We start from the raw sequence: 139221 nt of genomic DNA, 5'->3' as shown, positions 1-139221 counted from the left end.
CCGGTCAACACCTCTCTCCATTGGCCTCCTAATTCCAGGGAGTAAGCTATACTCTAAGGCCAAGGTCTGTAGTTCCAGGGTGTAAGCTATACTCGAAGACGTCTACAGTTCCGCTGTCAGGAACCATGTGCACAGAGGCTGTTACAGGTTAACAGGTGCCCATGGTTCCTGACAGCGGAACTGTAGATGTCTAATTCGAAACAGGCTCTGTGTTCCTGGTGACCCGCCCGCTTTTTTCTGCTCACAGACTAAGTCCCCACTCCAACCTACATGGCCTGAGTGCAGCCCCCGAGTCCGGCTGCCCCTGCTTGAACTCGGGGGTGCCCCCTGCCTTGATGGAGGCCTCCTTGTGCACCTGGTAACCTGAAACAAGCTCTGTGCACCTGGTGACCCGTCCGCTTTTATGCGCTCAGAGACTAAGTCCCCAACCCAACCTCCACAGCCTGAGTGCTGCCCCCAGCCCCTGAGTCCGGGCGCCCCTGCTTGGACTCTGAGTGCTCCCCGCCTTGTGCACCTGGTGACCTTTTGACTTCCACAGCAAGTTCCAACCTGACACACAGTCCCACCAGAGGACGGGCCCGGGCGGATCGGCGACCACCACCTAGTCCCCTATCTATCCAGAGCCCAATGTCAATGTCTTGTGCCTTCTACCCACCTACCTGGGCTCCCTCACACTGTGTCTGGCCCCTGGCCCTTCTCCATGCACCTCGTAACTCATAAGTAAAGAAGGAGGTGGAGGAAGACGCCTTCCATCCCCGACAAAAGCTTGGATCGAGTGCTGACTTTCAATAGATTGCAGCAAGTGAGCTGCTCTGCTACGTACGAAACCCTGACCCAGAATCAGGTTGTCTACAAATGATTTAGCACCAGGTTCCCCACAAACATGCGGTGCGCATCAGGAGAGGGGCAGCAACTCATCCGGCCGAACCCCAACCCTGTCACGAACGGCTCTACTCACCTGCCAAAAGAGGCTATCCCGACGGCCGAGGCCTCCCACTTATTCTACACCTCTCATGGCTCTTCACAGTGCCAGACTAGAGTCAAGCTCAACAGGGTCTTCTTTCCCCGATGATTCCGCCAAGCCCATTCCCTTCGCTGTGGTTTCGCTAGATAGTAGGTAGGGACAGTGGGAATCTCGTTCATCCATTCATGCGCGTCACTAAGTAGATGAGGCATTTGGCTAGCTCAAGAGACTTAATTATGTCCCACCGTTTACCCCCCGCTTCATTGAATTTCCTCACTTTGACATGAGGGGGTCACAGCCACCCCGAAGGTAGTTTAAGTTCGACCGCGAAGGGTAGCATGCTACAGTCAGATATCATCAAATTGACATCCATTCGAGTCACGCCCGGTGGTATCAGAGGCTTTTCTGTCTTACAAACTGGACATCAGTTGCCGCTACTAACCTTCAGCGGACTTTAACTGGGTTTTTACACCCAATCGACATCGATATTCCTCACTTTGACATGAGGGGGGTCACAGTCACCCCACGGGTGATTTGAGTGCGACCGCGACAGGTGGGTACGCTCCTTTGAATTTCATCAAGTTGACATTCAGTGATCCATGCCCAGTGGGAATCTAGGCTTATTACGTCAATGGTATGGTTCCGCAGCAAATCAATGGTCGTGGATGGTACTACCCACATCAGATGTAGGCCTCCCTCCCCAGACAAGCTGGAGATACCTCTCCCCACTTCGTAGGGCATGAGTCAGATCCATGCAATGCCCTATCACTGCGGGGCCAATGGGTTTAGTCTCCACCTCAAGTCTAGTTAGCGTATAGGAGACCTCCCTACCTACAATGTGTGGGGTTGGCGAGCACCGTAGATTGGGAGATCCGCAAGAAGGGCCCGGCGCACGTCCAGAGTTGCAGCCGCCAACCGCCGGACCCAATCCCCCACCTGTCTGCCTTCGGCCCGCCGACGGACACCACACTGACGAACCCCTGCACGAAGCCCTTTGCGAGACCACGGACGAGAGACCGCAAGATGGACCGCACAACGAACTTCCAATGGTGGCGAGAGGAGGGCAATGGAACGACTGCTCCCCCAGCATCTGCTCGAGCCCAGCCCCGCTTTGCACCCCAACCCGACCGACCCAGCCCTTAGAGCCAATCCTTACAAGTCTCTGCTAGGTAAAGCCCCGCCTTATCTCAGCTCACTGGTTACCATAGCAGCACCCACCCGTAGCACGCGCTCCAGCAGGTATATCTCACTGGTCACCCCCAAAGCCAATTCTTCCTTTGGCCGCCTCTCCTTCCAGTTCTCTGCTGCCAATGACTGGAACGAACTGCAAAAATCACTAAAGCTGGAGACTCTTACCTCCCTCACTAGCTTCAAGCACCAGCTGTCAGAGCAGCTCACAGATCACTGCACCTGTACATAGCGCATCTGTAAATAGCCCATCCGATCTACCTCATCCCCATACTGTATTTATTTATCTTGCTCTTTTGCACCCCAGTATCTCTACTTGCACATTCATCTGCTGCACATTCTACCATTCCAGTGTTTAATTGCTATATTGTAATTACTTCGCCACCATGGCCTATTTATGGCTCTTATGCTACCTCATTTGCACATGCTGCATATAGATTTTTCTACTGTATTATTGATTGCATGTTTGTTTATTCCATGTGTAACTCTGTGTTGTTGTATGTGTCGAACTGCTTTGCTTTATCTTGGCCAGGTCGCAGTTGCAAATGAGAACTTGTTCTCAACTTTGCCTACCTGGTGAAATAAAGGTGAAATAAAAAATAAATAAAAAAACATAATCCAAAGGACGGCAGCCTACAATCTCAATCCTACTATAGTGCGTAACCACAACATTATTTTGTGCAAAACATTTGTGGTCTAGGCTGCCACCCTTTGAATTATGACGGAACTTTTATTGCCAAAATAATGATAAATACGTTTTCTTCATGGAAAATTACATGAGCCAGGGGCGGGGTTCATGAAAATATACAATTCGCGGGCAGGTGTAAATCTGGTATATTTAAGCGAATATAGTTTCTTATCTGAAGATATCGGAAGAAGTTAGATGCGGGGAGATCGTACATTTCCCTCAACTGTGCGAATGTGGTCTGCAATAGTACTAATAGAATAAAAAAGTGTTGTCAGATAGTGAGGGGGGGGAGCATGTTTATGGCAAATAGGAGTACAGACAGAGGTCTCCAGGAGACCAAATGTTTTCCTTATTTGATAACAAATTTGTCATGATTTTTTTTGCATAAAGTTATTGCCAGTAATACCTGTAGGGGATTTAGTTGATGAAAAGAGAAGTGCTGGAAGAGAGGTGTTGTGTATATCTTGTTCAATAGCTAGCCATGAAGGGGTGGAGGGATCTACCATGCCAGGGTATGCATCCTGCCAATAAACCAGTGCTCTAGCATTTGCTGCCTAATAATAATGCTGAACATTTGGCAGGCTCAGGCCCCCTAATTGTTTGGGCTTGATGATATGTTTTTTTAGAGATACGGTGTACTTTGTATCCCCACACAAAAGGCAAGATAATAGAATCCAAGGATTTGAAAAAAGCTTTACTTAAAGATATAGGCAGATTCTGAAAAAGATAACGAAATGTAACCATTTTAATAGCGTTAACACGGCCTATCATAGATAGAGGCAACACTCTACAGATCTCAATGTTGCACTTCAACTTCTCCATCATGTCGAGGTAGTTCAATTTATAAATCAATTTAGAGTCCTTAGGGGTGATAAAGGAGATGCTGATCTTTGTGCCATTCAACACGTTGGTATTGATACATGAGGGAGAAGGTGACATGACAGGGGAAACGTCAACACATGTAGACACTCATGTTTCCACTGTACTCTTAGTATTTAATATGACATTATGTGGTAACAATCAATACTTTCTGGTACATTCTTCAAATAATTAACCTCAGTTGGTAACAAATGGTACCAAGTAGCTACTGTTTTAACCCCTTAATATTACATTTAGCCACCTGTGATTTTAAAAGGTATATGTTTAAGGAACTCTGGGTTTAAGTCACCTTTAGGAGGCATGAATTCACTTTTATCCCAGTTTATGGTGTACCCAGAGAGTTCTCCAAATTATTCAATGAGCTCCAACAGCGGTGGAAGTGACTCTTCGGGGCGTGAGACCAACAAGATGATGTCATCCGCATAGAGCGAGATGCGGTGATCAACCTTGACTATGTTTAGCGGAGCAATAGCAGGATGGCTTCTGATACTGATAGCTAGGGGTTCCATAGCAATGGTGAATAGCAATGGACTCAAGGGGCATCCCTGGCGGCAGGAACGTTGAAGTGAAAACGGAGGTGATTGATTGTAATTAGTGAGAACTGAAGCCGTCGGGCACGCATAGAGTATTTCAACCCAAGAGACAAAACTCACCCAGACCAATCTTATTTATTACTGTCAGAATGTAGTTCCGTTCCACTTGGTCAAATGCTTTTTGAGCGTCAAGTGCAAGTATTGCAACTTTAGAATCTTTGTCATGTCTGGAATACATGATATTCGGTCGCCTAATGTTGGAAAATGAAACAATGCCTGCGATAAAACCGGTTTGGTCATGATGAATTATAGTCGAAATGCATTTATTTAGTTTGTTCGCGAGTATTTTAGTAAACACCTTGAGATCGCATCCGAGGAGGGCAATAGGACGATATGAAGATGGATCTGTTTCATCTTTATCTTTCTTTAATATTAGGGAGATATTAGCTGAGTATAAAGATTCCGGGAGTCTGCAAGTTTCAATGGAGTGTTTAAACAGAGGAGGAGTAACCTTTTCTGAATAAACTTTGTAAAACTTGATACCAAAGCTATCAGGGCCAGCCGCTTTTCCATTAGGGAAGGAACGTACTGCAGAGACAACCTCTTCGAAAGTTATCTCTGCATTTAGCTCCCTTTGAGCAGCGCCGCATAATTTAGGTAGGGAAAGGGAATGTCGGAAATCAGACATTTTTGCGGTATCTGCAGTGGTCTTTGAGGTGTAGAGGTCTTGATAAAACTTTGTGAAACGTGTTAATTTCTTTTGGGTCCGTAGTAACAGCTCCTGTACTAGATTTCATTCTATGACTAGCTCTATTGATTGGCCTGTATACATCTCAGCTGGCGCGCCAGTAGTTTTTCCCGGTTTGTCACCCAACTCAAAGTGTTTCTGTTAAATCTTTAATAGCATTGTGTTTACTTGGTTAGAGAGAATAGTATTGTATTCATATTTGAGTTTTATGATGTCATTCAACTTGGCGCTTCTACATAGACTCTCTCAAGCTCTGGGAGCTGGGGCTCGATTTCTAATCTTCTCTGCACCGAGGTAAAGACAGTTTTAAGTTGGATATTCAACGGATATTCGCGCTTTCAAACTTCAATAGCTTTCAAACCACTTGAGCCACGGACTCCAAATAAGTGTCATGATGTTGGAAAAATTGCGCAAAACATTGCACTGGTCTTATTTTCACGATTTGGACATTCATTCACTTTCCAAAGCTAATAAAAATTTGGAAATGTGAGCAGCATGTTGTATTCCTAGTTCAATTAGTTAGTTAGTTAAAGTATAAACTTTTTTTACATTCGAATTTCAATAGCTCCTTGGTCATGTGACCTACTGACCTCAACCAAGGTTCAGAATGTCCACTGACTACCAGTTAGTTTGTCCATTTTCACTCGATTTTACATGAATTTGTATAAATGTTAAATTTCAGTAGCTCCTTGGTTATGTGACCTACTGACTTCAAAGAAGGTTCAGAATGTACACTCAGTGGGCAAGTCAGATCCGTAATGTCGGGATAAGGATTGGCTCTAAGGGCTAGGTTGGTCGGGCTGGGGTGCGAAGCGGGACTCGAGCCGCGGCTGGGGAGCAGTCGCTCCATCGCCCTCTCGCCACCGTTGGAAGTTCATTGTGCGGCCCATCTTGCGGTCTGTTGTGCGTGGTCTCGCAAGTGGCTGCGTGCGGGGGGTTCGTCAGGGTGGTGTCCGTCAGCGGGCTTGGATCCGCGGACAGGGGTTGGATCCGGCGGTTGGTGACGGCGACTCTGGACGCGCGCCGGGCCCTTCTCGCAGATCTTCGCAGCTACGGCGCTCGCCGGCCCTGTTCGTGCTGGGTCTCATCGGCGCCTAGCAGCTGACTTAGAACTGGTGCGGAACAGGTGAATCCGACTGTTTAATTAAAACAAAGCATCGCGAAGGCCAGAGGTGGGTGTTGATGCAATGTGATTTCTCCCCAGGGCTCTGAATGTCAAAGTGAAGAAATTCAATGAAGCGCGGGTAAACGGTGGGAGTAACAATGACTCTCTTAAGAAGTCCTTAGACTTCGTAAGGGAGATAACGAGGTAGCTGTCACGTTCCTGACCTTTGTTTAGTCTTGTTTAGTTGGTCAGGACGTGAGCTGGGTGGGCATTCTATGTTATGTGTTTCTATGTTGGGTTGTCAACTAGCCTGATATGGTTCTCAATCAGGGGCAGGTGTTTTACGTTTCCTCTGATTGAGAACCATATTAAGGTAGGCTGTTCTCACTGTTTGTTTGTGGGTGATTGTTCCTGTGTCAGTGTTTGTGCCACATGGGACTGTTTTCGTTCGTTTCGTTCATTTCATTCGTGTGTTCCTTCCTGTTCGTGCGTTCATGTTATATGTTCACAAGTTCAGGTCTGTTAACGTCGTTTATTGTTTTGTAGTTTATCAAGTGTTTTTTCGTGTTCGTCTTTCTTTAATAAAACAAGTATGTATTCAAACCACGCTGCATATTGGTCCGATCCTTGCTCATCTTCAGACGAGGATGAGTACGAGCGTTACAGTAGCCCTCTAGCAGGGCTCTTCCAAACCCTTCCTGTATGTCACCTGTTGTCGCTAACGATGCAAACCAAACGGGAGTTACCTCGGTACTAGTCCGTACGCAAAGAGAGTCTTGCAGATGGTGATGGGTGTTGATTGTTAACGGTAGGCGGCAGTCGGTCCTGGAATATGGGACTTTCGGTCAAGCATACAAATGTGAGGGGGGTTCCACCAGACTCAATGATTTGCTGCGGGGCTCTTGTAAACGAATCCTGACCTTGACAGGAAGCCAATCAGAGAATGATGTCTCAAAATCATCCCTGGCTTTGGCTGGGAGGGGGGAGTTAAGACCTGGGAGATGGCTGATGAAAGTGTACTACTGGCATAGTTTTTAAGCCACAGATTTCTAATCCCTTCATATTATTGTTTGATCTAATTTTAACAGCTAACATTTCGATGGCAATAATAAATAGATATGCCGATAGTGGACAACCTTGTTTTACTCCTCTAGATAGTTTAAAACTTTCTGAGATGTAGCCATTATTTACTATTTTACACCTAGGGTTACTATACATAACCTTAACCCATTTTATAAGAGATTCCCCAAAATGTAAATGTTCTAGGCATTTATATATAAACTCCAGTCGTACTTTATCAAAAGCCTTTTCAAAATCAGCTATGAAAACCAGGCCTGGTGTCCCCGATATTTCATAGTGTTCTATTGTTTCCAGTACTTGTCTTATATTATCTCCAATGTATCGTCCATGTAAAAAACCTGTCTGATTAGGATGAATAATATCTGACAATACTTTTTTTATTCTATGTGCCAAGCATTTTGCTACGATTTTTGCATCACAACACTGAAGTGTAAGAGGTCTCCAATTTTTTAAATGGACTGGATCTTTATATATACCACTTGGGTCCTGTTTCAGTAATAAGGATATCAGACCTTCTTGTTGCGTGTCTGATAATCTACCATTTATATAGGAGTGGTTAAAACAAGCTAATAATGGTCCTTTGAGTATATCCTTTGAGAGAATGATATAAGAAAGTAGTCAAGACGACTAGCTTGATTAAGCCTCCGCCATGTATATCTCACTTGGTCAGGGTATTTAAGTCTCCATATATCCACTAATTCCAATATATCCATGACATTCATGATTTCCTTAAGTGCCTGAGGGTGATAGTTTGTAGTGTGATTTCCTTTCCGGTCCATAGAGGTATTTAAGACCGTATTAAAATCTCCCACCATAATAATAGAGTCTAGTGTTGCTTGTAGAGTTGATAAATTCTTATATATATTTTCAAAGAAGCTCGGATCATCATTATTCGGACCGTATAGGTTAATAAGCCATATCTGTTTATTGTCCAATAACATATTTAAAATAATCCATCTACCTTGAGGATCTGTTTGGACAATTTGCACATTTGGATCAAAATGATTGTTAATTAAAACCATCACCCCTTTTGAATTTCTTTGCCCATGGGAGAAGTATATTTCACCCCCCCAGTTCTTTTTCCACAAAACTTCATCTAAAACTGTTGAATGGGTTTCCTGTAAACAATAGATATTATATTCCTTCTCTTTTAGCCAGGTAAATACTGATTGTCTTTTCTTATTATCTGCTAGGCCATTACAATTGTAACTGGCTATACTTATTTCACCACCTATCATAATGAGACACAACTTTCAATTATTTTTATCAAATTATATGTTTGTAAACGTACCATTAAAAAGTAACATGATGATTGAGTGTCTATATAGCTGCATAGACACTCAATCATCATGTTACTTTTTAATGGTACGTTTACAAACATATAATTTGATAAAAAATAATTGAAAGTTGTGTCTCATTATGATAGGTGGTGAAATAAGTATAGCTAATATTTGCATTTCTACTAAGTAAACCTCCAATTGGTCCCTACTATTCCACCCGCTAAAAGCCCTCCTCATCCCGAGTTGGGTTGTCATCCCAATGCCCGGCAGACCACCCTCAACCCCCTGTATCCCATAACCCATAACCGACTGGGATCCATCCTTTGAAAAGAGCACACAGTGCCATTTACCGAATTGAAGTAGATTAACTGCCAAATGCATTTCCATCGCCCTCACCTTGATTTGTATTATATATAGCTGTGGATCATCCTCTATTGTCCCTAACATCTTTTACTCCTTCGCAACAGTTCTGGGATACACACATACACCCACACACACTCAACCCTACCCCCACACAACCATAAGCTCACTTACTCAACAATTGCACCAAACCAGAGCCCAACCCAAGATAGGTCTTGATTTACAAATGCACTTGCAGTTGCAGCTGCATGAGAAGGCCCGCAAGACCGTGCAAAAAATAGGCAAAAAATGAGAGATTTTCTTTACCATTGTCACATCCTAGATGATGGAGGTCAAATGTACACCTTTTCCCTGAAACACCCACAATACGGTCACCCGTATTGACCATAGTCCCAAGCATCTCCATGCAGTCCGACTTTGTTTTTGTGCCACTAGGGTCACAATAATATACCCCCTCTCTGAATGTCCGAGTGTGACCCCCTCCCCTTGGGTTACTGCAGCTAGTGTTGCCAGCACTGCCACTGCCTGGGTGGGGGCACCCCACCGGAATCCCCACCGGCTAGGTACAAGGTCATCAAGGTTTGTATTGTTACATTAGCAGCTTTGAGAATTTCCTTGTGTAGTATGCCCTCCCTTTAGGGGGCTTTGGCTTTGCAGGACCAACCCTGCCAAGCAGGCTCAGAATCTTGAGGGGGCAGTGCTGCTCTTGGTCTCTGACCTCATTTTGGCTGCATACAGACCGCTTACAGCATGCACATAAAACAGTTAGGGACTTCTCCTTAGTATCTGGGTCATTCAGGTGGGTGTCTAGGGTATAGGGTCATGGACCGTACCATTAAAACAGGATCATAAATAAATAGATATCATTTATTTTAAAAATGTAGTTCCCCATGATAGGACAACAACAAATCAAATGTTTCATTTATTTTAAAACTGTTCCACCATGATAGGACAACAAATAAGACGTATAATTCATTATAAAAGTATCATCATCTGAACAACATTGAAAGCCCTCTCATACCCCGGCTCACAGCAATACATTGGCTCTGGGATATGCAACCATTTCATTACTCACTCACTCAACTTTCCAAACATAACAAATAAAAAAACACACACCACACCATCCACACATACTGTGCCTTCTATTTACTTAGTTTTTATCTTCACTATGTTGAATTAGTGCTTGTGTGTTCAATTAGTTATATGTGAAGATCTATAGAAAAGCTATATTTTTTATTGTATTGTTACAATCCATAACCGGGCTAGAATTGTGTTTATTTTCCTCATCTATGAGAACTTTGTAATTTTTAAAATAACCATATTTATTATCCAGATTGAAGGTTATCACCCACCAGATTATGTAGTGCTAATACTTTAGTCAAGCCACACTTAACTAGCATAGCTACCACAGCATTCTGCAGCGATACTCCATCCCATCTGGTTTGCGCTTAGTGGGACTATCATATGTTTTTCAACAGGACAATGACCCAAAACACACCTCCAGTCTGGGTAAGGACTATTTGACCAAGGAGAGTGATGGAGTGCTTCATCAGATGACCTGGCCTCCACAATCACCCAACCTCAACCCAATTGAGATGGTTTAGGATGAGTTGGACTCCAGAGTGAAGGAAAAGCAGCCAACAAGTGCTCAGTATATGACGAGACTGTTGGAAAAGCATTCCAAGGGAAGCTGGTTGAGAGAATGCCAAGAGTGTGCAAAGCTGTCATCAAGGCAAAGGGTGGCTACTTTGAAGAATATATTATTAAAATACTTTTTGGGTTACTAAATGATTCCATATGTGTTATTCTGCAATGTAGAAAATAGTAAACAAAGAAAACCCCTCTAATGAGTACTGTAGGTGGGTCCAAACTTTTGACTGGCACTGTATAAGCCACATCAAACGCCAAAATAACTATTTCACTAATGTAACCAGCTTTCTGATTGTTACCCCTCTTGATCCTTTTTGCCCTTGTTAGTCTGTGGTTTCTCAAATGTGGGGACATCATCTGGTTTTGCCTCATCTGCTGTAGCAGTGGGTGACAGCAGGGACAGCCTCTTTCTTGTCTGTGGTTGTGGGTACAGCATCAGTTTTGTCCTCCACCCTTTCTTCCTCCTTCTCAGTGATCTTTTCCTCCTTCTACCCCTCCTCTGGAGGCTTCAGGATTACAACATACACACACACACATACAGGTCAATCATTTTGCCAATATCCCTGGATTTCACAACGCTCCTTCCAGAAAAAGATAATGCGTCATGACTAATGTTTTTAATCACTTACTCAATAAGAAGACTTCTTTGCCATCACCAAAAAATCCATTCAAAACAACTTAACTAGTTTGGTGGTGAAAAACCCAACTCAACTATTTTCTTAACTTCAAACATAGCTTGTTGTGATAGTGTTTACAGTGCCTTTGTAACGGTTTTCGTCGTCTGAAGAAGAGTAGTCGGACCAAAGCGCAGCGTGGTAAGTGTTCATGTTTTTTTATTAGAACAGAACACTATAACAAAATAACAAGATAAATGAAACCGAAACAGTCCTGTAAGGTGCAAAACACTAAACAGAAAATAACTACCCACAAAACACAGGTGGGGAAAAAGCTGCGTAAGTATGATTCTCAATCAGAGACAACGATAGACAGCTGCCTCTGAGAACCACACCCGACCAAACACAAAGAAATACAAAACATAGAAAATGAACATAGAATGCCCACCCAAATCACACCCTGACCAAACCAAAATAGAGACATAAAAAGCTCTCTACGGTTAGGGCGTGACAGCCTTGCAAAAGTGATCTCCCGTGGCATTTTTCCTATGTTGTTGCATTACAACCTGTATTATAAATACATTTTTATTTGGATTTCATGTAATGGACATGCACAAAATAGTCCAAATTGGTGAAGTGGGAAAAAAATGACTTAAAAAAAAATATATATATATATATATTAAAACGGAAAAGTAGTGCGTGCATATGTATTCACCCCCTTTGCTATGAAGCCCCTAAATAAGATCTGGTGCAACCATTTACCAAAAGTCACACAATTAGTTAAATAAAGTCCACCTGTGTGCAATCTAAGTTTCACATGATCTCAATACATATACACCTGTTCTGAAAGGCCCCAGAGTCTGCAACACCACTAAGCAAGGGCCACCACCAAGCAAGCAGCACCATGAAGACCAATGAGCTCTCCAAACAGGTCAGGGACAAAGTTGTGGAGAAGTACAGATCAGGGTTAGGTTATAAATAATATCAGAAACTTTGAACATCCCACGGAGCACCATTAAATCCATTATAAAAAATTGAAAGAATATGGCACCACAACAAACCTGCCAAGAGAGAGGGCCGCCCACCAAAACTCACGGACCAGGCAAGGAGGGCATTAAATCAGAGACCAAAGACAACCCTGAAGGAGCTGCAAAGCGCCACAGCGGAGATTGGAGTATCTGTCCATAGGACCACTTTGCGCGTACACTCCACGGAGCTGTGCTTTACAGAAGTGGACAGAAAAAAATACATTGCTTCAAGAAAAAAATAAGCAAACACGTTTGGTGTTCATCAAAAGGCATGTGGGAGACTCTCCAAACATATGGAAGAAGGTACTCTGGTCAGTTGAGACTAAAATTTAGCTTTTTGGCCATCAAGGAAAATGCTATGTCTGGCACAAACCCAACACCTATCATCCCCACAGTGGATATGGTGGCGGCAGCATCATGCTGTGGGGATGTTTTTCCATCGGCAGGGACTGGGAAACTGGTTAGAATTGAAGGAATGATGGATGGTGCTAAATACAGGGACATTCTTGAGGGAAACCTGTTTCAGTCTTCGAGATTTGAGACTGGGACGGAGGTTCACATTCCAGCAGAACAATGACCCTAAGCATACTGCTAAAGCAACACTCGAGTGGTTTAAGGGGAAACATTTAAATGTCTTGGAATGGCCTAATCAAAGCCCAGACCTCAATCCAATTGAGAATCTGTGGTATGACTTAAAGATTGCTGTAAAACAGCGGAACCCATCCAACTTGAAGGAGCTGGAGCAATTTTCCTTGAAGAATGAGCAAAAATCCCAGTGGCTAGATGTGGTATGTCTCTATAAGCTTGGCACAAGATACTTGCAGCTGTGATTGCTGCAAAAGGTGGCTCTACAAAGTATTGACTTTGGGGGGTGAATAGATATGCACGCTCAAGTTTTCAATTTTGTCTTATTTCTTGTTTGTTTCACAATAAAAAATATTTTGCATCTTCAAAGTAGTAGGCATGTTGTGTAAATCAAATGATACAAACCCCCCAAAAATCTATTTTAATTCTAGGTTGTAAGGCAACAAAATAGGAAAAATGCCAAGGGGGTGAATACTTTCGCAAGGCACTGTACACATTCTGTATGACTCAAAAAGGATAAACATGACAATGAGGCTCTCTCCACTTCTTCTGAAGGTGTTTAACTAAACTGACACATTGTAGTGAGATAAGCCTTAGTCTCTTGTGACAGACTGTTTTACCAGTACTGGATTCTGAGATTATATAAGGCCTGACTCATGGCTGATAAGAAATTAGTCTACACAGTTTTGAGACAATTTACAGATGTAGGATCTTAAGGAATGCAGATGAGCTTCATGATTTCCATAAATTCACTGAAAACCGGGCCTTCCGGGTGGCGCAGTGGTCTAAGGCACTGCATCGCAGTGCTAGCTGTGCCACCAGAGATGCTGGGTTCGAGTCCAGGCTCTGTCACAGCCGGCCGCGACCGGGAGACCCATGGGGCGGCGCACAATTGGCCCAGCGTCGTCCGGGTTAGGGAGGGTTTGGCCGACAGGGATATCCTTGTCTCATCACGCACTAGCGACTCCTGTGGCGGGCCGGGCACAGTGCACGCTGACCAGGTCGCCAAGTGTACTGTGTTTCCTCTGACACATTGGTGCGGCTGGCTTCCGGGTTGGATGGGCATTGTGTCAAGAAGCAGTGCAGCTTGGTTGGGTTGTGTTTCGGAGGACGCATGGCTCTCGACCTTCACCTCTCCCGAGTCCGTATGGGAGTTTCAGCGATGAGACAAGACTGTAACTACTACCAATTGGGGAGAAAAAAAAAGGGGTGAAAAAAAATAATAAGTTCACTGAAAACCCACACTAACACATGGTTATATTAACTCTTTTCACTGCACTTTTCATGTAGCCTACTTCTGACCAAGCAACGTTATGGACTAAATGTTCAAAAACCTAAAATCCGTATTTATTCACATTAAAAGTATTTTGTCTTAGATATAAGGTTAAGTATTTTCTTGCACACATTGTTGTTTCCTCACCCTCTCTTTTCTGCATGTTCTTCCCAGTGACTGACTGCCTTCTTCTCTGATGAAGTGGTAGGTCTACTTTTAGAACCAATGATCACATTTCCTTCAGCATCAGTCAAATAGGAGGTCACTCCCAAGTCCCCTTTGACTTCTGTTAAAATCAACTGGTAAATAGAAAAGGTTTTAGGGTTAACGCACACACACACCACACACACTTTTCAAACACATTTTCCCTAGCTACTTTTAAAACTTGTCTCATGAATAAAAAGTTCAATTTCATCAAGTTTGTTTGCATTTGAGATTACTTACCAGACTGAAACATTCCTAATGTGATTTATACAAATGTAATTACACTAAAACATCTTTTGAAGCGAGTTTAGCTCATGTCTGAAAGCAGAGAGAAGCCTTTTCTACCACATAGAAATGCCTACAGCAAATGTTTTAAGAATACAACAGAGATAAGTGACTGGAACCTGGGCCCGTATTCATAAAGCATCTCAGAGTGCTGATCTATAGGATTAGTTTGTTTAGCCTTTCAGACTATAATGAATATGAACAGGTGGGACCTGATCCTAGATCAGCACTCCTACTCTGAGACTCTTTATGGATACGGGCCCTGGTATGTTTGTTTCAGACCGATGGTTAAATGGTTCATACTGGCTAACCCACATCCTGGTCCCTCCACATGTTAGAGGTATGTGACAGGCTGCTCTCATTATATTCTGGTGACTTAATGCATTATATGTTTCTACCATCCATCTTTTCTGGTGGCCCAGACAAACACCCACGCTAGACTTTTTCTATTCAGCACTCATAACATGGTCATGTGTGTAAGATGCGGATACGTTGTTCGTTTCCTTTATCATGGGGGCTTGGAGCACTGTTGCATCATATCATAGACCCTATATAGCAGTTTACAGTGTATTCGGAAAGTATTCAGACCCCTTGACTTTTTCCACATTTTGTTACCTTACAGCCTTATTCTAAAATCTATTAAATCGTTTTTTCCCCTCATCAATCTAGAATTTTTTGCAAATGTATTAAAAGTAAAAAACTAAAATATAAGATTTACATAAGTAATAAGCAGCTTTGGTAGTGATTACAGCCTTGAGTCTTCTTGGGTATGACGCTTGGCACACCTGTATTTGGGGAGTTTCTCCCATTCTTCTCTGCAGATTCTCTCAAGCTCTGTCAGGCTGGATGGGGAGCATCGCTACACAGCTATTTTCAGGTCTCTCCAGAGATTTTCGATCGAGTTAAAGTTCGGGCTCTGAATGGGCCACTCCTGGACATTCAGAGACTTGTCCCGAAGCCACACCTGAATTATCTTGGCTGTGTGCCTAGGGTCGTTGTCCTGTTGGAAGGTTTTTGCTCTGACATGCACTGTCAACTGTGGGACCTTATATAGACAGGTGTGTGACTTTCCAAATCATGTCCAATCAATTAAATTTACCACAGGTGGACTCCAATCAAGTTGTAAAAACATCAAGGATGATAAATGGAATTAGGATGCACCGGAGCTCAAATTCGAGTCTGAATACTTATGTAAATGTTACATTTCCTGTTTTTTTATTTTTAAATACAGGTCTAAATCGGTTTTCGCTTTGTCATTATGCAGTATTGTTTGTAGATTGATGAGCAATTTTTTTCATTTAATCCATTTTAGAACAAAGCTTTAACATAACAAAATATGGAAAAAGTCAAGGGGTCTGAATACTTTCCGAATGCACTGTATAATGTCTGCCTCCCAAATGACTCCCTATTTATTGCACTATTTTTGGGCCCATAGTTCTGGTAAAAGGAATATGAGGAATAGGGTGCCATTTGGGACACAGACAGTGTAAGGTCCTACTAGTGGTCAATCCTTGATGAGAAAACATGTAATGAACAATAACATGATGGGTGTCTGAGGGTCACTCAGGTGATTTGTGCTTACCTTTCAAACACTCAGTACAGAGAAATGTGATGAGAGGAGTAGTGCTCACTGGAAGTGTGTGTGGACAGAGACAAGGTACAGTTAGCTGATTGTATTGCGAGACAAAGTATATGGTATAAAGCAGCTGGGTTGTCAAGCTCAAGTCCTCAAGGGCCACACATCGGCAGTATCAACACACCCGATTGCCCAGGTGTAAATGAGACAAAATCAGCAGGAGTGCAGTCCTCAAGGAGTTGAGTTTGAATCCCTAGTGTAAGAAGAGAAGTGTGTGTGTATGTTCCCGATAGATGCCTTCTTGGCCTTCGGAGACTAGATGACCAACAGACAATATCAGACAAGGGACCAGGAGTGAATGGTGAAAAGGAGACTGAAGAAGAGTGAAGAGTGGAGGGAGAGAACGGAGAATGAAGAGTGGGGTGCCATAGAGAGGGAACAACGCAGTGAAAACAGAGGTGGTGAGGAAATGCATGCTCCATTTTATTAGCCCTTCTCGTGAGATGGGACAGAGGAAGTGATTTCATAATCACTACTGTCAGGGGAAGTGATGTCATAATCAGAAGGCGTGGTGTCATAATTCAAGGAAGTGGAGTCAATCAATACAGTGACAGAAGGAGTAATTTGAATTAACACAAACTGTCTACGTGCCTTTTAAGTACTTAAATTCATATTTTTTAGCTATAGCAACATCCCACTGGGCACAGACGTCAATTTAATGTCTGTTGCATGTTGGTTCAACTTATTTTCATTGAAGTGGCGTGGAAACATTGATTCAACCAGTGTGTGCCCAGTGGGATATTGTAATTAGGGCTGTCAAACGATGAAAAAAATGGAATCGAGTTTATTCTAGGATTTGCTGTGATTAATCACAAATTCTGAATTTGCTCAAATTGAGCTGTATTTTAAGATTTTGTCTTTGATTTTGTCCAAAAGTAACAGTAAGCAAAATCAAGTAGTTGAATTAAGCACACTTTCTTTAACCTAAATGTCAACTTGTTTTGACATCACATTGTTTTTAGCTGTATAGGTGATGTATTGGGGATGTTTTCAGTGTATTTTGAACGCTTTCAGACAATGCGATTAGTTGTGAAAAAGAAATGTGTGCACTTAAATTACAAAACGTTAACTCGAGTTAGCTGATTGACAGCCTTAATTATAATACATGGGGAAAATGCTATGAATGTATAACTAAACTCATAGTTGTGTCAAGATAAAGGACGATTGGACCGTTAGTATAGTATATGTTTTTTTTGTCATTCTGAAAGATAAAATGCTGAAACAACTCTTCTCTGATTTCTCTCTGAACCTTTGGACATTTCATGCTCAGAGTAAAACGATACACCTTTTCAAACTTGAGTTAAATACTTTGTATAGTACCATAAACACCATCTCAAACCAATGCTCGGGACTCAATCTGTTTTTTATACATTATATTTACGCAAAGATTGAGGTCTCCCTTATTTCTTGCCGGCCGGCCTTCTTTCTTTCTCCCTTATTTCTTGCTGTCGGGGCTGAAGACACTTATGGTGAAGTCTGCGCTCTCTGTGCCGTACTTGTTCTTCACCAGGATGCTGTACTTGCCCGAGTCTGTCGTGTTCACCGTGGTGATGGTGAAGCTGGCATACTTGCCCGACTCGAACTTCATGATGTAGTGGTCGTCCGACACAATCTCCCTCTCGTTCTTCAGCCAGACGACCTCAGGTATGGGGTCGCCTGAAATGTTACAGGTCAGGTTCAGGGCCTGGAGGGAGAGAGAGGGACGGGATCACACCTTATGGTCTATGGATCACATACATATACAGTAGGGTACGTCCGAAATGGCACCCTATTCCCTCTATAGTGCACTACTTTTGACAAGAGCTCTGATCAAATGTAGTGCACTATGTAGGGAATACTAGGGTACTGTAATGGGAAATTATTTGAGTTATCCTTTTCCTATATTTGATATGTAGTAAACATGATTGTATGTGCGGGGAGATGCACACACTGAAATATCCTACTCAAGTAGAAGTACTGTTACTTTAATGACATTTTACTCAAAAAGTACATCTTTTTTTTTTTTTTACTTAAAAAAAATAAAATAAGATTTGTCAAAAATATAGTGTGTTCCTTTGCCCATCTTAATCTTTTCTTTTTATTGCCCAGTCTGAGATGTCTTTTTTTTTTTTCAGTTGAGGACTTGTGAGACGTCTGTTTCTCAAACTAGACACTCTAATGTACTTGTCATCTTGCTCAGTTGTGCACCAGGGCCTCCCACTCCTCTTTTATTCTGGTTAGAGGCGCTTTGCGCTGTCCTGTGAAGGGAGTAGTACCCAGCGTTCTACGAGATCTTCAATTTCTCTCATGGAATAGCCTTCATTTCTCAGAACAATAGACTGACGAGTTTCAGAAGAAAGGGCTTTGTTTCTGGCCATTTTGAGCCTGTAATCGAACCCACAAATGCTGATGCACTAGACACTCAACTAGTCTGAAGAAGGCCAGTTTTATTGCTTCCTTCATCAGCACAACAGTTTTCAGCTGTGCTAACATAATTGCAAAAGGGTTTTCTAATGATCAATTAGCCTTTAAAAATTATAAACTTGGATTAGCTAACACAACGTGCCATTGGAACACAGGAGTGCCATTGGAACACAGGAGTGATGGTTGCTGATAATGGGCCTCTGTACTTCTATGTAGATATTCCATTAAAAATATGCCGTTTCCAGCTACAATAGTCATTTACAACATTAACAATATGTACACTGTATTTCTGATCAATTTGATGTTATTTTAAAATGGACAAAAAAAAATTGCTTTTCTTTCAAAAACAAGGACATTTCTAAGTGACCCCAAACTTTTGAACAGTAGTGTAGGTGTTCCTTTTGTCCAAGTGGGAAAGGACAGTGTGGAGTGCGATTGAGGTCATCTATGGATCGGTTGGGGCTGTATGCGAATTGGAGTGGGTCTAGGGTTTCCGGGATGATGGTGTTGATGTGAGCCATGACCGGCCTTTCAAAGCACTTCATGGCTACTGAGGTGAGTGCTACGGGGCATTAGTCATCTAGGCAGGTTACTTGGGCACTATGGTGGTCTGCTTGAAACATGTAGGTATTACAGACTGGGTCAGGGAGAGGCTGAAAATGTCAGTGAAGACACTTGCCAGCATGCTCCGAGTTTGCGGCCTGGTAATCCGTCTTACATCGGCTACGGCGAGCGTGATCACACAGTCGTCTGGAACAGCTGGTGTTCTCATGTATGGTTGAGTGTTGCTTGCCTCGAAGCGAGCATAGAACACATTCCGCTCATCTGGTAGGCTTGTGTCACTGGGCAACTCGCGGCTAGTTTTTCCCTTTGTAATGATAGTTTGCAAGCCCTGCCACATCTGACGAGCGTAAGAGTCGGTGTAGTAGGATTCAATCTTAGTCCTGTATATATGTTTGATGGTTCGTCGAAGGGTTCTCCTTGAAAGAGGCAGCTCTAGCCTTTAGCTCAGTGCGGATGTTGCCTGTAATCCATGGCTTTTGGTTGGGATATGTACGCCGTGGGGACAATGTCGTCGATGCACTTATTAATGTGGTAAACTCCTCAATGCCATCAAATGAGTCACGGAACATATTCCAGTCTGTGCTAGCGAAACAGTCCTGTAGCTTAGCATCCGCTTCATCGGACCACATCCGTATTGAGCGCATCACTGGTACTTCCTGTTTGAGTTTTTGCTTGTATGCAGGAATCATGAAGATAGAATTATGGTCAGATTTACCAAATGGAGGACGAGGGAGAGCTTTGTATGTGTGTCTGGAGTAAAGGAGTTTTTTCCCGCCTCTAGTTGCGCAGGTGACATGCCAGTAGAAATGAGTTGACAGATTTCAGTTTTTCTGCATTAAAATCACCGGCCACTAGGAGTGCCGCCTCTGGATTAGCATTTTGTTGTTTGCTTATTTACAGCTCGTTGAGTGCGGCCTTAATGCCAGCATTGGTTTGTGTTGGTAAATAGACAGCTACAAAAAATATGGATGAAAACTCTTAGTAAATAGTATGGTCTACAGCTTATCATGAGGCATTCTAACTCAGGCGAGCAGAACCTTGAGACTTCCTTAATATTAAATATTGCACACCAGCTGTTAACAAAGAGACCCACACCACTCCCCTTGAGCTTACCCGACGCTGCCGTTCTGCCCTGCCGATGCATAGAATAACCAGCTAGAATATTATCCATGTTTTTATTCAGCCAAATATCAGAGAAACATAGGATATTACAGTTCTTCAGGTCACATTGTTAGGATAGTCTCGAACGGAGATCGTCCAGTTTGTTCTCCAGTGATTGTACATTCGCCAATAGAACAGAGCGTAGAGGTGGATTATTTACTCGCCAGCGTAGTTTCATCAAGATAAATGCTATTCAATTACAGTAACGACAGTAGTTATAATTCGTTAATTTACGCCCGTTAGTCTATAATTATCTGTTGATACTAAGTATTGACCTGTTTAACTGCCAGTATCAACTGTCTGCCAGTGTTGAAAGTTATGTTTAAAGTTTGACACCAGACTAGATTCGAGGACACACTGATAATGTATCTGTGACACTGTGTGATTCTGTATCAGCTGATGTTATGATTTCCTACAAGCCTGACAGGCTGGTGTTTACAGAACATTCGGTGCTGTGTGATTAATATATAAGGGCCTTCTCAGAGAGGGCCCACTAGACATTTTCTCTGCTTCTGTTCTGGAGGTCCCTCCCTGTCGCAACTTGTATTAAACCAGATTGATTTTGATTGACTATCTGTGATTGTTCTACTCTTTTATTCACTTTGAAAATCCCTATTACAGGTACCATTTCAGATGCAGCCATAGTAGTGTCATACACTATCAAGCCCGCATGGCCAGTTTGGGACTGTGGACATGCATAGACAGATACAGATCCATCCAGACATGGTTACCTTGAACTCCTGTATGGTGACAACATCAGGCAGGCCTCCCGCCACACGAGCACGATCTGAAAAAAGGAGCACCAAATTAGGCCACTGAGCTCAGATCAGTTTGTATCAGTACCCACTAAAATACAGTAAGCAGTCCTCTCATCCCCATCTTATAATAACATTTTTAAAAGTTGAGGTATGTGTGTGTGTGTGACAGAGCGAGTGAGAACTTACTTCTCTCTGCAATTGCGGCCGCTCTGACAGTGGAAGAGACAGAACAAATTGAAGAACAAAGGTAAGAGAAACAAATGCAGAGAATGTGTTTGGAGCCAGGAAGCGTGTCTAAGTAAAGACTTCATCTGTCTACCTACTTCCCTTCCTCAAGTCCTGTCAGAGACTGTCTGCTATTTAAACAGTACATGCAAAGCGAGAGTGGCTGGGCAAACAGGGAGGAACACCAAAAATAGCAATGACATGAAAAGAAGGACAGTACTTACTGACACGTCCACAACGTCTAGATAGGCTTACACAATGTGTTTATTTTTTTTGATGTACAAAAATCCACACATTTTAGGTCACTTACTTGAGCCTCTGGAACTCAGCATATGCATCATCAAATGCTGCAATAAAAAAAAAGAGGTTAATAAGCCTATCAAAGCATTGGTGTAATGGGAAGCTGCCCAATTCAAAAGTAGATGTAGGCCGCATCCCAAATGGCACCCTTTTCCCAACATAGTGCACTACTTTTGACCACAGCCTTATATGGGCCCTTGTCAAAATTAGATCACTATTATAGGGAATATAGGGTGCGATTTGGGAAGCAGATGTAGTCTCACCCTGGCCGGCCAACTCCACAGTCCTCTTCAGACCGCCCTTCCCATCATGGAACTCAATGGCATATTTGCCCTTGTCTTTCTCTGTGGGCTCTGTGATCTGTAGCCACAGCTGCTCTCCTACCACACCACTCTTAATGCGGTCTGTGAAGGCTATCGCTGAATCCCTATGAGAGAGGAAAACAGATCACTGACTTACACACATATAGGCTGCATCAGACGACACACACCTGACAGTTACATTTACATGCAGACACACGCTCGTAACGGACTTCACGCTGTTTGCTTAGCGAGTACTGCTTCCTCCTGATTTCGGCTCACACCGAGGCTCAAACCCAGGACCGCTGCCTTGCTTTGACACGTGACCGGCCTCCCGAAGCGTCTTAGCGGTCAGCACCATCAAAAAGCTCGCTATTCTGCAGCGCTAGTGGGGACACTTCAGGCTGAGGAGTACGTTTCAAAACATCTCCATACACTACATTCAACCCCCAAACTTACAACACAGCGGCCCCAGTGTTGAGCTGAGCACAACTGCAGATCCGGGTCACGGCACCATCTGTAACTGACATCTGTAACGGGCTTCACACGGTTTGCTTAGCGAGTACCGTTTCCTCCTGATTCACCTCACACCGAGGCTCGAAACCCAGGACCTCTGCCTTGCTAGCACACGTGACCGACATCCCGAAGCGTCTTACCAAGTCGGCGCCACAGAAAAGCTAGCTATTTGGCAGTGCAAGTGGGGACACTTCAGGCTGAGTAGTAAGTCTTTGTGTGCTACATGCACACACACCAGAGGCTGGTGGGTTGAGCTATAGGAGGTCGGGCTCATTGTAATGGCTGGCATGGACTTAATGGAACAGAATCAAACATATGGGAACCACGTTGGACTCCGTTTCAATTAATCCATTCCAGACATTAAAATGAGGCCGTCGTCCTATAGGTCCTCCCACCACTGACACACATAAACACACAGCAGTAAGGAGAGTACACACTTGTGGTGCCAGGTGACCTGGAGCGCTTCGTTGTAGTAGCTGACAAAGGAGTACAATCTGATGCCCTCCTCTGTGCTCTGGATCTTCAGTGCGGTGGAGGAGTTGGCTAGCGGAGGTTACAAAGATATTACACAGTGCAATGTTACACAGCTCAACTTTACAGAGGGACACTTCAGGGATGTTTTGAACACAAGTAAAACTTAAGATGACGCTTCTACTACTACAGTGAAACATGTACTTACCGATGTGACTGAACATTTCATTCATCAAGTCTCTGAAACCTGGAGAACAGAAATGTGACAATAATATAACTTTGTAAAAATGAGACCTGTGGCGTTACTGTACAGACAATGAGGTATGGCTTTGAGGGTTTAGTCACCTTGTTCTGTCAGATTCAACGTAGATGTGTCCTTCCCTCTGTCATCCTTCATAACAATCTCATAGACACCGGCATCCTTCTTTGAGATCTATAAGAGAAGGCTAGGTTTGAGACACACATCTAAAGAAATGCACAGCCACCATTTTTTGTGAAGGAAGAAAATGAAAATCTCAAGTGAAAAGACAAGCTTTTCTCCCCTGCTATGGGTGCTGCAGGACACACATTTATAGAATGCAAAAGCAAAAAAAGCATTCTCATAACAAAAAAAAACAAGAAGATGGCAGAATGACCACTTTTGGCAGCGCTGGTCAATTATTTTCCATGAAAGGCCACATTAGAATATATTTTTGCCATCGCGGGCCAGAATCATATTACATGATTATACATAATGTGCATGACTGTTGACAGATATATCTACTGTAAATCATGTCCAGATATGCTACTTATTTTACTTTTTTAACATGCACAGAAATAAACCACATCCATGTTCTCCTTTTGGTAGGTATTTTCATTATTAAACATGCAATGAACGACACGGAGGGAAAAGTACACTGTGCATTCAGCACCACCGACAGAACTCTTGTTAACGGGTATTTACAAAAACACAAGAAAGGGAGAGCTCAACATTACATTTAAACTAGTCAATCAGTGTGAGGAGTGAAGTCTCTGATGGGCATTGACTAGAGCAGTGAAGCCAGGTATAGTTTCTGAAGTCGCTATGCACAGGATTGCTGAGATGTGAGAGTCAGTAAGAGATGATCTGTGCCTTGACTTGTTATATTTCATCACAGAAAATGTCTGCTCACATACATAGGTTGGTGCAAACATCTTCTGAGCATGACTCATAATCTTTGGAAAGTTTTGTTCATCGAGAGATGCATAGAACCTCAGTGATATTGTTTTGAATAGTTCTCCAATCACTGAATACGACTGAAGATCGATAAGGTCAAGTTGCAGGTCAGTGGGAGCGTTATCCACATTGAAGGTGAAAGGAGAGGAAACCAACAGCATGTCATTTTCCAACACTTCGAAATCCTCAAAACGACGAGAACTCACCGTTCAAAGCATGCAGTAGCGATGTATACTTCTCCCGCTGGTCAACTGATAGGGAACAGACTAGTAGTGTCGGAAGGTGGGTGAGATTGTTGGCTTCTATTTGGCGGGTCAGGAGGAGTAATTTTCCCTTGAAGGCTTTGACAAGGCTGTACATCTGAAGTGCAAAAAGGCCCTTCCCTTGTAGTTTGGAATTCAGTTTATTCATGAGGGCCACGATGTCCACGGTGAAGGCAAAATCAGCCATTCTTTATCTTGCAGTTGAGGGAAATCCACATATTTTCCTTTCATTTGCAAAACTCCTACACCCTTTTAAGGACCTTCCCCAAACTCAGCCATCTCACATTTCTGTGGTAGGGGAGATCTGCATGGCCCGACTGTCTCTTTCAACAGAGAGACAAACTGCCTGTGGTTTAAAGATTTTGCCACTTTAGTGACTGTATCCACAACATGGCTCATTTTCAGAACACATTTACAGAGCACCTCCTCATGAATAATGCAATGCAGGAAAATACTTTACTGATCTATCTGGGTTCAGCTCAGCTACCTGATCTTGTATCCTTTTCAAATGGCCAATGTTTTTTCCCCTGTCAAGTTTGGGTACCCATCAGTGGTCACACTGGATAACTTTTCAAAACTCAGTCCCAGCTTTGCCACACACTTATATGAACCTCCTCCAATAAATATTTCCCTGTGGTTGTGCTGTTCAGTGACTGCACTGAAGCAAGCTCCTCTGTAATTTCAAAGTCTGCGGTCTCCAGGGCCAAGGAGATTTTCTTTGACTTGTCTTTCAACTGTTGTTCCATATTCTCTGCGATGTCCTCAACGCGCTGTGTCACTGTTCATCTTGACAGGGAAACATTTTCAAACAGCTCTTTCTTGTGGGGGCTAAGTATTGCTGCAGAGTCAATTAAACATTCTTTAATAAATTTGCACTCAGCGAATGGCTTGATATGTTTAGCAATTTTGTGGGACAGTACATAGCCATCTCTCGCAATTCCGTCATTTGCTGAATGCAGTTTTGTGAAAAGTCCTTGGTGCTTTTGCGTGTGCGAGCGTTGCAAAATAAATGTACACATACACATTATTCAATCATTGCACCCACACTGCTCGCGCGCGCCAACGAGCATCTGTGTTGCCAAGCTCTAAAATAGAAGTCAGTTCTATTTGTGACGCTAAATGCAGTGAAAGTCCTGCCTCTCCCATCTCCTCATTGGCTTTTAGAAGCACACACACACGGTCAAAAGTTTCAGAACACATACTCATTCCAGGGTTTTCTTTATTTTTACTATTTTCTACATTGTATAATAATAGTGAAGACATCAAAACTATGAAATAACAAATGGAATCATATAGTAACAAAAAAGTGTTAAACAAATCAAAATATAACTAGCCACCCTTTGCCTTGATGACAGCTTTGCACTCTTGGCATTCTCACAACCAGCTTCATGAGGTAGTCACCTGGAATGCATTTCAATTAACAGATGTGTCTTGTTAAAAGTTAATTTGTGGAATTTCTTTCCTTCTTAATGCGCTTGAGACAATCAGTTGTGTTGTGACAACGTAGGGGTGGTATACAGAAGATAGCCCTATTTGGTAAAAGACCACATCCATATTACGGCAAGAACAGCTCAAATAATCAAAGACAAACGACAGTCCATCATTACTTTAAGACATGAAGGTCAGTCAATTCGGAAAATGAAGAACTCTGAAAATTTCTTCAAATGCAGTCGCAAAAACCATCAAGCGCAATGATGAAACTGGCTCTCATGAGGACCGCCACAGGAAAGCAAGACCCAGAGTTACCTCTGCTGCAGAGGATAAGTTCATTAGAGTTACTGTAACTGCAGCCCAAATAAATGCTTCAGAGTTCAAGTATCAGACACATCAACAGTTCAGAGGAGACTGTGTGAATCAGGCCTTCATGGTCGATTTGCTGTAAGGAAACCACTACTAAAGGACACCAATAAGAAGAAGAGACTTGCTTGGGCCAAAAAACACGAGCAGTGGACATTAGACCCACCGTGAAGCATGGAGGAGGTGGTGTGATGGTGTCATCAAGGCAAAGGGTGGCTACTTTGAAGAATGTCAAATATATTTAGATTTTGTTGGTTACTACATGATTCCATATGTGTTATTTCAGTTTTGATGTCTTCACTATTATTGTACAATGTAGAAAATAGTAAAAATAAAGAAAAACCCTGGAATGAGTAGGTGTGTCCAAACATTTGACTGGTACTGTATAAGGATGTTAACTTATTTACAGAAGTGTGGTGAGAATGTGCCCCAAAAGCTGTCAGAGTCGCTGATTTCTGAAGATGTTATGTTCAATAATTGTTATATTGTTGAATTCAATTTTCATAATAGACGGGTTGGTTGTATCGCAACAAAACCGACTGCGTTGGCTTAGATTGTTGACATGTAAACTCTATTTCTTCTCCAAACGTTTATCGAAAACATGAATACATTTGCACTTGTCTCAAATACATTGTTATGGTTGTTGGTTAACTAGCTACAGTCGTGAATCTTTTCCATATTATTAGCATAAACATGGCATGAGTCAAAACAAGATACAACGAGCTGAAACGAGACACATACGATTCCAAACATGGCAGCTTCTTGTCATTGTTGCTCGCTATCTGACCGTTCAGAATCATAACACCACATGGCTCATTGATGCGCAGGCACGCATCATTTCTGTGACTGTCAGCCAACCCCTCTACAGCAAGGACAGACGATTTGGTTAGCTAAACTAACAAGTCTGTTTGTTCGGGTTACAAAGGCAACTACTGTAGCTATCTCGTAAAATTGCTAGCTACTTCAGTGGATGTTGAACACATTTCTAGCAGCAAATGTGTTACATTATAGTGTGGTATAATCAACTCGGGGCTCTATACGTTCTCTGGAAAATAATGCTTCACCTTCCACGTCATGCATTATTCTCCATAGAACACATAGCTATCCCCTCATAGGGTTGGGTTCGATGCTGGGATTGGAAACGAGGGAAATGTTGAGAGTGACATATTAGGCTATTGTATAAAGACATTTAAGATTACTGTAAAATAACTTTTCACAGGGTCACAACCTCTTTAGACCACCTTATGCTCAAGTTATCACCAATGAATCTTGTAGCCAGAAGATAGTATCCATGAGGTGTGAGGAACATATACAGTATTTAGTGCAATGATGATGTAGTTTCATAGTTACATACAGTATTGCAAATGAACAACACATAATGTTTGTATAACACATCACTAAACATTCAATACATAGTATGTTACTACATGTGCCGTGTAATCATTGAAATATATATTTTCCAACCTTTATCTAGCCTATAATGTACACAAGAGCCATTCAAATAGTATACAGAAAGCTGCAAAGCAATACTCTCTAAGCTGTAAAGCCAGGTGTTGTGCAGTATGGTCTTACAGTCCCTGTAATTTGTCATGTATGAGGTGCATGAAACAACGTTAGAATTCCTCTCACCTGAGCAATCTCCAGGTTGAGCATTCCCTCTGTGAAGGTGAGATTCCCGTCTCCCTTGACCTCCCGCCCATCCTTGTACCACAATGCAACGGTCTCCTTCTTTATGTTTCCAACCTGCGGGAGGCGAGAGACACCTATAATGTTCAGGATGTTGTCCGGCTGCACACTGGTAAAACCAACTCATCTGGAAAGTTGAGAGCTGAGCTGATCTATTTTCATAAAACCCATACTTCACTTTGTGTGTTCTTCTCCTACCTTGCACTTCAGGAAAACACAGCATTCTGGGGTCACTTCGTAACTCAAGTACTCAACAAAATGAGGACCTGCAAAAGAAAAACAAAGCAGGAACTATTCAGTAGTCTCCAATATTGTGTCATAACATACTGCTATTCTATTTCCTTAATTTAAAAAAAATCCCATACCTTGCTTTCTGTGCCACTCTTTGCACATGAACTCAGACTCCTTCTGCAGCTGTTTGAACACTGGGAAAAGGAAACAAAACTGTATCTAAAATCATATTAATCTTTCTTGTAATATAGTTACTACGATGTGTTATGTACATTGACGTGGATATTATTTAAACAAATACATTTTTCATACATTTGTATGTAGTTCATTCATAGTAATCTTTCACTGCCCCCTAGTGGAATATGTTAAGATCTAACTTCTGATCCAGTGAGGCTTGTTTCTTTTCTTCTTTATAACAGAGGGGTGATAGCCTGGTCCCAGATCTGTCTGTGCTATTGCCTACTCCATTGCTGTACTTGTCAAGCCATGACAATGAGTGACAAGGAGTTGGCATGATAACACAAACTGGCACTCGGGCGAGAGTGAGAATGATGGAAGGTGATTGGGAGGAGGAGATCAGGACAGCCGGAGTTAATCCTACCTTCTCCGATCAGCACCAGGCTGGACTGGTTGGTGGCTTTGCCATCCTGCAGCTGGAAGGTGAAGGTTCCCTCGTCCTCTTGGAGCAGAGACTCCATGATCATCTCAATCACACCCGTGTCCTTGTTAAAGTTCATCTTGTATTTCTGAAAAGCAAAGGCCATAGACAGTCAACTATACTTTACCTGAACAACATCAATTACAGTAGTTTTCATTCTATTTATTTATTTATTTATTCATCCATCCAAGAAGTCTGAGGTCAGAAGACCTCTTTTACAAGCATGTCGGAGAGTATTTTTTATTTCAGTCCCAAAGCGTGCCTACCTACCTCTCCCTGGGAGAGGGTGTTGTCGTTAAACACATATTGTATTTTGCCATTAGCAGAGATCTTCTCAGCCTGCAGCCAGAAGCGAACTCTGCCCTTCTCCTGCAGCTCCACAGCCAGCTCGGTCTTCAAGGGAATAACTGGAGGGGGAAAAAGAAGGAAAGTGCAACAGTACGTGAGAGCAGGGACGGAGGAACATCGGTAAAAAGTTGAGAACATCGGTAATAATATGTTACTTACTGGGGAATTTGTGGTCATGGCTGATCTCCAGCAGTTTTTTCAACTCTGTCAAAAAAAGGACACAAAGATTAAAATCAGAGATTAGAATGTAGAAATTAAACCAGGAGCAATGGAGCTCTGCTAACCCTCTTAGCCTGTTAAGTTAGCTTCCAAAGTGATAACGTGGACAGTGTTACAGTACCGCGGACACACAGTGGGACTCACCCTCTGCTGAGAGGGTGTAGCTGGAGGATTCGCCATTGGTGTGGGTGACAGCACAAGAGTAAATGCCGATGTCATCCTCAGCAGGCATGTTAAAGATGGCCTTGGACCTGAGGGGATACAATTAACACAGGCTACTGTAGAAACGTGAGCAAACCTTATTCACTTTCACGCACACACACAGACGCACACACACTTCTCCCCACTGGTCACCACAGTAATGCGGGTTTCGTCAGTGATCTCTTTGTAGTTCTTGGACCACACGAATTTGGAGTCTGGAGTTAGGTTTGAGCAGGCAAAGTTCATGGAGATCACTCCATCATCATCAATGTCCACAACAATCTCTGTAGTGCCTGAGAGAGAACACAACAATAATCAAATATGGCTGGAGACTCAAAATACACAAATATGCAAAGGTGCAGGATTACTTAAAGGTATGACTTTACTGGTATAACAATGTAATTCTCTGTCCATCCCTCTCCCCCACCTGCTCTGTTGAGGGGTCTTTAACATGGTCCTACCTGGTTTGGTTTCAGCCAGGACTGGTTCTGTGGGCTCAGAGGCCTTTCCTACACCTGCCTTGTTCTGAGCACGCACACGGAACACATAGGTCTCCCCCTCCTTTAGAACCTTAATCTGTTCATGAAAGAGTCACATTATAGACACGTTGGTCACATACATCAAATATGTTACTACTGAGACAAACTTTTTCACATAGAAAAGCAGTAGTGTTGAAAATCCCTTTACACGGAGGACACCCTCTAACTGACAAACACCTCCACCAATCACATCCTATTTACAAGTAGACTATGTCACCCATATTGCATCACACAATCTTGATTCAAATTTTGAATTAGAATGTCTGCTCAATGGTACGATTGACTAAGTGGATAGAAATGGTGTAGTTGCCCCTAGACGCTGATCCTGGGTCAATTTTGCATTTTCAACACTAATGGCTAAGGTTAGTATTGGAGAAGGGGGAAGCTGATCCTAAATCTGTTACAGGGGAAACTTTACCCAGGAGCGATTGGAGTGGATAGGGTCCTGACCTTCATGTAGTTAGTGGAGATAGCCTTCTCATTGACTCCTCTCCAGGCCTCCTCCTCAGCATCAGCCTCCTTAATGTCAATGTAGAATCCGTTGACTGGGTCACGGCCCTGGTACACTGGTGGCTTAAAGAGCAACACCAGAGTGTTGGCGCGCACCTCTGTCACCTGCAGATCATGGGGAGGTCCTGTGGGAAATTAGGGGTAATTCGTTTCAGAGTTGAAGAACACGGACACAACATAGGCTAGTGTCCCAACTCGCACCCTATTCCCTTTGTAGTGCACTACTTTTGACCAGGGGCCATAGGGCTGCCATTTGGGACACAGACATAGACAAGGCAATGTACATAAATAATGTCCCATGTGCATGCAAGCTTCAACAGACCATTACCACAAAAGGTTATAATACAAGTCAAATATATATATATTTTTTTTTACACATCTTTGAGGTATAACTTGTACTGTGATGTGTTATTAATTGTTATATGTTAAAGTGTAATTATCATACATGCTCAGGTTTGCGAGTGAATGTTATTGGCACTACCTACCTGGCACAGCAATGGTCCACTCCTCACAGATAAACGTCTCACTGGGCAGAGACGGGATGCCCACGCCTGCCATGTTGGCAGCGCGCACTTGGAACTGGTACTTCCTGTTCTCCTTCAAGTCGGACACCTGGACAGACAGTGAAAAATAATTCTCCCTTTTCTCCCGATATGACAAAAGGTGGCTGAAAATTCAGGTTAAAGAGGGTAGCGAAATCCCAAAGAAGCAAAATGGCTGACTCACGCGGTACGCTCGGTCGCTAACAGCCTTCACATTGGCCTCGTGCCACTTCCCTGGCACCCCATTGATGACCTCACGGTAGTCCACGAAGTAGCCGGTGATGTCAGCACCTCCGATGAAGGTGGGCTGCTTCCAGGCCAACACCATAGAGTCCCGCACGCACTCCAGAATGCTGATGCCATAGGGTGGAGTAGGGGACGCTGGAACAGCAGAGGACTCCAGTTAGCATCATGCTGTGTGAACTCTGACACTATGAAGTCATGGGAGACGGAAGCTTAATGCTCTTGGTTGAGCTTCAGTCTTCCATCACTTAGACCTGCTAACATTCTCTTTTCTTAGAGCAAGTATTGGGCACTCATTCCCTTGTGCATTTCTGAACAGTCCACTGGGCACAGACGTCAATTCAACGTTGGTTCCACGTAATTTCATTGAAACGAAACAGCATTGATTCAACCAGTGTGGGCCCAGTGGGTTGGTTCAAAGTTCTTTAAATGTCAGTTAACATTATTAAGGTACAACAGCTAATGCCATACAGTTTGTGTCACATATACTTCTTGTAAGATAACCTTTCACCTTAAGCTATGGTTCAACTAGACACTATGTCATAACACATTGACAACATTATGGGGACACACATTTCAGGGACCTGGACTGAATGGGACAAAATATTTTATCCACAGGAGCTGTGAGAACACATATGACCTCAGTGGCTGGTCTTCGATAGAGGGAGCGCATACAGCTGACTGGATAATATTACATATAATAAATTAACCTGTCACACAGTCACATGGACATGGCGTTCTCCATAATTTGGGGGTGGGGGGTAATGCGAAGAATCTGACTTGGAAGTACACTACCAAAAAGGTCTCAGGTCATAGGTGTCCATTTCTGTCTTGTGATTGGCTGACCCTCTTCAGAGACAAGCTGTGATAGGCACTGCGACATAGCTGGAGCTAGCCTGTGTGTTCATGTGCACTGATCTCCCAAGGTGACGGTGGGCCAAAAGAGCCCAGAGTGTGTGTGAGCCAGCCAGGCTACAGTAAGTTGAGAGGTGGTCAGCACAGTGCCTGAACACTGAGGGTGTGGAGGGAGGACCAAAAGCCCACCTGTGTGTGTGTGGGGCAGCCCTGTGCTAGAGGTGGCCAGTAGATAGCCTGAAAGGCCGCGTGATGGTGTAGTTAAACCTGTGAAAGCTGTTATGGAAACTTACCTTAGGATAAAAACAGAATTTTACCAGTTGAATACTTTCACTATAAATATTGTTTTAATGATTTACCTGTGAATATTACAGTAGAACCACATACGTTCAAACTGTGACCACTATACTAATATTACAGTGGCAGATAACTATTTTGAACAACATTTTCTACCTTCTAAACAAAGTGATAAAAAAATATTCACATTTTAAGATCGATTAAAAAAACTGTTTAAAACAGGAACAAAAATCCTTGAGGGGAAAAGATGACATTTTACTTTGGATGATTTGATGATATAAGGGTTTCCGTGGCCTGACAGTGTAGTCCCGTGTAGCTCAGTTGGTCGAGCACGGTGCTTGCAACGCCAGGGTTGTAGGTTTGATTCCCCCGGGGAACCAGTATGAAAATGTATGCACTCACTAGTGTAAAATCACTCTGGATAAAAGTGTCTACTAAAATATACATGTTCTCACCTGAGTCTGTCCTGGGCTGATTCTTTCTCTGTCCCCTGTTTGGCTGAAGCATCTACAGAGGACTTATGTGTTTGCCTGGCCACTGGCACTTTAACCTCATCGGAGGTCTTGGCCTGGGGCTCTGTGACCAGGTCAGACTGCCTCCCTTGCTTTAAATTACTGTGGCCCCTGCCACAGGCACACTGTCAGTCTGAGCATTGAACTTCAGCGTAGTGTAAGGTGGGTACTGAACAGCCTCGTGTGTTGCCCGTCCCGTGTGGCGTGTGCTCAGTTAGTCCGCCCACGTTACCACCCGTTGGTAACTCCCCCTCCGGCAACACACCGTGAGGAATACCGCCCCCTACAAGGAGTTAGCAGAGAAAAGCGAAAGCCATTTTACACAGGCAAAGAAGAACAACCATTCACACTAGCAAACAGCTCAAATCACAACACTCAGAAGGTAGAGAGAGCAAGAAATGTTACCAATACCCTATCAAATACAGTAAAATATCTTCATCTGACAGACTATGAAAAATGAAGACAAGATGACCAACAAGTGACATCTGCGTGAGGAAGCAATTTGCGGAGTTAAAAGACAAAGCACGAGCGTGTGAGGGGAGAAAGTGAGTGTGTGTGGACTTTGCGCCAACCCTTCATGAAAAAGCCACACTATATGCCAGTGGATTTCATTATATGCACTACATGGCCTAAACTGATCAAGTGTATGTACTGGGAGACAACTATTGGAAATTGTTATGAGTAAGATCTATGGTACAGCTATTCTTTCCTAATATATCCTGATAACATGTGTGATAGAAAAGTTCACTAACAAAGGAAGGAAAGGGGATACCTAGTCAGTTGCACAACTGAATACGTTCAACCGAAAAAAGTGTCTTCCGCATTTAAACCAACCCCTCTGAATCAGAGGTGAGGGGGGGAGCTGCCTTAATCGACGTCCACATCGTCGGACCCGGAGAGCAGTTGTTGTTGGGGGGGGGGGTTAACAATACTAACCTCGCCTCAGTTGTGAGTATTATTTACCTTTCATCGTGTAAGACACTACCACTAATGGGTCTACGCCCTATGTCTACCAACTGCTATTGGTTGTAATGGACTGTGGAGAGAAATCCATTGACCTTGCCACTAAGTGTGTTTCATAAGGGAGAACGGCGCATGCTGCTCGGCACAAAGCTTGCCAGTGACTGACTGACGTCTCACAGCTGGAAGCCTGGTTAGTCACAGCGCAAACTGACATTATGGGACAACTGTGTAAAAGAGCAGGGCTGTCAGGTTAATATTCCTGTTCCCTAGCTCTGGTCCAGGGCATTAGTGCGCCTTGTAACACTGAGCCGCACTCATGCCCTGGACCAGAGCTAGTATTCCCAGATGAGAGTGAGTAGAATGGACATTCACACAGCATAAATTAGGGGGGGGGTACCTTTAACAACAGGTGGGGTTGTGGTGGCTGACACATCTCGTGCCCAGGACAGGTAAGGGGTGGGGATGGTTGGTTGGGTAGGGGGTGGATTGCGCGTGACAGAGGAACCAAGGTGGGCTGGTTTGTAACAACCGCTGAGCTGGATCGCACTGACCCAAGTTAGAGGAAGTCTACAACTCCTGACCCTGGCCCCACCTCAGGTTGTGCAGGGAGGGTGGGGATAGATTATGACTCATCGGGGGGGGGGGGGGGGGTGGCATAGAAAATAACATGTGGAAGGAGTCTAATGCTGATGGTACACAGAGCTGACAATGTGATGTCTCGATGGACAGAGAGAAAAAAAAGAACAGTACAACACATCAGCTCAACCCATGTTCAGTGGACACGTTGCATTTCTTTCATCATGGACATATACACTAAAAAATAACAACAGTAAAGAATATGCATAAGACTCAATAATCAAATCTCCATAGAGCTAAGAAGCTTCCCTGGTTCTACCATAACATTATACCTTACTGTTGGCCCTTCATAGCGTATCATCAAACATAAACAAAAACAGGTTCCTTGTATAGGCCTGTGGCTCTTCACATTCTTCCTATAAAACACTTCCCATCCTATCCTGTTGTGACGGTGTGCCATGACACCCTCTGTCTCACTCACCAATAGCAGCCTTCACCTCAATAGCCTCAGACTCCTGAGAACACTCGCTGAGCCCAGCGGCGTTCAGTGCCTTCACTCTGAACACGTAGCTCTCTCCTGTCACCAGACCGTGGCAGACAAACCTGTGAGTACCAGGACACAGAAACGCTTTGAGAAAGACATGCCTTTTCTTTTTATACATTTTTGGACATTTTCATTTGAGTGAGGAAATTGTTTCGTCAAACTTGAGCTCAACATAATTTACGGTTTAACACCAACTTTGAGTTATGGTCAGCATTTCTGTAAAACAACAATTGAAACAGAGAGGACAGTTAGAAGGACCACTGTACCTGGTGGTTTTGACAGGCTTGTTGTTGCAGGGCTCAAACTTTTTGCTGCCCACGATGCTGGCCTCGATGTAGTATCCCACCAGCTCCTTTGCATTCCTGGAAGCCTCCCAGGATACCACCACGGATGTGTCAGTGTTCCTGGTGGGAACTACACGGCCTGGGGCAGATGGGATATCTGGGGACAGGAGAGGTTTATTCAACTAAGATCAAATGAAAGCACATTAGGATTCCATTTTGAATGAGTGCGTGTCAAATTAGAATTTGTTTGATAGCTTGCTAGAAACCAGGTAAGGAGGGGATTGCACATTAGGCAGAATCCTAACATGAGGTATAGATGCATTGATCTAAATGCAGGATGTACAGGATGGTTTGAGTTACATGTGTATATTTGACATTTTAGTAATTTAGCAGACGCTTACAGTACAGTAGTGAGTGGATACATTTCTGTACTTTTCCCATACTGTATAGAATGTTAGCATTCGGTCCATAGGTATTCGTGTTGCAGGGCTGGAGGTTGTGCCAGTGGCGTGTGAAGTGTGACCTGTGACCCCTCACCCAGCTTGTCCCCGACAGTGGTGGCCTCGGTGGCTTCTGAAGGCTCGCCCACACCAGCGGAGTTGCAGCAGCGCACACGGAATCTGTAGGCCTTCCCTTCAGCCAGGTCAAACAGGGCGTAGCGAGGAGACTTCACCGGGATCTCTGTGTTCACCCTCTGCCAGCTGTCTGTACCAGACACACACTAACACACAATGCAACGCCAAGCAGTTAGAGTAGGGCTCCAACCCCCCAAAAACCAACCGTCCAAACCTGCAGTTCTACAGTATATAGTACTCTATTTCGAGATAACAGAATCATGATTACTTAATGAATTATTTTGATATGGTGGTTGTTATGGATAACAATGATGACACGTTGGTTAAGTTGATCAGATGAGTCATGCTTCAGATAAGGTATATGATTTAGGTATTTATTTCTCACCTTCTCCACATAGTACATGATGCCCTCGTGACCTCGCTCTCCAGGGGGTTTCCAGCTCAGAACCACATAGTTCTTGGTGGCCTCAGCGACCTCCAGTTCTTTGGGTCTGCCAGGGACTACACCCTCTGATAGGAAGTAATGTGAAAGAAAATGTATCAGGGGTTTGATCTCTAAGCCTGGTCCCAGATCAGTTTGTGCTCTTGCCTATTCCATTTTCATTGTTAAGCCAAACGTGACAATTCCACAAGGACTTGGCAAGAGCAACAGACTGGCAACCAGGCTATTGATCTAGACTAGAGCTTTCATTATCCTTCCAATCAATGAACACTGTAGGTATTTTTAGAACTATAGCTGCATCAGAGTATTGATCATCATTGAAGAGTGCAAAAGCATTTCCTTCCTACCTGCAGGCTCCTCCTCAGTGACAATGATCTGGCCGGTCCAGGGTGCAGAGGTACCTGAAGGCCATGGGAAGAGGAGAATGTTACCGATGCATAGTTACTAACAAGAAAAGATATGCCTAATACTAAAACCATTAGACGTCACAAAGTTACATACTCATAATATACAGAATTTAGCAGTACCATAAGACAATATGAGAGAAGACAGACAAGGAGGGGCAGATGCCAGATCGGAGTGCCCCACCATACCTCTCATACGTGCGCGGTCGGCAGGATCCATAGCTGCCACCACCTCAGAGGTGCGGGATGGCCGACTCATGCCAGACTTGTTGACAGCGCGCACACGGAAGGTGTAGGAGCGCCCCTCCACCAACCCTGTCACAGGGAAACGGGCAAACTTGATGGGGGTGTCATTACACTGGCTCCAGTGGGTGGTACCAACCTCACACCTGAACACAGGGCGCAAAGAGACAGAATTCATGCCATCAGCTGTTCAATAACAAACTTGGCAAGGGCTTCTTGATAAGGCCCAGAGTTAGGTCTATTGGTAAGATGGGGGAAAACTCTGGGCCCTTGTCATAGCCCATAACGAGGTCATTTCACCTGGTCACATGTTTTTAAAAAATTTTTTTTATAGAGGTCAGGTCACATGATCAGGAAAAACTTGTCCCTCTTCTTCTAGGTTACCTGCAGTTGCAACTGGAGTGAATGGCAGTACAAGGGGTGCTAAAAGGGAGAGAAACATTTTCCTAGCTGTGTCGTGATAAGCCAAGGATTTTTCTTCGACTCCACTCTGAGGTCTCTCATCCGGGTTGCATTGTGGAGTGTAACCTTTAACCTTAAGGTTAGGGGCCCTACCAGAACTGGCATGTAGTGATGGGTGATGGTACTGACCTGTCCACAAAGTAGCCCAGGATGGAGTTGCCACCGTCCACAGCCGGCTGCTTCCAGGTCACGATGACGTAATCCTTATTGGCGTCCTGACACGTCACATCCAGTGGGGCACCAGGGGCTCCCTCCACCTCCGCATCGGCATCTAATACAGGAACAGACACATTGCCAGTCAAATGTACTTGTGTAGTACTTCCTCCCTTTCTCATTATTTCTCTCTCTCGCAAACACACACACACACTGTACAATATCTTATCAGGCTAACACAAAACACACAACCAGAGTGTGTACGGAACACAGTTAATGTACATTTCCTTGGCTTTTTGTATTGAGGCAGAGGCATAGAATTACATATAGAATCCATGGTGCATTATAAGATCTCTATAGTGTACAGTATTTTGATTGAGGCTTGTTGTTTTGATACAGTGCCTACATATACAGTGCTGCACCCACCCTGCTGAACTACGTGGCTCCACAGCTAAGTGCCAGGAATGCTACTAGTCTTTAAGTTAAACACATCCCAGTATTAGCAGCAGCGTGCCTCTCAGTTAAAGGGGATAAGAGAGGTGATGCTTAAAAAGACAGAACACATGCATTCAATAAAGTGAGAAACAAAATTAGCCACTTATGTGGCATGTCTATGTATATGTCTACGTTAGCTGTATATACTATAGGACTATATACTGCCTGGTACTATATTTTTCTGTGTGTGTGTGTGTACGAGATCGAGAGTGAGAGTGAGAGAGAACAAGAAAGCCCACTGGCTTATAAGGACACTCAGCAGGCAATTGTCTCTCCTGGAAGAAGAGATATATACAGTATCTACCTCTGTTCCCAGCCAAACTCCTTCCATATCTGAGCTCACTGAGAATAGCCTAGCCTTGTCCGTCTCTCGACTGCAATGGGGTCTCGGTGTCCACAGAGAGAGAGACTGTACATGGCCTCTCCTTTACAGAGCAACCCTGAACCATAACAGAGAGAGCGAGGCCTATTTCCATCCATACTGTACAGAGCACATGTTTCATCTGTTAGCAAGAGAATGAGTAACATGGAACCACAGAGGAGGTCAATACACTCTTAGGAAAAAAGGGTTCCAAAAGGGTTCTTCGGCGGTCCCCAATAGGAGAACCCTTTTGGGTTCCATGTAGAACCCTCTGTAAAAAGGGTTCTCCATCACAGGAGATTGGTGGCACCTTAATTGGGGAGAATGGGCTTGTGGTAATGGCTGGAGCGGAATCGATGGAATGGTATCAAATACGTCACCATTCGCGCCGTTTCAGACATTATTATGAGCCTTCCTCCCCTCTGAAGACTCCACTGTTCTACATGGAGCCAAAAAAGGGTTATCTTATGGGGACACGGTTCTAGATAGAAAAAAGGTGCTAAGAGTGTACCTTAATGAATAAGTTGGCGGTGTCTGTGTGCATCATTTTCTCCATGTTATACAAAACCAGGCCAGAGATTGTGACAGGAGTTGATTGACTCTACTATAGTCATAATGCGTGAGTTCCATTATATGTGGAGGTCAGTTTAACCAGAGACTGCTATGGTTCAACTCCAATGTATATTTAAGAACACACACGGATCATGATTAAATTGTTATCTGGTGCCAGTTGAGATGTCTGTGTGACGTTGACGATAAACTGTTAATCACACTCCATATAGAACATGAGACAGGCCAATGGAAACAGAGAGGGGGTAAACAAGTGGCCATACTGTCTACACACACACACAGTGAAAAATATAATCAGTTAAACTTGCAAATCAGTAAACAAGGCATGTAATAGACTGAGGAGTGATAATGTGACAGAGAGCAGTGGTGTTCAGTTCTGCTCATGGTAAGGTCCCCACCTCTGACAAAGACGTAAGCAGAATAAGTCTCATATTTAGTCTTGGTGGTAATGCGCAGGGTGTAGAGCCCCTCGTCCTCCTTGTTCAGGTGTGTCAGGGTCAGCGTGGCCTTGTCTCCACTCCAGTGCATCTGACACCACTTGGAGGGCTGCAGAAGAACATCTGATAGACAAAGAAGCAAAGGAGAGAGACAAGGTTAAAATGGCTGCCCTACCATCGTCAGAGGCCTTCCTCATCAAGGAGCATCTCAAATAAATCCTATAGCCCAGGGGCGTATGTATCAACTAGCTCAGAATAGGTGTGCTGATCTAGGATCAGATCTTCCCTGTCCATGTAACCTTCTTAAACCTCCGCCAAGAGTTCCTAGAGCTCTGGGGCTTCACCTACCGTCTCTGTACCACTGCACCTCGGGCTGGTAGCGTGCCAGGTTGGGGGAAATGATGACCATGGCACCCAGGCTCATGGTCTCACCCTCCCGTCCGAATGACACGCCAAACCCGTCCACGATGTGGGTCTCGAAGGTGATGCCATACTCAGAGACGATGCCATCTGACAGGAAGGAGCATCAAGTAACATAAGGTTATAGGTCAGCTTGCTATTTTGTTCCCATCATGCAACAGTATGCATTGTGTGACACACCTCAAATGTAGGGTAAAGGAAAGGGGGATACCTAGTCAGTTGTACAACTGAATGCATTCAACTGAAAATGTGTCTTCCGCATTTAATCCAACCCCTCTGAATCAGAGAGGTGCGGGGAGCTGCCATAATAGACACCTGTCTGCATTATTATTCAAATCAAAAGGGATGGACGAACAAAGAGAAAGTAACTGCTCTTAAAGGGATAGTTCACCCAAATTCCAAAATAACACATTGATTTCCTTCCCTTTAAGTAATCTATGAACAAGGTTAGACAACAAAGCCCTGCTTTGGTTTTGTTTACCTGGCCACTGTCTCTTCGCATGTGTCCAACAACCAAAGTCAATATCTCCCATAGCAGTGTTTCCCAACACCAGTCCACGAGTACCCTCAACAGGACACTTTTTTTGTAACCCTGGAAAAACACACCTAATTAAACTAATTGAGGGCATGATTAGTTGACAAATTGAATCAGGTGTGCTTGTCCGGGGCTATAACAAAAATATGTACTGTTGGGGTACTGACGAGTTGGGAAACACTGGCCTATAGCATTTTCTCACATTCACATTTCATGTCCATCTTATAGTAACTTTATTGAGCTACAAAATACATTTTAGACACTTTAGGATGATTGATGATGTAACTAAATATTATCCGGTAGCCACTGTGCTTCTACACCTGCATTGCTTGCTGTTTGGGGTTTTAGGCTGGGTTTCTGTACAGTACTTTGAGATATCAGCTGATGTAAGAAGGGCTATATAAATAAATTTGATGATTACATTTTACCCTTCCCCTCCCAAGAACAAGTGAAATAAAAAGAACCCTACACAGACTACGGCCAAGCTCTTCAAACAGACAGAGGCGTGTACATGTACCAGACAATGTACCAGAAGGACAACACAAAACCCCATTAAGTATAGTGTTCAAACACTAAAGAGTCAATACAGACAGAGTACAAACAGCACTGGGGGTCACATCATGCAGTAGACAGTGATGCACATTTGACATATTAAACCCAGTAGGAGTTAAAGACTTCAATCCCACGTGTGCCCGATTTTAGAATCTAAGTCCCGTTTATGAATTAAAAAAGGGTAATGAATGTGACTAATCAACTACTAAGTGCAGTAATCTATAGTCTCAAATCAATGATCCAGGTTGTAAACTACAGTGTATATGTCTCCATATGACTTAATATATTCTCTATGTCACTCTAGTTTACAGTATTTAACTTTCAAGGCTCTATGACTTGCATACAATTTCAAAAACCCCACACTTGCCAAAATGTTCAGGTATTCTGTTGTTTATGACAAAATAAAGTGCCACATTTGTCATGATGAACCATCGGTGGCTCTTCCCCAGGCATTTGAAAGATATTATCACAGGATCTTTCCAAACAGATGCACATAATAGGGATCATGCATACACATTGAGTGACACAGGGAATTCACCAAGTTGACCAAAACGTCATCAAACCAGCGCAGAGCTTTAGTGACCCTGTTACCTTCGGTGTCTGTCGACTTTCCTGCGCCCAGCGTCAAGGGAACGGTTTTAGTGCAATAGCACCCATAGCATCCCCAGCCCCCCCCCCCCCCCACCACCTCCCTCAAAACTCACCACAGTGTTCCAGCTTAGCATACTGTGAATAGGTTATGTTAATACTGTTTAGTAAGGTGGTATGCACACATCCATAAATACATATGGATGGATATTATTACAATATATATTTTATGAGTATTGAGTATATTTTTCCAATAAATGATATTCCTCTGACTTACGTCTGGGCATGGGGAGAGTCTCATCTACCTCTCCTTTGAATCCTAGAGTAGAATGAACACAGGTACTTATTATTAGCATGTTATTGCTGTGTTGTAGTCAACAGAAATATGTGATCCTTTTACACAGAGTCTTGAAACTGGACCAAGTTAAAGCAGCACTAAGACAGACAGTAACATAGGTTAATCACTGTGTATCTACTCAATGGGGTGATATTGGCGAATATTTTCTAGTTTATTGTGGAAGCAGCAGACTTTGAGAACTATACTTTATAAACATACTCTTAACAACGATAGAGGCAAAGGTAGAGAGTTCTCCCCTGCTGTTCATGGCAGAAACACGATACTGTGCAGTATCATCAAAATCACATCTGAAACGAGAAGAGAGAGAGAGAAGACCAGCTGAATCAATGTCTCGTATACACACACGTTTCTGTCTCCTAATGGTTCACGTGTACATAAATAACCCCCCCCCCCCCAACTCAGCCATATAAATCAACACACAGCTATGTGAGCTGGGACCGTAAAATGCTCCAGAACTCCAGGCCGGGAATACTCTGGGAATAAATAGACACTGATGTCATAATGTGTCAGGTGGTATGGGTTTCTGTATGCAAATTATGTGTGGTTAGATTCTGTCATGGAAACATGCTATGCAACTTTCCATGGCTGATTACCTATACTGCTTAGTACATACAAAGTGTATGGTTGAGTTTGAGACTATGAGAGAACTTAAAAAGCTGTTCTGTCTGAAACAGCTCGAGACATGTGTTTAGTCCTTTGTGAAATGACTTAAAACAAGCCACAACAGGATTCCTCTATCTCCAGAGAATGTATCTGGCGGGGCAAGGGGCTATCTTTTGACGTCCTCTATGTTATCAAAAGGCAAGCTGCGAAAAGGCCCGGATAATGTATAGCCTTCACCAACAGCTTTCTGGTGTCTGTCTATACCTAACAGAGCTCAGGGCACTGACAAATGGACAGGCAGACGGGCGGACAGACCGACAGATACAGTGCGAGTCAGAGAGGGGTATTGATTTCACACTTTTCAAATCATATTTCTAACAACTATAATCCACTGTCCCACGAGTTCACAGTGTGAGACCATCCAAGCATTCCCAGGGTTGTCAGTCTGCCCACACACGCTGGCCTACCATGACCTTTCCTGAGAGTGGCGATTGTATTACACCATGAAGGGGTGAACTTCTACAGGATCGGTGGGTCCCTCGCGGGACGGTTGAGCTAACATAGGCTAATGTGATTAGCATGAAGTTGTAATTAACAAGAACATTTCCCAGGACATAGACATATCTGATATTGTCAGAAAGCTTAAAGTATTGTTAATCTAACTGCACTGTCCAATTTACAGTAGTTATTACAGTGAAATAATACCATGCTATTGTTTGAGGAGCGTGCACAGTTATGACCATGAAAATGTATTAATAAACCAATTCAGCACATTTGGGCAGTCTTGATTCAACATTTTGAACTGAAATGCAATGGTCCATTGGATCAGTCTAAAACTTTGCACATACACTGCTGCCATCTAGTGGCTGAAATCTAAATTGCACCTGGGCTGGCATAATACATTATGGCCTTTCTCTTGCATTTCAAAAATGGTAATAAAAGAAAAAATACATTTTTGTGTTATATTCTCCTACATTAATTTAACATTTCCACAAACTTCAAAGTATTTCCTTTCAAATTGTATAAAGAATATGCATATCCTTGCTTCAGGTCCTGAGCTACAAGCAGTTCAATTTGGGTGTCATTTTAGGCGAAAATTGAAAAAAGGGGGCGGATCCATAAGAGGCTTTAGGGACGTGGTGGTGACATCATACCATGGCCAGAGATGACGGTTGTTTAATAGTATCTGTTAATTCACAGCAATGAGCCACCACAGAGAGAAGACCTGGCCCCTTTGTATGAAGTGTCAAGGTGTTTCCACATATATTCTTCTTTAAAATAACTGATCTCAGTCCTCTAAAGCGAACTCTGGGGTAAAAAAAAGCCAAATAACTCAGTTCTCTTTGTATTCACACTGCCCTTACCTTTGAATGAGGACTCAACTCTTTTGCTAGTTAACTTCCCCTATTTTGTGGTCCGAGTCCTGTTTGCATTGACAATGCTATGTTTAGAAAGGAAACAAGATATTTTCCCAACATTCACTCAATGTCACGACTTCCGCCGAAGTCGGCTCCTCTCCTTGTTCGGGCGGCGTTCGGCGGTCGACATCACCGGCTTTCTAGCCATCGCCGCTCCATTATTCATGTATCCATTTGTTTTGTCTTGTTCCCTGCACACCTGGTTTTCATTCCCCAATCAATCTACATGTATTTATTCCTCTGTTCCCCATCATGTCTTTATGAAAGATTGTTTGTGTTACGTGTTTATTGTTGACGCGCCAGACTGGTTTGTTTTTTCCGTAGTATTTTCACGAAGATGTTTATTGTTAAACATAATTCTTGTGACTGTTTTGTGCGTTTTGCACTTTTGCCTCAATAAAGTGTGCACCTGTTCACAAATCTCTGCTCTCCTGCACCTGGCTTCGCTACCAGTACGCACACACCTAACACTCAAAGCCCCTCATTTTGGGGCGCCAGGTAGCCTAGTGGTTAGAGCGTTGGGCCAGTAACCGAAAGGTTGCTAGATTGAATCCCTGAGCTGACAAAGTAAAAATCTGTCTTTCTGCCCCTGAACAAGGCAGTTAACCCACTGTTTCTAGGCCGTCATTGTAAATAAGAATTTGTTCTTAACTGACTTGCCTAGTTAAATAAAAGGTGAAATAAAATATTAAATAAATCAATAAAATGCACTCTGGGTAAATACACAGTGCACGACAAGCCATACCATCAGAACCTGTTATCGTACAGCCAGAGATGTAACGGCAGTCCTCCTCCTCTTCATCTGAAGAGGAGGAGTATTGAGGGAACCAAGGCGCAGCGTAGTGAAATGACATAATTTTATTAACGAAAACACGAACTTGATTAAACTAACAAAAACAACAAACGGTGTAGACAGACCTAGACGACGTACTTACATAAAACAAGAAAACGCACGAATAGGAACATAGGCTACACAAACCGAACAAACCGTAAACAGTCCCGCGTGGTGAACAAACACAGACACGGAAGACAATCACCCACAACGAACACTGTGACAACGCCTACCTAAATATGACTCTTAATTAGAGGAACGCCAAACACCTGCCTCTAATTAAGAGCCATACCAGGCAACCCAAAACCAACACAGAAACAGAAAACATAGAATGCCCACCCAACCTCACGTCCTGACCAACTAACACACATAACAAACTAACATAAATAGGTCAGGAACGTGACATAACCCCCCCCATAAGGTGCGAACTCCGGGCGCACCAGCACAAAGTCTAGGGGAGGGTCTGGGTGGGCATCTGACCACGGTGGTGGCTCAGGCTCCGGGCGAGGTCCCCACCCCACCATAATCCATCCTAGCCTCCATCTCCCCCTAAGAATGTCCACCCTCCTTTTACCCCCACAAAATCTTCTTAGTAACATCACTGATAGGGACAGCACCGGGACAGAGAGATAGATCAAGACAGAGGGATAGATAAGAATATAGAGGTAGATCAAGATAGAGAGGGAGATAATGATAGAGGGGCAACTCCGGACTGAAAGGCAGCTCCGGACAGAGAGACAGCTCTGGACTGATGGGCAGTTCTGGGTATATAGCCGTTTCAGGCTGAAGGGCAGCTCATGGCTGACTGACGAATCTGGATGCTCATGGCAGGCTGACGGCTCTCGACGCTCATGGCAGGCTGACGGCTCTCGACGCTCATGGCTGGCTGACGGCTCTCGACGCTCATGGCAGGCTGGCGGCTCTGGCAGATCCTGTCTAGTTGGCGGCTCTGGCAGATCCTGTCTGGTTGGCGGCTCTGGCAGATCCTGTCTGGTTGGCGGCTCTGGCAGATCCTGTCTGGTTGGCGGCTCTGGCAGATCCTGTCTGGTTGGCGGCTCTGGCAGATCCTGTCTGGTTGGCGGCTCTGGCAGATCCTGTCTGACGGGCGGCTCTAGCGGCTCCTGTCTGGCGGGCGGCTCTAGCGGCTCCTGTCTGGCGGGCGGCTCTGTAGGCTCATGGCAGACGGGCGGCTTTGCAGGCTCATGGCAGACGGGCGGCTTTGCAGGCTCATTGCAGACGGATGGCTCAGACGGCGCTGGGGAGACGGATGGCTCAGATGGCGCTGGGGAGACGGATGGCTCAGATGGCGCTGGGGAGACGGATGGCTCTGGCCGGATAAGGCGCACTGTAGACCTGGTGCGTGGTGCCGGAACTGGAGGCACCGGGCTAAGGACACGCACCTTCATACTAGTGCGCGGAGCAGGGACAGGGCACACTGTACTCTCAAAGCCCACTCTATACCTGGTGCGTGGTACCGGCACTGGTGACACCGGGCTGAGGACAAGCACATCAGGATTAGTAGGGGGAGAAGATACAGTGTGTACAGGGCTCTGGAGACGCACAGGAGGCTTAGTGCGTGGTGCCGGAACTGGAGGCACCGAACTGGATACACGCACTACAGGGAGAGTGCGTGGAGGAGGAACAGGGCTCAGGAGACGCACTGGTAGCCTAGTGCGTAGTGTAGGCACTGTAGGTACTAGGCTGGGGCGGGGAGGTGGCGCCGGAAATACCGGACCGTGGAGGCGTACTGGCACTCTTGAGCATTGAGCCTGCCCAACCTTACCTGGTTGAATACTCCCGGTCGCCCGACCAGTGCGGGGAGGTGGAATAACCCGCACCGGCCTATGTAGGCGAACCGGGGAAACCATGCGTAAGGCAGGTGCCATGTATGCCGGCCCGAGGAGACGCACTGGAGACCAGACGTGTTGAGCCGGCCTCATGACACCTGGCTCAATACCCAATCTAGCCCTACCAGTGCGGGGAGGTGGAATAACCCGCACTGGGCTATGCACTCGTACAGGAGACACCGTGCGCTCTACTGCGTAACACGGCGCCTGCCCGTACTCCCGCTCTCCACGGTAAGCCTGGGAAGTGGGCGCAGGTCTCCTACCTGCCCTTGGCCCACTACCTCTTAGCCCCCCCCCAAGACATTTTTGGGTGTTACTCACGGGCTTTTTGGGCTTCCGTGCAAGACGCGTTCCCTCATAACTCCGGTTCCTCTCTCTCTTTTCCTCCACTCTCCGAGCTGCCTCCAGCTGTTCCCATGGACGGTGATTCACTTTAGCCCATGGTCCTTCTCCGTTAAATATTTGCTCCCAACTCCACAAGTCCTGTATACTTCCCCGTTGCTCCAAATTACGCTGCTTGGTTCTGGATTCTTGGTGGGTGATTCTGTAACGGCAGTCCTCCTCCTCTTCATCTGAAGAGGAGGAGTATTGAGGGAACCAAGGCGCAGCGTAGTGAAATGACATAATTTATTAACGAAAACACGAACTTGATTAAACTAACAAAAACAACAAACGGTGTAGACAGACCTAGACGACGTACTTACATAAAACAAGAAAACGCACGAATAGGAACATAGGCTACACAAACCGAACAAACCGTAAACAGTCCCGCGTGGTGAACAAACACAGACACGGAAGACAATCACCCACAACGAACACTGTGACAACGCCTACCTAAATATGACTCTTAATTAGAGGAACGCCAAACACCTGCCTCTAATTAAGAGCCATACCAGGCAACCCAAAACCAACACAGAAACAGAAAACATAGAATGCCCACCCAACCTCACGTCCTGACCAACTAACACACATAACAAACTAACATAAATAGGTCAGGAACGTGACACCAGAGATGTACCTACATACATTTTGGAAGCTAATAGTTTGCATTCAGTTAAAAAAAATAACATAAAAATGATAATCAAATATAATATTTACAGGTAAAAATGACTGGTAACAGGATAAATGGCAGAATAATAATTGCAGATTAAATAATGCTTTAATTGAAAATTGTGCACTCCAAATTGTACTGCCAACCTGCACATTTGTTTTTGGCACCAATGTGAGGGGCTATAGCAGGGAAAACTGTGTTGCAGTAGCCTAGTGCTAGGTGTGAGAATAATGATAAATGAACCTGGTAAGCTTTGTGTTCACATTCTACTAAAAAAGGGAACCAAACCGGAGACTTCAAGTGAACCAAACTCAGACCAGCTCTCGAGATGGTCTCAGTTTGGTTCGCTTTGGGGTTATTTTGAGGGGTCTGAGTTCCTTTGGAGCATTCACACTGCACATAAACTTAAGCAAACCGCACTCAGTACACAACAACTGGCTGAAAGGAACCAAGTGTGAAAGCACCCTTAGAGTATGAATACTGATCTAGGATCAGAGCTCCACTGTCCATGTAATCTAATTCATTGTGATATAAAATTAAAAACCGATCCTAAATCAGCACTCCTACTCTGGGACGATTGATACATACTGAAAGACCCTATGGCTTTGGGGTTGTACCTACCTGTCAATCTCCAGTGAATGCACGTTGTAGCTGCTTTGTAGCTTATACTTGCCGGGGCGGGCCATTGGATCGATTGTCACATTGTTTTTGTACCTTGTTGTGAAACGAGGACAGGAGAAGAGAAGGCAAGGGAAGCAGAGAGAAAAGATGAAAAGGAAGAAAATAGAGTTTAAAAAGTACAGATCAAAATCAGGAGAGACAAGAGAAGCTAGGGAGACACCAGAGATGTGTGTGTGTTTTAGAGTGTTTTAGTGCAATGACATGAGGATAGGATTGAGAGGACAACAATTGCTGATGCTCTATCCATAAGGGATTGATTTGGTGTGTATTGTGTTAGTGATCAGTTGGTCATGTCAAGGTTTATCCAGGGTGGTGTGTGTGTGTGTGCGTGCGTAAGTGTGCAGTACTCACCAGACAACCCGTGGGTCAGGCCATCCAGAGACGGTGCAGTGCAGCCTGACGCATTGCTTCTCCCACACCGTGTGAGAGCGAGGCTTAATCACAAACTCCGGGGCATGCATCAGGCTATCCTCATTCATACACTTGTGGTACTCCTCGTTCTCATAGATCTGGGGATCAGCGTGTTCAATTAACCGTTATAGAGCCTTCGTATGGCATTTATAGAGCCTTTACAATAACACATTCTCAGGTGCAACTTTAAAACACTATACCTCCAGTAGCCTGTAGAAAACATTTGAGGCATTCCCCATGAATTCATAAAACTTTTGCAATGCATCCTTGAAGCAAACACAAAGCATTTACAAGGCATTTTCTTGGCAATTCATTTCTTTGAGCTGAATCCAATAACCCTTAACACATAATCCTATAATGCTCTCTGAACACTGAATGTATCACCCAGTGGCATGACGTGCTGGCAGGAAGGTGATAGTCTAAGTACAGTGTGTGCCCCAATCAAGGGACACTGTAGCTTTTATGATCCTCCTGAGTGAATGGGGCAGGATATTCCTTAACATAAACATTTGAATGAGGGACACAAATAACCTTCCAAGGTAAGGGGACGCAGAGTAGAATTAATCCATGGAAAGAAACATTGCTCTTATGACAATACATTTCCTGTGATACTTTGCTAATAGATTTCTTACGGTATTCCAATCTATGATAGCAATTTACTGATTATTCTCCTCTGTGATGTCACAAATGTGAATATTCTTCTCTGTGATGTCATAAAGGTGAATAGGTCGTTATCAATAACATGTTATAGTGTAAAACGGTGCAGGGCGTTTGATTTGGCTGCTGGGGGCCAAGGAGACCCCAGCTCCGCAAAAACCATTGATAACTACGTGCCGTTTAAGGGATTGTTAAATAAATGTTATAACTTTTTGTTTTTAATATCATCACCTTGAAGAAGAGTATAGTCAGAACTACACATTTACGATTATTCCACATTTAGCTCTATTAGAGTTACACAGCAAGTAACTGCATGCTTTTAATGACCAGTAAACATTAATTTATCATTTATTTTCTATTTTAGAAGCCTTTTAAAACCTTGAGTACACTACAAGTTGGTATTTACTGCTGTCTAATAAATAAAATGTTGATCAAATTAAGATCATACATCTGTACTCTTCTGTTTGTCAATGAGGGAAATAATGTCGCTCTGTGGTGTAACAAGAGAAGGTATTGTTCAGTCAGAAGTCATCAAACTACCCGATTATGATGTTACGAGGGAGAGCATTATCCAGCATTCCCCAACGTGATGTCACAAAGGAATTCCGGCATCTACTGTAGGGCTGCACGATATGGGCCAAAAAATCTAATTGCGATTGGACATGCGATATCATTCCAAACACTTCAGTGAACTATTGTTATTCTAGAAATACAATTATTTATATTAAAGAAGGAAAGTGGAAAGCAGCATCGTTCATGTTTGGAACAATGGGGGGGGTTTGATTAATCTCGCCTGGCACCTGTGTAGGCGTGATTTGCACCGGGCAATATTTGATTGCGTTCGTTTTGGAACTGGGCTGCCTCCCGGGCGTGAGCCAGGTGCCCCGTTCAAAACCCACGGCTCAAAACAAAGTGACGTAGAGCACGTGGAGTAATGAGTAGCATTCACTCAAAGTCTAAGAATTTTGTGTTTTCACATGCAAAAGTGATTGCTTTCCAGCTTTATCACCCTTCCAAATGAAAACGAGTTCGAAAATTCAAACATTTATTTTATGGAAAATAGATGGTGTATGTTTCTGGACGATGCACCATGCTGCCTTCTTGACAAAATGACCGAGCCGCACAGATCTGTTTGATTTGTTTGATCCTCCCTCCCCGCTTTCGCCTGAGCATAATCTAATCCGCCCAATGTGTTGACTGCATTTGACCTTACAAAACAGCATGCAACTTTAGAGTGAATCTAACAACTAGGAGGAGGAACTGCGCTGCTTGAGTGACAGGGGGTGGGGTTTTGTGTGACGCAGCTACAAGAGGGAGGAGGGGGTTAGCTGCAGCCCAATATTACAACCGGAGTATGGGCGAGTGCGTGTGTCGAAAGGAAAGTAGTGGGCGTGTGGAAAGGAGTGGGTGTGTCGAAGGTGCTCTGCTATAGGTTAGACGGTTTTGATTGAGCTGTGTTTTTTGTTCTTCCGTTACCAACCTTACATTGATCTACCATACCGCGAGAGTTTGTACTTCTGTTTCGAAGCCAGAGGATGAGTCGGACTTCACTGTTAGTTTAACACAAATAATTGTGCATTTTCAGTTATAAAACTTTCAATTGTTTATTTTTTATTAAAAGTACTGATGGGTGTACTGTTGCTTCATGGGTTTGCTTACTTTGACTGTCCCCTTGATATTGGCTACTAGGTAGCTACTTCCCACGCCGTTGCCAGACGGTAGTGCTTGTCAAACTGGAGCGAAGGGCACTGTCTCCCATTTATTATTAGGCTGTATGTATCAAGGTGACATCTAGATGGTTATCAATATTAGTTATTTCTTGTGTAGGCTGCTATTCTACTTGAAATAAAATAATGGGAGAGAAAAAAATTGTTAGCTACCGCCGGCAACACGTTCGCGATACCCAGTAAGAAGCAACTCAGTTCGGGTCGCTCTGCAGCCTAATCAAACCCATAAAACAGTCTTGAGTGGCAACAAATATGCCCAATTAGCTGATTCGCTTTCCATACACCCACTCGCCAATACTCCGGTCACCAAATTGGGCTGCAGCTAGAGGAGAGCCTGTTACATGCGGCTGAGTGGCGTTTCAAAATATTGAATGCTTCTGCAAAATGGATAATGCACACGTCAATATCGCGATTTTGATGTGAATTCGATTAATTGCGCAGCCCTACTGACATCTATGACATGACAAAGACTCAATATTCCCATTATGATGTCACAAAGGAGCGCATTATGCCATCTTCCTCAACGTGATGGGATCAAGGAAAACTTCCCTCTATGACATCAAAGACTCCTGCACTAACCTTCTTGCTCAGGGAGATGTGCTCGGCTGATTGGCGCATGGACACCTTCCTAGACGTCTGCTCCGTCCTCTCCATCTCTAACCCACTGGAGAACAGATTCCTCCGAGCCATGTATCCAGCACTCTCCTTCATCCGGGCCTCCTCCGTATCTGAAAGCCCACTGGCATACTCCTGACTAAGGTGGCGGAGCAAAGCCAGGGAAGAGAGTGGGCAGTTGGGTCATTTTCATGGTCATTGGTCAGAATCACTCACTGAAATCAAAATGTCCCTGACTTCTCCACATCACTAAGGTTCATAGGTCGTTGACTCGTTTACCTGCCCCTGAAGATGGGCACTACATAGCCGATGATCTGGTTCTCTTTGTCCATAGCCAGGTAGGTGGGCTTGGCTCTCTTGGGGATTGGGCTCAGTCTGCTCTCCTCCAGCCCAGAGTACGATGCACTAAGTCTAAGACACAGGATAATGTCAATACAGCAGTGTCAACCTAACACAGTGTAATAACATCAAGTCATGTCAATGTAATCTGAAGGGCTGGATGAGGAGAAAGGTTGTATTATTGGGGATATTAAACATCAACAAGGAGGGTGGCTTGGATGGGTTTAGCGGTGTTTCTAATAAATATCTCAAACTGTGCAAAGAAGAAAGAGAAAACCCTTTGCACAGCAGGGGAATGACTACCAACAAACCTGGTCGAGCTATAAGGGATATGCATTGCTCCTTCATGCAGTGTAATGACATGTCTGCAATGACAAAATAAAAGATAGAATTAAGACAGGGTCGATCGTCTGTCGTCACCATTGTGCGGTTTTGATACTTGTTTTAATATATCAAACTCTTTAAACATAGGACCAATGGAAAAAAAACATTTAAAAAAAGGACCAATGAGATGGAATGAAACATTGTGGTCATAGGAGAGTAGTTGAAGGGAAGACACAACCATCCTCACCTGATCGTCCTCGCAGTGGCAGACCACGTGTAACAACACCTGCACAGGATCGGTACATCCAAACATTACACCTGCGGGACAGGTACAGGATGGCAACAACAACTGCCAGACTTACACCAGAAACGCACAATCCCTCCATCAGTGCTCAGACTGTCCGCAATAGGCTGAGAGAGGCTTGACTGAGGGCTTGTAGGCCTGTTGTAAGGCAGGTCCTCACCAGACATCACCGGCAAAAACGTCGCCTATGGTCACAAACCCATCGTCGCTGGACCAGACAGGACTGGCAAAAAGTGCTCTTCACTGACGAGTCGCGGTTTTGTCTCACCAGGGGTGACGGTCGGATTCGCGGTTATCGTTGAAGGGATGAGCGTTACACCAAGGCCTGGAGCAGGATCGATTTGGAGGTGGAGGGTCCGTCATGGTCTGGGGCGGTGTGTCACAGTATCATCGAACTGAGCTTGTTGTCATTGCAGGCAATCTCAACGCTGTGCGTTACAGGGAAGACACCCTCCTCCCTCATGTGGTACCCTTCCTGCAGGGTCATCCTGACATGACACTCCAGCATGACAATGCCACCAGCCATACTGCTCGTTCTGTGCGTGATTTCCTGCAAGACAGGAATGTCAGTGTTCTGCCATGGCCAGCGAAGAGCACGGATCTCAATCCCATTGAGCACGTCTGGGACCTGTTGGCTCAGAGGGTGAGGGCTAGGGCCATTCCCCCCAGAAATGTTTGGGGACTTGCAGGTGCCTTGGTGGAAGAGTGGGGTAACATCTCACAGCAAGAACTGGCAAATCTGGTGCAGTCCATCAGGAGGAGATACACTACAGTACTTAATTCAGCTGGTGGCCACACCTGATACTGACAGTCACTTTCATGTTGATCCCCCTCTTTGTTCTAGGACACATTATTCAATTTCCACATGTCTGTGGAACTTGTTCAGTTTATGTCTCAGTTGTTGAATCTTATGTTCATACAAATAGTTGTTAAGTTTGCTGAAAATAAACGCAGTTGACAGTGAGAGGACGTTTCTTTTTTTGCTGAGTTTACAAAGGATCTCAGCTGAAAACCCACACACACCTGACAATACAAACCAAACTAGAGGTCGACCGATTATGATTTTTCAACGCCGATACCGATTAAGTCGGTATTTTTACCGACAATTTTAATGACAATTACAACAATACTGAATGAACACTTATTTTAACTTAATGTAATACACCAATAAAATCAATTTAGCCTCAAATAAATAATGAAACATGTTCAATTTGGTTTTAATAATGCAAAAACAATGTGTTGGAGAAGAAAGTAAAAGTGCAATATGTGCCATGAAAGAAAGCTAACGTTTAAGTTCCTTGCTCAGAACGTGAGAACATATGAAAGCTGGTGGTTCCTTTTAACATGAGTCTTCAATATTCCCAGGTAAGAAGTTTTAGGTTGTAGTTATTATAGGACTATTTCTCTCTAAACCAATTGTATTTCATATACCTTTGACTATTAGATGTTCTTTTAGGCACTTTAGTATTGCCAGTGTAACAATATAGCTTCCATCCCTCTCCTCGCTCCTACCTGGGCTCGAACGAGGAACACATCGACAACAGCCACCCTCAAAGCAGCATTACCCATGCAGAGCAAGGGGAACAACTACTCCAAGTCTCAGAGCGAGTGCCGTTTGAAACGCTATTAGCGTGCACCACGCTAACTAGCTAGCCATTTCACATCGGTTACACCAGCCTAATCTCGGAAGTTGATAGGCTTGAAGTCATAAACAGCAGAGCTGCTGGCAAAACGCACGAAAGTGCTGTTTGAATGAATGCTTACGAGCCTGCTGGTGCCTACCATCGCTCAGTCAGACTGCTCTATCAAATCATAGACTTAATTATAACACACAGAAATACAAGCCTTAGGTCATTAATATGGTAGAATCCGGAAACTATCATCTCGAAAACAAACGTTTATTCTTTCAGTGAAATACGGAACCGTTCCGTATTTTATCTAACGGGTGGCATCCATAAGTCTAAATATTCCTGTTACATTGCACAAACTTCAATGTTATGTCATAATTATGTAAAATTCTGGCAAATTAGTTCGCAACGAGCCAGGCGGTCCAAACTGTTGCATATACCCTGACTCTGCGTGCAATGAACGCAAGAGAAGTGACAATTTCACCTGGTTAATATTGCCTGCTAACCTGGATTTCTTTTAGCTAAATATGCAGGTTTCAAAATATATACTTCTGTGTATTGATTTTAAGAAAGGCATTGATGTTTATGGTTAGGTACAGTCGAGCAACGACAGTCCTTTTTCGCGAATGCGCTTCGCATCAATTATATGCAACGCAGGACATGCTAGATAAACTAGTAATATCATCAACCACGTGTAGTTAACTATTGATTATGATTGATTGTTTTTTATAAGATAAGTTTAATGCTAGCTAGCAACTTACCTTCTTACTGCATTTGCGTAACAGGCAGGCTCCTCGTGGAGTGCAAAGTAAGGCAGGTGTTTAGAACGTTGGACTAGTTAACCGTGAGGTTGCAAGATTGAATCCCCGAGCTGACAAGGTAAAAATCTGTCGTTCTGCCCCTGAACAAGGCAGTTAACCCACCGTTCCTAGGCCGTCATTGAAAATAAGAATTTGTTCTTAACTGACTTGCCTAGTTAAATAAAGGTGTAAAAAAAATCCATTTTAAAAAAATTGGCCAAATCGGTGTCCAAAAATACCGATTTCCGATTGTTATGAAAACTATAAATTGGCCCTAATTAAAATCGGCCAGTCCGATTAATCGGTCGACCTCTAAACCAAACATCCAACACAACCATTATTTAGGTTACATCAATTTTTTTCTCACAAGTATATCAACATTTAATTAACAGTACAGTGCCTTATAGGCAAAAACAAATATTCTAGACAATATGAAACAGTGTCATATGTATCTCCTATGTGTGCATACAATGTACACTGAGTGAACAAAACTTGCATTTTCATGACAGACTGACCAGGTGAATCCAGGTGAATTCTATGATCCATTATTGATGTCACTTGTTAAATCCACTTCAAACCAGTGTAGGTAAAGGGGAGGAGACAGGTTTAAAGTTCTTACTCAAGTTTTTTTTTTTTTTTTTTACTGTTGTTGGTTAGGGGCTCGTAAGTAAGTATTTCACAGTAAGGTCTACCACCTGTTGCATTCGTCACATTTGACTAATAAAATTTGATTTGAAATTCCCAATCTGTCCCTCATACCATCATGGCTACCTAATCACCACCAGCTTCCTATTGGCTCATTTATCCCCTCCTCCCCCTGTAAATCTTCTCCAGTTCATTGTGGTAAAAGAAAATAAGTAATCTTACCTGGTAAAATAAGGGTCAATAAATAAATAAATGTAGATAGACTACAATAAGAATGAATGGGAATGGGAATGCAGGCAAGGCAATCCACATTCAACAATTGGTATGTCTGCACAATACCAGGAAAATCTCCATAACTTCTGGTATGTCACCATCAAGACTATATTAACAGCAAAAGTCTATTCAATTCAAACATCAACAGGGGAGAAAATGTCACTTACTGAGGCTTTTTGATTTGGATCCATCTTGTCAATACACAATTTCTATTCCCTATGCCATAAATACATTTCTATGCGACAAGGTAGAGTACTATGGTTCGACCAATGGAGTCACTAACCCTAAGGCAGGGAAAACTGGGTAAATTCCTGACAGCATGAGGTTCAACCATAAAGCCCAAATGAGGGACCATTAGCTCCACAGACACCCTTTGACCTCCTATGCACACTGTCAAGGCCAGTGTATTTAGAGATGCCATGTGTTTATAAGAGTGAGACCGCCAACATTTCAACACGTCATTCAATATAGTCACAACCACTATTGTTAGGCCGGCCATAGATTGCCAGAATAGTCTCGTAAATACTCCTACATGTCATCAATAATTCCTTAAATAAAATCATTCAAACAGCAAATAACGAACCACTGAAAGAGATTAATGACCACGGAATTCAACAGTTCTGGGAAATCCACAGGTGGAAACAATCCCCCCCCCCCCCAAAAAAAAACATGTTTTATTGTCACATACACCTGATAGGTGCAGTGAAATGTGTTGTTTTACAGGTTCAGCCATAGTAGTACAAAGCCCCTGGAGAAAATGTGTGTTAAGTGCCTTGCGAAAGGGCACATTGACAGGTATTCAAACTATCGACCATTCAGTTACTGTCCCAACACTCTAACCGCTAGGCTACCCTTTACTGCCAACACAGAGCCCTGCCGATCCATCACGACTGGTCTGCCAACATAACCGTCCAAGGGGGTTTCAACAGGCTCTGTACATTATGCCTTGAATCTTTTCTTCCGTGCCCATAAATCTGCTCCTTTTACTCGCTGTTAAGAACGCACTGGACGACCAGTTCTTATAGCCTTTAGCCGTACCCTTATCCTACTCCTCCTCTGTTCCTCTGGTGATGTAGAGGCTAACCCAGACCCTGCAGCCCCCAGCATCACTCCCATTCCACAGGCGCTCTCATTTGTTGACTTCTGTAACCGTAAAAGCCTTGGTTTCATGCATATTAACATTAGAAGCCTCCTCCCCAAGTTTGTTTTATTCACTGCTTTAGAACACTCCTCCAACCCGGATGTCCTAGCCGTGTCTGAATCCTGGCTTAGGAAGGCCACCAAAAATCCTGAAATTTCCATCCCTAACTATAACATTTTCCGACAAGATAGAACTGCCAAAGGGGGCGGAGTTGCAATCTACTGCAGAGATAGGCTGCAGACTCCATCTTCAAAGGGGGAGACACTCTAGACCCAAACTGTTATAGACCTATATCCATCCTGCCTTTCTAAAATCTTCGAAAGCCAAGTTAATAAACAGATCACCGACCATTTCGAATCCCACCGTACCTTCTGCACTATGCAATCTGGTTTCCGAGCTGGTCATGGGTGCACCTCAGCCACGCTCAAGGTCCTAAACAATATCATAACCGCCATCGATAAAAGACAGTACTGTGCAGCCTTCTTCATTGACCTGGCCAAGGCTTTCGACTTCGTCAATCACTGCATTCTTATCAGCAGACTCAATAGCCTTGGCTTCTCAAATGACTGCCTCGCCTGGTTCACCAACTACTTCTCAGATAGAGTTAAGTGTGTCAAATCGGAGGGCCTGTTGTCCAGACCTCTGGCAGTCTCTATGGGGGTGCCACAGGGTTCAATTCTCGGGCCGACTCTTTTCTCTGTATATACCAATGATGTCGCTCTTGCTGCTGGTGATTCTCTGATCCACCTCTACGCAGACGACACCATTCTGTATACATCTGGCCCTTCTTTGGACACTGTGCTAACAAACCTCCAAACGAGCTTCAACACCATACAATACTCCTTCCGTGGTCTCCAACTGCTTTTAAATGCTAGTAAAACTAAGTACATGCTCTTCAACCGATTGCTGCCCACACCATCCCGCCCGACTAACATCACTACTCTGGACGGTTCTGACTTAGAATATGTGGACAACTACAAATTCCTAGGTGTCTGGCTAGACTGGAAACTCTCCTTCCAGACTCACATTAAACATCTCCAATCCAAAATTAAATCTAGAATCGGCTTCCTATTTCGCAACAAAGCCTCCTTCACTCATGCTACCAAACACACCCTCGTAAAACTGACTATCCTACCGATCCTTGACTCAGGCGATGTCATTTACAAAATAGCCTACAACACTCTACTCAGCAAACTGGGTGTAGTCTATCACAGGGCCATCCGTTTTGTCACCAAAGCCCCATATACTACACACCACCACTGTATGCTCTCGTTGGCTGGCCCTCACTACATATTCGTCTCCAAACCCACTGGCTCCAACTCATCTATAAGTCTTTGCTAGTTAAAGCCCCGCCTTATCTCAGCTCACTGGTCACCATAGCAACACCAACCAGTAGCACACACTCCAGCAGGTATATTTCACTGGTCATCCCCAAAGCCAATAGTTCCTTTGGCCGCCTTTCCTTCCAGTTTTCTGCTGCCAATGACAGGAACGAATTGCAAAAAATATATATATATTTTTTTAAATCACTGAAGCCTTATATCTCCCTCTCTAACTTTAAGCATCAGCTGTCAGAGCAGCTTACCGATCACTGTACACAGCCAATCTGTAAATAGCACACCCAACTACCTCATCCCCATATTATTACATACCCTCTTGCTCTTTTGCACCCCAGTATCTCGACTTGCACATCATCATCTGCACATCTATCACTCCAGTGTTAATGCTAAATTGTAATTATTTCACCTCTGTGGCCTATTTATTGCCTTACCCTCCCTACTCTTCTACATTTGCACACACTGTACATAGATTTTTCTATTGTGTTATTGACTGTACGTTTTTTTGTGTGTAACTCTGTGTTGTTGTTTTTGTCGTACTGCTTTGCTTTATCTTGGCCAGGTCGCAGTTGTAAATGAGAACTTGTTCTCAACTGGCCTACCTGGTTAAATAAAGGTGAAATAAAAATAAAATAAAAACAAAATATCTTAATAGGGAAACAAGACCTCAAGGAAGTAAACCATTAAAACGGGGTTTAGACAACTAGGGCAGAGAATCTACACCACAGCTCACATTCCCAAAGACATGGTATGCATGGGTCAGGATGTTATTTCAGTCTATAGGCCATGGCAAAGGCCGATACCATAACACTTCATTATGCAACCCAGTGCATTCCTTTAAAGCTTGATTATACCCAGCCTGCACCAAACATTTATGACGACAGAGCCGGTGTGAATCTGAGATGTTCTATTTCTGGTTAACTGAACGATAGTGAGAACTAGGAGAAGGTTGTCTTAAAAGAAAAAGTGCATTAGTTCAAAAGCATACAAAGCAGTGTGCAACAGACACCGATATACACAGTATCCATGCAACGGGCTACTTGGAACTTCATGCAGGATTCACAGACATGTTATATTTGTGGAATGGTTTTTAGAGAAAACAGATAAGGTTGGAGAATGTTACTGGGAGTGGTCAAACATTAATACCGCAGGTGTAGAAGCAGGAAGTAGAATAATTATTATTTAACGCAGAGAAATAAGGGTTACTAAGCATGACCGACTGATGTGGAGGCCATGATGGCACGGGAAAAGTTGCCAGAAGTATGAGATAGGAAGTAAGTTGGGTGGGGGTGATGGGGTTACAAGGGCAGCAGGGCCATCTTCTGACACCAGTATGGAGGGGATGCATGGATATGGGCCAGAGCTACTGTGCTGCAGGGCATCCTGCTCCTCCTTACCCCCTGCTGGCACTGAGACTGGCACTGGCTCTGCTGTGGGTGGCATAGCTGCTGCTGCTCGACTGGTACTGGCTAACAGCCGACTCCACCTCCTTGCTGCGGTAGCCACGGTCATAGTGGCGGTGCTGTTTCTGGTAGAAAGGAATGGATCCAGACATCCTGCACGGTGTTCCTGGCACGGGCACTGAATTCTCAGTCTCTTGTAGTCTGCCTGTCTGCTTAGCTAGTGTTTGAGAATGGTTTTGTTCAATACAGTTAAAGCACTGTTGCGAAATGTACTTTTGTAAGCTATTATTTGTTTAATGTTTCATTTACAATTTGTCTTGATGATACTTGTTGTTATTGTATTATGTTACTTGAAATAATCACAGAGGAACAGTCATGACCTTCATTGTCTCTATTGGATTAGGGGGGAAATTATATTGATTGTGCCAGATCAATATCGTCATGCTCTGTACACAACTCAAGTGTAGCCTACTATCAACATCAGTGGACAAGGAATAAAATGCACAACTTTTTTCTGATAGTAAAATTTGCCAAATTGATTCAGTAGATGTAGAATTAAAATATTTTGAGGGTTTTTCCAAATAACTTGACTTGTGTAGCCTAGGCCTATATCCTGTTAATGGAAGTCAATGGATTTCCAGATTCCATTGTTTTGAAAATACTTTTTGGCTGTTCTAAACGGCAATAGGCATAGTATGTTAACTGACATGAGTGGATGGCAACAGGTGCACTGGTTCAGTAGTTGTTCAATCCAATAGGGCATGATTTTAATATGAGAAAAGCCTGTGAATCTGAAATTCCAAATTGCAGTGTGCGACTGAGGCTGGCATAGCACAGGATTCACATTGCAAACAATCACACCATCAAAATGCACACTAAACATAACATAATATTCAACAACGAATTATGAAAAAAATTACCTCTGGTTACTTCTATTTTGCTGATGAATCAGAAAGCGTATCAGTTACTCGTATCGCGATAACTTACTTAGGCCCAAAAAGCCACCAACTGCTGAAAGCAAAGGAAAAAGTGATCCAACTCCAGGTGTAAGTCAACGAAGCTTGATATCCAGGCAAAGCCGCAGGTAGGTGCGGTAGCAGAGGACAGGGCAGCCGTCTACACAACAAAAATAATATTGGCACTCTATGGAATGGCCAAACCGCAGTTACGTCCTTTTATGGCGTGGAGGTCTGATAAATATAGACGAGTGCAGAGCGGATTGAAGCTATCACAACTCTAGGAAGAGAGCGGCAGACCCAACCTAGTTCCAGCGACGTTTGAATAGGTTGGTCATTGACGAGTGCGACTATTTGCAACGCCAAAAATTACTCTCTCTACCTGTTGGCCTATATTTTAGACAAGGCCTACTGTACAGACAATGTGTAGCCTTTCATCATCAGTCAGTGTTACTGTATTTTTGACACCACTTATTGGAAAGAGTATAGCCTAACTCATCATCAGTGTCCCATTAATGGAATAGTTTATACATTTGGTATTTAAACATGGGTATTTCCTCTTACAGAAGACCTTAGATGTATTAATGACTATCAAGGTTTTTTGTCATTGTATCATATTCACATTTAGAAAGGTCACTTTAGGCCTCACACCTGAACATCTGGTTGCCTGGCAGCCCTATATACTACTCTGATCAATCTTATTGGGCTGACCCCATAACTTGGACTTTATCTTAAAAAGGAATAAACATATTGTGCCAATGTTCAATAGCCTACACTTCACTAATGGTTGTCTTGTCTCCTCACAATATCTAAGAGAGCTTCAGCTGTGTCTGTGACTAACTATAGCCATGCTATTGTTGCCTGTGTCACGTAAAACAAATGCCAGTTAGCATTGTGTGTGCTTGCATGAAAGAGAGAGTGCACATGCCCATGTTTTATCATGTGGGTGGAGCCCTACTCCTTGCCTTTTGACCCTGCACGTGAAACTGACAAATGTGACATCCTCTGAGTAGTGATTGAATACTAAGGCTCCTGCTTTGTTATGGCTCCTGCTTTGTTATGAGACGATGAATGATCTTACAGATTACACAAAACACTATAAAACCACTAGTCTGTGATTCTTTCTTTGCTTGAACAACTTTCCAAGACAGGTCATCCACTTTTAGCCTTTGCCTTATTCCTTGCATCACTATACACACGTCTTCGTCATGCTATTTCCAGAATACAGATCATGAATGCAAATTTTGGTATCTTCAGTAGTTCCTACTGATAGAGAGAGCATTGACCAATCAGACACCTATGGAGGTACATTTACCATAGAACGTCATATTGAATCACATATCTCTATGGTACATACAACATAACAAAAGACCAGCTGTCTTTGTGTGACTGAACATCAAAGGAAATTGTGTTGCTTTTCAATAGGGTTTCAACTAAAACTACAGTAATTTACTCTAATCTAAAGATAACCCCCAATTACCTGACAGCATGGCAATCATAACTCATTATGGAGGATATTTTATTCAAAAAATGATTCACTCTTCCATTTAAAGCTCAAGTGCCTTCCCAACCAGGAATGTGATAAAATTGTGGGCTAATGACTTCATCCTATCACAACCTGCAGTAAATCATTGGGATGGTACTACTATGTTCCAACTTTATTTAACTAGGCAAGTCAGTTAAGAACAAATTCCTATTTACAATGACGGCCTACTCCAGCCAAACTCTGATGACACTGGGCCAATTGTGCACCGCCCTATGAGACTCCCAATCACGGCCAGATGTGATACAGCCTGGATTTGAACCAGGTACTATAGTGACACCTCTTGCACTGAGATGTAGTGCCTTAGACTGCTGCACCACTCGGGAGCCCAAATGGCACCCTATTTCCTATATAGTGCACTACTATTGACCAGTGGGTAGGAGTGGGTGTGTTAGATCATAGAAAGTCAGAATCATTTCAGGCAAGTCTTCTGTGAAACTCCTACTGGAAGTTGATTGATTGTAATTATGAATAGAAACTTTGTTTTAGTCCCCCCTATGAGACTAGCACCCTCAAGTGGTTGAATAAGGGCAGTGCAATATGAGGTCATGTTTCCAGGCAAGATTCTTTGATTTTGGTCAGACAGGCACAACACACTAAATTCACTAATCAATGACTTATTAATTAACTGAATCAAGTGTGTTCGTATTGGTTTAATGGTCTAGAGATTTACTATTATTTTATACATGTTAATGTTATTGTTTGTCTTCATGGATCCCAGAAATACTTGAAAAAATGTATTGTTGTTACTTGTTTAGACATAGCCTAGAGCTTGTTTTTTGGCGAATGTGAAACTATGTTAAGCTCTCCTCACCATACCAGTCTGGAGCAGCAACCCTCTGTCTCCTTTCAGTAAACATGAACACATTATGGTCTCAAGATGAGTTTGCCATTGCTCATTCCTGCCATTGTAGTGGTTCCCATCTGCTGAACTTGCTGATGAAGAAAATGTTATACTGTTCAACAGACTAAGAACCATTCCAGCTCTCTTGGGAACATGCAGAATGCATTCCTTTTTCATTTAAAAGATGGTTATTGGATCATAGTAGTAAACTAGCAGTAGCTCATACCGTGAACAACCAAACTATTAAGAAGTTAAATAGCACTATTAGGGATAATTCTGGTCATCTCTGTATACCCGTCGCAAGACCCACTAGTTGATAATTATTTATAAAACCCTCTTAGGCCTCACTCCCCGCTATCTGAGATATCTACTGCAGCCCTCATCCTCCACATTCAACACCCGTTCTGCCAGTCACATTCTGTTGAAGGTCCCCAAAGCACACACATCCCTGGGTCGCTCCTCTTTTCAGTTCACTACAGCTAGCGACTGGAACGAGCTGCAACAAACACTCAAACTGGACAGTTTTATCTCAATCTCTTCATTCAAAGACTCAATCGTGGACACTTACTGACAGTTGTGGCTGCTTTGCGTGATGTACTGTTGTCTCTATCTTCTTGCCCTTTGTGCTGTTGTCTGTGCCCAATAATGTTTGTACCATGTTTTGTGCTGCTACCATGTTGTGTTGCTACCATGTTGTTGTCATGTTGTGTTGTCATGTGTGCTGCCTTGCTATGTTGTTGTCTTAGGCCTCTCTTTATGTAGTGCTGTGTTGTCTCGTCATGATGTGTGTTTTGTCCTATATTTATATAAACTCAGCAAAAAAAGAAATGTCCCATTTTCAGGACCCTGTCTTTCAAAGATAATTCATAAAGATCCAAATTACTTCACAGATCTTCGTTGTAAAGGGTTTAAAAACTGTTTCCCATGCTTGATCAATGAATCATAAACAATGAATGAACATGCACCTGTGGAATGGTCGTTAAGACACTAACAGCTTACAGACGGTAGGCAATTAAGGTCACAGTTATGAAAACTTAGGACACTAAAGAGGCCTTTCTGGGCCTCCCGGGTGGCGCAGTGGTCTAAGGCACTGCATCGCAGTGCTAGCTGTGCCACCAGAGATTCTGGGTTCAAGCTCTGTCGCAGCCTGCTGTGACTGGGAGGCCCATGGGGCGGCGCACAATTGGCACAGCGTCGTCCGGGTTAGGGAGGGTTTGGCCGGCAGGGATATCCTTGTCTCATCGCGCACTAGCGACTCCTGTGTCGGGCCGGGCGCAGTGCACGCTGACCAGGTCGCCAGGTGTACGGTGTTTCCTCTGACACATTGGTGCAGCTGGCTTCCGGGTTGGATGTGCATTGTGTCAAGAAGCAGTGCGGCTAGGTTGGGTTGTGTTTCGGAGGACGCATGGCTCTCGACCTTCGCCTCTCCCGTGTCCGTACAGGAGTTGCAGCGATGAGACAAGACTGTAACTACTACCAATTGGATACCACGAAATTGGGGAGAAAAAAAGGCCTTTCTACTGACTCTGAAAAACACCAAAAGAAAGATGCCCAGGGTCCCTGTTCATCTGCGTTAACGTGCCTTAGGCATGCTGCAAAGAGGCAAAAGAAAAAAGACTGCAGATGTGGCCAAGGCAATAAATTGCAATGTCCGTACTGTGAGACGCCTAAGACAGCTTTACACCGAGGATTGTACTCTGGAGCGGGATCGGTTTGGAGGTGGAGGGTCCGTCATGGTCTGGGGCGGTGTGTCACAGCATCATCAGACTGAGCTTGTTGTCATTGCAGGCAATCTCAACGCTGTGCATTACAGGGAAGACATCCTCCTTCCTCATGTGGTGCTCATCCTGACATGACCCTCCAGCATGACAATGCCACCAGCCATACTGCTCGTTCTGTGCGTGATTTCCTGCAAGACGAAAATGTCAGTGTTCTGCCATGGCCAGCGAAGAACCTGGATCTCAATCCCATTGAGCACGTCTGGGACCTGTTGGATCGGAGGGTGAGGGCTAGGGCCGTTCCCCCAAGAAATGTTTGGGAACTTGCAGGTGCCTTGGTGGAAGAGTGGGGTAACATCTCACAGCAAGAACTGGCAAATCTGGTGCAGTCCATGAGGAGGAGATGCACTGCAGTACTTAATGCAGCTGGTGGCCACACCTGATACTGGCAGTCACTTTTCATTTTGATCCCCCCTTTGTTCAGGGACACATTATTCAATTTCTGTTCGTCACATATCTGTGGAACTTGTTTTGTCTCAGTTGTTGAATCTTGTTATGTTCATACACATATTTACACATGTTAAGTTTGCTGAAAATAAACACAGTTGACAGTGAGAGGACGTTTCTTTTTGTGCTGAGTTTACAAAGGAGTTTAATTACAGCCCCCGTCCCCGCAGGAGGCCTTTTGCCTTTTGGTAGGCCATCATTGTAAATAAGAATTTGTTCTTAACTGACTTGCCTAGTGAAATAAAGGTAAAAAAAAATATTTAAAAAAATAATTATGTTTGCTGTTCCTTTGGCCTATGACAAGAGGGTGGGGCTCAACTAGTGTAGAAGTGTTGGAAATGGCTTAGCTATAATCATTCTATTTTTGTATATGTTTTGTGAAATGAAGGAAATCCGAGTTTTAATATAATTAAAATTGTGTCACCAAAGTAACGTTATTTTACTCATGATTAGGCACAGGAAGATGCATTTATTTTCTCCGTATTTGGGCATATGTCAAGAATGTCTTTTGAGAAAACACCATTACCTCGTGGGGGTTTACCAAAGTAAAAATGAAATGATTTACGAGCATTTACATAAACTATGTATAGTCAAATCTAAAAAACATTAAAGACATATCTAAATATGTATTGTTTTATTGTACGGTGCAAAATATAATTGAATACAAATACAAATGATTTAGACATTTTAAAGTCCTCCCCATTTCCCGAAGTTGGTTTGGCCTGCATTTCCTGTGCGAAACCATTATTAGGAAGTTAGGGCGGTGGTTGAGAGGGCAGCACGGGCTAACTGACTATCCTTTTTTTCGGAATTAGGTAGGTCTTATATATATTCTTATTTGAACGTAAAAAGTATTATTTCACTTGTTAATTCCATGCTACTTTTGAATTGTCAGTTATATAGCTTAAAATGTCGAAGCTACTCGTGTTACTATGAATGTATGTGTTTTCTGGCTGATTTAGCTAGCGGGGTTAGCAAGCTAGCTATATCGGCTTGTTAGCTGCCAAAATGACAGTATTTCCTGCATGGGGAGAAATAACATTTCGTTCTAACTAGCACATTTATCGTTTTAAGTTACATATAACAGGCCGTACGGTAGTTGGTTAAATATTATAATGACGCAAATGTGTACCAAAACCAAGTAACTAGCGTAGCGGACGTCCTGGGATTCGTAATGTTTTTAACCCAACAATGTCGCTAACGTCACCAGTGTGTTGCGACCCGCGTGAACAACAGTGGAGTCGGTGTTTACCTTCAAAATAAAAGTTCCCCATTGAAACTGATGCAAACGGATGAAAATTGTGGAATCGTGACACAATTGGACTAGATCATGCTACACAAGGTTGGCCTGTTATAAGTTCAACAAAATACTGTTAGTTTGACCCCTTAAAATAAAATCTGAAATTGCGCTGTGGGTGTATTTTAATTCAGAGTTGGTTTGAGGTCATACTTCTATGCACTGTACAGTCTGTGCACCTATGAAATGGGTTATCAGCCTACTCAGTGACACTCAAAGAACACAACTAGAGTTTACACAAATGTTAGCGTCTTGGCTCTTGTAGCCGGACATTGACTGTGGAATTCACATTGGTTGACTGAGCTTAATTTTGCTCATTTCACTCCCACAATAAGGGTTAAGATGTTAATACTTGTGGAAACTCTACATAGTTATGTTCTGTGAGTGTCTGAGTAGGGTGACAACCAATTTCATGGGTGCACATAGGTTAGGATGTACATTGCAATATTAATGTTCCATACACATAGGTAGACTGATATACTTCAGGATTTTGGCAATGAGTCAGATTAACTTGTGGATTCCATTTTTTTCTATCCAGTATGAATGATGTTGGCATTGGCTCACGAAACTACCTCTAACTAGTGTTACCCATGGACTTCCAGTCATTGCTTTCTGCTAGCATGACTTCTAGTGGTTGTTTCAGAGTCCCACAATAAGAGCTAAGACGCTAATATTTTTGTTAACCCTACAAAGTTGTGTTCTGAGTCACTGGGTAGGCTGATACCCCATTTCATTGGAGAACAATTCATAGGTTAGTCTGTAGAGTGCTTATTTATAAGTATGCCCCCAATGAAATTCTTTATTCAAATGCATACACAGTGCGACTAGATCATGGTTTCATTTTTGTCAAATTGTAACTATTTGTATAACGTCCAAACCTTGTTTGGCGTTATCTAGTCCAATTGTGGCATGATTACACTTTTTGTATCTGTTTGCATCATTTTCAAAGTGCGTCTTTTATTTTGAAAGTTAACACAGATTCCAGTATTGTTGCTAATGTTGTTCAGGACAAGTCCAAACGTCAGCTGTCTATCTGTAGCTTATTGCTCATAGTCATTCCAAATTTGTGTAAATTGATATTTGGTTTCATGTTAATTTCTACGATACTATCTACATTACTTTAGGTTACGCAGATATTAACAGCTAAAAGCAGTTTATAGGCCTCATTCATGACGTAGCCCTAACTTGGCATGAGTTTTTTTCCCGTAAGTTCTTTCTCAAAATATCATTATAATGTTAATGATGCCTTGACTGTCACTAGATTTCTCACCTACCCTCAATAGAAAAGGATATGTGGTCTTGGAAAGAACTTCAGTCTGAATTTAGTCCTATCATTGTTCAACCTCAAATTAGGTCACCGAATCAGTCTTATCCAGCTGTGTTGCCATAATAGTGAATCAATGGCGTGGACCACTGGCTCCCTCTTACTTGCTAGGAAGGGAGGCATATTAGAGGCAGTGGCCCTCTTCCTCTTCAAATAAGACGTTGTTGAACTTGCCTGAAAAGGGAATTTATTCTCACATCTGTAGTTTATCCTATCCTGTGCAAAGGGAACAGCTAGAAACAACCTTCACAGCAGTAAAACATTTCCATTTATAGCACAGTGAGGACACATCCCTGGGGAATAATTTGCCAGTCTGAATTAGATTAGCCCATAGCCACAGAAAGCTGGGCATGACTAGTCAAATCTTATTTTGGGTAATGACATGAGCCAGGTTGCCTGCTTGTTTTTGTAGACCCTTGTGTATCCTCAAATGTTATTGTCCCTAGAATTGAACTTCATTGACATCATCAAAACACTAATTCTAAATCTGATTGAAAGGGTAAGTAACTTTTTAGGCTATTACAAATCTGGTGCTGTGGTCTTATTCAGGAATATTCTCTTTTCAGCCTCGCAGGTAAACACACAACAGCCAAAATGTCGAGCAAACGGGCCAAGGGAAAGACCACCAAGAAGCGCCCCCAGCGCGCTACCAGCAATGTGTTCGCCATGTTTGACCAGTCTCAGATCCAGGAGTTCAAAGAGGCCTTCAACATGATCGACCAGAACCGCGACGGGTTTGTCGACAAGGAGGACCTGCATGACATGCTTGCCTCACTAGGTGTGTCTCTGAAGCCCCCCCTTAGCTGAGCTGAAATCTGTCCATGGTTTTCTCTTGGACATTGATTCACTCAATGTGAAACTGAGGCACTAGATGATTTGTGATATCTCTTGTGTGCTTGTGTTGGGCTCCCTTCTCAATGATTGCGTATGTCTTTTGTTCAATGCTTAGTGTTAAACTTTGTAGTGTTTGTGGACCCAGTCCGTCTTGCTGAAAGGGTTTAGGTTTGTTATGTAAGGTGATACAGGGTATTTACCCCCAGGCTAAGGTTGGGTTTGTCTCCCAGCTGGTAAGTTGGTGTTAGGAGAGAGGCATTCCATTGAAACAGTCGTGCATTCACAAAGAACATGCATTTTTCCAAAATTCCCTACCACCCTGTTACCATTGTTTTATATGATTGAAACCATTTATGCCGATTATTATTGTAAAACTAGGTTGCTGTTGACAGGAAGTTGAATGCAATCTGTTCTAATGTGGCACTCTTTGTCTTTGTTTTTTAGGGAAGAACCCAACTGATGATTACCTGGAGGCTATGATGACTGAAGCGCCTGGGCCCATCAACTTCACCATGTTCCTCACCATGTTCGGAGAGAAGCTCAACGGCACAGATCCCGAGGACGTCATCAGAAACGCTTTTGCCTGTTTCGACGAAGAAGGCACAGGTAAGCCTATAACAAATCATTGGGTTTTTCTTTAAGGAATTATTCCAAGTGGAAAGGAATGTTGTTAGTGTCGGCCTGTATAGATTCATACTGTTGTAGTGACTGACAATGGATGCTGTAGTTGTGTAGAGAAGTTTCAAGTTTTATTATGCATGGTCCAACGAAATTCTTAGTTGTAAGTTCCTTCTCGACAATGCAACAATGATAAGTAAATGGCAGTAGAATAGAATAACCATAGTGTACGTTATACAGGAAGGTGCAATTTATAGTCCAATATTTCCAAGTGTATAAATTGAGCAGTATATTTAGTCTGGTGGCAGCAGTTGTGTGCGTGCTAAGGTGCGGAGAATCAGAGAAGGTGCTCAGTCTGGTTCAAGTGCTCAGCAGTCTGATGGCTTGTGGATAGAAACTCGCTGTGCCTGTTGGTATCAGACCTCATTCTTAGATGCCATCTGCCTGACCGGTAAGGGTGAGAATGTGTTTGTGGGGTTCTTGATGAAGATACAATTCCTGAGGAGTCTCTGGCTTAGCAGCATAGACTGGATGTTTGGGCTGTCCAAGTAACATCGGTGGGTTAAACCATGGCTCCCAAGGGTTTATTCCCAAAATGATTAATTCAGAGTGGTATACTATGAAGCAAGCTAGATCTACTCAGGCTTTTAAAGCTAGCCAGCTTCAGTTACCTACACATTCCAAGTCAGGCTTCATCTGTACTACGATGGATATTGCTCATTCATTGTAGTATGCCTGAAGCCTGACCTGGAATGCTTGTATTTCTAGCAGGCTTGTAATTAATTGCAGTTGCATATGGCTAGTCGAACTCCAAACTCTTCATTGAGACAATGTTGAAACATCAATCCATGGGCCACTGTCATTTTAATTTGTGCTGATTTCAAAATGACAAAGGCTATGGTGTTAAATGGGCTTGTAGAATTGCTGTGTTGATTTTATTACTTATTGTTAATGCTGTCTTTGGTGTGCTTTTTCCCACTCCTATCGCTCCTATCTGTGGAACACGTTGTGGCCATAGACATATCTATAGAAGGGTTTGGAACCTCCAACCAAGGCAATTTTAATAAAACTAGCAATGGCTGCCAGTCTTGATTTGAATGGGAACTGCCATTGGTGGGTTATGTCTATGGTTGGTTGGCTGTCAGTTATCCTTTCGCACATTTCTAAATACAATAGTGTGAAAAACACAGTTTGGAACGCAAATGCTGCCATTCAATGTGTGATGTGTATTTTAGCATAAATATTTTTAGTGTTAAAAAATGTGTAAATACTTTATCAGGTGTCTTCCTCAAATGAAGGGGATGATGACTATCTTTACAAGAGGGAAGGTATCTGATTTCATTGGTCCTCAACTCGTGGCTAAGAAACTTTATTCAGGATAAAGTGAGTTAGCCTGCCCTAGGATTTGTCATAGAAATTTACAAGGCTAAAAGGTGAGGGCTCTGGTCCATGTGGGAAATTCATGCTTACAAATACACATTGGGCATTTTTGTTTTATTCCTTAAGTATCCCTACCCCGAAACTTAATTTCAAAATATCACCTTTGAGCGGGCTGTGAATTGTAAATACAGAAATATGCTTTCTGTCAACTTCGATAAAATGTCTTGGTTAATGTTTTTGTTTCGTGTTGGGTTGGCCAGATGCTCGGCATTTAAAAATAAAAAATGCTGATGGGTTGGTTGTGAGTCAACACATGAATAACCCATGCATCACCACCCAAGGGGAGTAACCATGACATGGGCATTTTCTCATACCTGTCTCACTGCGTCACCCTGTCTGTCCTCAGGTGTCATCCAGGAGGAGTACCTCAGAGAACTGCTGACCACAATGGGTGACCGCTTCACAGACGAGGAGGTGGACGAGCTCTTCAGGGAGGCGCCCATTGACAAAAAGAGCAACTTCAACTATGTGGAGTTCACACGCATCCTAAAACATGGCGCAAAGGACAAGGACGATTAAGGCCACAGCCATGCCAGTTGTATTATGGTTTCTCTCTGACCCCTCTACTCTTTTACCCCCAGCTAGACCATCTTGCTGCATGTCTCAGCTCTAATAAATCATGTTTAGCAAGGTGAAACAATGGCTTTGACCATATCTGTGAGCTCCCATTTTAATACTGGCAGATTTGCACATCTGTATTGAGAAATTTAGCGGGTGGTGGTGAATTTGCAAAACAATGTACTAGTCTGTGACGTGAAATGGAAAATGCAACTCTGGAAGCAAGCTCCTATGCTACTCAAATGGTCTGGTCTAGCTGAATTTTTACATTTTATAATAAATATAAGCTTTAAATAAATGACTCTATCAACTTGTATTTTGCGCCATTCTTTACCCTATTTAAATCATGACTTAAGTCAGCATATTATTTCAGCAGTTATGTCTAGTAAGCTGATGGTTCCCTTCTTCCTGTGCTGGTATGTTATGTCCCAACAAGGAATTTTCTCAGTCATTACCCTTTCCACCTAGCGTGTGTGGACGTGTCGAAGAGAGCTAGTGACGGGTTTGGAATTCACCATGTTAGTTTGGAATTCCTAGATAATACTAAAATCGCTTAAATCTACACTTCTCAAAAAATGAATGAAATATTCTTATTAAATACTTTTTTCTTTACATAGTTGAATGTGCTGACAACAATCACACACAAATTACCAATGGAAATCAAATTTATCAACCCATGGCGGTCTGGATTTGGAGTCACACTCAAAATTAAAGTGGAAAACCACACTACAGGCTGATCCAACTTTGTAATGTCCTCAACAAGTCAAAATGAGGCTCAGTAGTGTGTGTGTGGCCTCCACGTGCCTGTATGACCTCCCTACAACGCCTGGGCATGCTCCTGATGAGGTGGCGGATGGTCTCCTGAGGGATCTCCTCCCAGACCTGGACTAAAGCATCCGCCAACTCCTGGACAGTCTGTGGTGCAACGTGGCGTTGGTGGATGGAGCGAGACATGATGCCCCAGATGTGCTCTATTGGATTCAGGTCTGGGGAACGGGCGGGCCAGTCCATAGCATCCATAGCATGTAAGCACAACCCCCACCTGTGGACGTCGGGCCCTCATACCAACCTCATGGAGTCTGTTTCTGACCGTTTGAGCAGACACATGCACATTTGTGGCCTGCTGGAGGTCATTTTGCAGGGCTCTGGCAGTGCGCCTCCTTGCACAAAGGCGGAGGTAGCGGTCCTGCTGCTGGGTTGTTGCCCTCCTACGGCCTCCTCCACGTCTCCTGATGTACTGGCCTGTCTCCTGGTAGGGCCTCCATGCTCTGGACACTACGCTGACAGACACAGCAAACCTTCTTGCCACAGCTCGCATTGATGTGCCATCCTGGATGAGCTGCACTACCTGAGCCACTTGTGTGGGTTGTAGACTCCGTCTCATGCTACCACTAGAGTGAAAGCACCGCCAGCATTCAAAAGTGACCAAAACATCAGCCAGGAAGCATAGGAACTGAGAAGTGGTGTGTGGTCACCACCTGCAGAACCATTCCTTTTTTGGGGGTGTCTTACTAATTGCCTATAATTTCCACCTTTTGTCTATTCCATTTGCACAACAGCATGTGAAATTTATTGTCAATCAGTGTTGCTTCCTAAGTGGACAGTTCGATTTCACAGAAGTGTGATTGACTTGGAGTTACATCAGATCCTTGTCATCAGTTTATTTTTAATAAATTCCCAAAAGATGCATATAGCAGCAGTCAATCATCTGGCACAGTAACAGCAAAAAATACCAAACCATACTATAACAGATTTGTAAATTTACTGCATCAAATATTACCACTTGCACTTAACTGAATTTCGTTAACAATTCTTTTGTTCCCATATTTACACTGAAATATACATTGTAACTTTCTCTTTAATGCTTATTCTAACTTCAGTAAGTCTATTTTGGTAACTCTGGCATTGTAGTTCCCCCTAGTGGCTTAGTGAAAAATATTAACCCAGCCCATTGGCTTAGTTAACGGCCAATCACTACTGAGCACCTTCCTTACAGAACCACGCTGGACCGGTGGCTGGATCTTTCACATGTTTTGTGGCATCCCCTGTTAGATTATGGGTTGCACTGTATTAGTTGGCCAAAAGCTGACATTTGCATGTATTTTCTAACAGTATGGTTAGGTCATGGTATGTTTAGTCAGAGTTTGCGTGTAGTTTGATAACCACCAACAAGAAAAAGGTTAATTAACATCAAAATGAATGGGGCATTCCATGAACCTGTGTTTATGGAAAACACTTGAATCCGATGTAAATATTCCACAGCACTAGTCTTTTACTGTAGTGGTTCTGGTAACTAAACTATAAAAAGAGTTGCACACTCCATATCTCCCAGTAATTTATTGCGTAAAAGAACGTTTTGGCCTCACTGTGCCTGCAGGGTGTTCTGGTAACTAACAGAGCTTTGAAGGTTAATCTGTTCTCATGCTCATACAGGTTGGAACCACCCGGTGAGTCCTGGAACAGAACCATGGCTTTAAAGGTGATCCAGAGGCTTCAGCTACTCTGGCAGACAAGGGCACACCTCAGTCCTCCAGGTGGGCTGGGTAGCATCTCCAGACTTCTGTGTGCTCCGGAAGGGGAGCCCCTGTGTGTGGCGTACCTATGGAACTCAGCGCACCGCTGTATCCAGAGACTGCTGTCAGAGACTCAGTCAGCCAGCTTGTATGAGTTTGTCCACCATTGCCAAGGACTCTTTCTACGCCACTGGGTCAGTCGGCCAGCTGCACTGACCCACTGTTGCAGAAGAGAAAGCCTTCCTGGACCGCCTCGGCAGTTGCTCTTCCTCCAGACAGGTCCTGCACTCCTCCGCACTGTGGAGATCACGTCTGACACTATGGCAGCGGCAGTCTTGCACTGCGTGGCTGACCCTGAAGGACCCCTCAGTGTGCTGTGCTGCCAGCTAGAGCAGGACTCTCGACGTCTGACGGAGACCGAGCTGATTTCTGCCCTGCTGGCCTGCACGCACCTCTACGTGGACCCCTGGAGCACGCTGGTGGTGCGGCTGGTGTCGGAGTGCCAGGAGCGGCTGGACGGGAGCCAGATGAGCGTGGGACAGCTGTGCACCTTCGGCCAGGCCCTGGAGGGCCCGGGTTGTGGGATGCTGGAGCAGGTACAGAGGCAGGAGCCAGGCCAGTGGAGCCTAGCAGAGCTCACTGCTGTATACGGACTGCTGCAGGCAGGAGGGCAGCTACCAGGACCTCCTAAACGCTATGCACACTCCTTGGTGGAGGTCATGGCGAGACATGTGCTCAAGATGGCTTTCACTTCCCACCCAGAGACAGTTACCAAGGTGATGCAGTACTTTGGGTGCCTGAACATCCTGTCGCTACCGGTGTTTGACGCTGTGGCGGAGAGCTTTGTGTACCGGGCGGACAACTACAGCACCAGCCAAGTGGCCAGGCAGATCATTCCGTTTGGGAAGCTGGGCTACCTGCCGCCCAACGCTGGGGAGGTGTTCCGGAATGTGGCGGCCATCCTGTACGCACGCTTCTCTCATTTCCAGCCCAGAACACTCCTCAACCTGCTGCACTCCTACGTCCTGGTAGAGAGGTTCCCTGTCAACTTTGTGTCCAAGGTCTTCAACCTCTACTTCCTCCAGAAATTACAAGGTACTCTCATTGATAAACCCACAGGGCAATTCAACGGAAACGGAATTATGCTGAGACTCACTTTAAAATGTATACCAAACAAAAACCATTGATTTCAAAGTTTAACAAACAATACTACTCTATGCACAATGACTACTTCGAACAATTTACACATTAAATACAATTTTTAAAGATTTAAAGTTTGATAACAGAATTACGGTAAAATCAATTTTATTCTGTTACCAAACTTTGTATCTGCACAGTTCTTCCTGTAAATGTGTTTTGTCTGTGGAAATTGTTAAAAGCTAGTCATTGTGCATAGTTCTATGGTTTGTTAAACATTGAAAGAAATGTTTTTGTTTGGTAGCCAATGTGTCGGAGGAAACACTGACGACCGAAGTCAGCCTGCAGGCGCACGGCCCGCCACAAGGAGTTGCTAGAGCATGATGAGTCAAGTAAAGCCCCCGGCCAAACCCTCCCCTAACCCGGATGACGCTGGGCCAATTCTGCGCCGCCCTATGGGACTCCCGGTCACAGCCGGTTGTGACACAACCTGGGATTCAACCCGGATCTGTAGTGACGCCTCAAGCACTGCGATGCAGTGCCTTAGACCGCTGCGCCATTTGGGAGGCTTGTTTGGTATATTTTAAATAGAAAAATCTCCATTACCATGGAATTGCCCAACACTTACTTTACTCTTCTTCATAATTGCAATTGTTGCAGTATCTTTGGTTTAACAATTGTAAATTAATTTGTGTTCCAGAGCAAGGCATGGGGGTTGACCAGATTGTACTCGCCCAACTGACCCAACTCTACATGACTGTGAAGCTTGAATGCCCTTTCTATGAGGTAACGAGTTACTACAAATCAATATTAATTACAGTTGAAGTCGAAAGTTTACATACACTTAGGTTGGAGTCATTAAAACTCATTTTTCAACCACTCCACAAATTTCTTGTTAACAAACTATAGTTTTGGCATGTCGGTTAGGACATCTATTTTGTGCATGACACAAGGAATTTTTCCAATAATTGTTTACAGAGAAATTATTTCACTTATAATTCACTGTATGATAATTCCAGTGGGTCAGAAGTTTACATACAATAAGTTGACTGTGCCTTTAAACAGCTTAGAAATTTCCAGAAAATTATAATGGCTTTAGAAGCTTCTGATAGGCTAATTGACATAATTTGAGTCAATTGGAGATGTACCTGTGGATGTATTTCAAGGCCTACCTTCAAACTCAGTGCCTCTTTGCTTGACATCATGGGAAGATCAAAAGAAATCAGCCAAGACCTCAGAAAAAAAATTATAGACCACCACAAGTATGGTTCATCCTTGGGAGCAATTTCCAAATGCCTGAATGTACCACGTTCATCTGTACAAACAATAGTATGTAAGTATAAACACCATGGGACCACACAGCTGTCATACCGCTCAGGAAGGAGATGTGTTCTGTCTCCTAGAGATGAACGTACTTTGGTGCGAAAAGTGCAAATCAGTCCCAGAACAACAGCAAAGGACCTTGTGAAGATGCTGGAGGAAATAGGAACAAAAGTATCTATATACACAGTAAAACGAGTCCTATATCGACATAACCTGAAAGGCCGCTCAGCAAGGAAGAAGCCACTGCTCCAAAACCACCATAGAAAAGCCAGACTACGGTTTGCAAGTGCACATGGGGACAAAGATCGTACTTTTTGGGAGAAATGTCCTCTGGTCTGATGAAACACAAATAGAACTGTTTGGCCATAATGATCATTGTTAGGTTTGGAGGAAAAAGGGGGATGCTTGCAAGTTGAAGAACACCATCCCAACCATGAAGCACTGGGGTGGCAGCATCATGTTGTGCGGGTGCTTTGCTGCAGGAAGGACTGGTGCACTTCACAAAATAGTTGACATCATGAGGAAGGAAAATTATGTGGATATATTGAAGCAACATCTCAAGACATCAGTCAAGAAGTTAAAGCTTTGTCGCAAATGGGTCTTCCAAATGGACAATGACCCCAAGCAAACTTCCAAAGTTGTGGCAAAATGGCTTAAGGACAACAAAGTCAAGGTATTGGAGTGGCTGTCACAAAGCCCTGACCTCAATCCTATAGAAAATTTGTGGGCAGAATTGAAAAAGCGTGTGCGAGCAAGGAGGCCTATAAACCTTACTCAGTTACACCAGCTCTGTCAGGAGGAATGGGCCAAAATTCACCCAACTTATTGTGGGAAGCTTGTGGAAGGCTACCTGAAACGTTTGACCCAAGTTAAAAAATGTAAAGGCAATGCTACCAAATACTAATTGAGTGTATGTGAACTTCTGACCCACTGGGAATGTGATGAAATGAATAAAAGCTGAAATAAATAATTCTCTCTACTATTATTCTGACATTTCACATTCTTAAAATAAAGTGGTGATCCTAACTGACCTAAGACAGGGAATATTTACTAGGATTAATTGTCAGGAATTGTGAAAAACTGAGTTTAAATGTATTTGGCTAAGGTATATGTAAACTTCCGACTTCAACTGTATATGACTTGCTCAACTGCAGTGTTGCAATCCTAGCACACTATCCTCTGATTCACCTTTAACACCCTGTATTAACCCCAGGGTCCAAGGCTCCTTCCTATGTACCGTGTCAAGTTTTTCCTCACTCCTGGTCGGTCTCTGGAGACGCCGGTTGACGGACACCTCTACAACTATGTGAAAACTGGACTGGTGGATCTACTAGGGGCCCGTGCTTACTTCACTTCCAGAGTCCTCACTCCATACTGCTACACACTAGGTAATGCAGACAGCACATTTTAAGATACAACACATGTAACCTTTAATTCAATGCTTCAGACAATGTTATGGTTATACCTATACTGAAAATAAAGGCGCAAAGACAAATCTCGCCCCTATGTTTGTTTCAGATGTGGAAATAAAGCTGGATGAGGATGGATATGTATTGCCTTGCCAGTGAAATTGACTATATCTTCAAGAGGTAAAAACAATAGACATTCAAACAATGAAATGCATAGACGCAGTGCATTCGGAAAGTATTCAGAGCCCTTGAATTTCCCCATTTTGTTACATTACAGCCTTTTTCTAAAATTGATTAAATAGTTTTTTCCCCTCATCAATCTACACACAATACCCCATAATGACAAAGCAGTACGTTGTTCAAGCACCTTTGGCAGCGATTACAGCCTCAAGTTTTCTTGGGTATGACGCTACAAGCTTGGCACACCTGTATTTGGGGAGTTTCTTCCATTCTTCACTGCAGATCCTCTCAAGCTCTGTCAGGTTGGATGGGGAGTGTTGCTGCACAGCTATTTTCAGGTCTCTCCAGAGATGTTCGATTGGGTTCAAGTCCGGGCTCTGGCTGGGCCACTCAAGGACATTCAGAGACTTGTCCTGAAGCCATTCCTGCGTTGTCTTGGCTGTGTGCTTAGGGTCATTGTCCTGTTGGAAGGTGAACCTTCACCCTAGTCTGAGGTTCTGAGCGCTCTGGAGCATGTTTTCATCAAGGATCTCTCTGTACTTTGCTTCGTTCATCTTTGCCTCGATCCTGACTAGTATTCCAGTCCCTGCCGCTAAAAAACATGCACGATGCTGCCACCACCATGCTTCACCATAGGGTTTCATCAGACCAGAGAATCTTGTTTCTGATGGTCTGAGAGTCTTTAGGTACCTTTTGGCTAACTCCAAGTGGGCTGTCATGTGCCTTTTACTGAGCAGTGGCTTCTGTCTGGCCACTCTACCATAAAGGCCTGATTGGTGGAGTACTACAGAGATGTTTGTCCTTCTGGAAGGTTCTTCCATATCCACAGAGGAACTCTGGAGGCTCTGGCAGTGACCATTGGGTTCTTGGTCACCTCCCTGACCAAGGCTCTTCTCCCCTGATTGCTCAGTTTGGCTGGGCGGCCAGCTCTAGGAAGAGTCTTGGTGGTTCCAAACTTCTTCCATTTAAGAATGATTGATGCCACTGTGGTCTTGGGGACCTTCAATGCTGCAGAAATGTTTTGGTTCCCTTCCCCAGATCTGTGCCTCGACACAATCCTGTCTCGGAGCTCTTGGACAATTCCTTCGACCTCATGGCTTGGTTATTGCCGCAGATGGACTCCAATTGAGTTGTAGAAACATCTCAAGGATGATCAATGGAAAGAGGATACACCTGAGCTCAATTTCAAGTCTCATAGCAAAGGGTCTGAATACTTATGTGAATAAGGTTTGTTTTTTATATTTAATATATTTGCAAAAAAATCTGAAAACCTGTTTCTGCTTTGTCATTATGGGGTATTGTGTGTAGATTGAGAAAAAATAATTTAATCAATTTTAGAACAAGGCTGTAACGTAACAAAATGTGGTAAAAGTCAAGGGGTCTGAATAATTTCCGAATGCACTATAGCTATTTTATTCAGGCCCATGCGCTCTGTTATGTACTTGGAGGATAGCAGTTTGCATTGATGGTTTACTGTGAACACAAGACAGCTGCTGGGAAAAGAGGCCATGAGGCTTCTGGGATATGAAGTTGTTCAGGTCGGAAATGCATGCCGCAACCCTCAATACCCTGTTTCACTGATGATTTGACCTTTTTGAGTGTTCTGTCTGCTGTAAATTCTGATTTCAGCCCCTTTGCTAGTGTTCTGCCTGTCTCTAGGCATCTACTCTGTCAAAAAAGAGCATGTCTGTATTCATTTAGATCTACTCTTTGCTCTCAGTGCTCCATCTGTAACTAATAGAAGTCTGTTTTTGTAGATTTCTTACTATGAATTTGAGAAGCTTCGGAACAAGACCGAGGATGAGTATCTTCACAAGAATATCTTCCCCCTCAGCTACAGGCTCAGTTGGTGATGACTGGCTCAAATAAGGCCTTTGTTGCTGTCATACATCTATAACACTGTGCACTATACAGTTTGGGCACTGTTTTTGTCATCTCAAAGTGCACATTGTCTAACATTTCTACCTGAAAAAGTATAAAGTCAAGAAATCATAGCTTTTGAGTAATTGTAATTCTACACACTACTAGTGTTCTATTGTATAGTGAAATTACTTATTTAGTCTTCTCTACTTTAATCCACCATGATGGACCACCACAATTTGAAATATATAATACATGTATATTTATTAGTAGTTGGCAATACAGTGCTGCAGTAGAAAGTTAGAACATCCAAATACCAAGAATCACCTTGGAGGGGGGGAAAAAAAGTACATTTGTTCATACAAAGAACAATAATTTTGAACATAGCCAAGCATCACTATCGATTTTTGATTTACATTTTTGACATGGTCAATTATTCAATTCAAGGTAACCTAATTAAGGCAAGTTGTTTTTCTATGTCCACCACCATGTAATGCATGTCAGTCAGATATACACTGAGTATACAAAGCATTAAGAACACCCTCTTTCCATGACAGACTGACCAGATGAAACCTATGATCCCTTATTGATCTGTGTAGATGAAGGGGAGGAGACAGGTTGAATAATTATTTGTTGGGGGGGGATTGGGTATGTGGAGGGGGTGCACAATTCAATATTAGGATGGTGTTCCTAATATTTGGTATACTCAGTGTATATGTTGTAAAAAGGCTATGATACATTTAAAAAAGAGTTGGGAGTGTTGCCATTGGTTTCTGCCTGCTGTCCATCCATTATGTAGCAGGGATCTGTGGCAGGCCAAATTCATCCACCAGAACTCCATCCTGTAAAACAGACAATAAATTACACATTTGTAGGAAACTCCAGTTATGTCTAAATGGGTGCAGAATGTGTCTTCATCCAATGTAATGTCCTAAAAACATAACTGAACCCTTCGAACAATGCATCCGTCTTCTGTATTGATCGAAACAGTGTCAGTTGTGAGTGCATTTTAACATAATGCCCCAGTGAATTATTCAAGACTAAACTGGGTAAACATGAATACAGTGGTTAGAGAGAGATATGTACCCGGTTTGGTGCCCTGTCACTGGGTATTCCCTCTGGGATGGAGGGGGCAGTGCTGGCCTCATCCAGGTAGGAGCTGTCATCATCAAGCAGGAGCTCATCTCCCAGGGCATCCAGCTCTGGGATCACACGCACACAGCCATTGATGCGCAGTTATTACATGCAGTCTATTGACATAAGGACTGCATTGACCGCTGTTGTATCACTGTGCTGAAGTAAACAGCACTTTATCTTGGCCAGGTCGCAGTTGTAAATGAGAACTTGTTCTCAACTAGCCTACCTGGTTAAATAAAGGTGAAGTACAATAAAAACAAAACTCTGTAGTGCAGTGGGAAATGATGCCATCTATTGACCTACAGCAATGTTCTAATATAGACCCATCCTGTACTGGAGCAACACCAACCGTGTTGGAACACAATACAGTTATGTACTGCATTTCGGTGTACTGTCTCCCTTGTGGCTGTGTCATACTCTTACAGCACTGACCTGCTTCCAGGTCATCATCATCGATCTCTGGCGTCCCGTAGCTTCTGCTCATCGCCTCCTGCACCTCGTTGGCGTCCTCCATCATGTCCTCCAGCTGGTCTTGGAGATCCTGCATCAGGAAAACATGGAACTCTTAACCCAAACGTCTCTCAATCACAATAGGCCATTCACGTTACCCGGATGAATATGACCCAGATCAGATGGCTGAAATATGTTGAGTCTTTCAAGACAAGGGTCTGTAGTAAAACTACTGCACTTCTACGTCAGACCACCAAATGGTGTTGTAGTGCATCAGGACTCGAAGAAGACAAATACCTCAATCTGATCGATCTTCACGTTCTTGTATGCCGCCTTCATCTCTTTGGCTCCAATTTTCATGGCATCAACCTATAATGCAAAATATGACATTTTTAACCCCAGAGAACAGCCTGGCATGACAACTACAGTAAATTGTGACTTTGCGTTACAGTCAGTACATTACTGTTGCCCCTTACTGTTGTTTTTGTGTCTTTGAGAGTCTGGATTGTGTAGTTGGCCTGTTCCATGTTGAAGGACTGCTGTGTGAGGTTGTCTCTCTGGCTCTCGTACCTGAAAAACAAGATTGAAAAGCATCAATACAGATGTTTTTATGCGCTCATATCCTGACTAGGGTGACGGTTTACTGCTACTTGATGTGGTTCATTAGGTTACTGTGATATGTGTCTTGATTGATTTGTGGTTATCGATGCGTTGACGGACTCCCTTCATAAGTTACTCACATTCTTTTCTGCTTCAGTACCCTCATCGCCTTCTGCTTGACCATGTTCTGATGAAAACATTAACAGGAAACAATTCATGTGACATCAGACCTAGCTAGATACTGCTGAGAACAAGTGGGGACCATACTTGTGTATTGTTTTGTTCAAGAACAGCATTAGCCTACATGTGTAATAGAATGACGTAGGTAAACATATCTAATACCACAGCTGCTTCACTCAGGGTAGGGTTAAATCTTACTTTTGAAGGGCCATCTCTCATCTTCTTCATCTGATCCTTGTACTTGACCAGTTCAACATCTAGTCTGGCAATCTTCTTGTCAACAGATTCCGCTCGCGAGTCAACCTTAAGAGAGAAAGAACGGGCACGAGTTAACCATGCAGACTGTTTTCATATTTCAATGATCTTGTAAGAGTCGGAAATCTTTGTAATGAACTTGTGGTATCAGAAAAAGTTATTTGAATACATGTATTAGTTATTATAATGATCAAATAATCTGTTACATTTTCTTCAATCAATTTTTACAGCCAATAGCACTAGCTTAACACCTGATTTGGTCAAACATAAAACTGGTTGGAACAACACTTTTTAGCCTACATTGGAAACCAGCATCACCCTACTGAACTCCCTATTGACGATTGGTCATCTAGCTAATTAGCTAGCTAAGTCACTTGGACACTATTATAACGCTAATCAAACTAACTTTCAAGATAACATTAAGTAGATAAAGAGTATTTTATGAGCTATAGGTCTTCAATGGGCTGTCACAACTTTCTCCCATTGTTGCTAGAACAATCAGCTGTCATTCAGATAGTTAGCTAGCTAGCCAGCAAGCCAAGTTATTTTGTTTGTCATAGACACTGCTCTGTAAGTTATTTTCATAGATACTTACATTCCCTATGCAGTCTGTGAGATTTGGTGGTGGTCCCTTCGGTTTTCCTCGACCGAAAATACGGTTCATTTTGAAATAAATATCCAATAACTCAAAACAAAAAAATCTACCTGAACGTCAGGGAAAATAAAGCAAATCCGGAAGCAACATAGAGCTGACGTCACATACTTCTTCTTCTTCGATTAGGTTTAACGGCGGTTGGCATCCAATAAATGTTGCATTACCGCCACCTACTAAACTATACGACAATTTATGCACTACTCTAACGCTGGAAACCTAAACCTGCCTCTCTCGAACCGGACATGTCTAATTCCCAGCCCCATGGGCACACCTACAATAGGCTGGACACATGAGATTTTTAACAACGCTTTTTTTCTGTTAAAGACATTGCACGCTCACTTTTCGCCTGGGTACACGTTATTGTGACCCAAAGCTTTATCATCAAACATTTTATGGTCATTGTTAAAAATAAAAAAAATCTGAAAAAGGTGTAAACCTGAACAAAATGGATGTCCCTGTCCTCTTTTTCAAGACGTGGCCAATTTAAACAGCCAGAAGACATTTTTTTAACGATTTGTTGTTTCTAAATGGCTGCTGGATCATTTGATATGCACCGAAATCTATTTGTTCGTATGTATCAAATTGAGCGAATGCTGCGCAGGTTCACTGAGTTGCAAACCAAATGGATAGGTCTAGTTCCTTGATCTGTAGATCTGACGCAGTTGCTAACTCAGATTATGAACCTAACAAGTGTCACGAATGAGTAATGTAGTACCCACAGAAGGCCACAGGGCGGAGGAAGAGAGCTATAAACCCATACTGTTTTTTTGCCTTAAACCCTAACCCTAGGTATAACCTATTTCAGCCCTAACCCTAACCCTAGGTATAACCTATTTTAGCCCTAACCCTAAATCCCACCCCTGACTTGTAACACAATGCACCTATAGCTGTAATGGTCACCATTTGTCTAAACCTAACCCTAACCCTGGTCACCCATTACTTTACAGTTATATATACATATATATATATCGTATTGGTTTTGGGTGAGAGAAAAAATTAAGGAAATGGAAACCGCACACTGCTCTTTATAGTATCACTGGTCTTTAAGCTTACGTATCGGCCTCACGGCCTTCGTCAGAGCTTTTGTGAATTTCTTAAAATTAGCACCTTATGTAAACCTAGCCCCACCCACATCCGTTCCACGCATCGAAAGGGGTTAGAGGTCTTTTGAATTTAGAGAAAATAAACTTTGCAGGTATTGAACCCCGGCCAAATAATCACTAGTCAGATGCGCAAACCTCAATCTAGTATGCATGCATTATGTAAGCATCTTAATATCTCATGTAAACGTAATAGAAAACACAAAAGACAGCCCTCGAAAAAATTACATCATGCAACCCTCGCAGATAACAAATTTACCTCAACATACGTTTAAACTCAGTTTTTCACAATTCCTGACATTTAATACTAGTAAAAATTCCCTGTCTAAGGTCAACTAGGATCACCACGAATGTGAAATGTCAGAATAATATTAGAGAGAATGATTTATTTCAGCTTTTATTTATTTCATCACATTCCCAGTGGGTCAGAAGTTTACATACACTCAATTAGTATTTGGTAGCATTGCCTTTAAATTGTTTAACCTGGGTCAAACATTTCGGGTAGCCTTTCACAATAAGTTGGGTGAATTTTGGTCCATTCCTCCTGACAGTGCTGGTGTACCTGAGTCAGGTTTGTAGGCCTCCTTGCTCGCACACGCTTTTTCAGTTCTGCCCACACATTTTCTATAGGATTGAGGTCAGGGCTTTGTGATGGCCACTCCAATACCTTGACTTTGTTGTCCTTAAGCCATTTTGCCAAAACTTTGGAAGTATGCTTGGGGTCATTGTCCATTTGGAAGACCCATTTGCGACCAAGCTTTAACTTCCTGACTGATGCCTTAAGATGTTGCTTCAACATATCCACATAATTTTCCTCCCTCATAAATCCATCTATTTTGTGAAGTGCACCAGCCCCTCCTGCAGCAAAGCACCCCCACAACATGATGCTGCCACCCACGTGCTTCACGGTTGGGATGGTGTTCTTCGGCTTGCAAGCCTCCCCCATTTTCCTCCAAACATAACGATGGTCATTATGGCCAAACAGTTCTATTTATGTTTTATCAGACCAGAGGACATTTCTCCAAAAAGTACGATCTTTGTCCCCATGTGCAGTTGCAAACTGTAGTCTGGCTTTTTTAATAGCGGTTTTTGAGCAGTGGCTTCTTCCTTGCTGAGCGGCCTTTCAGGTTATGTCGATATAGGACTCGTTTTACTGTGGATATAGATACATTTGTACCTGTTTCCTCCAGCATCTTCACAAGGTCCTATGCTGTTATTCTGGGATTAATTTGCACTTTTCGCACCAAAGTATGTTCATCTCTAGGTGACAGAACGTGTCTCCTTCCTGAGTGGTATGACGGCTGCGTGGTCTCATGGTGTTTATACTTGTGTACTATTGTTTGTACAGATGAATGTGGTACCTTCAGGCATTTGAAAAATGCTCCCAAGGATGAACCAGACTTGTGGAGGTCTACAATTTGTTTTCTGAGGTCTTGGCTGATTTCTTTTGATTTTCCCATGATGTCAAGCAAAGAGGCACTGAGTTTGAAGGTAGGCCTTGAAATACATCCACAGGTACACCTCAAATTGACTCAAATGATGTCAATTAGCCTATAAGATAGATTTGAAAGCCATGACATCATTTTCTGGAATTTTCCAAGCTGTTTAAAGGCACAGTCAACTTAGTGTATGTAAACTTCTGACCCACTGGAATTGTGATACAGTGAATTATAAGTGAAATAATCTGTCTGTAAACAATTGTTGGAAAAATTACTTGTGTCATGCACAAAGTAGATGTCCTAACCGACTTGCCAAAACTATAGTTTGTTTAACAAGACATTTGTGGAGTGGTTAAAAAACGAGTTTTAATGACTCCAACCTAAGTGTATGTAAACTTCTGACTTCAACTGTATGTTTGTATAATGTAAAGTCGGATACTCTGGCTAACGTCAAACATGTTAAAGACAATTAAAATGAAAAAGAAAATAATGGAATGATCACTGAGCCAAATGTTTACAACCCCACCGTTTGATGACCTTGATCTATCCAACACCAACACGGGGTCAATGATGGTTTTCGTAGAAAGACCCTGGTGGGCTCATTCATCAGCTGGTGCCAGGCAAACAGATGACAACAATTCTTAGTGAGCTTTAAAAGTAAAGCTGTAACAAAAACAAGCCACAAAATTAAGGAAATTAGAAGGGGGTTCGGCAAGGCTATTTTCTTCTCTGCCAAAATCCCCCCCCCCCGCCTTCTAATTTCCTTAATTTTGTGGCTAGAGTCAAATACTTTCTGTGGCACACACTACTGGTCAACATGAGCTACCAAAAAATTCAGAAGTGTGGCAGGCCTTGAAATCCCAAAATAGAAGGGGGAGGGGGGTGGAATTTTGGCAGGGAAGAAAATTGTCTTGCCGAAATCCCCCCCCCCTTCTAATTTCCTTAATTTTGTGGCTAGAGTCAAATACTTTCTGTGGCACACATCAGAGTCAAATACTTTCTTTCTATAGAACAAACTTCACATCAGGATGGGCAATCGAAATGAATAATTAATGCATGTGTGTTATATTAAACATAGAGGAGGGAGTAAAATGTAGGCAAGCAATAAACATTTCAGAACAACTACTAGTCGAATAAGACATGGGAGAGATGACGAATTTTGGTAAAGATATTTATTTATAGACTAATACACTTGAAACAAATAGCCAAACCGAAAACTGCAGACATTACTAGTGCCTCCCCCGCGATCAAACCAACATAAAAAATTATATGAAACGCAGACTAATGTGATCTGAAACCTCAACTGGCAAGCAAGTCGCAGCAATGAAGAATTGAGTGTGTGTGCGTTCACACGAAGGGGGAGGGGGGGATTCTGGCAGGGGGGAGCTTTTCGGCACAGCACCGGCTACCACCCGGTACACTACCCTCTAACTTAGAGGCTGCTGCCCTATGTACAGTACCAGTCAAAAGTTTGGACACACCTACTCATTCAAGGGTTTTTCTTTATTTATACTATTGTCTACATTGTAGAAGAATAGTGAAGGCATCAAAACTATGAAATAACACATATGGAATCATGTAGTAACCAAAATAGTGTTAAACGAATCAAAATATATTTTAGATTCTTCAAAGTAGCCACCCTTTTCCTTGAGCTTCGCACACGCAAAGCTCAACCAGCTTCATGAGGTAGTCACCAGGAATGCTTTTCAATTAACAGGTGTGCCATGTTAAAAGTTCAATTAATTCTATTGTGAACACCCAAGGGGTGTAAGGGTGGGAAAGGCAGAAATCACATGCAGCATGGAGTCCTGTCTTCTTCAATAGGTCTGTCTGCACTGAGGACAGCTGCAGAACTCCTTAGGATTGTCCTGATCCCATCAGCCCTCAATACAGCTCCTACAGTAACTGTGTCCACAGGGGATAGCCACTGGCTCCTTCAGTAGATCCAGATAGACAGAACAACATAACTGGTCCAGCACAATTCCCCGCTGAGCCATTTGGACTGTTGTTCACTTTCACACAGACATAGAAACAGAGACTCTTAAGTTTTAGAAAGTTTGTAGGAGGGGGATGGACTTCCTGGTTCTGCCAGGAGGTGGAATTTGTTAGAGGGAGGGAGAGTGAGCAATGTAATCCAACACAAAAATGAATATCCTGTGGCCTACGCGTCTAAACTGCTTCTTCCGTTTATACCTCTCCAAATGGGTTCGAATCCAGCCCACCGCTATTTCAGCACACACTTCTATCTTTCCTCCAGAGCTACACTACACTCTTCAAAGAAAAGGTTCCTGGAGTATCCTTTACGGGTTCTTCAAATTGAAACTGTGGGGGAACCCCTATAAGTTCCTCAAATAACCCCTTTTAATGGATCCTCGAAGAACCGTTTGAAGAACCTTGTGGGGTTAATTGTTTGGAACTAGCCCCCCTCTTCTATTATTATAATATTTTTTTTTTATGATAATATGCATGACAATAACAACAATAACACAATATTTTAGTTGTCAGTGTTTATGATTTTAGTGGCAATGCAGAATAAAAAAATCTAAATATGAGGTAAACTTCCAGCAGAGCCTCAAGTCACATGGTATATCCTCTGGCGTGTTGATGTTAATGTGTTGATGTTCTCCGTATCCACAGCCAGAATGATTTTGCAGTGCATGGTGATTGAACAGGTTTCCTGTTATATTCAGCAGTGTATGCAGGGTGAAGTCTGTGAATCCCCAAACATTTTTATTATACAGATATGTAACACCACATGCACATGACAGTATGTATACCTGCAGACAGAGACACAAAAGTGAGCAGTTCAGTCATCTGCACCCAATACATCTAGCCTTCAACATATCCGTATAGCTTACCTCTTTGTTGATTGATATCCATTGAGTTGTGTACATTTTCTGTTTTAGAAAGCTTTGCAGAAGACTGGAGGCTGTTATAGCAGCAAATGGGGCCCAACTCCATATTAATACCCATGATTTTGGAATGAGATGTTCGATGAGCAGGTGTCCACATACTTTTAAGAGAGTAACATTTGTTTTCCAACAGGTGACGCTCCAGTAACACGCATTATGTGATCCAGAACTATTACAGCACCCTATTCAAATAATACGTTTTGTCTCAAAGTGTAATTGAAATAAGTTATCCATACCTGAACTACATAATAGCCAGAAATAAATATACTGGATATTGAAACAATGTGAATGACTGATTGGCCTCTGTGTGCAGAATGGTTTGTATAGTCTACCTGATTGTGATCAACCACTTGAACATTGTTAGCCTACATAAAATGGACCCAGACTTGACATGTCATTTTGCCGATGTGTACATCTACTAGACAAACAAAAGGACACTAATGCATTATGATAAATCTAAGGCTATCTATAAATCTATCTACTATTTAAATGTCAGTTCTCTGGAGTCTTGATAAATCTATCCTTTATTCAAAACTGGTGGGAATATAGCCTTTTCCTATAAGTAAAAAAAATAAAAAATGAATGTAGCTATTTTGAGCCATTTAGAAGGCCTCTTGAACGTTATTGCAAAATGTAGATTTCCTCCTAAATCGACATATCCAAAAGTAATTATTTTTAGAGATGGCCATAAACAATAACTAGTAATGCTGCATAGTTCCAGAAAGGTCTGCAATTCACCTTTCTGGTAAAAAGAGTTATAAATTGCTGAGGTGTACTCACTTTTGAGAACACAAACTAAAATATTATAAAAATATAAAAAATAATATATATTTTTTCCATATTCAACAAAAGTAGGGGAATAGGGCTTGAAATTGCAGCATTTTTTATATAGTTACAATCAACTGATAAACAACTAATTAAGATTTCACCTTTCTTTTAACGGTAAAAATAAATATGATCATATTTAGTGACGAATTTCATATAACTGACGACATGGCATTTTCTGCCACGCGTCCTCTGAGCGACACAGAGATACCATTCTGCAGACTCGTTACAACTTCAGCTTTACACACAGTGATTTTGTCCCTCTGTGACCAAGAGAAAGTGTTCGTGTTCAAATCTACGAACTTCTTTAGTATTTTGTTTCATGTTGAGAGCTCTAGATCCGTCTGGGAATATCACAGCAAGTTGAAGCCATGATTGCTGGATTTGCTAGGCGGTTCCTTCTAATGTCTCCCAGGCCAGGCTCCGTCGTTCAGAGGCAGAGGAAATCCATTATTTGTGTGGATTTACCAAGAAATGTGACACATCACTCCATATGCAAATGTCGGGTTTGAAACCTGGCACTTCAAGTCAGGTCCATTGACAGTGGTAGTGGAAGGCAGACAGATGGGGCTTTCTGGCACTATAAGGTACTGGACCCTGCGATGTTCACAGAGCGCTTTGTACACCAAAATGTCAGTCGGCACCGGTCCAGAACCGCTCAAAGTCCCATTAATAGGGGACTTAAACACCTAAGAGTTAAAAGGTTAATGAAATGTCCACATGCAAATAGCCCTTGATAACTATGATATATTTGTAATAGTAAACGGGAGAAGTTAATTAAGAGATAAATATGATTAAAAGCTCGTCCAAGTCAATGAGATGTACTGTAGTAGTGAGATAACATTATGTTTTGTGCACACACACACACACACACACACACACACACACACACACACACACACACACACACACACACACACACACACACACACACACACACACACACACACACACACACACACACACACACACACACAAAGTGTTGGCCTAATTGCACTCCTTCAGCTCCTTAGATATAGCAGACATATCCCCACAGGATCTGTTCACATTTGAAGAGATGCTTCTTTAGTAATGACTTTAATACAGAGTACCGCACTGAGCACCTTCTGTACATTTGACAGACAACTGAACCAGTGAAGGAGGTTATGAAAGTGATATTTACAAAAATTGACAAGTTTTATGATTATCACTGTTCTTCTTTTCCTGAATCATATCCCAAAGTCTTTTGTTGTCAGTAACTCTAAACACATTATAAAATGTTTGTTCTTCTGTGTTTTCACAGGTAGAGAGGCTCTTATATAACTGTATGCATGTGCCTTCGTGATGACTAAAAGGTGATGGGGGATGATCGCTGAACTATGCTCATTCATAAGCTATACTCTTCAAGAATCAATGGTTATATATAATTCATTTAATAGTCCAAAAATGGATGTACCAATCCCAGATTGCACCTTTAAAACCGAAGAGGAATGTATTTATTATGTATTGTATGGCTCTGAGAATTAACCACGTGTTATATGACATGTTATACGAATGCTCTAGCTCTAAGAATGAATGACATGTAAGATACACAGTACATCTTAAAGTCATTGAATATACCGTACATTCCAAAGGAGAACCGGTGGGAATTAGAACATTTACAAAAGGAGTTGACCATCAAGCATTTACTTTGCTAACGTTGCTTGATCGAACAATTAAACTCTTATGATTTAGTTTAATTTATGTCCTGTTTGCAATGTTTATTGGCATGCTTGAAAATACTGGTACATTTGATTGTAAAAATGATGTCTGTGCAAAGATATATACATGTACCATACATACAGTATTTATTCATTTATGTATATTTTATCATACAGTAATCTGAATATTCAACCACGTGCATGACAAATTCATATAAACCAGTCTTTATTTTCTTAGATTGCATTGATATACTTACGTTTCTCTACTGTAAGAATATGAATATCCAAATATGAATATGTGCATCCAGGCGCAAGCTATATAAAGAGCACATGTGATTGTTATCATAAAATTTGCAACTTGACATACAGGAGATAGCTCCAGATGTCAAAGTTGATGTAAGCCCTGTGTCAATAAATCAAATAAAAAACATTCAAATCCAGGATTTCCACAAGAGCCTGTCTCAAGTCACCTACGGTAAAGGTGTCTGCATACATAGGTTTGGTGTTCGTCTAGCAGAACTCAGCTAGGCGAAATTAACGTCTGTACTCGCATACTCCCTAAAGACCTTCGCTTGAAAAAAAATATAAAATGGCAATATTACTGTTGTTTGTCCCTCTTGGGCCACCGTAGCAACAACATACCCAGTAACACTTTCTCAAAATAGAGAAATCAAGAAATCTGTCATTCATTTTGACATTTTTGCAGAGGTCTTCGTCGGGCAATTTTTAATCTAACTAAGATGTTTGAGGCTGTATTTCTCAAGTGAAAACATGTGCATGAAAACTTGTTGTCTCTCGTTGAATGACAACAAACACTTAATTGAAGAATGCCGCCTATAGTTCCCACTTCTACTAGGAGTAGTACTGTTGACCAATCACTGACGAAGGGGTGAAGTCACCTACGGTAAAGGTGTCTGCATACATAGGTTTGGTGTTCGTCTAGCAGAACTCAGCTAGGCGAAATTAACGTCTGTACTCGCATACTCCCTAAAGACCTTCGCTTGAAAAAAAATATAAAATGGCAATATGAACTGTTGTTTGTCCCTCTTGGGCCACCGTAGCAACAACATACCCAGTAACACTTTCTCAAAATAGAGAAATCAAGAAATCTGTCATTAATTTTGACATTTTTGCAGAGGTCTTCGTCGGGCAATTTTTAATCTAACTAAGATGTTTGAGGCTGTATTTCTCAAGTGAAAACATGTGCATGAAAACTTGTTGTCTCTCGTTGAATGACAACAAACACTTAATTGAAGAATGCCGCCTATAGTTCCCACTTCTACTAGGAGTAGTACTGTTGACCAATCACTGACGAAGGGGTGTAGACTTCGGGTACCAAACTTCGACTTGCATGAAGAAAAACTGTTGTTTGCACGAACTGGCAAACAAAAACCTGTCGAAAGACCAAAACGAACAAAAACTTCAAAGAATGTCGTCATAATATATGCGCAAACTGTTTCGTTTGGGAAGCATACGGTAAGCTTAACCCTTCATTTTCTTAACGACCATGTTCCCAGTAGGCAAAATCAGTTGAATTCATATTTCCAACATCTTTTCAAACAAAAATACATATTTTCAACAAATTTAGCTCAAGGGGACGTTAGTTGACACCAGTTTCCATGTTGTAGTATCACATCTTGACTTTTGCCTGGAGATGTATCCCACTGTCTCCTGAACTGTAAAAGGCACATAGGACCTAGAAGCATACAGAATGACAAATCTGCGTCCAAAATAGCAACCTATTCCCCAGTGGTAGAAAAAGTACCCAATTGTCATACTTGATAACTTAATAGAAAGTTACTCAAGTAAAAGTAAAATTCCCCCAGTAAAATACTACTTGAGTAAAAGTCTAGAAGTATTTGGTAATAAATATACTTAAGTATCAAAAGTAAAAGTATAAATAATTTAAAATTCCTTCTATTAAGCAAAGCAGGCGGCACCATTTTCTTGTTTTTATTTTATTTATGGCCAGCCAGGGGCACGCTCCAACACTCAGACATCATTTACAAACGAAGCATGTGTTTAGTGAGTCCGCCAGATCAGAGGCAGCAAGGATGACCAGGGATGTGCTCTTCAGTGTGTGAATTAGACCATTGTCCTGTCCTGCTAAGCATTCAAAATGCAACGAGTACTTTTGGGTGTCAGGTAAAATGTATGGAGTAAAAAGTATATTATTTTCTTTAGGAACGTAACGAAAGGCCTCCCAGTGGTCTAGGGCACTGCATCGCAGCGCTAGCTGCGCCACCAGAGTCTCTGGGTTCGCGCCCAGGCTCTGTCGCAGCCGGCCGCGACCGGGAGGTCCGTGGGGCGACGCACAATTGGCCTAGCGTCGTCCGGTTTAGGGAGGGTTTGGCCGGTAGGGGTATCCTTGTCTCATCGCGCTCCAGCGACTCCTGTGGCGGGCCGGGCGCAGTGCGCGCTAACCGAGGGGGCCAGGTGCACGGTGTTTCCTCCGACACATTGGTGCGGCTGGCTTCCGGGTTGGAGGCGCGCTGTGTTAAGAAGCAGTGCGGCTTGGTTGGGTTGTGCTTCGGAGGACGCATGGCTTTCGACCTTCGTCTCTCCCGAGCCCGTACGGGAGTTGTAGCGATGAGACAAGATAGTAATTACTAGCGATTGGATACCACGAAAATTGGGGAGAAAAGGGGGTAAAAAAATATATAATAAAAATAAAAAAAGGAACGTAACGAAGTAAAAGTTGTCAAAAAATATAAATAGTAAAGTAATGTACAGATACCCCCCAAAAAACTACTTAAGTAGTACTTTAAAGTATTTTTACTTATGCACTTTATACCACTGCTATTCCCTATATTCTGTAGTGTACTACCTTTGACCTTTTACATACTGTACTTTCGTCAAAAGTTTTTGGGAATTCAAAGAAAGAGACAAAAAAATATGTAGATACAATATAGATAAATAGATATATTATTAATGGACAAAAAATAAACAGTCAATAAGATATGTAAATGAATAGAGTACCACTACATACATTTATAGAAAATAACAAATAAAACTTGTAGCACTTAACATATTTTAGAGTGAATTCTATATTACAAGGTAAAAATGTTTAACCCATTCTATGTCCCTGAGGATTTCACCTTTAAACATTTATAAATGTTTATAAATTCTGACTGACGCTCATTTTTAGCAAATATTTTGCAGCAACCAACCCAGCATCATGCAGAGGCCTGTGGCTCAACTCCATAGAATACACCAGTGGTCACCAACCGGTCAATCGCAATCACCTGGTTGATCTCCAAAGAATTCGTAGTCGATCGCTAAACATGTAGGATTTTTTTTTTTAAGCCTTGCGTTCCTATATTTTATTCCTGTTTAGCGCTGTTGGCGGTAGGTGCACTTGATTCAGCAGCCCTAGCTCCGGGAAGGCAATGTGTTGCCATTTTGAACCATTTCATGTGTCTGAAGTAGAACTCTACATACCCGGCAGGCCCAGAGAGCAAATCAAGTGCACCTATAGGCCTACCGCTGGCCAATCAGATAGCTCAGATCACCGTGTCTGCACAGTTTTCTCAAGCCATAGGCTGTAAAAAGAAGCCTTGTGTGCACAGCAAAGTTGATACTGTGAGATTTCAAAGATTTCAAAACCAAGACTAGAGAGAGACTCAATGAATACAGCAAAGAGCTGCTGTTTTTGAAGAAAGTTCATCTTGAAGTTGTTAATCAGCCCTGTCAACACAGCAATGTTCCATACTTTTATAAGCCATAAAATGCGCGTTGTCCCTAATTCCACTAACGCTACAACTAGCACTGCAGCTGCAATGAATGAGTATAGCAAAGTGTTTTGATAAGCTTGTGTTGTTACTATTAGATCTTATTAGTAGATCTTGGCTTGCTTTTGGACTCCAAAGTGATCTTGACTCAGAAAAGGTTGGTGACCACTGGAATACAGCCTTTCCCTAACCCCAAATCCTAAGGTTTTTGTGTGCTCATCACAAAAGGGTGCTGAAATCCCACAGGAGGTAATAGATCTCTGCACATGCACATTTTGGTCGGTGGAGACAGACAAGACAAAATCGAATAGCCCAAAAATGGATGTACCAATCCCAGAATGCCCCTTTAAAACTCTTCTCCACTCATTTATTGATGTTTTGTCAAAAACACGTCTCAAGATAACTATTTAATTAACATGTCAAACTCATTCCATGGAGGGCCGAGTGTCTGTGGGTTTTTGCTCCTCCTTGTAATTAAATGATGAATTAAGGTCACTAATTAGTAAGGAACTCCCCTCACCTGGTTGTCAATAAAACAAAAAAAACGCCCACAGACACTGGGTCCTCCGTGGAATGAGTTTGGCACCCCTGATTTAATTGAATGGCAGGGGTAGAGGAGGGATGTTGCAACTTGCAATCCATTCAGAGCTGTGCAGGTGTAGAGTCCTGCAAGGAGCATAGGACAATGGAAAACAGAGTCTAGGAAGGAAACAATCTGCTTAGCAATACCACTTCTCCAAGAAAAAGGCAACAACTGTAAAACGGAGAGCATGCATAAGGTGCTGGCACTCCTTTCCAAAGATAGAGAATTGCTTTGTTCACTAGGGTATAAACCCTGCATGACGATAGCTGTCAGGACTGGTCGTAAGCAGGGTGTAACTGCTGACCGGAAAGTCACTGGTCATCGAGGGGCACGAAGATGAGGGGAAGGCCCTATTCCCTTTCTCCATGTAGACGGAAGAGGGAAGGGTAGACAACATAGGAGGGAAAGCATACGGCATCACCCAATTATTCCTGGGTGTCAGCTGACCTCTTCCACCCCAAATGGCGTGTCACCGTTTTTGGGGGATGGGGTCTCCCAGGGCCCCTTACATGGCCCATCCCAGGGCCCCTCACATGGCCCCTCCCAGGGCCCCACAAGTCAGTCTGGATAGATACGGGAAGCGGGCTCTCTCAGGGGAGAGCAGCCAGCACCATGACATAAGACGTCATGCAATATAGCAGGAGGAGGAAGGAAACAGCGTTCCTAATCTTGGGCAGTAGGACAGCTACGTAATAAATATATGTCTTGGCCCTGCTCCATGGAGGAGTGTTGTCAAGAGCGAAGATATATCCTCAGCCGCTCGCTCCCATAAGATTGGGAGGCAAAGCAGATAGTGGCCCGGCTGCGTGAACCAATCGCTGTAAAAAATTGAAAAAGCTAAAGGAAAAAGCTAAAGCTTTGTGGGAGTGCCAGATAGCTCTGACGCCTGCACAGAGAATAGGGTTTTGTCTTAACGGAGGCATGGCTTCCCACTGCTGCTAAAACTTCAAAGAGGGGAAGGAGTGGCAAATGTTAAACCTGAAGATAGAGGGTAGGGCAGGGAGCCCTAGGCTGGCCGACCCTTCTTACCTCCCGTTGGAGGGTTATAGAGGTGGATCCTTGCTGCGGCTGCAGCATAGGACTGCTTGCCTAAAGATTTGGCCTGGTTCAGGTGCCTAGCCTGAGTCTTGGCAGACTGACCATCTTCCGAAAACATCTGAAACCCTACCTTCAAAGAGTATCTTAAGTAATCCCTCAGCACCCCCTTCTCCTTCTTTCTTGCATACAGTACCAGTCAAAAGTTTGGACACACCTACTTATTCAAGGGTTTTACTTTATTTGGACTATTTTCTACATTGTAAAATAATAGAAGACATTACAACTATGAAATAACACATATGGAATCATGTAGTAACCAAAAAAGTGTGAAACAAATTAAAATATATTTTACATTTGAAATTCTTCAAAGTAGCCACCCTTTGCCTTGATGAAAGCTTTGCACACTCATGACACTCTCTCAACCAGCTTTCGTTCTTAATGCGTTTGAGTCAATCAGTTGTGTTGTGACAAGGTAGGGGTGGTATACAGAACTTTAAAGGTTTCTTCATGTGCAGTCGCAAAAACCATCAAGTACTATGAGGAAACTGGCTCTCATGAGGACCGCCACAGGAAAGGAAGACCCAGAGTTACCTCTGCTGCAGAGGATAAGTTCATTAGAGTTACCAGCCTCAGAAATTGCAGTCCAAATAAATCACAGTTCAAGTAACAGACACATCTCAACATCAGCTGTTCAGAGGAGACTGAGTGAATCAGGCCTTCATGGTTGAATTGCTGCAAAGAAACCACTACTGAAGGACGAGTCGAAATTAAAGATTTTTGGTTCCAATCGCCGTGTCTTTGTGAGACGCAGAGTAGGTGAACGGATGATCTCCGCATGTGTGGTTCCTACCGTGAAGCATGGAGGAGGAGGTGTGATGGTGTGGGTGTGCTTTGCTGGTGACACTGTCTGTGATTTATTTACAATTCAAGGCACACTGAAACAGCATGGCTACCACAGAATTCTTCAGCAATACTCCATTGCATCTGGTTTGCACTTAGTCCAACTATCATTTGTTTTTCAACAGGACAATGACCCAACTCGCCTCAAGGCTGTGTAAGGTCTATTTGACCAAGAAGGAGAGGGATGGATGCTGCATCAGATAATCTGGCCTCGACAATCACCCGACCTCAACCCAGTTGAGATGGTTTGGGATGAGTTGGACCGCAGAGTGAAAGAAAAGCAGCCAACAAGTGCTCAGCATATGTGGGAACTCCTTCAAGACTGTTGGAAAAGCATTCCTCATGAACCTGGTTGAGAGAATGCCAAGAGTGTGCAAAGCTGTCATCAAGGCAATGGGTTGCTACTATATAAATCTAAAATATATTTTGATTTGTTTTACACTTTTTTTGGTTACAACAGTTGAAGTCGGAAGTTTACATACACTTAGGTTGAAGTCATTAAAACTAGTTTTTCAACCACTTCACAAATTTCTTGTGAACAAACTATAGTTTTGGCAAGTCGGTAAAAGCAATTTTCAACAGTTGTTTACAGACAGATTATTTCACTTATAATTCACTGTATCACAATTCCAGTGGGTCAGAAGTTTACATACACTATGTTGACTGTGACTTTAAACAGCTTGGACAATTACAGAAAAGGATGTCATGGCTTTAGAAGCTTCTGATAGGCTAATTGACATCATTTGAGTCAATTGGAAGTGTACCTGTGGATGTATTTCAAGGCCTTTCTTCAAACTCAGTGCCTCTTTGCTTGACATCATGGGAAAATCTAAAGAAATCAGCCAAGACCTCAGAAAAAAATTGTAGACCTCCACAAGTCTGGTTCATCCTTGGGAGCAATTTCCAAATGCCTGAAGGTACCACGTTCATCTGTACAAACAATAGTACGCAGTATAAGTACCATGGGACCACACAGCCGTCATACCGCTCTGGAAGGAGACGCGTTCTGTCTCCTACAGAGAAACGTACTTCGGTGCGAGAAGATGCTGGAGGAAACAGGTACAAAAGTATCTATATCCACAGTAAAACGAGTCCTATATCGACATAACCTGAAAGGCCGCTCAGCAAGGAAGAAGCCACTGCTCAAAAACCGCTATTAAAAAAGCCAGACTACGGTTTGCAACTGCACATGGGGACAAAGATCGTACTTTTTGGAGAAATGTCCTCTGGTCTGATGAAACATAAATAAAACTGTTTGGCCATAAATGACCATCGTTATGTTTGGAGGAAAAAGAGGGAGGCTTGTAAGCCAAAGAACACCATCCCAACCATGAAGCACGAGGGTGGCAGCATCATGTTGTGGGGGTGGCTTTGCTGCAGGAGGGACTGGTACACTTCACAAAATAGATGGCATCTTGAGGGAGGAAAATTATGTGGATATGTTGAAGCAACATCTCAAGGCATCAGTCAGGAAGTTAAAGCTTGGTCGCAAATGGGTCTTCCAAATGGACAATGATCCCAAGCATACTTCCAAAGTTGTGGCAAAATGACTTAAGGACAACAAAGTCAAGGTATTGGAGTGGCCATCACAAAGCCCTGACCTCAATCCTATAGAAAATGTGTGGGCAGAACTGAAAAAGCGTGTGCGAGCAAGGAGGCCGACAAACCTGACACAGTTACACCAGCTCTGTCAGGAGGAATGGGCCAAAATTCACCCAATTTATTGTCGGGAGCTTGTGGAAGGCTACCCGAAACGTTTGACCCAAGTTAAACAATTTAAAGGCAATGCTACCAAATACTAATTGAGTGTATGTAAACTTCTGACCCACTGGGAATGTGATGAAAGAAATAAAAGCTTAAATAAATCATTCTCTCTACTATTATTCTGACATTTCACATTCTTAAAATAAAGTGGTGATCCTAACTAACCTAAGACAGGGAATGTTTTACTAGGATTAAATGTCAGGAATTGTGAAACATTTTGTTTACATACACCTTAGCCAAATACATTTAAACTTCTGACTTCAACTGTATATATATATATATTTATATTTTAATTTCACTCGACATTGCTTGTTCTGATATTTCGTATTTTAAAAACTTTTTTTCACTTTTTGGAACTTGCTACGGGGAGAAAGCAACACCTTTTGTAAGAACAACGTAACGACGGCATAGGCCAGCTAATTAGAAGCCTTGCGGCATGTGGCTAGGAAATAGTAGCTCATGTAAACAGAGTAATAAGCTAGCTAGTTAGAAGCCTTGTGGCTAACAGCTAGCAATAATGAGCACAGTAGTACGCTATAGCCAAGGCTAGTGGGGTGTTAGCTAGCAGCTACTACTTGGTGAAGGTGTGGCGTGGCTAGCTCAGTGCTGGCTGAAGGAAACCAAGTGGGGGCACTAGACGAGAGAAGGGAGCTAGCAATGCTACCGTGTTGCAGGTAGGATCTGCTATTGAGGTTAGCTTGGCTCTCAGCGAGATAGCCAAGTTAGCCTTGCAGCGTTGGCTAACCAAGTTTCAATAGCTAGCCATGAAGCTAGCTACCAACAGAGACTGAGAAGTAGAAAACACATTTCTGCACAAAACAAAAACCTTCCGGTCAGTACTCAACCTCTTGACAGAGTCTGAAGACCGACGCTCAGCAGCGATATCCTTCACAGTTCACTTGAGCCATTAAGCAGGAAAACAGAGATCCTGTTGATATGAGGTGAGCTAGAGAGTAAAACTCTTCGTGTGGAAGAGAGGCGAGAATAACCAGAGGGCGGGAGAGTGGCTCCTTTAAAGGAGGCGAGGTGCTCACCTCATTCACCGCTCTATGGCTCTGTCTCCAACAACCGCTTTCGATAGGTTCTTCCGAGAGTAGGTGATCCTAGCGAATCTCCATTGTGAGATAGGAACAAATAACTGCAAGAGAAACAATGGAACACCAGTCATCTAGTTGGAGCTATTTACAGAGGAACAGTAGCACTGCTGTGCTCACATTCCTGATATCGCCTGGGTTAGGCCCAGATCATTAGAGTCTTCCTTTCCAACTTGAGAAATGAAAGACACTTCCATGGTTAGTCATGCCGGCTTTCTAGTCCCGTGTGGGTTCTCCAGTGGAACTGGGGCCTCCGGGGACCTTACGGTGTTGTTTTTACCCGACCCCTTGTCCCCCTTCTTCAGCTTTGTCGAGACGCAGAAGTCCCTGAAGCACCTCTTGAAGTTCTCATCCAGAAATGCGTAGAGGACGGGGTTGAGGCTGCTGTTGGTGTAGCCCAGCGCGACGCAGAAGAAGTAGGCGGCCATGACGGCGGTGGTCTCTGGAACGCTCACCAGCGCCTTGACCAGGATGAAGATGTGGATGGGCGTCCAGCACACTACGAATACCACCACCACCACCATGACCAGGCGGGTTATGCGTCGCAGGTTGCGGTCCTTCTCCCGGGAGCCCGAGAGGAGACGCACGCTCTTGAGTCGTAGCACCATCAGGGAGTAGCACACGGTGATGATGAGCACGGGCACCACGAAGGCAAACACAAACACACAGATCTTCATCACGGTGTCCCAGTACACGTATGGCTCCGGGAATTGTAAGGCACACTCCGTGGTGCCTAGAGGGAGAGAGAAGGGAGAAGAGAAAGAGAGAGGAGAGGAGAGAGGAGGTCGAGAAAGAGAGAGAACCGATGAAATGCACCTAGGCTCATACAAAGTGTTCTGGGAACACATACATTTCCCTTTGTGTCTGGTTCATCTCTCACTCTGCGGTGCTGTTATGGAATGCCTAATGTAAACTCAACAGGGAACTTCCTCTTTTTCCCACTTATTCACAGCTTCATCTGTATTTAGAAACAATAATATATGGTTTAAAGATAATGGCAAGCTCATGGCTTAGATTGATAATTCTTCCCCTCTACAAAATAGGACTGAAATGTTCTGAGATTAGATGGGCACTTCTGCACATTGATTCACTCAAACAGAGGCATAAAATGAACCAGCTCAAACTGTGTATCAAATTTTCATTACGTTCTCTTCGGAAATGTGTGCGTGTGTGGATCCATGCGCATGCATTCTTTTGTGTGCGTGCTTCATGACTGTGTGTGTGTCTGCATGCGTTCTCACCATTGTTGGTCTGGGTGCCCCCCAGTAGCAGTGCTGGTATCCCGGCTGCCGACGACAGCATCCAGATACACACGTTGATCATCTTGGCATTGATGGGTGTCCGGAAATCTAGGGCTTTGACCGGGTGGCACACGGCCACATAGCGGTCAACACTCATCATGGTTAGGGTGAAGATGCTGGTGAACATGTTGTAGTAGTCGATGGATATGAACACCTTACACACCACCTCGCCAAACGGCCACGAGTTCAACAGGTAGTCGGTGCTCTGGAAAGGCATTGTCGTGGTGACCAGGGCGTCGGCCAGAGCCAGGTTGAATATGTAAATGTTGGTGGCCGTCTTCATCTTTGTATACCTGTTTCAAAAACAGCATAGAGTAAAGAATGTAGGGTAGAATGTGCAAGGTCCATACCCAAGTTTAAATACTATTTGAAATCATCTTAAATACTCTATCTGGGCTTGATTGAGCTTGCCTGCATGGCAGAGTGGAAAGAATAGAATAGTGACGAGTGCTAACCTCGTCCATCAAGCAGACTAGAGAAGTCTTTTTCAAATCTCTCCTCAGGGACCCCCAGACATTTGACTCATGGGTAACTGGAAGTCAACATGGCTGCCGGAACATGCGTGTGTCAACATATACAGGCGTATCAACACAAGTGGGTGTATGGAAAGCGAACAGCTAAATGGGCAGAATTTAGAGACCGTTTTGCGGGACTGCAACTGTCCTGACAAACCATCAATATCACCACACAGGAACTGACCAATGAAAACACATTTAGAAACTAAAAACAAGGCCGCTCAATCAAAAGAGTCTAACCAATCAAAGAGCGCTGATGTTACACCCATCGCCGATGATCCACCCACTTATTTCGCCACGCCCACTTTATTCACACCCCTTGAATTTGATTGTTTACAGCCTGTATTTCATTTGTATTAAATTGAGATTTTGTGCCAGTGGCCTACACACAATAGCCCATAATGTCAAAGTGGAGTTATGTTTTTAGATTTTTTTTACAAATTAAGTCAGTCAGTAGGTACTCAAACCCTTTGTTATGACAATCCTAAATAAGTTCAGTAGTAAAAAAAAAATGGCATGTCAAATAATAAGTTGCATGGACTCACTCTTTGTGCAATAATAGTTTAACATGATTTTTGAATGACTACCTCATCTCTGTGCCCCACACATACAATTATCTGTAAGGTCCCTTAGTCGAGCAGTGAATTTCAAACACAGTTTCAACCACAAAGACAGGAGAGGTTTTCCAATGCCTCGCAAAGAAGGGCACCTATTGGTAGATGGGTAATACAAAAACAGACATTGAATATCCCTTTGAGCACGGTGAAGTTATTAATTACACTTTGGATGGTGTATCAATAAACCCAGTCACTGCAAAGATACACGCGTCCTTCCTAACTCAGTTGCCGGAGAGGAAGGAAACCGCTCAAGGATTGCACCATGAAGCCAATGGTGACTTTAAAGTAGTTACTGAGTTGAATGGCTGTGATAGGAGAAAACTGAGGATGGATCAACAATATTGTAGTTAGTCCACAATACTAACCTAATTGACAGTGAAAAGAAGGAAGCCTGTACAGAATAAAAATATTTCAAAACATGCATGCTGTTGCAACAAGGCAATAAAGTAATACTGCAAATAATGTGGCAAAGCAATTCACTTTTTGTCCTGAATACAAAGTGTTATGTTCTGGGGAAATCCAATACAACACATTACTGAGTACCACTCTCCATATTTTCAAGCATAGTGGTGGCTGTATCATGTTATGGCTATGAATGTAATCGTTAAGGACTGGGGAGTTTTTCAGGATAAAAAAGAAACGAAATGGAGCTAAGCAGAGGCAAATTAATAGAAGAAAAGCTGGTTAAGTCTGCTTTTCACCAGACACTGGGAGATGAATTCACCTTTCAGCAGAACAATAACCTAAAACACAAGGCCAAATATACACCGGAGTTGCTTACCAAGACGACATTGAATGTTCGAGAGTGGCCTTGTTACAGTTTTGACTTAAATTGGCTTGAAAATCAATGGCAAGATTTGAAAATGGATGTCTAGCAATGACCAACAACCAACTTGACAGAGCTTGAAGAATTAATAAAATGATGTGCAAATATTGTACAATCCAGGTGTGTAACGCTCTTAGACTTACCCTGAAAGACTCAGCTGCAATCGCTGCCAAAAGTGATTCTAAAATGCTTTGAATCAGTGGTGTGAATACTTATGTAAATGAGATACTGTATTTCTGTATTTCATTTTCAATAAATTAGCAAACACTTCTGAAAACATGTTTTCACTTTGTCATTATGGAGAATTGTGTGTAGATAAAACATATCTTTCAACCATTTTGAACTCAGCCTGTAACACAACAAAATGTGGAATAAGTCAAGGTGTATGAATACTTTCTGAAGGCCCTGTACATAGAATGGCTGGGGGTCCCCGTGGAGAGGTTTGAAGAAGGCTAGACTAGAGCAAATGCCAATAGTATTTGAAAGATTTCAAATAGTTTTTGAACCCAGGCGATTATTGTTATTGACAGCTGATGAAAGAACTAAATGAAATGAAACACAATGGAAAACTTTTCCATCTGTGAAACCTTTTACTGCAGTGGGCTAAATCAGGGTCACACAGAGGATTTCTTGGTAGTCTTAAACAGATCTACATTGAAACAAAAGTGTACACCTCACACACAAGGTTATGGTCTTAAAAAGAGAATTCAACTGTACCATGTCAGATATAGAGTTGAAATGTATTACATTTTGAGTTTTCATCCCAATATTAGACATTATATACATCACAAAAGACTGAAATATAACCAAACCGTTTGACAGAGAAATACTGGATTTTCAGCATTTAAAAAATAAATCATGTTAATTAATTATGAAAAATATTAATAACGTTCCATCCATGAGGCCACTAGAGGGCGATTTTGTCATTCGACTGCAGGAAAAGGGTCTATCTTGCCATCATCTGAGCTGGTGATTTTAATTTCTATTGATAACCCCAACAACACGAGGCAGACTAAAAATAATACAAAATTATCATACAAGGTCTTTTGATATCTCTGAAAAACTATATCTGTAACTAGGGGAGAAAATGACACTTGGCAGGGCTAGCTTAGCAGCCGTCATACTTTTAAATGGTCTCCCAAACACGTAAGTGATCTACTTTAAACGGTTTATACTTTAAAGTGGCAATCTGGGATTGGTAAATAAATGCTTTGACTTTTAAATACATTATACACTGAGTGTACCAACATGCTCTTTCCATGACATAGACAGACCAAGTGAATCCAGGTGAAAGCAATGATCCCTTATTGATGTCACCTATTTAATCCACTTCAAAAAGTGTAGATGAAGGGAGGAGACAATAATGATGTTTCAGCCTTAAGACAGTTGAGACGTGGATTATGTATGTGTGTGTTAGAATATTTTATCAAGGGTTAAGATAAATGATTAAATTATTCTATCCAGAAACTTAACCATTGGGATTATTTGTTAGGGAGGGGTTAGAAAGGAATGTCTGTGTGTGTGCTTAAAGAAAACTCTGTGGATCATTAACCTATGTTTGAACCACCCAACTATAACTCTGTGAAGATAAGAGGAGACAGGGAGAGCCCCCCTCCAGGTTTTCCGTCTGGAACTGTCAGCTAAGGGGTAATAAACTGGTAAAAGGCTTCAGGAGATAATCCAGATTAGTGTGTATGTATGTGAGTTAGTAAAAGAAGGGATAAAAAGAACGTTTTTTGTATATGCACGTCAGAGTACTCTCGAGAATAAACACTATTGATTACATTTGGACACGGGTCTATGTCTATTTTATGCAAATAAGGATCTTACAAATTCTTATAAACGGACAGAGTGTTTGTTTTGTATAATTAAATTGGTTAATGAACATATAGGAAACAAATTCCTTCATCAGTGTGCCATTCAGAGGGTGAATGGGCAAGACAAATCATTTAAGTGCCTTTAAATTGGGTATGGTAGTAGGTGCCAGGCGCACTGGTTTGAGTGTGTCAAGAACTGCAACGCTGCTGGGTTTTTCACGTATCAAGAATGGTCCACCACCCAAAGGACATCCAGCCAACTTCACACAACTGTGGGAAGCATTGGAGTCAACATGGGCCAGCATCCCTGTGGAACTCTTTAGACACCTTGTAGAGTCCATTGAGGCTGTTCTTAGGGCAAAAGGGGGTGCAACTCAATATTAGGAAGGTGTTCCTAGTGTTTTATACACTCGGTGAATATAGCCATTGATTCTTGAAGAAAATAGGATAACTTATAAATGTCTCAAAAGTTTAATTCAACTGTTAGTAGCTGTCTCAACTTCAAAACAAAAATGCTGATCTCATGGATGGTCAGTCCTTGCATCCATCACTCTGTCTCATATGAGTGTGGTTACATTTCTCGAGTCTCATTCCTCAGCTGTTTACCTCAAAAAGGGGTGGGGTGGCCCTTGTTGTTTGAATCCCAGATTGCCCCTTTAAAGAACTTAATCTTTAAGATCTGACAAGGCTATAGCCATATATACAGTGCATTCGGAAGGTATTCAGACCCCTTGATTTTTTCCATTTTTTTTTACGTTACAGCCTTATTCTAAAATGGATTGAATAGATTTTCCCCCCTGTTCAATCTACACACTACCCCACAATGACAAAGCAAAAACAAGTTTTAGAAATGTTTGCAAATGTATATAAAAAAACCCTGATATGATATTTACATAAGTATTCAGACCCTTTACTCTGTACTTTGTTGAAGCACCTTTGGCAGCAATTACAGCCAAGTCTTCTTGGGTATGACGCTACAAGCTTGGCACACCTGTATTTGGGGAGTTTCTCCCATTCTTCTCTAAAAATCCTCTCAAGCTCTGTCAGGTTGGATGGGGAGCGTTGCTGCACAGCTATTTTCAGGTCTCTTCAGAGATGTTTGATTGTGTTCAAGTCCGAGCTCTGGCTGGGCCACTCAAGGACATTCAAAGACTTGTCCCGAAGCCACTCCTTCGTTGTCTTGGCTGTGTGCTTAGGGTCGTTGTCCTGTTGGAGAGTAAACCTTCACATTAGTATGAGGTCCTGAGTGTCCTGGAGCAGGTTTTTTGAATTTCTTTAATATATTTTATTTTTGCATTTTCCAATTAAGAACATTCAAAACAAAAGTGAAATGATAATAGACAACAATATGTCAGTGACAGTAACAGGCGAGGATAAAAAATAAATAATTATAATTATATATACAATAAATAAGTCATAAAAAGTCAAATAAAAAATTATAATAATGAGACATTGGATCATACGGTCACCTCCCGTAGGCTACATATTATACATTACGTGTGAAACATTATGTGAGGATTATATAGAGATTCAATCAATGTGATGTGGGGGGAGATTCTCCATATAGTAAATAAAAGGTTGCCAAATTCTGTAAAATGTCTCTAACTTATTCCTCAAGCAGTAACTGATTTTCTCCAGTGGAATACAACAATTAACTTCCGATAGCCACATTGCAACTGGTAGGGGGGAATCCGATTTCCATTTCAAGGCAATACATTTCTTGGCAATCGCTAGCAATATTTCTGTTAGCTTTATAGTATGGCTTTGCCTAAGATTGGAGTTAGTAAAGTTACCCAGTAGACAGACCTCCGGGTCGAAACGGAATGCAACCCCATGAATTGAGGATATGGTATCGCATACCCCCTGCCAGAAACCGTGTAGTTTTGAACACTGCCAAGTGGAATGGAGGAATGTTCCTTCATCTGAGCCACATCTAAAACATAGGGAGGAGATATCAGGGTTGAACTTGTGCAGTCTAGATGGGGTGATATAGAGCTGATGGGGGAAATTAAACTGGATCAGTCTGTATCTGGAGTTCAATGTGGAAGTAACACCATCCCTGCATAGGTCACTCCATAGACCCTCCTCAAGATCAATACCCAGATAATTTCCCCATCTAAGTCGGGTTTATCTAGCTCAGGCAGTGTTAGTCCTGACATAAGAGCATCGTAAACACGGGAAATGGTCTTGAACAGTGGTTGGTCTGCGTGGCAGAGTTGTTCAATAGGAGATGTAGGTTCCATTGTCCCTTGAGAGTCACCCTAATAAAGTTTCGTAGTTGTAGGTAGCTAAAGAAGTCCCTGTTAGGCAAGTGGTATTTCTGTTTCAGCTGATCAAAAGACATAAGAACTCCCTCCTCATAACAATGTTCCAGAAGAGTGATCCCCTTATCAGACCATGGTCTAAAGTTACTATTCTGGAAAAACATAGGAATCAATCTATTGATCCATAAAGGGGTTTTAGGGGAAAGGAATCCCTCTCATCTGAACAGCTCATGCAGTTTGCACCATGCCAGGACAGAATGTATGATTAAAGGGTTGTCTGTGATGGTTTTTATAGATTTTCTGTCCCATTTGTAAAACAATTCTGCCCCAGTGTCATCACTTACCTCAAACTTTTCAATGTTCAACCATGAGGGAGAGGGACCATTGTCAAACCTCTGAGCCAGAAACCTAGACTGTGCAGCCCAGTAGTACATTCTGAAATTGGAGAGGTTTGACAATGCTTGAGAGAAAGACTCTGGAAAGCAGTTGTCTTCCCCTGCTTTTTTAAGTACCTCCATAAGGTAGGGGACCAACAGCTCCCTAAATTCTTTATAGAACTCTGGAGGGAAGCCATCCTCCCCAGGAGATTTATTAGAAGGTAAGGATTTAATGGCCTCCAACAATTCAGGAACTGAGAAGTGTTCACTCAGGCACTCGCTGTCTTTCCCTGACAGGCATGGGAGGTTGAGAGAGGAGAGAAAGGAGTCGATCTCTGATAGATCATCACTTGATTGGGAAGTGTAGAGCTCTTTGTAGTATTTCTTAAAAGTATCATTCATTTCAGTAGGGTCGAATGATATCTCATTAGTAAGAGTTTCTATAGCATTAATTGTCCTCTTACTTTCCTCTGCTTTCAGTTGCCATGCCAATACTTTGTGTGCTTTCTCTCCAAGCTCGTAGTAACACTGTTTTGATTTAGTGAGGGCCCTCTCAGCTTGATATGTGTTCAGAGTATTATATTTCAGTTTTTTATTTATCAAAAGCCTGTATAGATCTTTAGTCGGGCCTCTTTGGTAGGTTTTCTCTAGCTCAGAGATTTCAGATTCAAGGACATTCAGTTCCGCACCGTGTTTTCTCTTCAACCCTTCAGTATAGGAAATGATCTGTCCCCTCAGAAAAGCTTTCATTGTGTCCCAAAGAATGAAACTGTCAGGAGCGGAGGGTTTGTTTGTCAAAGTAAAAAATATTGATCTGCTCCTTGATGAATGCACAAAATTCAGGTTGCTTCAGGAGTGTATAATTTAGTCTCCATCTATATGCTCCATTTACCTTGGTAGGAATGGAGATAGATAATACCAGAGGAGAATGGTCACTAAGCAATCTGGGGAGATACTCGATATCTAACACTCTATGAAACAGTTGGGTCGATAGTAAAAAGTTATCTATGCGAGTGTGTGTGTGTGTGTTGTGTGGGTGTGAAAAAAAAAGAGTAGTCCCTATCCTGTGGGTGCAATTGTCTCCAGATGTCTAGCAAATGGAGATCTTTCATGAATGACATGGTGAGCTTGCCGGCTTTGGTAAGAAGTGAGTGTTTATCAGAGGACCTATCAAGAACTGTATCTAAACAAAAATGTAAATCTCCTCCAGCCAGTAGCCATCCTGGTGGTGCTTGAGCAGCCTGAAGGAAGACATATGGTCATCAAAATTGGGAGCATAAATATTCAATCGGGTCCAAGACTCCGAAAACATATGCCCCTGCACCAAAACAAACCTGCCCGAGGGATCAGAGATGGTGTTATTGACGCAGAAGTGTCTACTTGTCAAAATTGCAGTTCCTCTTGCTTTGGAGTGAAAAGAGGACGCAAAAACGTGTCCTACCCATTCCCTCTTCAATGTCTTGTGTTCACTGGCTGTAAGATGTGTTTCTTGTAAAAACACAATGTCAGCCTTTAATTTCTTAAGGTATGTATAGACTCTTTTCCTCTTAATCGTGCTGTTAAGACCTTTTACGTTGGATGTGACATATTTTTGTGGATTAAGCATAGGTTGGGTTTCAAATATATAACCGAATGGAAATCTCTCATATGTAAATAGTCAGGTAATGTTTCAACTTTAGTTTGAAAACCGAAGTGACCTGTGTGTCTCTTTAGGAAGGAAACAACAATAAACATAGAAAAAAAAAAAATAACAGAAACCCCCACCCAACCCGATTGTCAGACTAAAACCACAATCCCAACAATCAAACATGAATACACTTGTAGAGATACGTTGCTGCTCGCTATCCATCTTGCTCTTACTAGCTAAACCTTGGCGTAAACTAAAACCTGCAAGCTCTCTAAGTTGAAAACAAACGTTGTGAATAGACATTTATGGCTGAATATTTACTGCCCACAGTAAGGGCTGCTTGAGTCTCTTTTCAGGAGAGGAGAAACATAAATGGGGGGAAAGCAGTGGGCCTAAGCACACTAATTTGCTTTGCCCAGTGGATATTGACTAAACCAAAATATACTCTCCTGTAAATGTAATAGGACTAACCCCGGGGAAAAAATGGTTAGTTGAAAATGTACAAATCAATTATAGCGACCGGATAGCGGGGTAAACGGATCTAAATTCCAAGAAGATATCAGCAGTCCAGTCCCAGGACAGCACAGAAAAGAAAAAACAAACAAACTGTATCTTATCCCCCAGAGAGACCATCCTGATTCAGAAGCGGTTCAGTTCTTTGAGAAAAGTGAGCACTTCACCTGGTGTGTTGAAGAGATGGCTTCGGCCTTTGTACTGAACTTTCATCCACGCAGGGTGGATGAGGTAGCCGGTGATGTTCTTCTCCTTCAGTGCTTTGGCGGCAGGTCTGAACTGCTTGCGACGTCTGGCGAGATCTGCGCTCATATCCGGGAAAAGGCTGACCCTCTTGCCATGGTGATGTCCCCTTTGGCTCTTGCGAGTTGCAGTATCTTCTCTCTGTCCTGGAAACGGAGGAACCTGATCAGGATGGCTCGTGGAGGAACATCTGGCCGGGGTTTCGTTGCTGATGTTCTGTGGGCGTGTTCGATTTCCAATGGCTTGGTGAAGTTGATTATGCCTAGGACATCCGGGATCCATTGAGTGAAGAAACGGACCAGGTCACGGCCCTCGCTGTCCTCTTTCAATCCCACCACACGGATATTGCTACGTCTGCTCTGGTTCTCCATCTGGTCTACCTTGTTTTTAAGGTAGGCATTGTCCATCTGCAATTGTCTCAGAACCTGGTCATGTCGAGTGATGGTATCTTCAACTGTGCTAATGCGCAACTCAGCCTCAGTCGTTCTCAAAAGGAGATCATTCATGGAGGATTTCAGGTTGTCAATGGAAGAATGGAGTTCAGACGATTTCTTGTCAATTTTCAGAGAAAGACCTTTGTTACCATCCTGAATTTCCCAGAGGAGAGTAGCAAGCATGTCGGCAGGCTCGTAAGAGGCTGGAACTGTCGTCTGAGTTAGCAGGCTCGCAAGAGTCTGGAACTGTCGTCTGAGTTATGAGAGATAATACTAATCTTGCGAGCTGTAGCGTTATCTTGGGAATCAACAACGTTTAGGTCGTCCTTCTTGCCTCTCGGCCGGAGGTCCATGGCTCTTTGGGAAGGTAAGTTCTTGACAATTTCTCAACCGATGTTAGAATATTGTTTCAACGTTGTTATTTAGGTAATAATGGAATAACTTTGAAGAGCTCGGTTTGTCAACGTCTGCTCAGCTCCGAGGCATCACGTGCTCCCTGTAGCAGGTTTTAATCAAGGATCTCTTCGTTCCGTTCATCTTTTCCTCTAACCCTGACTAGTCTCCCAGTCCCTGAAAAACATCACCACAGCATGATGCTGCCACCACCATACTTCACTGTAGGGATGGTGCAAGGTTTTCTCCAGATGTGATGCTTGGCATTCAGGCCAAAGAGTTCAATCTTGGTTTCATCAGACCAGAGAATCTTGTTTCTCATGGTCTGAGAGTCCTTTAGGTGCCTTTTGGCAAACTCCAAGCGGACTGTCATGTGCCTTTTACTGAGGAATGGCTTCCATCTGGCCACTCTACCATAAAGGCCTGATTGGTGGAGTGCTGCAGAGATGGTTGTCCTTCTGGAAGGTTCTCCCATCTCCACAGAGGAGCTCTGGAGCTCTGTCAGAGTGACCATCGGGTTCTTGGTCACCTCCCTGACCAAGGCCCTTCTCCCCCGATTGTTCAGTTTGGCTGGGGTCCAGCTTTAGGAAGAGTCTTGGTGCTTCCAAACTTCTTCCATTTAAGAATGATGGAGGCCACTGTTCTTGGGGACCTTCAATGCTGCAGACATTTTTTGGTACCCTTCCCCAGATCTGTGCCTCGACACAATCCCGTCTCGGAGCTCTTCGGACAATTCCTTCGACCTCATGGCTTCGGTTTTGCTCTGACATGCACTGTCAACTGTGGGACCCTGTATAGACAGGCGTGTGCCTTTCCAAATCATGTCCAATGAATTGAATTTAACACAGGTGGACTCCAATCAAGTTGTAGAAACATCTGAAGGATGATCAATGGAAACAGGATGCACCTGAGCTCAATTTCGTCTCATAGAAAAGGGTCTGAATACTTATTTAAATAAGGTTTCTCTGTTTTTTATTTTTAAAGAATTTGCAAACATTTCTAAAAACCTGTTTTCGCTTTGTCATTATGGGGTATTTTGTGTACATTGATGAGGAAATGTATTTAATCCATTTTAGAATAAGGCTGTAACGTACAATTGTGTAATAAGGGAAGGGGTCTGAATACTTTCCGAATGCATTGTACATACAGTATAGTGGTATAGACTATTGGTCAGTTACCATACACATGATCCACTGGAAGTTAGTTGAGCCTGTTGCTTTTTTGGATCAATACCTTGGACATGCTCCCATTTCACACGGTCATTATTCCTATCATCATAGATTCTACACTTACCATTGCCGTTTTGAAAATATAACGCGGTAGGGATAATAAGGAAGGGAGTGGTTTGTGACAAACAAGAGCAGCCACTCACCGATATGTCAGCTCCAACACAGCCAAAACATCTGCTATGCGGATGTCGGCCAATGCTGATTATCAATGGTTAACGCTCGATCTGATTGAATCTAGGCCTGCACGACAATAAATCACAGCTCTGATAGCACATTGACTGATTTTTTCCCCTTCTCAATAGAAGACAATCAGATAAAAAGTATATAAATTGTAAACTGAGCTGGCTACATAAAACAGAGAGCTGAGAGTATATCGCTATTTACTAATTAATGGAATCAACTTGGGGAGGTGACGGAAAGGCCCTGTGGATGACAGCCCAATGAGCATGTTCTGACGCAGATGACCATGGACGTCTAAAATACGGAATTTTGCTCACCGGAAGATAATGTGCAATCAATCTGATTTGAGGTAATTGTCTCTAGTCATGAGTGCTTTGTGAGGCGTTGGTGCACTGCGTATGACACCAGCACTGTTTGATCTGTTTTACACACCATAATTAAAACCCAACGAGGTGCAAGCAACCCTGTCAACATGATAGAGCGCCACTGGTTTTAAATGCAATTAATACGCTTTCTCTCTGCCCAAAGGACACGATTTCTCATAGTCTTGACACATTTAATTGACACATTTAAAATACTTTTGAACATTGCCCCAACAGATGTCGCATTCCAATTGTAAAATGCCCTATAGTAAACAAGGATTTTCCCTCCAATAGAACTGTACAGTATGTTATGATTGAAACAGAAATAATCAACCCTAACAAATCATATAGTGATTGTACATGTACTATTAGGTTTAAACATTCACCTGCCACTGGGTGGCTCACAAGTGTTGCAAATGTTACAAAACTTTTTAGTTTCATTTTGTGTGCGAAAATGTGGTAAGGTGTATGCATGGGCATCTTACTGAAATGTTGTATTTTTAGCATACTTGGTGTAACCGTTAATTTGCCTAAACTCTTTAGCAATAGCCTATATATTGGCAATTGATACCAATGCAAAATTGAGATGAGTGTGCAAATCAATTATAATAAACCTTACCTGATGATAACATACATGACGAGGCAGTTGCCCACCAAGCCCACCACAAACACCACGGAGTACACAGCTGTGATAATGGGGATTATTGGGGACATTGACTCCTCTTCCCCGTCAGAGTCCAAAGTCAGATTGTGACCTGCTGCAAATCCAGACTGCGAAGTAGAATTCATATAACAGTCTTCGGCGAGCGCCAAGAGGCACTTGTCGTCTTTGAAAATGTCAACCGGGGTGCCTTCCATTTTTGGTTATGTTTGACCACCTAACGAAAAGGAGAAAAGGGCATATGCCTTTGACTGGCTGTTGGCTATGCGTGAAGTAAGCCCGTAAGAAGAACAACAAATAACAGTGAGAAAGTTGAAGATATGCGTCAAATGATTATATTTTGTAAATTAAACCAACTTTTTATTATATGCCGTTCAAATTCATATATATATATACAGGTCAAATCAATCCTGTTTTTAATGTGATATTAACAATTAAAGCGTAATGCATAATGCGTAATTTCACCCATCCGGGCCCTCGGTAACTTACCCTCTGGATTTTAGTTCCTTCTGTTCCTTTCTTGTGTTTGTAGAATATGGAATTTTTGCTGAACGAAAATATATTTGCTGTTGGATTTCAGAAGGTTATGGCTCGCCAAACTTTGTAGAGTGGAGTATGTGAGCAACAATCACAGCACCGCGGCTCGGCGGAGACTCGAGCTACTCACGCTCAGTAGCCTACCCAACAACCCCCCCCCATCCAGCCCAAATATGACATCAGAGAAGTGACAATAACCTCAAGGCATAGTTAACGTCCCCACGTAACCATATTGCTCGATGTAACCATGGACTAGCCCACAACTGTGAGAGGCAAAGTGCGCAAAGAAAATACAGACATCCATTTCCTTATTACATGATTTAAATCACAATAATAGTATCTTTATCATATCAGTTATATCACACTATATAATATTCTTAGTGGAAGTTATTCACCATGAATAATATATCATTCAAGCACAGAACCAATCATCCATTATTAGCCACACAAAATACCCTCTAACAAAGATGATGTCCTGTATGTACGCTATGTGATTATGCACTGTGAACAATCATACGCTGTGCCATATGAATATGACGTATAGTGATATATTGCCTACCCTCTATCCTGTAATGTAGGTAAATATAGGCTACTCTGTGTATGTCCTGAAATGCAAGCTGTAACTGAGTGGAAATGCTGCGTCTCAGTCTCGGGTTTGTAGTCTTCTGGGTAGCCTGAGGGATGTCAAGGATCCATGAGCTCTAAACACTAATTACAGCTAATCAGAGGAGAAAGCAAATGAGAAGTCAAACCTTGTTTATACAACCCAAAATGTTCCCACAGTGATTTACATAGTGGATATGATGCATGATAGGTCCTCGGTTCAAATAAGTTCAACAGATACACGAACAACAGGAAGCAGATCGAAACACTTAAGCACTGGTCTTTCAAATGTTCAGCAGTCATCATATCCATAGATGTCTATAGTTGATTGGTGCACTTTTATTCTGTATTGCTTCAGTACTGATGATTACTGAGTCATACTCTGACTTGACTTAATTGTCTTGGTCCCCTTGGGAGCATAGGGCAGCCACCATGGCCCCCAACCTCACTCTCTTCTGTCCAAGAGCTTTTGGTCATACTCTAAAGTGTCGTATTTGCAAGGCCCCTTGCTCTCAAAAAAAAGAAATTCCTTTGGTTGAACAGATGTTTTTTCAGTGAGGATCATCTCATATTTTGTTCAAACACTAGTACAGCAAAATGCTTTCCTGGAAGTTACGTTTTATCTGCTGGGATAGGGGGTCATCCTAACGCATTTCTCCAAATTTTTTGAAAGGGTAAACTAGTTTGTAGCTTGTAAAAATAATGGTAATACGTCATGGCATTTCAGCAACACTATGTGTTACATACAGGAATAGCGTTATTCAAGGGTTCAACCTTGTGTTAATTAAGGTTTTTGAGAAAATATATGAAGAGAACACATAAGTCCTCAATTACCACATGCATTGAGGTTACCAGTCAGTTCCAGGTACTCACATAACGTATTCTACTGCAATGGCTGAAATGAATAAGGGTTATTTTGAAATGTAATATAGTTCTTGGAAATGACAGTGTCATTTATTTTCCCACTGTATCAATTGTCAATGTGAATGTCTTGTCATTTCAAAATGGATCACTTCCCATGTCTTGTTCTTCTGGTAGGTGTTGATGTAAGGCTCAAGTCATCTCTGAATTGAAGCTCTGAAATCTCCCTGACCTTAAGGAAGCTGTATTTCACAGCTTCCATCACAAATGGCTCTCACAACGTCAGGCAAATCAGACACATGAAAATTAATGATCGTGTCACCTGAATTTGTGACAGTGGACATTTGATAAAGATATCCCCAAAGTAAGCCAGGCGAAGAAGCCTGGATCGCTATCTCTTAGGGTGCATTCCAAATGGCACCCTATTCCCGATAGTGCACTACTTTTGACCAGAGCCCTATGGGGAGCCCTATAGGGAATGGAATGCCATTTGTGACACAGACCTACTCTGCATAAGCAGCTTTCTTGATTAGAGGTATCAGGGACAAGGGCGGTAGTACATTTGCATATTACATTTTCATATGTGGTATGAGAAACTTTTTGATTTGAAGGAGAGGGATTGAGGCACACACTGTTCCTCTGCTGCAAAATGCATTGAGTGCATTTGACCTGTGACACCATCTTCATCCAACACAACGGACTCATCAAGATAGTATCAGTGGCTCCAGACACCATCAACAACCGTGTGAAGACCTGCAGAAAAGAACAGAAAAACCTGCACTTCTTCACCCCCTGAATATGGAACTGTTGTAGATGTCACCACTGCAGTGGATATCTACTCCTTTGGGATGTGTGCCTTGGAGATGGCAGTGTTGGAGATCCAGGGAAACTGAGAATCTTCCAATTTCAGAAGGGCATCAACAACGTCATACAGTCACTGGAAGATCCCCTACAGGGGGAGTTTATTCAGAAGTTTCTGGAGTCTGACCTGTTTAAGAGACCTACAGCCAGAGAGCTGCTTTTCCACCAGGCTCTGTTTTAGGTGCCCCTGTTGAAGCTGCTAGCTGCACACTGCATCGTTAGCCACCAGCATATGATCCCTGAGAATGCCTTAGAGGAGATCACTAAGAACATAGACCCCAACCTCATCATCGCTGAGATAAAGGCGGGCGTGCAGGTCAAGCTGTTTCAGTTTCCTGACTTGGAACTGGATAAGTTCCTGGAGGATGTCGGGAATGGTATCTACAACGTAGCGTTCGGTCTGCCCTCTCGCCAGCAGCCCCAGTAGTCCCCCGTCAAATCCCCCATTGTCACCCCCTCTATCAAATCCCCCACCCCAGAACCTGCAGAACCAACATTGTCTCAGAGTATTTTGTATTATTCTGTCAATCCGAGACAATCCATTTAGTGTGATATGTTTCGTTTCATATGGCACTGTATGTATTAATTTGTGGATGTCCATCATCCATTTTGTATGATATGTTACGAATTACAATTCGTATGATATTTTACGAATTCTTAAAATGTACAATGTGTTACAAAGTTGCAAAACGTATGATATGTTACGAATTCCAATTTGTCATGGCTAACATTAGCTAGGTGGCTAACGCTAACATTAGCAAGCTCTAGGGGTTAGGGGTTAAGGGTAGGAGTTAGGTTAAAGGTTTAAGGTTGGGTTTAGGATCATAGGGAAACTGTTAGCTAAAAGGGTTAGGGTTAGGGGAAGGGTTAGCTAACATGCTAAGTAGTTGCAAAGTAGCAATAAAGTAGTAAGTAGTTGCATAAAATTGTATGTGATAAGATTCAAACACCCAACCTTTGGATTGCTTGAGGTTTGTGTTATATGACCACCCATGCACCCAGACCAACCACCATTCTTTTGTTATTGCCTTAAATAACCTTCAGTCTCACGTAACCATACCAAACGTAACATATCATACTAATTTGAGTGTCCTGGATTTACATTTATTATGTTACGTCTAGTCTGTGAGAACAGTCTGGCTAAACTACGGACATGCAAGGTTGTTCAGATGCAGTGTAATATTGAGCCGGTGGAGGAGAGTGCAAAACATCATCTGACACTACTGTGGAAGCTGGAGGACAAACTGAACAGACACCTACAGTGCCTTTGTAACAGTATAACTTTAAACCGTCCCCTCGCCCCGACACGGGCGCGAACCAGGGACCTTCTGCACACATCAACAACGGTCGCCCACGAAGCGTCGTTACCCATCGCTCCACAAAAGCCGCGGCCCTTGCAGAGCAAGGGGCAACACTACATCTAGGTTTCAGAGCAAGTGACGTAACTGATTGAAACGCTACTAGCGCGTACCCGCTAACTAGCTAGCCATTTCACATCCGTTACACTCACCCCCCTTTCAACCTCCTCCTTTTCCGCAGCAACCAGTGATCCGGGTCAACAGCATCAATGTAACAGTATAACTTTAAACCGTCCCCTCGCCCCGACACGGGCGCGAACCAGGGACCCTCTGCACACATCAACAACTGACACCCACGAAGCGTCGTTACCCATCGCTCCACAAAAGCCACGGCCCTTGCAGAGCAAGGGGCAACACTACATCTAGGTTTCAGAGCAAGTGACGTAACTGATTGAAACGCTACTAGCGCGTACCCGCTAACTAGCTAGCCATTTCACATCCGTTACACCTTCAGAAAGTATTCATACCCCTTTACTTATTCCACATTTTGTTGTGTTACAGCATGAATTCAAATTTGATTAAATAGATTGTTTTATCACCCATTTACAAACAATAACCCATAATGACAAAGTGAAAACATGTTTTTAGACATTTTAGCACATTAAAACATGTTTTTTATTTTTTTATTTACATAAGTATTCACACCCCTGAGTCAATACATGTTAGAATCACCTTTGGCAGCTATTACAGGGTAAGTCTCTAAAAGCTTTGTACACCTGGATTGTACAATATTTGCACATTATTATTTTTTAAATTCTTCAAGCTCTGTCATGTTGGCTGTTGCCATCTTGGTAAGCAACTCCAGTGTATATTTGGCCTTGTGTTTTAGGTTATTGAATTTGTCTCCCAGTGTCTGTTGGAAAGCAGAGAGAACTAGGCTTTCCTCTATGATTTTGCCTGTGCTTAGCTCTATTCCGCTTCTTTTAATCCTAAAAAAACTTCCTCGTTCTGGCCGGACAAGCATACCCATAACATGATGCAGCCACCACCATGCTTGAAAATATGAAGAGTGGTACTCAGAGATGTGTTGTGTTTGCTCCAAACATAACGCTGTGTATTCAGGACATAAAGTTAATTTCTTTGCCACATCTTTTGCAGTTTTACTTTAGTGCCTTATTGCAAAGAGGAAGCGTGTTTTGGAATATTTTTTATTCTGTACAGGCTTCCTTCTTTTCACTCTGTCAATTAGGTTAGTATTGTGGAGTAACTACAATGTTGTTGATCCATTCTCAGTTTTCTCCTATCACAGCCATTAAACTCTGCAAATGTTTCAAAGTCACCATTGGCCTCACCATTCCTCCCTCACGTTATACAAGCATTGTTCTACACCCGCAATAATATCTGCTAAACATATGTATACCACCAATAACATTTAATTTGATTAAAACTTGATTTGATTTCCTCGCCAGCAACTGACTTAGGACAGCCTATCTTTGTAGTGACTGGGTGTATTGATACACCATCCCAAAGTGTAATTAATAACTTCACCATGCTCAAAGGGATATTCAATGTCTGCTTTTTTATTTTTACCCATCTACCAATAAGGTCCCTTCTTTGCGAGGCATTGGAAAACCTCCCTGGTCTTTGTAGTTGAATCTGTGTTTGAAATTCACTGCTCAACTGAGGGACCTGACAGACAATTGTGTAGGGTACCAAGATGATGTTAAACACTATTATTGCACACAGAGTGAGTCATTGCAACGTATTATGTGACTTGTTAAACACATTTTTACTCGTGAACTTATTTAGGCTTGCCATGACAAAAGGTTGAAAACTTATTGACTCAAGACATTTCAGCTTTTCATTGTCACGTTTCTGACCTGTTTTCCGTTGTTTTTGTATTTGTTTAGTATGGTCAGGGCGTGAGCTGGGTGGGTAGTCTATGTTATGTGTTTCTATGTTGGGTTCAATGTGTTGCCTGATATGGTTCTCAATTAGGGGCAGGTGTTGGACGTTTCCTCTGATTGAGAACCATATTAAGGTAGGCTGTTCACACCGTTTGTTTGTGGGTGATTGTGTTCCTGTGTCTGTGTCTTTCGCACCACACGGGACTGTTTCGTGTTCGTTCGTTTGGTTAGTCTGTTCCTGTTCTTCGTGTTATATTGTAAGTTCTCAAGTTCAGGTCTGTCTACGTCGTTTTGCTGTTTTGTAATTTTCCAAGTGTTTTTCGTGTTCGTCTTGTCTTTAAATAAATTCATTCATGTATTCATCTACCGCTGCGTTTTGGTCCGATCCCTACTCCTTCTCCTCATCCGAGGAGGAGGAATTAGACAGCCGTTACATTCATTTTTAATTAATTTGTAAAAATTTCTAAAAACATGGTTCTCCTTTGACATTATGGGGTATTGTGTGTAGGCCAGTGACACAAAATCTTAATGTAATCTATTTTAAATTCAGGCTGTAACACAACCAAATGTGGAAAAAGTCAAGGGGTGTGAATACTTTCTGAATGCACTGTAAGCTGTGATTTGTTACCCAATGAGAATATACAGGAACTGTCTGTTGAGCTGGTCCAACTGGGCTTTATCAGCGAGGTGTGCCAGAGCAGAATGTACTAGAAGAGGCCTTCACCAAGTTCTTCAGCAGGAACGGTTCCCTCAACCCTGTCACTGTGCCTTTACAGGGCTGCCCGAGTCAGTCCCTTTCTGTTTAGTTCCCTCTATACAGTAGCAACTTCTTTTGGGAAGGAAGCCAACACAGTTATCATATGTCAGTATTACTTGTTAGGGCGGCAGGTAGTCTAGCGGTTAAGAGTGTTGTGCCTGTAACCGAAAGGTTGCTTGTTCCAATCCCTGAATTGACTTGGTACAAATGTGTCCATGTGGCCTTGAGCAAGGCACTTAACTCTAATTGCTCCTATAAGTCGCTCTGAATAAGAGCTTCTGCTAAACGATTAAAATGTAAATGAAAAAATGTACAAATCACTTGTTTGGAATATATATCCAGAACTGTATCAGGGAGGAGGTCAGAGATCTGGCAGTATGGTGCCAGGACAACAACCTCTCCCTCAACTTGAGAAAGACAAAGGAGTTGATCGTGGACTACAGAAAAAGGAAAGCAGAGCACACCTCCATTCACATTGACGCGGCTGTAGCAGAGCGGGTCGAGAGCTTCAAGTGCACATCACTAAGGACCTATCATAGTCAAAACACAAGATAGGAGGCTGAAAAGATTTGGCTTGGGACCTCAGATCCTCAAAATGTTCAACAGCTGCACCATCGAGAGCATCCTGACTGGTTGCATCACCGCTTGGTATGGCAACTGCTCGGCATCCGACCACAAGGCGCTACAGAGGGTATTGTGTAGGGCCCAGTACATCACTGGGGCGGAGCTATCTGTCACTGAGGACCTCTATACCAGGCGGTGTCAGAGGAAGGCCCAATAATTGTCAAAGACTCCAGCCACCCAAGTCTTAGACTGTTCTCTCAGCTACCGAACCAGAAGCAGTACCGGAGCACCAAGTGTGGGACCAAAAGGCTCCTTAACAGCTTCTAGCCCCAAGCCAAAAGACTGTTAAACAGTTAATCAAATGGCTACCCAGACTATTTTCATTAACCCCCTTATTTTATTCGTATTTATTTTTTGCACAGGCTCGATGTACACTCACTGGACTCTAACCACACATTCATATATACTACACTGACACACACATGGTGTCACGTTCGTCGTAAGGATGAGACCAAGGCACAGCGTGAGTCAAGTTCCACATAATTTTAATAAATCGAAACTCGCCAAAACAAATAAAGAACAAACGAAACGTGACGCTACTGGTATGCACTCAGGCAACTCAATGTAGACAAGATTCCACAACACAAATGAGGAAAATGGCTACTTAAATATGATCCCCAATCAGAGACAACGATAAACTGCTGTCTCTGATTGGGAACCATATCAGGCCAACATAGACATACAAAACCCCTAGACATACAACACCCTTAGACATACAAAAACCCTAGACAAACAAAACTAGCGTACCCACCCTAGTCACACCCTGACCTAACCAAAATATATAGAAAAACAGAGATATCTAAGGTCAGGGCGTGACACATGGACACAAACAGAAAACACACACACATGCATATTGACACCACACACACACACACATACATTCACATACATTCACATTCCTTTACTCTTCACATACGCAGCTGCTACTCTCTGTTTATTATCTATGCGTATTCACTTTACCCCTACCTAAATGTACATATTACCTCAACTACCTTGACTAACCCGTACCCCTACACATTGACTTGGTACCGGTAGCCCTTGTATTTAGCCTCGTTATTGATATTTTATTGTGTTACTATTTTTCCTTTAGTTTATTTAGCACATTTTTCTTACTTTTTAAAAACCGCATTGTTGGTTAAGGGCTCATAAGTAAGCCAACACCTGTTGTATTTGGCGTATGTGACAAATAACATTTGATTTGATTTGAAAACATTCACGACGCATAAATCAAAACCTAAACAGGACTTCATTGTTTTGACTTGTGTGCCAATGATTAACATATGTTTGTACAATTCATTTGCAAACACCTTCGATTGCACTATAAAATAATTAAGGGTTCTTCTTACAGATCATAAGAATGTGGTACTGCTGCAGTGTTTCACATGTCATGATTCATGCCTTTTGGCTGTCTTCCAACAGTCCTCATGTTGGTGTGTTTGATGAAGATTAAGGATGATTGACAAGTATATCTGAACAGAGAAACAAATATGTTCTTGTGAGCATTGGGAGCTGCATTACCAAGGCTATGGATTAAATGAACAAAGACCAAAAGGTTGAAAAATACATAGATTATAAAGAGGTTTTAAGAAATACAGTGAAGAGCTTCTGTTTTTCTAAATAGAAAGCGTTATATTCTCAGTGAACTGAAATCGTATTGATTGTCATTGTCATGTAATTGATCGATCCATGGAACATAAAGTGATGAATTGACATTAAATGTGTCAACTAACTATTTAGCCTAGCTAAGATGTTTCCATTGTATTTGTTGATGTTTAAATGCCAGGTTGCCCCTTTAATCTTTCAAACCATATTTACATCTCTTGCACAAATATTGTAATATTTGCTGACTGGTTGGTATAGTCCACTGACTATGGGTTTCAATCTCATCCCACTGGGCACGACTGGTTGAATTAACGTTATTTCCACGTCATTTCAATTAAATAACATTGAACCAACGTGGAATAGACGTTGAAATGACGTTTGTTACTAGCGGGCTGGAGTACTCTGCCAGTGTGAATTCAGTAATTCAATTTGGAGAACAGCTTACGTTTTTATCCTCCCACAAATCTACTGCTGCTGGAAATTAATTTATGATCTTGATGTTTATTGAAACAGTGTGGGTCAAAGATCAATCTCAATCTGCTCCAGTCATTTGATGATTGTATCTAGTCCCTGGAAGAATTGCAGTGAGATCCCAAATTGAGATGCAAATGGTGTGTGTGTGTGTGTGTGTGTGTGTGTGTGTGTGTGTGTGTGTGTGTGTGTGTGTGTGTGTGTGTGTGTGTGTGTGTGTGTGTGTGTGTGTGTGTGTGTGCGGCGTGTGAGTGTGTGTGTGTGTGTGCGGCGTGTGTGTGTGTGTGTGTGTGTGTGTGTGTGTGTGTGTGTGTGTGTGTGTGTGTGTGTGTGTGTGTGTGTGTGTGTGTGTGTGTGCGGCGTGTGAGTGTGTGTGTGTTGAGTTCTGTCTTGATTTCTTTTGGGAGTACGTTTAGGGTCTTGGTATCAATGCCATTCTCCTGGATTTTTGGACATGAATGGTTTGTTGAGACAAAAACAAACAAGTTGAATAAAGCCATTTGCCAGCAGGAATATAAAATGTAGCTTGATTGAAAAAGAAGAACATCTCAATGTGAACCATTGAATCTTGAGCTCTCTGAGGTCTCTCTCGCACACACACACACACACACACACACACACACACACACAGTCACGCATGCATGTGTGAATGCACACACAAATGGAATTTTGCAATAAAAAAATTATCCCTTGTTCGTCAAAGATGGCATAGCAGTTAGACGTCTTTTTGTCCTTGTCTTGTCGTGTCCCGTATATATATATATATATTTACACCTTTCTTCGCATATCTTTTATATATTTTATTTTCCAAAAACTCAACTTCAATACACTTTCCTGCAACCCGCCTCACCAATTAAAAAAAAAATATATATATATTATTTACCTCAAATCTGAAATCCACAATAGAAGCTAGCCAGAAGCTAGCCAGAAGCTAGCCAGTTTACTGGCTTAACGTTAGTATTTCAGCTAACCACGGTTTGTGGTCATCAGCTATTCCACTAGCTCGAAAATCTATCGCCAGTTTTGTACAACGCGACTCAGACCAGAACATACCGGACCTATTTTTCTCCATATCCCCAGATTTCAACCGCAAGCTCTGGACATTTACACCTGTATTTCGCAGCTAGCTAGCTGCTACCCGGGTTTCTATTGGCTTACGTCGATCCCGGAGCAATCATCAATTATTCCGGAGCTAGCCAGCTGAAGAGTTCCATCAGCCACTCCTGGGCTACAATCACCTATCCGGACCCGTTTTACTGCCAATGCGGAGCCCCACCGGGCCTTCACGACTGGACTACCGACGTTATCTGCCCGAGGGAGTTATCCAACTGGCACCTCCGTCGCGACGTTACCCGAACGCCCATCTGCGGCCCACTAATCGTTAGCTGTCTTATCGGCTGCTATCTGAATAAGTCTATCGGACAATTTTTTATTTTTTATTTTTTCTTGGGTCACTATAACTATATCTATTTTGCCAATTGGATTGATCCCCTCTACCACACGGAACCCCACTAATCTACCGACGGAAACGCACGAGGTGGCTAAAAACAGACATCCATCCTATGCTAGCTTGCTACAGATGGCCCGGATAGCTGTCTGAATCGCCGTGACCCCAACCAACCTCTACTCACTGGACCCTTATGATCACTCGACTAAGCATGCCTCTCCTTAATGTCAATATGCCTTGTCCATTGCTGTTCTGGTTAGTGTTTATTGGCTTATTTCACTGTAGATCCTCTAGCCCTGCTCACTATACCTTATCCAACCTTTCAGTTCCACCACCCACACATGCGATGACATCACCTGGTTTCAATGATGTTTCTAGAGACAATATCTCTCTCATCATCACTCAATACCTAGGTTTACCTCTACTGTATTCACATCCTACCATACCTTTGTCTGTACATTATCTTCTTATGGCTGCAGGGGCAGTATTGAGTAGCTTGGATGAAAGGTGCCCATTTCAAACGGCCTCGTACTCAATTCTTGCTCGTACAATATGCATATTATTATTACTATTGGATAGAAAACACTCTCAAGTTTCTAAAACCGTTTGAATTATATCTGTGAGTAAAACAGAACTCATTTTGCAGCAAACTTCCTGTCAGAAAGTGAAAAATCTGAAATCGAGGCTCTGTTCCAGGGCCTCCCTATTAATCTGCTTGAAATCTATTAGTATACATGCACTTCATACGCCTTCCACTAGATGTCAATAGGCTGTGAGAGGTGAAATGGGGTTTCTAGGTATTTCTATGGTCAAAAGAGAGAGCTTGGAATGACATGACCCCCGAATTCCTTTGTTCAGGAAGACACATAAAGGTCATCAGTATTGGCTTCTGAAAAGCATTCGCTTTCGTCTATTATCTCCGGCTTTGATTTTATTTGATAAATGTGATAATATCATCGTAAAGTATGTTTTTTCAATATAGTTTTATCCGATTATTGAATTTTTTTCGGGAGTTTAGGCGTGTTGCGTTCTCTGCGTTTGTTCACGAAGGAGAGCTTAGCGCCACTTGGCTAGTTTTGCTTGCTAATTCGAGAGGGAAAAAGGCCATTCTAAAATCAAACAACGATTGTTCTGGACAAAGGACCCCTTGTACAACATTCTGATGGAAGATCATCAAAAGTAGGACCCATTTATGATGTTATTTCATATATCTGTCGAACATGTTTACTATTAGTTTGCGCCCAGATTTTGGGCGCTCTCTCGCTATAACGTAAGCTGCATGTCGTACTGAAGTTATTTTTAGAATTCTAACACGGCGATTGCATTAAGAACTAGTGTATCTATCATTTCCTATACAACATGTATTTTTTAGTAAAGTTTATGAATAGTTATTTGTTCAGAATAGGTGAGTGTCAGAAATATATCCGGACATTCTGGGAAAAAGATGCTAAGTTTTCACAATGTATAACCACGTATTTCAGCTCTAAATATGCACATTTTCGAACAAACCATATATGTATTGTGTAATATGATGTTATAGGACTGTCATCTGATGAAGTTTATGAAGGTTAGTGAAAAAATTTATATCTTTTGCTGGTTTATTCGCCATCGCTAACGTTGCGTTGATTGAATGTGGTTGTGTGGTAGGCTATTGTAGTAAGCTAATATAATGCTATATTGTGTTTTCGCTGTAAAACACTTAAAAAATCGGAAATATTGGCTGGATTCACAAGATGTTTGTCTTTCATTTGCTGTACACCATGTATTTTTCAGAAATGTTTTATGATGAGTATTTAGGTATTTCACGTTGGTCTCTATAATTACTCTGGCTGCTTCGGTGCTATTTCTGATGGTAGCTGTGATGGTAGCTGCAATGTAAAACTGATTTATACCTCAAATATGCACATTTTTCGAACAAAACATAGATTTATTGTATAACATGTTATAAGACTGTCATCTGATGAAGTTGTTTCTTGGTTAGTGACTAATTCTATCTCTATTTGGTCGGATTTGTGCAAGCTACCTGTGCTGTGAAAGAAATGTCTGTGCTTTTTTGTATTTGGTGGTGAGCTAACATAAATATACGTGGTGTTTTCGCTGTAAAACATTTAAAAAATCGGACATGTTGGCTGGATTCACAAGATGTTTATCTTTCATTTGCTGTATTGGACTTGTTAATGTGTGAAAGTTAAATATTTCAAAAAAATATCTTTTGAATTTCGCGCCCTGCACTTGGACGGGCTGTTGTCATAAGTGTACCGACATCGGGCTTGCAGCCCAAAGAAGTTATACCTTGAAACTATTTTATCGCCCCCAGAAACATCCTTTTACTCTCTGTTCTAGACGTTCTGGACGACCAATTCTCATAGCTTTTAGCCGTCCCTTTATCCTACTCCTCCTCTGTTCCTCTGGTGATGTAGAGGTGAATCCAGGCCCTGCAGTGCCTAGCTCCACTCCTATTCCCCAGGCGCTCTCTTTTGATGACTTCTGTAACCGTAATAGCCTTGGTTTCATGCATGTTAACATTAGAAGCTTCCTCCCTAAGTTTGTTTTATTCACTGCTTTAGCACACTCTGCCAACCCGGATGTTCTAGCCGTGTCTGAATCCTGGCTTAGGAAGACCACCAAAAATTCAGAAATTTTCATCCCTAACTACAACATTTTCAGACAAGATAGAACGGCCAAAGGGGGCAGTGTTGCAATCTACTGCAAAGATAGCCTGCCGAGTCCTGTCCTACTATCCAGGTCTGTACCCAAACAATTTGAACTTCTACTTTTAAAAATTAAACTCTCTAAAAACAAGTCTCTCACCGTTGCCGCCTGCTATAGACCTCCCTCTGCCCCCAGCTGTGCTCTGGACACCATATGTGAACTGATTGCCCCCCATCTATCTACAAAGCTCGTGTTGCTAGGCAACCTAAACTGGAACATGCTTAACACCCCAGCCATCCTACAATCTAAGCTTGATGCCCTCAATCTCACACAAATTATCAATTAACCTACCAGGTACCACCCCAAAGCCGTAAACACGGTTACCCTCATAGATATCATCCTAACCAACTTGCCCTCTAAATACACCTCTGCTGTTTTCAACCAAGATCTCAGCGATCACTGCCTCATTGCCTGCATCCGTAATGGGTCAGCGGTCAAATGACCTCCACTCATCACTGTCAAACGCTCCCTGAAACACTTCAGCGAGCAGGCCTTTCTAATTGACCTGGCCGGGGTATCCTGGAAGGATATTGATCTCATCCCGTCAGTAGAGGATGCCTGGTTATTTTTTAAGAATGCCTTCCTCACCGTCTTAAATAAGCATTCCCCATTCAATAAATTTAGAACCAGGAACAGATATAGCCCTTGGTTCTCTCCAGATCTGACTGCCCTTAACAACACAAAAACATCCTATGGCGTTCTGCATTAGCATCGAACAGCCCCCGTGATATGCAACTTTTCAGGGAAGCTAGAAACCAATATACACAGGCAGTTAGAAAAGCCAAGGCTAGCTTTTTCAAGCAGAAATTTGCTTCCTGCAACAAAAATTCAAAAAAGTTCTGGGACACTGTAAAGTCCATGGAGAATAAGAACACCTCCTCCCAGCTGCCCACTGCACTGAAGATAGGAAACACTGTCACCACCGATAAATCCACTATAATTGAGAATTTCAATAAGCATTTTTCGACGGCTGGCCATGCTTTCCACCTGGCTACCCCTCAACTGCACGGCACCCTCCACAGCTACTCGCCCAAGCCTTCCCCATTTCTCCTTCTCCCAAATCCAGTCAGCTGATGTTCTGAAAGAGCTGCAAAATCTGGACCCCTACAAATCAGCCGGGCTAGATAATCTGGACCCTTTCTTTCTAAAATTATCTGCTGAAATTGTTGCCACCCCTATTACTAGCCTGTTCAACCTCTCTTTCGTGTCGTCTGAGATTCCCAAAGATTGGAAAGCAGCTGCGGTCATCCCCCTCTTCAAAGGGGGGGACACTCTTGACCTGCTACAGACCTATATCTATATATCTATCCTACCCTGCCTTTCTAAGGTCTTCGAAAGCCAAGTCAACAAACAGATTACCGACCATTTCGAATCCCACCATACCTTCTCCGCTATGCAATCTGGTTTCAGGACTAGTCATGGGTGCACCTCAGCCACGCTCAAGGTCCTAAACGATATCTTAACCGCCATCGATAAGAAACAATACTGTGCAGCCGTATTCATTGACCTGGCCACGGCTTTCGACTCTGTCAATCACCACATCCTCATCGGCAGACTCGATAGCCTTGGTTTCTCAAATGATTGCCTTGCCTGGTTCACCAACTACTTCTCTGATAGAGTTCAGTGTGTCAAATCGGAGGGTCTGTTGTCCGGGCCTCTGGCAGTCTCTATGGGGGTGCCACAGGGTTCAATTCTTGGACCGACTCTCTTCTCTGTATACATCAATGATGTCGTTCTTGCTGCTGGTGAGTCTCTGATCCACCTCTACGCAGACGACACCATTCTGTATTCTTCTGGCCCTTCTTTGGACACTGTGTTAACAACCCTCCAGGCGAGCTTCAATGCCATACAACTCTCCTTCCGTGGCCTCCAATTGCTCTTAAATACAAGTAAAACTAAATGCATGCTCTTCAACCGATCGCTGCCTGCACCTGCCCGCCTGTCCAACATCACTACTCTGGACGGCTCTGACTTAGAATATGTGGACAACTACAAATACCTAGGTGGCTGGTTAGACTGTAAACTCTCCTTCCAGACTCACATCAAACATCTCCAATCCAAAGTTAAATCTAGAATTGGCTTCCTATTCCGCAACAAAGCATCCTTCACTCATGCTGCCAAACATACCCTTGTAAAACTGACCATCCTACCAATCCTCGACTTCGGTGATGTCATTTACAAAATAGCCTCCAACACCCTACTCAATAAATTGGATGCAGTCTATCACAGTGCCATCCGTTTTGTTACCAAAGCCCCATATACTACCTACCACTGCGACCTATACACTCTCGTTGGCTGGCCCTCGCTTCATACTCGTTGCCAAACCCACTGGCTCCAGGTCATCTACAAGACCCTGCTAGGTAAAGTCCCCCCTTATCTCAGCTCGCTGGTGACCATAGCAGCACCCACCTGTAGCACGCGCTCCAGCAGGTATATCTCTCTAGTCACCCCCAAAACCAATTCTTCCTTTGGCCGCCTCTCCTTCCAGTTCCTTCTCTGCTGCCAATGACTGGAACGAACTACAAAAATCTCTGAAACTGGAAACACTTATCTCCCTCACTAGCTTTAAGCACCAGCTGTCAGAGCAGCTCACAGATTACTGCACCTGTACATAGCCCATACAACTACCTCTTTCCCTACTGTATTTATTTATTTAGCTCCTTTGCACCCCATTATTTCTATCTCTACTTTGCACATTCTTCCACTGCAAATCTACCATTCCAGTGTTTTACTTGCTATATTGTATTTACTTCGCCACCATGGCCTTTTTTTGCCTTCACCTCCCTTAACTCACCTCACTTGCTCACATTGTATATAGACTTATTTTTCTACTGTATTATTGACTGTATGTTTGTTTTACTCCATGTGTAACTCTGTGTTGTTGTATGTGTCGAACTGCTTTGCTTTATCTTGGCCAGGTCGCAATTGTAAATGAGAACTTGTTCTCAACTTGCCTACCTGGTTAAATAAAGGTGAAATAAAAATAAATAAAAAATACTCTGGGCTGGTATTTTGACAGTCTATTCACTCACTTTTATGCATGACAAATGCTACTACTCAGTCATTTTCATGCAAAATAGTTGTACATAACTCATTCTAATCCACTGGGTCACCTTTCCAATTCTGTGTCATTAACCTGGAAGTGACAAGGGAATAACAACCAGAGTATGGGCCTAATTACATACTTAGAGAACCTTCTGAAAAATCCCCACTGCCTCTCTCAGAAGTTTATTACAATGATGGTCTCTGGGGTCATTACAAGGAATAATCAACTGCTTTTCTATCTCCTCTACGTCTCCATGAGAACACATACATCTGTCTGCCTGTCTAGGACTCACCTGGAAAATCAATGCTGCTTCAGCTCAAGCGAACCCCAAATATATTTATTTTAACCAAATAAATGTTTTATTTGTTTTTGACTTTTTGGGTGAAAATAGTTTGAGGTTGTGAGCAGTTCAGTATCGCTTGGCCAGACATACTCCTGTAGCTGCGGATGGTATAGCAAGACGCCGTTCTAATTCATCAATATTTTCATCAGATTTCTTTCGCTTTAGTATCGGTATGGCGGAAGTTAAGATGTCGCCGGCTAGTTTTTGCTATGGTTTGAATCACTGGAGTGTGATGAATGGAGAAGCCAGCTGTCAAGAAATCCGTGTCAAATTGCCTTGATTAAATATGGAACTCACTGCTGTTTTCTGTGTGGAGTTACTTCCAACAATGATATTGATTGGCTATCTTCCAATTCAATGCTCATTGGAAAACGCTGGCATGTCTTCTAGCCATTAGGCCTGCATGAGTCTTCGCAACAAGGAACGGTGGGTTGACATGAGGAATAATCTACAGGGATAATCTCTACCAACCAATCTCCCACGTAGTATGGAGTAGAGTAAGAAAATCTTAAGCATCACCCACTTGAAGAATGAGTCTGAAGACAAAGACACAACAGGAGGAGAAGCTTGACTTGCATTACGACACACGAGTTGGATCAAATAAAACAGCTGAGCATGTCACCAAGACATTCATAAGTACAGTATGCAGGCATATTTCACATTTACCAACCTGTAAAATGCACTACCTTACAGTACACTGCATATCAAAAATCCATAACAAATCAATGTCTAAACTAAAAACGACAAAATGCCCAGTAAACAAAGCAATATGTGTGGTTGTGGCCGTGGCCCGGGTCAGTTTAGCCTTAGTGCAGCCAGTCAGCAGGGCTTCTTGTTTGATATGTGGCCCTGAAGAACAGGTGATCATCTCTCCAAAACGCTGACGGTGCATTATGGGATGCCTGGACGTTTATGGCCGGTGCTAGAGCCAATCGGACCATAGAGTGCATACCCACTGCACAGCACACAATACATCAACAATTGAGGGAGAGGGATGGAGGGAGAGAGAAAAGGATGGATGGGGAGGGAGGAGAGCAAAAGTTATTGTGGGACCAGATAATTATCAGCAAGGGGACAGGCCTTGGGGTAGATCTAGCAGAACTGCAGATCAAAGATAGAGAGGGAGAAAACGAGAAGGGGAAGAGGGAGAGAGAAAGACAAACCATGTGGCATCATTTACCATTTTCAGATCACGGTGTTTTCCTCCCAAAAACCTCAACATTATGTCTTTCTCCCCAGGACATTACCCATCTCTTCTCATCCATTTTCTAAATTGGTTTACAGTTCTGGAGGCTGGGAATTACAGGTGGCTTTTACCCTGACAGATGAAAATAACTCCTTCTCCGTGATCTATTTGTCCTGCAAAAGGTTCCCCGGGTGTAAATACATAACACATTTTCTTCGACACAAATGGCATTTAGTGTCGAGAAGAAAACATTTCGAAGTTAGTCTAAATGTTTTCTATGTTAGTCTAAACGCAGTGATCAAACACACAGGGTTGTATTCATTTGGCACCAAACAAAAGAAAACGTACTGAAACAGGGAGGGACTATGTAAACATGTCCAATAACAAACCCTTTATTTGTTTCCGTTGTAAAATGTTTTGCTACGATATGCCCTATTGAATACGGACCTTGTTTTCATATGCCATACCAGCCTAATGGTTAACAGTAACTGTCCTAGGCTGCAGTAAAACTTAAAGTAGACAGCCCTCTGCCCTAAACCCTCAGTCCTTGAATGACGTTTTACATCGTCACATCCGAGTGTACCTTAAATGTCACTTGAACAAGCGAGAGAGAGTGATGATCGGAGAGGCAACGTCCTTGGTGTAAATCTTGAAGTTGAGCTTAAAAACAATCAACCTAAACCTATTAATGTACCTAGCACGCTAACGTAGCTAGCTAGCACTCATGTCAGGTAGCTAATTACCCATAGCTGGCAAGCTAGTTTTATAGTTCGGTCATTTATTCCAAAACATTTCCGAATTCCCAAAAATATGTTTATGAAGCTATCAGGGCGAGACCCAGACCCAGATACAGGAGGCAGATGGTTAGAGTCCAAAATGTTTATTAACAATCCAAAAGGGGTAGGCAAGAGAATGGTCGTGGACAGGCAAAAGGTCAAAACCAGTTCAGCGGTACAGAATAGCAGGCAGGCTAGAGGTCAGGGCAGGTAGGTGGGAATGGAGTCCAGAAAACAGGCAACGGTCAAAACCGGGAGGACTAGTAGAAGACAATAGAAAAGCAGGAGCATGGGAAAAACACACTGGTTGACTTGAACATACAAGACGAACTGGCACAGAGAGACAGGAAAAACAGGGATAAATACACCAGGGAAAATAAGCGACACCTGGATGGGGTGGAGACAATCACAAGGACAGGTGAAACAGATCAGGGTGTGACAGAAGCTAGCTATGTTTTATAGGCTATGTGACTAGGCCAAATTGCTAATGCAAAAATCAATGTAATTTATATGTATTTTTTTAGCAAGCTGTTGTCTGACATACCAAGGGCGGCTGGTAGCCTAATGGTTAGAGCGTTGGACTAGTAACCGAAAGGTTGCAAGATCGAATCCCCGAGCTGACAAGGTAAAAATTGTTCTGCCCTTGAACCAGGCAGTTAACCCACTGTTCCTAGGCTGTCATTGAAAATAAGAATTTGTTCTTAACTGACCTAGTTAAATAAAGGTAAAATAAATACCTCAAGAATTGCATTTGGTGAAAGCCTCGGCACACACATACTCAGGCTGACTGGGTCTTGATCAGGCAAATGAGAAATAAGTGCACTCAGGCTATCTGGAAGGCCAAAGTTAATTACTTTAAGGAGCAGTTCTCTCTCTGTGGGTCTAACCCCAAGAAGTTCTCGAAAATGGTTAAAGACCTGGAGAATAAACCCTCCTCCTCACAACTGTCCCTTAATGTTGATGATGGGTTGTTACTGACAAGAAGCACATGGCTGAACTCTTTAATCACCACTTCATTAAGTCAGGATTCCTATTTGACTCAGCCATGCCTCCTTGCCCGTCCAACATTTCCTCATCTCCCACCCCTTCGAATGCGACTAGCCCCAACGCTTCTCCCGCTGTTTCCCCTGTCCCACTACAAAGTTTCTCCCTGCAGGCGGTCACTGAGTCCGAGGTGCTAGAGGAGCTCCTTAAACTTCTGGGTCAGATGGTTTAGACCCTTTCTTCTTTAAGGTTGCTGCCCCTATCATCACCAAGCCTATCTCTGACCTTTTTAACATGTCTCTCCTCTCTGGTGAGGTTCCAATTATTTGGAAGGCAGCCATGGTTCATCCTTTAAAGAAGGAGATCAAGCTGATTCTAACTGTTATAGGCCTATTTCTACTTTGCCCTATTTATCAAAAGTGTTGGAAAAACTTGTCAATAATCAACTGACTGGCTTTCTTGATGTTTATCGTATTCTCTCTGGTATGCAATCTGGTTTCTGCTCAGGTTATGGATGTATCAATGCATCCTTAAAGGTCCTCAATGATGTCACTTTTGCCCTTGATTCTAAGCAATGTTGTGCTGCTATTTTTATTGACTTGGCCAAAGATTTTGATACGGTATATCATTCCATTCTTGTGGGCCGGCTAAGGAGTGTTGGTGTCTCTGAGAGGTCTTTGACCTGGTTTCCTAACCTCTCTCAAAGAGTGCGGTCTATAAAGTCAGAACATTAGCCACTGCCTGTCACCAAGGGAATACCCCAAGGCTCGATCCTAGGCCCCACTGTCACGATCGTTGTTAGAAATGGACCAAGACACAGCGTGGGTAGAGTTCCACATGTTTTAATAAAATGAAACTCACCAAAAACAATACAGAACAAACAAAATGTGAAGTGCAGTGTTCACAGGCACTACACAAAAACAAGATCCAACAAACAACAGGTGGGAAAAGGCTGCCTAAATATGATCCCCAATCAGAGACAACGATAGACAGCTGCCTCTGATTGGGAACCATACCAGGCCAACAAAGAAATAGATAACGTGATTGCCCACCCTAGTCACACCCTGACCTAACCAAATAGAGAATTAAAAGGATCTCTAAGGTCAGGGCGTGACACCCACACTCTTCTCAATTTACATCAACAACATAGCTCAGGCAGTAGGAAGCTCTCTTATCCATTTATATGAAGATGATACTGTTATATCTATCTTAGCTGTCAAAGAACGCACATCTGCACAGTTTCACATTGTACATCACTCTGTCGTTTAATGACATCTGACACTCATTCTGACACCCGATTCATCCGTAAAGCAGCACACTGTCGTAAACCATAACAACGTACAGTACGTCGTACCATACATAACAGGTACAGTCTTATACTCATCTGGCCCCTCCACGGATTTAGTGTTAAACGCTCTACAACAAAGCTTTCTTAGTGTCCAACAAGCTTTCTCTACCCTTAACCTTGTTCTGAACACCTCCAAAACAAAGGTCATGTGGTTTGGTAAGAAGAGTTCCCCTCTCCCCACAGGTGTGATTACTACCTCTGAGGGTTTAGAGCTTGAGGTAGTCACCTCATACAAGTACTTGGGAGTATGGCTAGACGGTCCTTCTCTCAGCACATATCAAAGCTGCAGGCTAAAGTTAAATCTAGACTTGGTTTCCTCTATCGTAATCGCTCCTCTTTCACCCCAGCTGCTAAACTAACCCTGATTCAGATGACTTCCTACCCATGCTAGATTATGGAGACATAATTTATAGATCAGCAGGTACAGGTGCTCTCGGGTGGCTACATGTTCTTTACCATTCGGGCATCAGATTTGCCACCAATGCTCCTTATAGGACACATCACTGCACTCTATACTCCTCTGGTAACTGGTCAACTCTCTATACCCATCGCAAGACCCACTGGTTGATGCTTATTTATAAAACCCTCTTAGGCCTCACTCCCCCTATCTGAGATATCTACTGCAGCCCTCATCCTCCACATACAACACCCGTTCTGCTAGTCACATTCTGTTAAAGGTCCTCAAAGCACACACATCCCTGGGTCGCTCCTCTTTTCAGTTCGCTGCAGCTAGTGACTGGAATGAGCTGCAACAAACACTCAAACTGGACAGACTTATCTCAATCTCTTCATTCAAAGACTCAATCATGGACACTCTTACTGACAGTTGTGGCTGCTTTGCGTGATGTATTGTTGCCTTCTTGCTCTTTGTGCTGTTGTCTGTGCCCAATAATATTTGTACTGTACCCCGTTTTGTGCTTCTACCATGTTGTGCTGCTGCCATGTTGTGTAGCTACCATATTGTCATTTTGTGTTGCTACAGTACCATGCGGTGTTGTCATGTGTTGCTGCCTGTTGTTGTCTTTGGTCTCTCTTTATGTAGTGTTGTCTCTCTTGTCGTGATGTGTGTTTTGTACTATATTTATGTATTTTTTATCCCTGCAGGAGGCCTATTGCCTTTTGGTAGGCCGTCATTGTAAATAATAATTTATTCTTAACTGACTTGCCTAGTTAAGTAAATAAATAAATAAAATATAAAAATGCCGAAAATGCAGCCAAGTTGATTCAATTTGACACTTCACGGCCACCAGAGTTTGACACGTGACTACAGTTTGCATTGAATTGTGGGTCATATCAACCCCACAAGTGATCAAGGTTCTTCTCTCGCTCCCTTGAGCTAAATCGAGGGCTGAGGGCGCAGCGTTGGTGAATTGGACCTCCAATAAAACTGCATCTGATTTTGACGGGGATTCTCCTGTGGGAAAGTGGCTAGCACGAGGGCTGAGCGGGTAGAAATAACATGTTTGGACTGCAGCCCTAGTTAGAAGAGTTGTTGACTCCAGTCACACATTTGATGACTTGAGACTCGACAGAAATAAAATAACTTCAGACTTGACTTGGACTTGAAGGCTCAACACTCGGGCCTCGACTTTGTCTTAAGACTGATGACTTGAATTTATCTGGGCAGGTTTTGTAATGTTTGGTCACTCATTTTGTGGCACAGAGTCTACATGGATTGCGCAGCCAGAGACAGAAGCCAGAGACAATTACTAACATAGGCCTACTGGTATTTTGGTATGTAACAATTGCTTGAAAGTGAACATTTACTTATGAAGCTTGCATTTGGAATTTGTTTAAAATGAATTATTACAGTGGCGAAGAAGCACCATAGGCGCGGATCTTCACTTGCGCTCTCCAAACTCCCGCCAGTGGAGAGAGCTTTTTTTTTCTCTTGTTGAATTGTTTTTCTTGCTTTCACACGTTTAAATGCATATGCCCTGTGTGGTAAATCTGAATTCCTTCTAATACCACAAGAGGCGATTTTTACTTGTATATCTTGGTGGGGCAAACTCCCCCCAAAATGTGTAGACACATGCCAGCAAAGCCACTACACAACACAATACTAAACAATACATTAATTGCACTATAACGATGACAAACGGTGCCCACAAACTGTTAGGGCTTACATAAAGCTGTCCCAACAGTAGAGCTTTCTTTTCAGCATCACGGAGATCATCCTTACCACTGCTACACCTGGCTATCGGTGGAGCCTTGTCTGGCAGCAAAACCGTTAATTCAGACTCATTTACTGCCTTTAAAAAAAACATAGCTGATATGGTTGACTTGCTTAAACAAATGTGGTTTCTACTGACAACTGAGATGTACAAATTGTGGCATAAGGGAACGACGAGTGGATAAGAGGCAATCCGTAAATTCGATTTCGACATTAATGAGCGAGCTAGGACGGAGGTAGTCAATATAACTATTTGTTCAGCACTTTTGAAATGTACAGCAACAGAATTCAAAACATGGGCCCTTCTAACAGCATTCCCCCTGTACACCAAGTGAGAACCGTAGGATAAATAAAGGGGGCATATAAGCAGACGACGAAAGCTATTACAATATTAAATAATACAATTTCTCTAAAACAGGGTATAGGCTACATGTGCACTACCAAGTCAAAACAGTAGGCTAAGATATGAGAGAAAAAGGGACCAAATTGTTAGGGTGAGGCACATGGGCTACTAACACAGCATACTGTACACTTAGTATTACTTTCTTAGCTACAGTATACATATCTCCCTGGCATATTACATCATTTATGCAGCAGCATACAATACATTTTTGGACTCACCTTGTTGTTCTGTGCTCACTTGAATAGGAAGGTGGCGCGGCGGTCCTTCTTGTGGGCAAATTTTGTCATTTAACTTTGTCATCAAAGTCTGGCATTCTCTGGATTTATGGTGCTTTCAAGACAACTGGGAACTCAGAATGACATCAGTGGTCTTCAGGTCGGGACTCTAGAAAGAGGCCAGAGTTCCCGACTTAGAATTCAGAGATGAATGACCATTCAAAACATTTTTTCCCAGTCGGAGCCCAGTCGGTTTTTGACTTTAACTCACTGAAACCGGAGATTTCCCAGTTCCGAGTTTCCAGTTGTTTTGAACGCGGCAGAAGTCATGCTGGATTGACAGCATGGCCAATGTATTCAACTTTTTCTGGCCCATGGTGTTGCATGTGAATGTTTATCCTTTTAAGCTTGGAAAACAGACCCTTAAACCTAGACTTGGACCACACACCCACTCCACTGAATAGCAGGCTAGTGATTGCTTTGCAACGCTTGCAGTTAGCCACTGATTCCTTCCAAACCACTCATTGTTGAATTTGCAATTTCCAACTTATGTAATGTTCATGTCCAATGGCTGATTTTTTTATTTATTTATACTTTCTCTTCATATGACAAGGATTGAAAAGGATTTGCCAGTAGATTGTCGATGAGATTCATAACGATGACTGCTTGTCTAGCTTGCTAGCTAAGATTTTGTAAGTATGATGTTGACATGATCAGTCCAATCAAAGCTACGGTAGATATAACGTGATTTGACGTCATTTTATCTGTGGCCAATGACCTTGAGCCTTCTTGGATGGACACTTCTAAAGTAACTCTATGGCAGCACCCAAGGGGCTTCAATTTTTGAGCTCTACCTGTAGATTTTGCAGTGACGTGGTGTCCCCATGAGTGACAGAACACTGAACCAATCACAGCGCAACTAGAGAACATTACCAATCCCTACACTCCGTATTTTCTGCTAGCTCCCCCACCAACACAGAAAGCACTGACCTAGGCTGAAACACCTGCATTTTGGAGCTGCTTTACTCAAGAAAGCAAAAAAGAGACTATGTTTGTATGAAGCTTTATTAACTCCAATTTTTTTTAACATTGTGTGCAAACTGATATGTGGCACGAATGAATGCCAAAATAACATGCAAAACAGGCAACAACAGCAACCACAAAAAATATATACACTGCATTCGGAAAGTATCTAGACCCCTTGACTTTTTGGTATGACACTACAAGCTTGGTCTGTGTCTGTGTCCTAGGTCTGTCATTCTGGTTGTGCATAATAGGAGCGTGCAAGCCTCAGTCCGCATATAAATAGGCTACGTGGCCTGCCCTCCACGCTTTGGAGTCAGAACGTTGAATAAGATCAAATTATTGTTCCATGTAGGCATGGTGTTGAAATCTCATTAATAATCATTAAGTC

At 42.7% G+C, this 139221-nt stretch overlaps 4 protein-coding genes and 2 pseudogenes across 5 annotated transcripts; 3 read left to right on the top strand and 3 right to left on the bottom strand.

Moving 5' to 3' along the window:
* Positions 1–17535: 17535 nt before the first annotated feature.
* On the bottom strand, positions 17536–60043 carry LOC120027636 (M-protein, striated muscle-like). Its single transcript, XM_038972634.1, has 36 exons — positions 59886–60043; positions 51977–52108; positions 51662–51836; positions 48639–48796; positions 48228–48320; positions 42054–42142; positions 41775–41816; positions 39751–39912; positions 39364–39525; positions 37516–37657; positions 36871–37070; positions 36625–36678; positions 36221–36345; positions 35798–35981; positions 35243–35417; positions 34914–35035; positions 31171–31367; positions 30930–31056; positions 30385–30569; positions 29857–29971; positions 29532–29688; positions 29339–29445; positions 29135–29179; positions 28898–29034; positions 28571–28715; positions 28104–28163; positions 27937–28004; positions 27682–27795; positions 23143–23230; positions 23006–23044; positions 22764–22869; positions 21775–21938; positions 21522–21558; positions 21173–21195; positions 20960–21015; positions 17536–17784 (listed from the first exon to the last, which is right to left on the bottom strand). The coding sequence occupies exons 1-36, from the start codon at positions 60041–60043 to the stop codon at positions 17536–17538; spliced, it is 4392 nt and encodes a 1463-aa protein (XP_038828562.1).
* Positions 60044–66192: 6149 nt separating this feature from the next.
* On the top strand, positions 66193–71844 carry LOC120027963 (myosin regulatory light polypeptide 9-like). 2 transcript variants are annotated; one of them, XM_038973058.1, is made up of 4 exons: positions 66193–66274; positions 68647–68858; positions 69359–69520; positions 71319–71491. In XM_038973058.1, the coding sequence occupies exons 2-4, from the start codon at positions 68675–68677 to the stop codon at positions 71489–71491; spliced, it is 519 nt and encodes a 172-aa protein (XP_038828986.1). In that variant the 5' UTR covers positions 66193–66274; positions 68647–68674. The 2 variants fall into 2 exon arrangements, with proteins under 2 accessions (XP_038828986.1, XP_038828987.1); XM_038973059.1 differs by lacking the exon at positions 66193–66274 and having other exon boundaries at positions 68675–68858; positions 71319–71844.
* A 2349-nt stretch (positions 71845–74193) lies between these two features.
* On the top strand, positions 74194–79956 carry LOC120027634 (annotated as a pseudogene).
* Positions 79957–80194: 238 nt separating this feature from the next.
* LOC120027778 (charged multivesicular body protein 5-like) lies at positions 80195–83238 on the bottom strand. The gene is made up of 8 exons (XM_038972807.1): positions 83170–83238; positions 82518–82622; positions 82280–82326; positions 82016–82109; positions 81837–81908; positions 81522–81630; positions 81039–81154; positions 80195–80794 (listed from the first exon to the last, which is right to left on the bottom strand). Exons 1-8 carry the CDS (start codon positions 83236–83238, stop codon positions 80744–80746), a joined length of 663 nt encoding a protein of 220 aa, XP_038828735.1. The 3' UTR covers positions 80195–80743.
* Positions 83239–99535: 16297 nt separating this feature from the next.
* LOC120027944 (delta-type opioid receptor-like) lies at positions 99536–113857 on the bottom strand. The gene is made up of 3 exons (XM_038973037.1): positions 113612–113857; positions 101536–101888; positions 99536–101027 (listed from the first exon to the last, which is right to left on the bottom strand). Exons 1-3 carry the CDS (start codon positions 113848–113850, stop codon positions 100498–100500), a joined length of 1122 nt encoding a protein of 373 aa, XP_038828965.1. The 5' UTR covers positions 113851–113857; the 3' UTR covers positions 99536–100497.
* Positions 113858–115921: 2064 nt separating this feature from the next.
* LOC120027633 lies at positions 115922–120526 on the top strand (annotated as a pseudogene).
* Positions 120527–139221: the final 18695 nt, after the last annotated feature.

The sequence above is a fragment of the Salvelinus namaycush genome, chromosome 33 (genome assembly GCF_016432855.1).
Source record: "Salvelinus namaycush isolate Seneca chromosome 33, SaNama_1.0, whole genome shotgun sequence".
NCBI classification, from domain to species: Eukaryota; Metazoa; Chordata; class Actinopteri; order Salmoniformes; family Salmonidae; genus Salvelinus; species Salvelinus namaycush.
This window is presented reverse-complemented; position numbering and strand designations above follow the sequence as displayed.

What these genes read in the sequence shown, in the direction of transcription:
- LOC120027636 (XM_038972634.1), bottom strand. Translation starts at nt 60,043, where the DNA reads ATGTCTGGATCCATTCCTTTCTACCAGAAACAGCACCGCCACTATGAC. An exon ending in CCTGGCTGAAACCAAACCAG is followed by an intron (nt 29,689 to 29,856) that starts GTAGGACCATGT and finishes GTTCTCTCTCAG; the next exon opens with GCACTACAGAGATTGTTGTG. An exon ending in CTACACCCTCTCAGCAGAGG is followed by an intron (nt 29,180 to 29,338) that starts GTGAGTCCCACT and finishes TTTTTTTGACAG; the next exon opens with AGTTGAAAAAACTGCTGGAG.
- LOC120027963 (XM_038973059.1), top strand. Translation starts at nt 68,675, where the DNA reads ATGTCGAGCAAACGGGCCAAGGGAAAGACCACCAAGAAGCGCCCCCAG. An exon ending in TGACATGCTTGCCTCACTAG is followed by an intron (nt 68,859 to 69,358) that starts GTGTGTCTCTGA and finishes TTTGTTTTTTAG; the next exon opens with GGAAGAACCCAACTGATGAT. An exon ending in TTTCGACGAAGAAGGCACAG is followed by an intron (nt 69,521 to 71,318) that starts GTAAGCCTATAA and finishes GTCTGTCCTCAG; the next exon opens with GTGTCATCCAGGAGGAGTAC.
- LOC120027778 (XM_038972807.1), bottom strand. Translation starts at nt 83,238, where the DNA reads ATGAACCGTATTTTCGGTCGAGGAAAACCGAAGGGACCACCACCAAAT. An exon ending in TGAGAGATGGCCCTTCAAAA is followed by an intron (nt 82,327 to 82,517) that starts GTAAGATTTAAC and finishes TGTTTTCATCAG; the next exon opens with AACATGGTCAAGCAGAAGGC. An exon ending in TGAAGATCGATCAGATTGAG is followed by an intron (nt 81,631 to 81,836) that starts GTATTTGTCTTC and finishes TTCCTGATGCAG; the next exon opens with GATCTCCAAGACCAGCTGGA.
- LOC120027944 (XM_038973037.1), bottom strand. Translation starts at nt 113,850, where the DNA reads ATGGAAGGCACCCCGGTTGACATTTTCAAAGACGACAAGTGCCTCTTG. An exon ending in GTCATGTATGTTATCATCAG is followed by an intron (nt 101,889 to 113,611) that starts GTAAGGTTTATT and finishes TTTTTGAAACAG; the next exon opens with GTATACAAAGATGAAGACGG. An exon ending in GGGCACCCAGACCAACAATG is followed by an intron (nt 101,028 to 101,535) that starts GTGAGAACGCAT and finishes CTCTCCCTCTAG; the next exon opens with GCACCACGGAGTGTGCCTTA.